This window comes from Carcharodon carcharias, chromosome 4, assembly GCF_017639515.1.
Source record: "Carcharodon carcharias isolate sCarCar2 chromosome 4, sCarCar2.pri, whole genome shotgun sequence".
In the NCBI taxonomy this organism is placed as follows: Eukaryota; Metazoa; Chordata; class Chondrichthyes; order Lamniformes; family Lamnidae; genus Carcharodon; species Carcharodon carcharias.
This window is the reverse complement of record NC_054470.1, coordinates 154,711,215-154,855,393: the sequence shown is the minus strand read 5'-3', so window position 1 is coordinate 154,855,393 and position 144,179 is coordinate 154,711,215. Positions and strand designations below refer to the sequence as shown.

At 43.6% G+C, this 144,179-nt stretch overlaps 1 protein-coding gene across 1 annotated transcript; it reads left to right on the top strand.

Annotated features, from left to right (window-relative positions):
• Positions 1–62,549: 62,549 nt before the first annotated feature.
• Positions 62,550–131,773, top strand: znf366 (zinc finger protein 366). Its single transcript, XM_041186747.1, has 5 exons — positions 62,550–62,727; positions 93,435–94,734; positions 111,016–111,207; positions 122,825–122,999; positions 129,539–131,773. The coding sequence occupies exons 2-5, from the start codon at positions 93,457–93,459 to the stop codon at positions 130,003–130,005; spliced, it is 2,112 nt and encodes a 703-aa protein (XP_041042681.1). The 5' UTR covers positions 62,550–62,727; positions 93,435–93,456; the 3' UTR covers positions 130,006–131,773.
• Positions 131,774–144,179: the final 12,406 nt, after the last annotated feature.

Below are 144,179 nucleotides of genomic sequence, written 5' to 3'. Positions count from 1 at the left end.
ATCATGTGACTTTAAAAAAAAATATCTTCAGCTCCCTGAGGCAGTTCTGTGCCTCAGGGAGCTTTTCCTGTGCTTGTACAAAGTTCCCCGCTCACCCTCCTCCAACGCTTCCCCCACCCAACCACAGGCAGCACTGAGCGCTGCAGCGCATGTTTCACGCTGATTGGGCCCGAATTGGCCTGCCAGTGTGAAATCGTGGTAGCGGCCTGATTGCTGGCAACAGTCGGCTTCCCGGCCGCTTCCACTCGTCCCCACCGAGCCTGCCTGATGAGGGCAAAATTCTGCCCCATGAAAGAATGAGCTAACATTTATACAGGACCTTATCAAAATGTCCCAAAGCACTTTGTGGCCAATAAATTCCTTTTGAAATTTAATCACTTTTATCATAGAAGCAAATAAGGCCCTACTAACAGCAAATAAGGCAAATGGCCAATTAACATGCCTTGATGGCATTTCCTGAGTGACAAAACTTTGTCATGTTAACAATCAATGAAACCAATATGGTAAGAATAGAAAAATTAAAGCACTGTTAAAACTGTAATGAGAGTTATCTATAAGACTCCTGATAACAATAAAGTGGCAGAATGTATTAATTCAGAGATTAGAGAGGCTTATTGCAAAAGAAAAATTGTTCTAATGGGAGATTTTGATTTTCAGGTAGATTGGAAATAGCATAGTAGCTCAAATTAGAAAAGTAGTGAATTCCTTGAGTGTCTTCAAGGTATTTTTCCAGAGCATTATGTTATAAAACCACCAAGAGGGCAGAGTCTATTAGATTTAGTAATGAGTAATGAGCCAGGCTTAGTTAATAATCTAACAGTAAGGGAAAATTTATCTAATTGAACTCGATCATATAATAATTACAATGTAAAGTTTGAAAAGGAGAAATATAACACAGATTCTAGACAGTGAAATTTATGGTCCCCTGTTGGTATATTTGAAAGTGGGGGTGGGGGGGGGGCACGTAAAATAATGCATGTGGACAATTGACAAGCTTCCTGCCCACCCCTGAACTCTCCCCCGTATTACAAGGAGTGGGACAGACATCAGACAGCCCACCCACCCTTAGGCCTTTTGAGGCCCTTAAGTGGCCAGTTAATTCTGCCTCTGCAATCTATGTGGTTGAGGAAGGTGGAAGCAAGGCACCCAGACTGGCAGTTTTCATTGCACAGGTGAAAGGTAGGCAGGAAGGGGAGTTATCTCCTTTGGGAGGACCCCGGTGCCTACTGAGGGCAATTCAAGATTGAATCCTGCCCACCACCTCCCAACCCCCACCTTGTGCCTCCCCTCCCCAGCCTCAAATACACAAAAGCCCTTCCCCCAACCCAATTGGGTTTTTAATCCACACCCGCCTAACTTGCCTGAACTTATCTTCAGGCCTGGGGGACATGTTTTTCCTTCCCGGGAACAACCTGTAGTCCCAGCAGAGGCCACTACTCTCTTTTGATTGGATTGGCCGGCAGCACTCTCGGGCTGAGCTTCCTATCACTGAGGGCAGAGGTCCCACACTCAAGTAATTAAGGCCACCCCCAGCATATTATTGTGACACAGCAGCCAGGTTTCTGGTCAGTGCAGTGAAGGCAGACTTATAGATCAGGGTGGGGTGGGGCGGTTAGGGGAGTGGGTTCAGGTCATTCATCCCCCCAATAAAATCCATCCCTAGATTTTGGTAAGTCAAACTTCAACAGGATGAGACAGATACCAATGGCAGCAATAAAACTATAAACAGTGGGAGCTGTTCAAAAAAGAATTTAGCTTGGTACAGAACCAGTATATAACACGATGGGCTAAGAACTTTAATTGCCTACTAAATCATTCATGGTCAACATAAAAGACAGAGGGACAACATAAAACTGAAGGAAAGAACATACAAAAATATAAAGAATCATGTAGATCTAGAGAATTGAGAGTGATATAAAGAACAGAAAACAGGAAGAACTCACGATCCAAGGTAAGGTGCACACTGAGGAGATGACCAGGAGCAGGTGCTGGAAGACACGGCGGGGGTGGGGGGGAACTGTGGGCTGGTGGGGAGTGCTGGAAAACATGCAGGACAGCTTGGGGGGTGTGGTGGCCAGGAAGCCAAGAAGGCTTTGGGTTGGGGGGGGATGGGGGGGTGTTGGTGGGGGGTGGTGACCAGGAAAGCTTTGGAGGGAGGGGGGTAACTAGGGAGCCTTGAGCGGATGGGGGAAGAGTTGTTCAGAGGTAGGGGTCAGTGCTGTCGATGCTGGAATCATGGTGGGGTGGGGGGGGGGGGGGGGGGGGGGGGAGGGGTGGGTGGTGGATGAACCAAGGGTACTGGTGGTAGGAGGATACAATGACTGTCAGAGGGAATGCGCTAAGGTGAGAGGGAGAGGGTCTGGGTTTGGCAGTAGTTCTTGGTGGGACAGGGGTAAGAACTTTCACAAGGATCCGGGGAGTGGATGGGGTCAGGTTGGGCATGGGGATTGTGATAGATGTGGGCTCAGCAGGGAGGGAAGGCATTTGAAGGGTCGGAGTGATGGGCTCTCGGGTGATGAGGGGAGGTTCAAGGATAACTGATGGGAGAGTGAAGGTAACACTGCGTGGTGGGGAATCAATGGTGATGGGGTCATAGGCGGTGGGTTGCAGGAGGAAGGTAAAAGGGTGTTGGACGCTCTCTGGAAGCCCCTCATTAAAAGCACTGTGGGTGTACCCACACCACATGGACTGCTGTTCAAGAAGACAGCTCATCACCACTTTCTCAAGGACAATTAGGGATGGACAATAAAAATGCTGGCCTAGCCATTGATGCCCACATCCCATGACAAAATATCAAAAATTCAACGCTGATGTGAGTTTGGAGTGAGCAGAAGGTTCACGTACCCCAGCGGAGCCGATGAGAACATTGACCCATTTACTGCACAGCAGGGCAGTCCTCATTTGGAGTGCACAGGTGCTGACCCCCCTGGCGATCTCCTCTCAGGCTGCCATGGTCAGGCTGGAGGGCTTCTTGTGGCCATTGCTGGGAAAGAGGGCTTCCTGCCTTTCCTCGATGGTCTGGAGAAGAGTCTCCAGGGAGGCCTCGCTGAATTGGAGGGGCTAGAGCTGGCTGCCTTCTCGACACTTTCCTGTTCCCCGAATGTCCTGGTGCAGTGGCTGAATGGCTGCCCGGGTGCCTTTTAAATATGGCGCCTGGACATGATTGTCCACCCTGCCATGGATTTTGACATGAACCTCGCGGCTGCATCACTAATTAGCTGAACGATGCGTGATTCAATGGGTTTACTTGCTACACTCTGCAGTGGGAGTCCCTCCAACTTCCCACACCCCCCAACAGGCCTTAGTCTCGGAACGGAAAATGTCGGCCAACAAGTTTTATAATTAGAGGATAAAGGATAATGTGGAACCTTTAAAATCGGATGTGGTAACATTGCAAATGGAACTAAGGAAATGGCAGAAGAAAAATTCTGCAGGTGCCAGATATCCAAGAAAAGAAAAACAAAAAATGCTAGAAATATGGAGCAAGTCAGGCAACATGTGTGGAGAAAGAACTAGAGTTAACATTTCAGGAATGTGCCATCTGCAGTTGAATCACTCCAACAAACCAGGGACTGGCTTTTGATGATAAGGACTATCTGCTGACAACAGAGCTCATAACTCTGGTGTATAACCCACATGCATGTGGGCAGCATGCTTACAATGAAAGCTATGCTGCCACACAAAAGTGACAGGGGAGAGTATCGGGGCGATTAAAAGATGCTGCTGCTGCCTGGACTGCTCTGGAGGAGCCCAGCAGTGTGTGTGTGTGTGTATGTGTGTGTGTCAAGATTTGTTGTCGCTGCTACATGCTGTGCAACCTGACCATCAAGAAGCACAGCCCTTGCTACCACCCAAGGAGAAAGAGGAGGAGAAGGATGTTATTTGTAAATTAGTGGCATGTTTGATTGTATTCAAATGGTGGGTATTAACTGGGGATTCACTTGTGCTCCCATATATAGGAGAAAATTGAAACCGTATTGATTAGGTTCCAGTTTTATTCTTTACTGCCTGGCTATCTGAAATAGAACAAAGGAAGAAGAGGAAGCAGAAGTCAGGAAGCAAACACAGCTTCTTTCTGGCTGGACTGTCTGTGCTTGACTTATCCAAATGCGATACCAGTGAAATGTAAGTTCCCATCCACAAGCAGCCCCATAGCTCACATTCCCTCTGATCATCACATCATCCTCTTGGGCACAATACTGAAATAAAATCCTTCACAAGATAAACATTCTAAATCAACTTTATAAATCAAACTAAGCCATATGGTATATGAACTTCAAATCATCACAATTGTGCATTCCTTGGCCCGGATTTTCCTTCCAGAAGCAGGAAACAGAAATTGGGACTGTTTACGGTCTGGAACCCGACTCCGGGGTGAATACTAAAAGATCTGGGATTTTCACAGAGGCAGTTCCCTAATTGGCACAGAGACAGTTTCTCCATCCAATTTAGGGCGGAAGGCCTTGAAGTTGGAGGGCCAATCAGAGGCCTTCCAGTTTGAAAGGAGCAGGAGGCTGTAATGGTTAGTAAATAACAGCATGGAGGCTCCCTCTCTACAAAGATTTTAAATATTTGAGTAAAGAATATATGCAGCTACCAGGCCACCACTGTGGAGGCGTGGGGCAGTCCTTCTACATGGCAACCTGTGGCTGCACCCACACCCAGGCAGGCATGGAGGGCCTCTAGGCTCTGTCCCACCACCCCCACACCCTGCCCACCCAGCATTCCTCCTACCACTGCCACTGGGTGCCCGCCTTTGCCGGTGTGGGAAACTGGAAAGCTCTAGTCAGCTTCCTTTAATTGGCCTTAATTAAGCCTTTATTAGGCATAATCAACTATCTGCCATGTGGGGATGGGTAGACCTGCTGGCCCTGATTCCACATTTGCAAAAATTGTCAACACTGTGAATAGCATTGGAAAATGCACACCGGCCAGTGCAGGTATTTTCGAGCCCCGTCCGTCTCTTTTCCACCCCCAGGAGGGCCCAAAAATTCAGTCGCTTTAGGGTTTTTATTCTTTCAAGGGTTGTGAGTGTCGCTGGCAAGGCCAACATTTATGCCCATCCCTAACTGCCCTTGAGAAAGTGATGTGCCTTCTTGAACCGCTGCAGTTTATCTGGTGTATCCAGAGTGCTGTTAAGGAATTCCAATATTTAGACCCAGCAACAGTGAAGGAACAGTGACATATGGTTTGGAGAGAATCTTGCGGGTGGTGGTGTTCCCAGGCCTCTGCTACCCTTGTCCTTCTAGGTGCAAGAGGTTGCAGGTTTGGAAGGTGCTGTCAAAAGAACCTTGGTGAGGTCCAGCAATGCATCTTGCAGATGGTACACATTGCTGAGCAGATGGTGGAGGAGTGAATGTTTAAGATGGTGGATGGTGTGCCAATCAAACAGGCTGCTTTGTCCTCGATGATGTCAAGGTTCTTGAGAGTTGTTGGAGCTGCACTCATCCAGGTAAGTGGAGTGTATTCCATCACACTCCTGACCTGTGCCTTGTAGATGGTGGACAGGCTTTGGGGAGTCAGGAGGTGAGTTACTTGTCACAGGATTTCCAGCTCTTTGACTTGCTTTTGTAGCCACAGTATTTATATGGCTGGTCAAGTTCAGTTTCTGGCCAATAATTACCCCAGGGCATTGATAACAGGCGATTCAGAAATGTTTTGTTTTATTCATTCATGGGATATGGGTTTCACTGGCTAGGCCAGCGTTTATTACCCATCCATAATTGCCCTTGAGAAGGTGGTGGTGAGCTGCCTTCTTGAACAGCTAGTAGTCCATGTGCTGTTGAATGTCAAGGGGCGATGGTTAGATTCTTTCTTGTTGATGATCATTGCCTGGCACTTGTGTGGCACGAACGTTACTTGCCACCTATCAGCCCCAGCCTGAATGTTGTCGAGATCTTGGTACATGCAGCCACGGATTGCTTCAGTATCTGAGGAGTCACAAATGGTACTGAATGTTGTGCAATTGTCAGTAAACATCTCCACTTTGGACCTCATGTCGGAGGGAATGCCATTGTTGAAGCAACTGAAGATGATTGGACCTAGATCATTAACTTTAATGCCTGTGTTGCAGCTGCCTTGTGCTGTCTCTACCTACACAGTGCTATCCTAATGATTGCAGTATGGCTTGAGTAAGCGTATTGACTTCTACTGAGAGTCACTGCAGATGACCTTGGACCTTGAGCATTCCTGGCCCTTGAGTGCTCAATGTTAGCCTGCCTGGACAGTCTAGTCCTGTTTCCCAGATCCATGATTCTTACGTATGCGCAGAACACACATACGATCTCCCACAGGTTTGCCAGACCCCTCACTACCACAGATTTGGCAACACCCCAACCCCTCACTCCCAAGGTCTCCCAAGAAACCTGGCTGTCTCACCACGTGACTTTCACGAGTTCAAAGTGCTATACAATTAAGAAGTTACTTCCACCACCTGTATTGCAGTTTAAAACCTTGGAGGCTTTGAGACAGTCAAGTTTCAGAATGGCCCATTCATTCTGATCATATCTTTTTTGATTGGTTTCAGGGAAGGTCTTTGAATCACATCAACCTGGAAGGTTCGTTGTGTGGGGCTCCCTTGGGATGTGTGAATTCTCCAGATGACTATGAATGTCCATACGTGATAAGGCATTTGCTTGAGACATGGTATTGTCTGGAGCTCAAATGCCAAAGATTATATGATTTGCAGTCACAATTTTAATGGGTTGTTTGTATCCAGTTTTTATAAGTATTGACAAAGTTTATAATATAATGTCTCTGTAGTGGGCATGACACTAGAGATTACAAACTAATCTCATTTTGCCTGGATAATAGAATGCTAAGTGGTTTGATTGAGGTTTTAACTTTTTAAAGGAATCAATAGGGTTACATACGAACAAAGATCTCATGCTCACAGATCTCCCTCAGTTACCAAACTCCAACATTAGCACTCCAGGGCAGACAAAGTCAGCACTGTAAGATGGCCTTTTATACTTTGAATCTAGCCTGTGTAAACCTGTTTAAGCCAGTTATCTAATTAACTAGCTGTAGCTGCAAACAGAGCTTGGATAAACCCTGTCTTAAAGCTGTCCTAAAACTCACCTGCTTCCAGTCCAAATAGCAACTTTTAGTTAATTACTAAATTAAAGAAAGATTAGACTTTAGATAGAATTTAACCTTTAAATTCCCTCGGTCACCAAACTCCAACTTAAGCACTCTACTGCAGCTCAGAGCAGCACTCCAGTGCAGACCATCTTGAACCACTGCAGTCCCTGTGGTGTAGGTACACCCACAGTGCTGTTAGCGAGGGAGTTCCAGGATTTTGACCCAGTGGACTGGGAAAATCTAGCCTATTATCTAGGCTGACTCTTCAGTGTAGTTCGGCAGTGTCTTTCAGAGTCCTGCCTGCCCTCTCAGATGGCCTTAAAAGATTGAGCAGGAGAGACCCCCTGTGCCCTGGCCAACATTAATCCCTCAAACAACATCACTATATAAAATAAATTATTTGATAATTTATCTCATTGCTGTTTTTTGGGACCTTGCTACGTGTAAATTAGCTGCTGAATTTATCTACATTACTGTAGTGATTCAGAGGTATTCATGGGCTATGAAGCACTTTAGAACATCCTGAGGTCCTGAAAGACACTGCATTAAGTTTAATTATTTCTTGCAGAGGGTAAAGGAAGCTATAAAACTGTGCACAAGAACACTAGCAAACACTAGAGGTCTCCCTTTGACTTTCAATCCAAATCACTGTTCATCTCTACTCTGATTTATGAATACAAAATGAATAGCTCTTTGTAAACTATCCATCAATTATTTATTCACATTGAATAGAGGTATTTTCTTTTACTGAGTCATAAGATATGGGTTTCACTGGCTAGGCCAATGTTTATTGCCCATGCCTAATTGCCCTTATTCAGAGGGCATTTAAGTATCATCCATGTTGCTGTGGGTCTGGAGTCACATGTAGGCCAGACCAGGTAAGGACAGCAGATCTCCTTCCCTAAAGGACATTAATGAAGCAGATGGGCTTTTACAACAATCAGCAATGGTTTCATGGCTGCCATCAGACTTTTAATTCAGCACCTAGCACGGTGGGATTCAAACCCAGGTCCCCAGAGCATTACAAAAACAAAAATAAAAATAAAAATAGCTGGAAAAACTCAGCAGGTCTGACAGCATCTGCGGAGAGGAGCACAGTTAATGTTTCGAGTCCGTATGACTCTTCAACAGAACAAAACAGTCATACAGACTCGAAACATTAACTGTATTCCTCTCCGCAGATGCTGTCAGACCTGCTGAGTTTTTCCAGGTATTTTTATTTTTGTTTTTGTTTTGGATTTCCAGCATCCCCAGTTTTTTGCTTTTACCCCAGAGCATTACCCCCGGTTTCTTGAATACTAGCCCAGTGATAATACGACTATATCGTCCCCTCCCCCCACAGCACTGATACATTAAATTATCAACATAAACCTTGCTGTTGTTATTAAGTTAACTTGGTATTTGTATTTATGTTCACAATCCTGGTTAAATAATACCTACATTATTTATGCCTGTCAGCATTTCAAAGATCTAAATAATGGTCAATCAATTATTTTTCCCATGAAAATAAGTTCAATTCAGTGAATTTTGCTTCATAATTTAATTCCCTAAAGCATACAATCACCTTTGCTGGATTGAGTGTTTCCCCTTAAGCCTCTTCAGTGCACTGATGTCCCTGAGAAAGTGGAGTGCCCAAAATTGGACATATATTCCAAATGTGCTTTCACCAGCCATCTATATTAGGTTAAAATAAACAGATTAAATCATAATCAAATTGCCTCAAGAAGAATTGGTATTCAGAAATCACTCTCTTGTATTGTGTTCTGTAACCCAGAGCCAGTTTTTAGGGCAGGATTTACCATCGGCAAGCGGGTCACCGACACGTAAAATAACGCGCAGTGATGTCGGGGGGAACTCCCAACGTCACCACACCCGATTTAAATTTTCAGGTAGGTGGGAGCGCAGCAAAATTAAACAATTAAAGGACCTGCCCATCCAACCTTGAGGTTGGCAGGCAGACCAGGAGCCCCAGCGGCAACTAGAAAAAACATGAAACCTCATCCACTGGTGGGATGAGGTTTCATGTAGGGTTTTAAAAATTTGAATAAAGTTGTCATGGAAATAATGAACATGTTCCAACTCATGTGGCATTGTCACATGAGGGGACATGTAAGGGAATTTTTTTTTCTCTATTTTTAATATTGTTGGAAGTACAGCCGATCTCCCTGAGGCAGCACTTAGCCAAAGGGAGATGAGTGCGCTCTTTCGTGCACATGCGTGAAGGAGCGCACTCTTGATTTTAGGCAATTCCCCCCTCCCGCACAGGGAGAGCATTGTTCTTTCCTGCAGACGTCACGCTGGGCGGGACTTAATTGGCCCGTCCTTCAACTTCCCCCCCCAATGGGGGGAAAATTGTACCTTATATTCCCATTGGTTATTTTTCTTCCATAGTCTCATGAACTTGCAATTATCCACATTAAGTCTGCCATTTGCCACTAATAAGACCATAAGACATAGGAGCAGAAATTAGGCCAATCGGCCCATCGAGTCTGCTCTGCCATTCAATCATGCCTGATAAGTTTCTCAACCCCATTCTCCTGCCTTCTCCCCGTAACCTTTGATCCCCTTACCAATCAAGAACCTATCTATCTCGGTCTTAAATACACTCAATGATCTGGCCTCCACAGCCTTCTGTGGCAATGAATTCCATAGATTCACCACTCGCTGGCTAAAGAAGTTTCTCCTCATCTCTGTTCTAAAAGGTCTCCCCTTTACTCTGAGGCTGTGCCCTCGGGTCTTAGTCTCTCCTACTAATGGAAAGATCTTCCCCACGTCCACTCTATCCAGGCCTTTCAGTATTCTGTAAGTTTCAATCAGATCCCCCCTCATCCTTCTAAACTCCATCAAGTATAGACCCAGAGTCCTCAAACGCTCCTCATATGTTAAGCCTTTCACTCCTGGGATCATTCTTGTGAACATCCTCTGGACCCTCTCCAGGGCCAACAGATCCTTCCTGAGATACAGGGCCCAAAATTGCTCACAATACGCTAAATGTGGTCTGACCAGAGCCTTATAAAGCCTCAGCAGCACATCCCTGCTTTTATATTCTAGTCGTCTCAAAATAAATGCCAACATTGCATTTGCCTTCCTAACTACCGACTCAACCTTCAAGTTAATCCTGGACTAGGACTCCCAAATCCCTTTGCATTCCAGATTTCTGAATTCTCTCCCCATTTAGAAAATAGTCTATGCCTCTATTCTTCCTACTAAAGTGCATGACCACACACTTCCCCATGTTGTATTCCATCTGCCACTTTTTTGGCCATTCTCCTAACCTGTCCAAATCCTTCTGCAGCCTCCCCGCCTCCTCAATACTACCTGTCCCTCCACCTATCTTTGTATCATATGCAAACTTAGCCAGGATGCCCTCAGTTCCTTCATCTAGATCATTAATGTATAAAGTGAAAAGTTGTGGTCCCAACACTGACCCCTGCGGAACTCCACTAGTCACCAGCCGCCATCCTGAGAAGCACCCCCTTATCCCCACTCTCTGCCTCCTGCCAGACAGCCAATCTTCTATCCGTGCTAATACTTTGCCTCTAAAGCCATGGGCTCTTATCTTTTCAAGCCTTCTCCTCATTCACGTTCCCACCAAATGTTGTGTCGTCAGCAAACTTGGAAATGTTACATTTGGTTTCCTCATTCAAATCATTGGGCAGAACTTTTACCTGGCTGGGCGGACGCAGTGGGCAGGCCCGGGAACTGTCGCGCAATGGACCGCCGCTTGCCATTGGACCCCGACCGCGATTTCATGCTGGCTGGCCAATAAAAAGCCAGTAGTCGAATAACTCCAGCACTGCTGGGGTGGGGGCCGGAGGATCTTGAGCGCTGAAGTTTGCACATGTGTGGCGGGTGCATTCAGTGTAAGCTCCCTGAAAGCACAGAGCTACCTCGGGGAGCTGAAGATTTCTAACATTAAAAATAAAGGATTCAAAACTAAGGAAAACATATCCCTTCATGTGACAGGGTCACATAAGCTGGGACCTGTTAAAAATTAGTTTTAAAAATTCTTATTCTTTTTCAATCACCGTTCGAATCCACACCCCGCCCATGGATGAGGTTTCACAAAAAATGCAAAGGCCGCTTGGCCTATCTGCCTTCCCACCAACCGTAAGGTTGGGTGGACAGGGAAAATCTCACTTTAATTAATGAATTAATGGGTGTAACAGCCCTCTTAATTGTCAGCAGGCACGCTGCTGTGCCCTGCACCCACCTGCCGACTGAAATACCACCAGAGTGCACATCGGGACATTCACCCAATGTCACCATGCTCTATTTCATGCTCGTGCATGTCGGGTGTGCGCCCACATGCCGAGCTGAAAATCCTGGCCATTGATATATATTGCGAATAGCTGGGGCCTAAGCACTGATCCCTGCGGTACCTGACTAGTCACCACCTGTCACTCTGAAAAAGATCCATTTATTCTTCCTCTCTGTTTCCCGCCTGTTATCGGGTAGGTGGTGGCATAGTGATATTGTCACTGAACTAATATTCTAGAGACCCAGGGTAATGCTCTGGGGACCTAGGTTTGAATCTCACCACGGCAAATTGTGTAAGTTGAATTCAGTAAAAATCTGGAATTAAAATTCTGATGACAACCATGAAACCATTGCTGATTGTTGTAAAAACCCATCTGCTTCATTAGTGTCCTTTAGGGAAGGAAGTCTGCTGTCCTTATCTGGTCTAGCCTACATGTGACTCCAGACCCACAGGAACGTGGGTGACTCTTAAATGCCTTCTGAACAAGGGCAATTAAAGGTGGGCAATAAATGCTGGCCTAGCCAGTGATGCCCAAATCCCATGAATGAATAAAAAAAGAACAATTCTCAGTCCATGCCAATATATTAGCCCCAATCCTATGTGCTTTAATTTTGCACATTAACCTCTTATGTGAGTTTATCACAAGCTTTCTGAAAATCCTAATACACCACATCCACTGGTTCTCCCTTATCTATTCTGCTAGCTATGTCCTCAAAGAACTCCAGTAAGTCTGTCAAACATGATTTCTCTTTCATTATTCCATGTTGACTTTGTCTAATCCCGTTGATATTTTCTAAGTGTCCTGTTATCATATCCTTTATAATAGACTCTAGCATTTTCCATACTACTGAGGTTAGGCTAACTGGTCTGTAATTTGCTGTTTTCTCCCTCCCTCCTTTTAAAATAGTAGAGTTATATTTGCCACCCCCAATCTGCCAGGATTGTTCCAGAATCTACAGAATTTTGGAAGATGACAACCAACGCATCCACTAATTCCATGGCCACTCCTTTAGTGCTTTGGGATGTAGATTATCAGGCCCTGGGGATTTATCAACCTTCTGTCACATTACTTTCTCCAGCACTATTGCTTTAGTAATATTAATTTCCTTCAATTCCTTCTTCTCACTAGACCCATAGTTTCCTAGTATTTCTGGGAAGTTATTTATGTTTTCTTCCATGAAGACAGAACTGAAGTAGTTGTTTAATTGCTCTGCCATTTCCTTGTTTTCTATGATAAATTCTCCCATTTCAGGCTGTAAGGGACCGACATTTGTTTTCACTGATCTTTTTCTTTTTACATACTTAGAGAAGCTTTTACTTTCTGCTTTTGTGTTCCTTGCAAGTTTACTCTCATACTCTATTTTTCGCTTCTTAATCAACCTCTTGGCCCTCCTTTGCTGAATTCTAAACTGCTCCCAATCCTCAGGCTTGCTACTTTTTCTAGCAACTTTATATGACTCCTCTTTGGATCTAACACTATCCTTAATTTCTTTTGTTAGCCATGGTTGGGCTGCTTTTCCTGTTGTGCTTTTGTGCCAGAAAGGAATGTATAACTGTTACAATGCATACATTGTTCCTTAAATATTAGCCATTGTCTATCCACCATCGTGCCTTTTAATGAAGTTCCCCAATCTATCTTAGCTAACTCATGCCTCATACCTTCATGGTTTCCTTTGTTGAGGTTTAGTACCTTAGTTTGGACCACTTCACTTTCCATCCTAATGAAGAATTCTATCATGTTATGGTCACAGTTCTTTAAAGGACCCCCCACAACAAGATTATTAATTAAACCCATCTCATTGCACAATACCAAATCTAGGATAGCCTGATCCTTGGCATACTGACCTAATAAAACATCTTGTACATACCCCAGGAATTCATTTCCCACAGTGTTATTCTTAATTTAGTTTGCCCAGTCAATGTGTAGATTAAAGTCATCCATGATTACTGTAGCACCCTAGTTTACATGCATTTCTAATTTCCTGTTTAATGCCATCCCCTACCTTGGTTGGGGGCCTACAGACAACTCTTCTCTAATGTTTTCTGCCCCTTGTTGCTTCTTATCTCCACCCAGATTGATTCTACATCTAGATTTTCTGAGCCAATATCCCCTCTCTGTCACTATCGCACTGATTTCATCCTTAACTAACAATTACTTAACTAGAATTATTTAATTAGAGTTACTCTTGCAAAAAAAAAGAACAGACGTGTAGAGCAAAATGGCTTCCTTCTGGGCTGTAAATTTCTGTGATCCTATTTCCTTGACGAACACCAGCAAATTTGTTAGGTAAGTCTCCCATTAATCCATGTTAACTCCCTCTTGCCAGATTATATCTATCTAGGTGTTTCATTGCCTTCTCATTCAGGAGTCCTTCTAATATTTTACTCACAGAAGCTAGGCTTACTGGTCGGTAGCTTTTTAGTCCATTATTTTGCTCCTTTGGATGATATGTGAGCTGCTTTCCAATGCTTATGCAATACTCTTGTTCTGAGATTGGGTCCATCTGTTTTACACTCTAGGCATGGGATTTGGTTCTTAGACAGACTGGACATACCCCGGTATCTGCTTAACACTTCTAAATAGGTTACAGAGTAGGCAGGTAGTTCTTAGGCATGATTGTAGCCTTTTTCTCACTAGAGAGAGTCTAACATATGATTTATTATTGTCAGTGGTACATTATCTTCTACATGCTACATTAACTTATCCTATCTGTTAACCCATTATACTACACCTCATCCCAAGAATGTTATCCTAAATTTTAACAACAACATGAAACTATGGGCAGAATTTTCTGTGTCCACTAGCATTAGGCATCATGGTGGATGTGAGCAGACAATATGGCGGGAAGGCCAAAGTTTGCAATTGTCTGCTCCACCCATCAATGGCAAGCCATGTTTCCTGCTGCTGCACATCAAGAATTTCATTATAATACATCGGCATATCATATAAGCCCAGCTCACCGGAATCATTCCCCAACGCTGGATCATCCGAGCACGTTGGCATGATTGCATGCTGACATGTTTCACAACAGCATTTGGAGGGGAACTTGGAGGTGGGTGCACAGCATCAATGCGCAGTGCTTGCAAGGGTCGCTTGTTGGATCTCAAGGTTGAGGCATTCAGGCGAGGGCACAGGCAAGTTGCATTTTCCCAGCTGGCTGACAGTGCAGTGCCAGGGCAAGGGCTGCACTGCGGCTGAGGTGGGCGGGGGGTCGGGGGTGGTGGGTGGGTTGGGTGGGCCAGGCCATTTGAGGTGAGCTGAGAAGTTGGGTGGCAAGCTGCCCTGTGGTTGATGATAGTGCACAAGCACGTGCCGGGGGTGGGTGGAAGGTAAGCGGCCACGCATTAGGGAAACCTTGTATAGAGTGACCAGCCCTTCACAGATGAGACAGTTTAGGTGCAGCCACATTGATGCGTTTGGATTCGGGCCTCTAGCTTATCTGCCCACTCAAGCAACACAGAGACCTGAAAGTGCCACCAAGTGCTCTAGAACTTTTCACCCCTTGGGCACAGACTGCAAACTAATGAGCATTTTAGTGGACCGCAGAATAGTTGGATGACTGGACACATTGTACAATCTCCCTTGCTAAAGCTGGCCATGGAGCAGTCACTGGTGGAGGCGCTCACAGCCCTTTACAATGTTATCATTCAGGTTTGGACCAGTCTCCCCCATGGCTCAAGCTAACAGTGCAGCCTTGCAATGCGGGTTAGGAGAATGCCTGTCCCTGAGCTGAGAGCACAGCATGCAGTCCAGTGGGCAAAGCTGCCACCAATTGGTCAGGTGGAGTGGAGTGGAGGTGGATGGGGTTTCGGACAGCTATGCAGCGCACTAAACTCTGACCATCCAAGTGGTGGCCAGCACCCTCTGGGATGCATTAAGGGGCCTTCAGACTTAACCAAGAGAGCTTCTTAGAACACCCAAGCTAATCTACACATTTCTCTCTTTCATCCTGCAGGACGAGTACATTATGAGCATGGAGCCTGGTGATCTAGCTATATGCCTCATAGCCTATGGAGAGTGGAGACAAAGGAGAAAAGAGTGACAGAGGTGCATGGCTGAGGGAGGAGCAGCAGCCTCAGGAAGAAACAGCAGCTGGGACACCTGCACATGCCACTGAAAAGCCACAGCGAGCCGTTGCTCGTCGGCACATAGCTGAACCCAGAGTCTATAGACGGCACTTTCCATTGTTGCAGATGACTGAGAACCAGTGTCTCCGAAGACTGTATATGTCGAGGGAACTGGTCGGTCACATCTGCCACCTGCTGCAGGATTTGGCGCCATGGGGACATAGAGGGCATCCATTGCCCGTGGCCATAAAAGTGACAATGGCGCTCAATTTTTATGCCAATGGTTCCTTTCAGGGCTCCACAGCTGACCTCTGTGAGATATCGCAAGCCTCCATGCACAAATGTATCCTTGAGGTCATGGACACCATCTTCACAAAGGCACATAACTTTGTGCATTTCGCCCGGAATCAGGGAAGTCAGGGTGCAAGAGTGCTCAGGTTTTCCACACGTGCAGTGTGCCATTGGCTGCACTCACATGGTGTGCAGATCTCCATTGCAACAAGCGGTAAACTACGTTCTTCGCAAGGGCTTACATTCACTGAATATTCAGCTGGTGTGCAACCACCAGAAATGCATCCTGCAGGTCTGCACTTGGTTCCCAGGGAGTGTCCACGACTCCTACATTCTCAGTAAGTCTCAGATCCCTGACATCTTCCAGGGTTCACAGAACCTGCAGGGTTGGGTCCTCGAGAACAAGGGCTAACCGCAGAGGAAGTGGCTGATAACATGCATGCAGTGGCCTCAGACTGCAGCAGAGAGGGGGCCATGCTGCAACTTGCACCTTGGTGGAGCAAACCATTGGGATGCTGAAAATGAGGTTCTGGTGCCTGGACTGGTCTGGTGGAGCCCTGCAATACAGTCCACAGAGGGTGTCACGCATTGTCATCACCTGCTGTGCCCTTTACAACCTGGTGCTGCAAAGGGGAGACAAGCTGGCTGAGGAAGAGGTGGAGGAGCTGCATGTCTCCTCCGATGAGGAGGCTGTCGATGAGGATGAAGGTGAGGAGGTCCTTGAAGGCAATGATGACAGCAATGAGGCCCTCACACTGGCCAGACAAGCAAGGCTCATTCGGGAGGTCCTTATAGCTGCTAGATTCGTGCAGATGATGACGACATGCAGTAGGGACACTCCATGGACCCTCACATTGTATCTGTGAACGTTTGACTCCAGTCTGGCTGATGGCAGCACACATACCCTCTGTGATAAGGCTCCTGTCATGGAGACACAGCAGATGTCCATATTCCCTACATTCCAGGAGGATGATGATGACATGCAGGGAGGACACTCCATAGATCTTCACATATCCCATGTGATTGTCTCGCAGTTTGCTCGCGTACTGTGGACAGAGTCATATCATGGAGACGCAGTGCGGAAACTTTAACTTGTCCTAATCCTTTGGCACCTTTGTAACCTGAATCCTCTACTGTAAACAAGGCATATTAGGGATGGGCAATAAATGCTGGCCTAGTCAGCGACACCCACATCCCATGAATGAATAAAAAAAAAGTAATTGTGCTGGGAAGGTTGCACAAAACACAGGGAAGAGGCCCCGAACTAAGGCACCTACGCTTATCTTGTACAGGGACCAAGATTTCACATCTGAAAGACATGAACACTGCTCATCAGAACAAGGAACCATAGGCAAGGAGACTTTCTTGGGAGTTTATTTACAAAGTGAATATTATGTACAAGTGATTAACACCCATTACCAGGCTGTGCAACTACATCTCTTAACCTTCCTAACCCTGCTACTATGTCTTGGTGCTCTCCTAACATCCACAGCGGAGGTGGAGGCAACCTGTTGACTGCTACACCCTTTTTGTGATGACCTTGATGGGCATCTTCTGGAGGGCCAAGACCTGGAGGGCTATGGTCTGCTTTCGAGGTCCTGCTGTGTGACAGTGGCACCCTCCTATGCATGTGGACCTGTAGCTGCTGGGGTCACAGGAAGAGGGGATTCAAATGGGTCAGACACTCTCAGAGTCACCTGGGTGGATGGCCCTGGGGTGTGCACCTGTTGATCCTCCTCCCTGTGGGTGCCTGAGGACCTCTGGCTGACTCCTTAAGGAGAAGGGAAAGCTGGAGTGAGATCAAGCTGCCCTGTACTCCTCTCGCTTTGACATTGTTGGAGGCCAAATAGGACATCAGCAATGGAGTTCAGCCCACGCATCAGTGCACAACAGATGTCCTGGACCAATGTATCCATGGCGGGTGCCATCCTACCAATGCTGACCCCAGTGCATTGGCATGCCAGCACCATCACCTCAGACTGAAGGTGGATGGACTCCTCCATCTTACCTAGCAATCTGAGCAGTGCTGTAGACATCCCTTCATTTTGTTCCCGAGCTTGCTTTTCCAGCAACTAGTATATTTCCGAGTCCAGAGGCTCGTCATCTGACACTGACTCAGCAGATTTCTGGTCTCCAGCAGTCCACCGAGTGCTGGAAACATCGGAAGACCCTGCTGCCCCGAGACTACTAGGACAGCTAATATGTTGTGGATCCAAACAGGGATCATGCTATTTTGGATCTGGTAACGTGTAATGAGGCAGGTTGAATAAATGATCTCAGAGTAAAAGATACCCTAGGAAACAGTGACCAAAATATGGTAAAAGTTAGCATTCAGTTTGACAGTGAGATACTTGGGTCGGAAACAAATGTACTAAACTTAAATAAGGATAATTACAAAGGAATGAGGGCAGAGCTGGCTGGACTGGACTGGAATAAGATTTTAGCAGAAAAAAAAGGCTGATGAACAGTGGCAAATGTTTAAGAAAATAATTCATGACTCACAAGAAAGATATATCCCAGTGAGGAAGAAGGATTCAAGGAAGGGGATAAACCAATTATGGTTAACCAAGGAAGTTAAGGACAGTATCAAACTAAAAGAAAAAACATACAATGTGGCAGAGGTTAGTGGTAAGCCAGAGGATTGAGAAAGTTTTAAAAACTAACAAAAGAGGACCAAAAAATAAGAATAAAGAGGGGGAAAATAAACTTTGAGGGTAAATTAGCATGTAATATAAAAACAGACAGTAAGAGCTTCTTTAAATATATAAAAAGGAGAGAGTGACCAAAGTGAACATGGGCCCCTTCAGAATGAGGCTGGGGAAATAATAATGGGGAACTAGGAAATGGCAGAGGAATTGAATAAATACTTTTCTTCAATCTTCCAAGTAGAAGACACTAATTGCATTCCAATACTAAGTAATCAAGGGGAGGAAATAAATACAATAACTAACACTAGAGAAAATGTACCAGAGATGCTAATGGGGCTAAAGGCCGATAAATCCCCTGGGCCTGATAGGTTGCATCTTAGGATACTAAAGGAAGTAGCTGCACAGGTAGTGGATGCACTGGTAGTAATCTTCCAAGACTCCTTAGATTCAGGAAAAGTCCCAGAGGATTTGATAACTGCCAATGTAACACCCTTATTCAAAAAGGGAGCAAGACAAGAAAAAGGTAACTGGTAATAGGCCAGTTAGCTTAACATCTGTCACTGGGAAAATATTTGAATCTATTATAAAGGATGCAATAGCAGAGCATTTAGAAATACATAATCTAATCAAGCAGAGTCAACATGGCCTCATGAAGGGGAAATCATGTCTGACAAATTTATTAGAATTCTTCGAGGAGGTAACAAGCAGGATAGATAAAGGGGAACCAGTAGATGTAATATGTTTGCATTTCCAAAAGGTGTTCGATAAGGTACTGCACGTAAGGCTACTTAATAAGATAGGAGCCCATGGTGGTCGGGGTAGTATATTAGCATGGATAGAGGATTGGCTAACTAATAGAAGACAGAGAGTTGGGATAAGTGAGGCATTTTTGGGATGGCAACCTGTAATTAGTGGAGTGCCACAGGGATCAGTGCTGGGGCCTCAATTAGTTACAGAATATATTAATGACTTCAATGAGTGAAGTGAATGTACTATCACCAAGTTTGTGGATGACACAAAAATAGGTGGGAAGGCAAGTGGTGAGGATGACACAAGGAGTCTACAGAGGGATATAGACCAATAAGTGGTGGGCAAAAGCTTGACAGACGGAATATAATGTGGGAAAATATAAGGTTATACACTTTGGTAGGAAGAACAGAGGAGCTGAATATTATTTAAATGGAAAAAGACTGCAGAAAGCTGCAGCACAGAGGGATTTGGGGGTCCTCATGCATGAATTCAAGCTCAACAGGTAATAGGGAAGGCAAATGGAATGTTGGCCTTTATTTCAAAGGGAATGGAATATAAAAATACTGAAGTCTTGCTAAAACTAGACAAGGCACTAATTAGACCACACCTAGAATACTGTGAACAGTTTTGGTCCCCTTATCTAAGGAAAGATACTGCCATTGGGGGCAGTCCAGAGAAGGTTCACCAGGTTGATCCTGGGTATGGAGGGATTTTCTTATGAGGAGAGGTTGAATAGGTTGGACCTGCACTCATTGGAGTTTAGAAGAACAAGAGGCAACCTTATTGAAACATATAAGATTTTCAGGGAGCTTGACAGGGTAGATGCTGAGAGGTTGTTTCCCCTTGTGGGAGGGTCTAGGACCAGAGGGCATAATCTCAGAGTAAGGGGGTTGCCCATTTAAGACAGAGATGAGAAGGAATTCCTATTCTCAGAGGGTAGTGAATCTGTGGAATTCTTTACCGCAGAGGGCTCGAGATGCTGGGTCATTAGGTATACTCAAGGCTGAGAAAGACAGATTTTTAATCAGTAAAGGAATCAAGGGTTATGGGGTAAAGGCAGGAACGTGGATTTGAGGATTATCAGATAAGCCATGCTCTCATTGAATGGCGGAACAGACTCGATGGGCTGAATGGCCTACTTCTGCTCCTACACCTTATGGCCTTATGGTCTCAAAAGCTTGGTCCAACCGAGGTGTGTGTCTCTGCGTTGGTAGAGCTGTGGGCAAGCGCTGTGCCAGGTCTTCAATGAGGGTTTCAGCAGATTCCTCCTTTGAAGTGTCTTCAGGATTGCAGCCAAGGACCTGGGTCATGGACTCGCTCGGCTGTTTCCCTGATGTGCCTGTGAAAGCAAGGAGAGATAATTAGTGCATGGCAGTTGCCTGTGAAACAGGACAAATCACTCACAGCATAGTTGTCTGATAGATATTGCACTGCTGTATCCTCACTTGTCTGAGCATCACCGGCCTCACTTTCAGCACAGGAATGGTCCAGATCGACGCCGGTCAGCTGTTTGACTCCATTTTCAAAGTTCACAAGGACCTTGATTTCAGGCATTCCTCCACCAGTCTGTGACATCTCCCTTTTGTTGAGTAGAGATGGAGAGAGTGTAAACAGGAGTGATAAGTATGCCTGGCATGTGAGTGATCCCATGAACAGGTTGAGGACAATGAAGGTGTTTGGGAGAGAGTGATGCCCCTTGAACTGGCAATGTGTGAGATCCCTTTGGATGCGTAATGGGTTTGTGAGTGTGTGAGTTGAGTGTGATGAGAAGAGTGAGTTACCCAGGCGGAACGCAGGAGATCATTCATCCTCTTTTGGCACTGGGTGGCTGTCCTCTTTTGAAGGGCATTGGCACTGACCACCGCTGCCACCGCCTCCAATGTTGGATTTGTGACTTTGCGTGCTGGTCTTCACCCAGAAGGGGGTTTTAAAGGACATCATGGAGGGCCACCAAAGCATCCAAAAGGTACTTGAAGGACATGTCACTAAACCGGGGTTCTGCAGTCTTCTTGCCTTTCGGGGCCATGTCTTCTGTGCAGCAGTCCTGGGCTGGATGTAGAGGGGCATGCACGCTGCTGTACTTTAAAAGTGGCACCCGGTGTGATGAAGTGGCTTGGTGATGGCATGGCGGGCAGGTCAGAGGCTACCCACCAGCAAAATGGCGTGTTTCTCAGGAATGCATGATTAATGAGGTGGGATTGGGACGATACGGTGAGACAAACCACCATCGTGGCCGATGGGTAAAACGTTATTTTTCCTGCACGCTATTGCACTTAGTGCAAATTTGGCATGATTCTGCCTTATGTTTTTAACTATTTACATTACATTTCCGTAACTCCCTTTTTGCAACGATTAATTCTACTCAGCTCCAATTCCCCAGGTCACAGTCCTGTGGGATTCAATCACCTACAGTATTTTTGGCCCTTAAGGAAGATGTCTTGGAGACATAAGAGCTATCTTCAGCATCTGGTAGGGTATCATCATCTGCAGAATAGGACAACACTTTATCAGCATTGCTGGGAAGCTGAACGTAGGTTTCAGGATGACTGAACTACAAGGACAATGAAGACTTTGGAACAAAAGACTGATCCAAAAGAGAAGACTGAAGAAAATGGATCTTTGGATCCTCAGGCACTAGAAGAGAAGAACTCAAAACACTCTGAGAAACTTGTTGCCCCTTCAAAGGGCTCTGGGAAGAAGCCTCAGAAGATGGATGATCTTCAACTCCTGGGAAGACTGTCACAACTACATCATCAATTGTTGTATCAAAGACTGAAAGGGCTGAGATTTCAATGAAGTTAGATGATCGAAGGATAAAATGGCCAACTTCCTATAAGACCGTCAGGAAAAGAAGAGATGATTTCCCAATGATTTTTCGGGAGGACTGGTTACATTCTGTAGGCACTGGTTAAGAGAGCCACATTTTCTCTGCATGAGGTCACCCCACTATGGGTAATGGAAAGAATTGCTGATAAAATTGTGACAAGGCAGCACCTTCTTGTGTAGTGAGAGGAGTTTCCTGTGGAAAATCAGCTCTGGGATATGAATCTTTGGAACTCTGTTCCCCAGGGAGCGGTGGAGGCAGACTCAATGAATATTTTTAAGGCAGAGAAAGATAGAGACTTGATTAACAAGGGGGTCAAATGATATTGGGGATAGGTGGAACGTGGAGTTGAGGCCACAATCAGATCAGCCATGATTGTATACCCTGGGAAGGTATCAGCTCTTTAGCGGTGAGATCCTCTCTGGACTCTGACCTGGACTTAGGCAAAGCACTGTCTCTGGAAAACTCTTTATGGACAACAGGAGATAAAGTAAGCAATACATAAGTAGATTCAGTGGCACTAAGATCTGAATGCTGCTCAGTCATTAAAACCACAGCTGATTCTTCTAAAAAGACAGCAGAGTCTTCATAAGGTGCAGCCATCAATGGGAAAGATGATTTCTTCTCTAGGACCTCAACCTCCAAAGATATCACTCAGTATTGTAAGAGATTCTTCCTCATCACTCTCTAGGAAGAGCCCATTCAGATCCAGCAGGAGGGCATGGCCAGCATCTGCTGCAGTGCCTTCTGTATCGTTCTGAACTGAGGGATTCATAACTTCCTTGTCTGCCTTGGGTCTAGTGGATGGTGGCTCTGTGAAAGAAAGGAAGTTACTGCTGAGTGTATAAACTTCCTCAGCTTCTGAAGGTTGAATTTCCACTGCTTTTAAGTAAAAGGATGAAAATTGTTGCATGAAAGACAGAGTCATTCAAATGATGAACACATCTGGTTTTTCTAAGTTTCCTGAAAGTATGCTAACATTGCCACTCAGTAGCGATGTACATTGATTGTGAAGAACATAGAATCAACGATCTGTTAGTCCCCGTATAGCTGCAATAATGCTGCCTCTGATTGGAAGGTCTGTACTGCCAGGACCTTGTAACATGATGTCTGATAGGTGAAGGGTAATCGTTACCTCTCTTCAGTGTGCCTTTTTTGTCTGCTGAAATTTCTCAAGTTGCTTTCAAAGGTTTCTTCACTTTGCGGTTTCTTCGATAACACTGATGACTTTTACATCAGTGTCTCCAAAGTTGCCACCATGTTCTGAGATTGGGTCCTTCTGTATAGGATTCAAGGCTTAAAACAGTACATTAATCATGGGTGACTTTAATATTCATGTAGATTGAGAAAATCAAATTGGCAGAGGTAGCCATCAGCAAGAATTCATAATGTGTATTTGGGGCACTTTCCTAGAACAGTATGTTTGTAGATCCAACCAGGGATCAGGCTATTTCGGATCTGGTAATGTGTAATGAGGCAGGTTTAATAAATGATCAGAGTAAAAGATCCCTTGGAAACAGTGATCATAACATAGTAGAGTTTAACATTCATTTGGGCGTGAGAAACATGGGTCGGAAACAACTGTGCTAAACTTAAATAATGGTAATTACAAAGGAATGAGGGCAGAGTTGGCTGGAGTGGACTGGGAAAGGAGTTTAGCAGAAAAGATGGTTGATGAACAATGGCAGACATTTAAGAAAATAGTTTATGACTCTCAACAAAGATATATCCCAGTGAGGAAGAAGGATTCTAGGAACGTGATAAACCAACCATGTTTAACTAAGATAGTTAGGGATAGTATTAAATTGAAAGAAAAAACATACAATGTGGCAAAGTTTAGTGGTAAGCCAGAGGATTGGGAAAGTTTTAAAAACCAACAAAAGGTGATCAAAAAATAAAGAGGGAGAAAATAAACTTTGAGGGTAAACTAGCAAGTTATATAAAAACAGGCAGTAAGGGCTTCATTAAGCATATGAAAAGGAACAGGGAGACCAAAGTGAACATAGGCCCCTTGGAGAATGAGTTTGAGGAAATTGAGGAACCATAAAATGACAGAGGAGTTGAATAAATACTTTGCTTCAGTCTTCACGGTAAAAAACACTAATAGCATTCCCAAAATATTAAATAATCAAGGGGCAAAAGGTGGGGAAGGGAAAATAAATACAATAACTATCACTAGAGAAAAAGTACTAGAGAAACTAATGGGGTTAAAGGCCAATAAGTCCCTTGGAACTGATGGGTTACATCTTAGGATACTAAAGGAAGTAGCTGCACAGGTAGTGGATGCACTGGTAGTAATCTTCCAAGAATACTTAGATTCAGGAAAAGTCCCAGAGGATTGGAGAACAGCCAATGTAACACCCTTATTCAAATAGGGAGGGAGACAAAAAATAGGTAACTATAGGCTAGTTATCTTAACATCTGTCACTGGGAAAATGCTAGAGTTTATAAAGGATGTAATAGCAGAGCATTTAGAAATGCACAATATAATCAAGCAGAGTCAGCATGGCTTCATGAAGGGGAAATTATGCCTGACAAATTTATTAGAATTCTTTGAGGAAGTAACAAGCTGGGTAGATAAATGGGAAGAGTCGATGTAATATGTTTGGTATTCCAAAAGGTATTTGATAAGGTACCGCACATAAGGCTACTTATTAAGATAGGGGCCCATGGTGTTTAGCGTAGTTTATTAGCATGGATGGAGGATTGGCTAACTAATAGAAGGCAGAGAGTTGAGATAAGTGGGGCATTTTTGGGATGGCGACCTGTAACTAGTGGAGAGCCACAGGGATCAACTCTGGGGCCACAATTATTTACAATATATATTAATGACTTGGACGAGGGAAGTGAATGTATGATCACCGAGTTTGCAGATGACACAAAAATAAGTGGGAAGGCATGTGGTGAGGATGGAAAATGTGAGGTTATGCAATTTGGCAGGAAGAATAGAGGAGCTGAATATTATTTAATTGGGGAAAGACAGCGGAAAGCTGCAGCAGAGAAAGCTTTGAGAGTCCTCATGCATGAATCCCCAAAAGCTAGCATACAAATTCAGCAGGTAATAGGGAAGGCAAATGTAATGTTGGCATTTATTTCAGAGGGAATGGAGTATAAAAATATTGAAATATTGCTGAAACTATACAGGGCACTAGTTAGACCACATTTAGAATACTGTGAACAGGTTTGGTCCCCTTATCTAAGGAAAGGTATACTGGCATTGGAGGCAGTTCAGAGAAGGTTCACTAGGTTGATCTCGGGTATGGAGGGATTTTCTTATGAGGAAAGGTTGAGTAAGTTGGGCCTGTACTCATCGGGGTTTAGAAGAATGAGAGGTGACATTATTGAAACATATAAGATTCTTAAGGAGCTGGTAGGGAAGATGCTGAGAGGTTGTTTCCCATTGTGGGAGAGTCTAGGACCAGAGGGCATAATCTCAGAGTAAGGTGTCATCCAGTGAAGACAGAGATGAGGAGGAATTTCTTCTCTCTGAGGGTAGTGAATTATTTACCGCAAAGGCTAGGTCGTTAAGTATGTTCAAAGCTGAGCTAGACAGATTTTTAATCAGTAAGGGTTATGGGAAAAAGGCAGGAAAGTGGAATTGAGGATTATTAGATCAGCCGTAATCTCATTGAATGGCAGGGCAGACTCGATTAGCCAAATGGCCTAATTCTGCTCCCACATCTTATTGTCTTATGGACTTGGTTCTTAGAACGACTGTAGACATGGTCTTAATAATTGTTTATTAGTACTACATCTGAAGAGGTTACAAAGAAGGCACATGGCTCTTAAGCATGATTCCAACCTCTCTCTCTCTCTCTCGAGTCTAATACATGACTGACTCGTGTCAGTGGTACATCATCATCTACGTCATTCATTAGCATACCCCATCTGTTAACACGTTATGCTACAACCCCCATTTCCAATGAACCTTTAAAATAAGTGACAACGACATGGCTGACTTTGCTAGTCACTTCTAAAAATTGACTCATATGAATCCAGCTGGCCTGGTCTTCATTAAATTTCCATTTATTTTCCCTTGTTTCCCTAATAAATGGATTAAATTGGAACATCCCTGCACTAACTGCCCCAAGAAATGAAGATTCTCAGAACCCCAAAGGGCAGTTTTTGAAACACCAAAAAAAGATTATTTTTTGCACATTGTGTAATCTAGAAATCCACTGAGGCCTCAGGGCAACAAATAGGAATTCATCCAAATATACACATGGAACAAAGCCATTTTTTTGTCATTTAACATATGTCTTGGATACATTTTGAGTAACATAAGGTCACTTGTAGGCCAGTACATGCTGGATTACAACTGAATATGTACAGCTTCAGCAAAGGCTAATGTTGGAGCTGCAAGAGAGAATGAGAGTGGTTTTTATTTAAGCTGATTGCCCCAGCCTAAATCAGACAGTGTGCTTGACTTAAACCTTCACCTTGAGCTCTGGTGAATGTGGCTCTGTTTCTGGGTTCTGTCAGTTTGAGTGCTGGTTAGGATTATTGCCTCCCATTTGACAAACGATGAGTAAAGTTTTTTGACAATGTAACTGGCAGGATAGATAAAAGGGAAACCGTAGATGTAGTATACTTGGATTTTCAAAAGGCGTTTGATAAGGTATCACACAAAAGGTGTGAAACATGATAAGGATTCATGAGGTTGTGGTCAAAGGAGAGAAAACTGAGAATGAACAGATAATTTTCAGGTTGGCGGGCTTTTAATAGCAGATTGTTGCATGGATCAGTGCTTGATCAGATTTTTATAATCCATATTAATGATTAATGACTTAGATGAAGAAACCAGGTGTAACTTATCCAAGTTTGCTGATGATACAAAGCAAGGAAAGAAAATAAGCTGTTAGAAGGACACAATACTGCATTCTAGCTTCTACATATATATTGTACTATACATATATATATATATATAATACATATAGAGCTGGCAGTGGCTGTACGCAGGCCTACCTGCAGAGTTGAAGTGTAGGCTCTGCTGTGTGCGGCCTGCACAGTGAGGTAACTGGTGTGACACATACACACAGGTGCATCATCTATATGCTCCCAAAGAGGCTGAAGGAGTGAGATCATGACATCACCAGACTGATGCAATGCACCAATACTTAAATTCAAAATGAATATCAAGAACATTGCCCTTATTCACTGCTAAAACAACAAACATTAAGAAGAAAGATAAGGCCTGTTTTGGGGCTATTTAAAGGATCATTCAACAAGTTGCAGCTGAGGTGCTTTTGACTTGCTTGTGCTGAGGCCAAGTTAGTGGAAGCACTGTGGGGAGTTGCTGGGGGAACTCTTAAGTCTTCTGCTCACCACAGGTTGAGCGAATTATAGACTTTGATAAGTATGGGCACAATAGTTGCAGAGACACTTGCTCTGCAACATGAGCAGGACAGGCAGAGGAACAGGCAGAGAGGGGAATCTCCTTGAGGAAGGAGGAAAAGGAGGGTTCTCCTTAGAATGTCCTAACCCAAGTGGGTCTTACTGGAGCATCATTCCTACATTGGGATGAGCCAGGAACAACACCTCAGGAGGCTTTGCTTCGCTAAGGAGGTAGTAATGGAGTTGTGTCACCTCCTTCCTGGAGACCTAGAACTTCAAACTAGGGTAAGGACGTGCCTCCCAGTACCAGTGAATATCACCATCTTCTTTGTACTTGGTTCCTTCCAGGCGGCAGCTGATGACATTAGCAGCATGATGCAGATCACCAGCAGCGTCTGGGAGGTGACAGAGCTACTCTACAGGCTGGATTTTGTTGAGATGGTAGTGGCCCAAATGATTGGTGGGAAAGCTTCTTCCTCAGAGCGCACTTCCTGCTTGCACCTGTCCATGTAAGGCTGCAGTGGGGGAGCAGCAAGAAGCTCTTGACTACCTGAAAGCACAAAAGCATGAAAGGAGGTAAGAGTAAGGGTGAGTGAAGTGATGGTGAGAAGGAAAGCAGAATGCCCATGATGAAACTCTATTTGCAGTTTCATGGTACCTTTCAGGATGAGGCTTATGTGTTTGTGGAGAAGGTGTGTAAGGTAGCAACTCACCATCATTCTGGGTGGTTTCAGCAGTGCAGGGTGCCACTGGTTCCATGGCATTGCTGCACATGATGGTCAGGACCATCTGTTGATGGGCCCGGATGGGATGAATCCTTGGTGCTCCAACCATCACCTGCCTCTCCAATCTATTTTGAGCCATCTTCACCTGCAAGACAGAGGGAAGAAGGTCAGCGACTATGTGTTTGGGTGATGCACCTGCCAGAACTGAATAACTGTAGGTTTGTGGAGGCAAGTAGAGGTATGTGTGCGTGTATGTGTGCGTGTGTGCGTGTATGCATGCGTGCATGCGTGCATGCTTGCGTCCGTGTGTGTGCAGGTGCTCCTGAGTGTCAGAGTGCTGCTGGGTGAGTGGTGGCATAGTTCATTGTGCATTCAGCATGTTGTTGAATTGTAACTCCTCAGATAATGAAGCAGTTCATGCCCACACTCAGCAAGACCTTGGCAACATTATGGCTTAGGCTGACAATAGCCAGGCTTGGGCTGACAAGTGGCAAGTAACATTAGTGCCACAGAAGTGCCAGTCAATGACCATTGCCCCTTGCCATTACCATCACTGAAATCCCCCACCATTAACATCCTAGGGGTTACCATTGACCAGAATCTTAACTGGGCCAGTCATAGTCTGGCTACCGGAGCAGGTCTGAGGCTAGGAATTTTGAAGCAGGTAATTCATCTCCTGACTTCCCAAATCATGTCCAAGATCTAAAAATCACAAGTCAGGAAAGTGATGAAACACTCACCGCTTGCTGGGATGGGTGCAGCTGCAACAACACTCAAGAAACACAAAACCATCCAGAACAAAGCAGCCCATTTGATCGCGATCCCATCCATCAATTAAACAGTCACTTCCCCCACCACCAGCACACAGTAGCAAAAGTGTGTGCAATCTACGAGATTGTCTTAGACAGAATCTTCCAAACCATGTAAAAAACCAAGGGGAGCAGACACTTGGGGGAGGATTTTTCCCTTGTCAGGTGGGCTTGGTGGGGGCGGATGAGGACAATTGGAGCAGGGCCGCGATTTCACACTGGGCGAGTTAATTAAAGCCCTCCCAGCGTGAAACGCGTGTGGCAGCGCTGCCTGTGTGGGGTGGGGAAGACAGTGAGAGTGCAAGTTCACGCATGCACATGGGTGCACACTGGAAAAGCTCCCTGGAGCACAGAGCCGCCTCAGGGGGATGAAGAGTTTAGAACATTAAAACTAAAGATATGTAAAATGTTATAAAACATGTCTCCTCATGTAACTCTGTCAAATAAGCAGGGAAATGTTATTAATGAAATGTTAACAATTTAATTTTATTTTTATTTGCTGTTGGAAACTTCATCCCGCGCCTGCCAAACGAGTGTTATATTCTAGCCATGGGAACACCACCACCTGCAAATTTCCCTCCAAGTCACAGACTAGCCTGACTTGGAACTATATTGCCTTTCCTTCATTGTCACTGGGTCAAAATCCTGGAACTCCCTTCCTAACAGCACTGCAGGTGTGCTCATACCACAAGAATGGTGTTGGTTCAAGAAGTCATCTCAACACCAGCTTCTCGAAAGCAATTAGGGATGGGAAACAAATGCTGACCTTGTCAGTGACACTCACATCAAATGAATGATTATTAAAAAAAATCTTGTGTCCTCACCTACCATCTAGAGCCTTACCAGTACCCCGAAGGACTAACACCAGGATTTTCTTGATGGGCCTAAAGGGAGCAGTATTAAGCAAGGGTACAGGACAGAAATGTGCCAGGCACCCAACCCTGCCTGCCTTCTTGCCAGCAGCTGCACGCAATGGGCAGGAATGGGCAACCAGAAGTTCCACTAGACATTGGGGAAGAGGTTGGTCAGGGAGGCAGCAATAAACTTTCTTGATCAATGTTTCTGTTGCTAACTTTGAATGGAATAGCAGAAGAAAGTCTAATAGTTACTAAAAGGTAACTCATTCCCAACACCTTATCTGGGTTTCCTAATAGGAATTCCACATCTGACATGCTTGAAGGAATACGAGGACCAATGAAGGAATCTCAAACAGTTTGTACAGGCGTGTTCTGTGCCCATCGGCCGGCACCAGTACTCCCACCTCTACAGACAGAGGTGAACATACTTCATTTTGCACATGGAGGCTCCAAATCTCCAAGAAGGTTCCAACAATGGGCTAAAATCCGCGTGAAGGACTGCCTAATCATTATACTGGAAAACAGGATTAACTGAATCTGCCAAAATAGTGCATAAACCTGGTGACAGCCAAGGGAAACTATTTACAGGTGAGGGGACAACCAGATCTGTGCAATATTCTGTAAAGACACTTGCTGTTAATGTAGTATAACACTCGCACAGCGATTTTAGTGATCGCTGCAAATTCATTATCATCACTTAATTTCAGGCATGCTGAAAAGTTTTAACACCCAAACTTGAAAATGTTTTTGCCACCTTTCACTGTAAGCATGAAGATTGCTAAAGAGTGCGGGGAGATTAGCACCACCATTAATTCAGTTGCTTTATCAAGTCAACAATTTTTTGTCTACTTATGTGAATCAGTACTAAATTGTTAAGAACCTGTATAAATCCCAGCGGAATAGTAAAGTACTATTAGGGTTCATATTTCCTAAGTCAGTTATTTGCATAATTAATAGTTTGAGGTGCAGATCTGAGCAGACATGGAGAGCACACTAATGTGGAGTCTAGGGAAAGATACGATTGAACAGTGCAGGATGAGACTGTCTCTTAGCAACTAATTCTTGCAGCACCACCTTCATTTCAGGAGGTGAGGTGGTGGGCTGTTCATTAAGCTACCATTCCTAGATGAGGTTTTATTTCCCTTCATTTTCCCAGTGATTTCTTAACTCTTTTTCCCTTTAGTCCAAAAGACTGCTAATAGGATGAAATGCTTTTTAAGTCTTTCCCCATCCCTTGAAGTCTCACTTGAACTCAATTTTCTGCTCCCATTATTAGTGTGCTCTCCACGCCTGCTCAAATCTGCAGCTCAAACTATTAATTATGCAAAAAATTGAGTCAGGAAATATGAACCCTATTAGTATTCACTATTCCGATGGGATTTATACAGGTTCTTAACAATTTAGTACCAACAAAAAATTGTCGACTTGATAAAGCACTGAATTAATGGTGGTGCTAATCCCTCCGCACTCTTTAGCAATCTTACATGAAATGTAATGCTACAGTGAAAGGTGGCAAAAGCATTTTCAAGTTTGGATGTTAAAACTTATGAAGTAAAAAGGGAATAACTTGTCCGGGTTTGATTTTTTAGATTAATTTTATTGTACAGAATATTGGTAAACATTTGAATTGCTTGATGTGTAACTGTTTTCATGATTGAACGTTAATTCCTCTACCTTTCAGGTCTCCCTTCCCAAAAATTAACTTCTGGATCAAGAGCAGGTGGCCTGCATGACAATTTTCCCTCTCCCTGTGGTATGTGGTTTGTTTCCATTTGCTTATTTCCCCGACTGTTTAGCTGGATTCTGAACTTGTGGTGAGGAGAAACCTTGGTAAATAAAAACAGAATATAAACCATTTTCAGTACCATAGCCAAAGGGGTAAAAAAGTGATCCAGAGCAGATTTACCAGATTTGTCCACAATTTATTACCAGAAACTTCATAACATTTTGCAGTTCCTATCAAATGCCTGCAGGTTTCAAATTCATTCGAGAGGATTTGACATTTAAAGCAAATTGCCAAACAGTTTTTGACTCATCATCTTGTAATAACCCCCACAGACATGAGAGATTGTATGTTTGACACAAAGTTTTTTGGTGTTTTCCAATTCTAATATTCAAATTAGATGCTTTTAACGTCTACTTTCTTAGATCAGAGTGGGACTGGATTCTGCTGAAATGTTTGGCCTCCGTCAAGTGGAAATCTTCATTTCCACTCCTCAAATCCAGGGGCAGAATTTTTAGGTCGGCGGGCGGACATGTTCGGCCGGCCTGGGATTGGCGGGAAATGGACCGCCGACCACGATCGGCCCGCAACCACGATTTCACGCTGGCTGGCGGGCACGGGCCAGAGCTGACAGGAAGCTCCCTGAAGGTAGAGAGCTGCCTCAAGGAGCTGAAGACATGAAAAATCAAAAATAAAGTTTCAAAGAGCAAAACATAAAATGTCCAAGCATCCCAATCAGGCGCCTGCAAATGTACATGATGAAAATGCTGTCCACTGAATTTTATTTTTATTTCATTTCATCACGGAAACGTCATCCCACCTTTGGATGAGGTTTCATTAAAAATGTAAAGGCCGCCTGGCTGATTCGCCCGTCCGCCAATCATAAGGTTGAACGGGCAACGTAAAATGAAAGACAATTGCATTGTTAATGACCTTAATTGGCCTCTTAATTGTCAGCGGGTGCGTGCACTTCCGACTTCTGTGCGTGCCCACCAACCGAAATATCGCGCGAGTGTGGGATAATGTTGGGATGCTCGCCCAAAGTCATCTCACGCAATTTCTCACTGGATCAGGTCAGGCGCATGCCCGCCTGATCAGTGTAAAATTCTGCCCCAGGAATTTGGGGATTTCTGTCTTTAACTCTCAGCAAGTTTCTGCAGTACTGTAATTCTTGGACATTCTACTCTTTCTTTAGGTACTCAAATGTTAATTGTATATTAATTGGATGTTCAATTGTATTCAGGTGATGGACAGTAACTGGGGAGTCACTCATGCTCCTTTCTATAGAGGACACTGAAACTGGCCTGGGATTGGACATGAATATGTGGTGCTGTAAATTAAAACGTACGTGCGTAAAGACCAGGCTCTTATTCTACCCTTCATTACCTGGTTATCTGAACTGTAAGACTCAATTCTGTTCTCCATTTTCTCTTAGTAAGGTCTATTCTGAAGAAAGAAGGCACACAACCAGAATTGGTATACTTCCTTTCCATAGCTTTGTTTTTAACATTCACCCATCTGGGCTCTGAATAACTTCCATGCAATTTGTTGTTTGTCTGCCCAGAAAAGCCACAATTCAAGTGAGCCCAATTAAATGAGTTTGTTTTTAATGTCAACAGCCACTGAACGGTGGTTCAAAGCTCTAGTGAGAATTGGAAAGCTTGGCATAGCCTCTGCAGCAGTGGAATCACAGTTAGTAAATACTCATTCAGGAAACAGTGGGGATTAAAACTATTGATATGTTAACAGCCACAAACCTCAAATCAACTAAAGGTACAGCTCCAGAGTAAAGACTGAACTGCAATCAGAGGACAGTACAAAACAGAAGGAGCCATTCGACCCATCAAATCTGTGCCAGATCTTTCAATGAGCAATCCAATAAATCCCACTCCTCGCTCTTCCCCATATCCCTGCAATTGTTTTCTCCTTTAAATATTTATCCAATTCCCTTTCAAAGGCTGCTAATAAATTTGTATCCATCATCCAGTCAGGTAGTGCATTCCAAATTCTAACCACTCGTGGAAAAAATTATATTTCTCTTTTCTCTATCAAATCTCCTCTTTGCCTTCTCTGCTCTAAGGAGAACACTCCAGCTTTTCCAGTCTCTCTGCTTAACCATAATTCCTCATCCCTGGAACTATTCTAATGAATCTCATCTCGACCTTTTTTAAAATCTTCAGGTTCTTCTTAAATTGTGGTGCCCAGGATTGGATAGAAGACACCAGCTGGTGTTGAGCTTTAGCATAACTTTGTGACTTTTGTAGTCTATGCCTCTATTTCCAAATCCCAAGATCCCATATGCTTTGTTAACCTGTCCTGCCACCTTCAGAGATTTATGCACAAACACTCCCAGAACCCCTTTGTTCTTGCACCCTCTTTAAAATGGTGTGGTCTTTACTCATTTTTCCTCCCTAAATGTACTGCCTCACTTTTCTGTATTGAATTTCATCTGCCATGTGTCCATCCATTCCACCAGTGCCTTCTTGAGGTCTATTCCTATCTTCCTCACCAAATTTCCAAGTTTTGTATCATCTGCAAATTTTGAAATTGTGCCTTGTACCCCAAATACAAGCCATAATGTACATCAAAAACAGCAGTGATTCAGCTACTGACCTTGGGGAATGCACAAGCCCCCACCCCCCCCACGCCCCATTTGAAGAAAAGCTATTCACCGCAGTTTTTCTCTATCCCTAATCAATGTTTTATTCATGTTGCTGCTGCCCCTTTTATCCCATGTGCTTTAATTTTGCTAATAAGCCTAATATATGATACTTTATATGCCATCTTGGATCCCTGGATATTCTGCCACCCCCTCTCCATCTGTGAATCCCAATCACCTGCTGTCAGGTGGACACATGGCTCAATGCAGAGAATGACTGGCCTCACAGTTTAGCAATGCCTCCCTGCAGATTGTCCTCTAAGCCGTCTGGGAGCGTTGGGGGGGTTCCTGTTTCCCAGTAATAGCAGCAGCAGAAGCTTCTACCTGACCAAGGCACATGAACAGAGGTTGCAGTGGAGGTTAACTGCCGTGGGGCCCACAACCGAAACTAGGCCCAATACTGGATGGGTAAGTGACATGATGTAGTCACTGCAAAGTGACACTTATGATGGCATAAGGTAAATGTGCGAGTGGAGTGGGATTCCAGTTTGCAGTTTGCAGTTTAGGTTCTAGGCCTCAGCACCAGATCGAATATGTGGACATGGGGAACATCTGGCAGAGATGCTTAGGCTATTTGCAACATTGAGTGAACGATGAATGAGTCTATCCAAGCTGTGGGTTCTGTCATGGCTTTGCCATGTGAGCACATGGCTTCCTCTATAGAGAGGTCGGCGATGCAATGGAGACCGAGGTCTAGCAGAACACAAAGTCACTGCCAGAATATGTGCTCAGACCTGCATTCCATTGTTCTGGCCATAGACTGTATACCTCATTGGCTAGGTGAGGGGTGGGGGTGTGGTTGGGGGGTGTTAGGGAGGGCGAGGCAGCTTAACCTCCCTCCTAGTGGCCCTTTTCTTCCAGGATTCAGGAAGGTGCCATCACGCAACCTGCCTCGGGGGCATCATCTTGGGGCGCTCCAAGGGTGAGTTGCCATTGCTCCTCTCCTCTGCCAGTGACCCCAGTGCTTCCTGGAGGTGAGGCCAACAAGGGTGCATCTGCACCTGTGCAGGAGAGTCTCAGCAAGCTAGAGCCCTCTAGACCTCAGGCCACCAGAGGATGGCTGCCAAGGTCAACTCAGGCAACAGGGTATAGCATTCAGCAAGCTGCCTCTACTTCAGCTGCAGATGTTGAGGTTGCACTAAAGCATAGTGGTAAAAACCTTCTAATGACACAAAGGTTGGCACCGGTATCCAATCATTCTATGATATTGTAAGCTTTTATGTAGCTATATAGTTTTGAGCACTTTGGTCATGTTGTTGGGACTTTTGAAAGCAGACTGGGTTTTTAAGGGTTGGTACTTCATTGAAACTCAATGATGGCTGAGATGGGGATTATGGATACACTAGTTTTTGTTGACCCTCCAAAATAGTGGCAAATCTGAGCTCTTGACATATGGCGCTTTCTATGTTTGTCAACCTTTGTTAGGTTGGGAGATTGGAACGTCTCTGGCAAGCCAGCATATGTTGCTCACTCCCTTGTCACCTCTCTGAAGCTGTTGTCTCAGCACCATCTGCAGCAAAGGCATCCCATATTTTGCAGGTGAAAGCATATATTTCTTAGCCAGACCTTGCCAGTATCTGAGCATGTGTTATTGAATCATTTTCAAACTCTTTCTAAGTGAAAACTGTGTGAGGCTTTGGTGAGACCATGCATATGTGCTTTATCATGCCAAGAGCCTGCAGCCTTTCCACTTCTAGTTGCCAGAGGTTGTGAGCCTGTAGGTTGGTCTGGAGCAAGTGTGTCAGATATGGTGGCATTTCTACAGCAATATCTCGTGAGGAGGAGATCAAAAGATCTTGCAGAGGCCTCACCTTGGCTGAAATGGCGATGAATGAGGGTCTTACGGGCATCTCTGGCATGTCACTCCATTGCCCTGGCATTTGCAGCTGAAGCAGCACCGTGAATCACCTCATGGTATTTTGATTTTTCCTCTTCATCCTCATCTGAGGATGAATCCAGCTCCTCCATCTCCCAGGTTGGCATTCCTCTTGGTGTGTGAGGTTGTGTAGGATGCAGCAGACCACAATGATCCGTGAGGCTCCCCATGGTGCGTTGTGCAGTGCTCCGACCTGAGTGGTTCAGGCAGTGGAACCTCATCTTCAGCCTTCCAATAGCCTGTTCTATTGTTGCCCTTGTTGAGGCATGAGTGGCATTATACCTCTCCTCTTCTAGGCTTTGTGGGATACACATAGATGTCACGAGCCAGATCATTTAAGGGTATCCCCTGTCACTGAGGAGCCAACTCAGTTGTGCAGGAGGAGCAAATGGCTGTGGCATCTGAGAGCTACTGAGAATGTAAGAGTCATGAGAGCTCCCTGGGAAGTGAGCACACCCCTGCAGGATTCACTTTTAGTAATCACATATCACCTGCACACTGATGGAATGAAGCCTCTTTTGGTTTGTGAATGTATCTGGCTGTTCCCAGGGAGTAGTGTCAAAGCCACATGTGTGCAATTAAATGCCCATTGTACCTGTGGAAATTCAGTGATGGAGCTGAAGTGAAGTAGGCCAGACAAAGATCTGGTCAGCACAGACTATTTGGCTCTCCTTCCCGATTTGATGATTGTGGACCAATGGAAGCCCACTACTGTGTACCATCCTGGTCTCCACCCACCACGCTGCGGCCAACTCCCTCTTCAACCTGGTCTCTGGCCACCTCTTCCATCTGTACGCAGTTATATCCCTGGGCACTCCAACTCTGAGGCTAGAGGTGCAAGTCATCACCCTATGCTCTCCGTCAGTCATATTTGACCTTCCCTCAATCACACTCAGCCTAGTTTGTGGCTTGCTTTACACTTTAAATACCATTTGGATCTCTCTTCAGGTAACTTATGGCCTCTTCTGGATCCAGAAGATTTCCCACTACCTGTGAGTGATTTAAGTATAACTGCAGCGTGTTTCTTCAAAAACTCCTTTACTCCCAAAACTCCAGAAATATGATGAAGGAAGGTCATTGATGAAGCTGCTGAAAATGGTTGCAGTGAGGACACTACCCTGAGGAACTCCTGCAGTGATGTCCTGGTGCTGAGATGACTGACCTTTAGCAACGTCAATTGTCTTCTTTTGTGCTAGGTATGACTCCAACCAGTGGAGAGTTTTCCACCGATTCCTATTGACTCCAGTTTTGCTCGGGATCCTTGATACCACATTTGGTTAAATGCTGTCTTGATGTCAAGGGCAGTCACTCTCACCTCACCTCTGGTGGTCAGATCTTTTGTCCATGCTTGAATCAAGGCCGTAATGAGGTCAGGAGCTAAGTGATCCTGGTAGAACCCAAACTGGGTGTCAGTGAGCAGGTTATTTCCAAGGAACTTTCGCTTGATGGCACTGTTGATGGCTCCTTCCATCACTTTACTGATGAGCAAGATTAGATTAATGGGGCGATGATTGGCCAGATTGGATTTGTCCTGCTTCTTGTACACAAGGCATACCTGGGCAATTTTCCACATTGCCAGGTAGGTACCAGTGTTGGAGCTATACTGGAACAGTTTGGCTAGGGGTGCGGCAAGTATTTAAACAAAAGTCTTCAGTACTACTGCCTGAATATTGTCAGGACCTGTAGCCTTTGCAGCATCCAGTGCCTTCAGCTGTTTCTTGATATCACGTGGAGTGAATCGAATTGGTTGAAGATTGCATCTTTGGCTTGAGGCCTCAGAAGGAAGCCAAGATAGATCATCCACTTGGCCCTTCTGGTTGAAGGTTGCTGCAAATGCTTCAGCCTTATCTTTTGTGCTGATGTGCTGGGCTCCTCCATCATTGAGAATGGGGATAGTTGTGGAACTTCCTCCTCAAATGGGTTGTTTAATTGTCCATCACCATTCACGACTGGATGTGGCAGGACTGCAGAGCTTAGATCTGATCCGTCGGTTGTGGAATTGCTTAGCTCTGTCTATCGCTTGCTGCTTATGCTGTTTGGCACGCAAGTAGTCCTGTGTTATAGCCTCACCAGGTTGACACCTCATTTTGAGGTATGCCTGGTGATGCTCCTGGCATGGCCTTCTGCACTCTTCATTTAACCAGTGTTGATCCCCTGGCTTGGTGGTAATGGTAGAGTGGGGGATATGCTGAACCATGAGGCTACAGATTCTAGTTGAGCACAATTCTGCAGCTGCTCATGACCCACAGGGTTTCATGATGTCCAGTCTTGAGTTGCTAAATCTGTTTGAAATCTATCCCACTTCTCACAGTGGTAGAGCCACATAATACAATGGAGGGTATCCTCAATGTGTAGATGGGACTTTGTCTCCACAAGGACCACAAGTGATCACTACTGATACTGTCATGGACAGATGTATCTGCAGCAGGCAGTTTGGTGAGGATGAGGTCAAGTATATTTTTCCCCTCTTGTTGGTTTCCTCACCACCTGCCACAGACCCAGTCTAGCAGTTATGTCATTTAGGACTCGGCCAGCTCGGTCAGTAGTTCTCCCAATTTTTTCTACTGAGATACTCTAGGTGATGAACATTAAAGTCCCCCAACCAGAGTATATTTTGCACCTTTGCCATTCTCAGTGCTACCTGATTCATCTTCAATGATGGGGGAGCCCAGCACATCAGTGCAAAAGATAAGGCTGAAGCATTTGCAAAAATCTTCAGCCAGAAGTGCCGAGTGTATGTTCCATCTTGGCCCCCTTCGGAAGTCCCCAGCATCACAGATGCCAATCTTCAACCAATTTGATTCACTCCAAGTGATATCAAGAAACGGCTGAAGGCGCTGGATACTGCAAAGGCTATGGGTCCTGATGATTCCTGAGGGGGGATGGTACGTAGTAATCAGCAGGAGGTTTCCTTGCCCATGTTTGACCTGATGCCATGATTCTTTATGGGGTCCAAAGATGATGCTGAAGACTCACGGGGCAACTCTGTCCCAACTATATATCGCTGTGCCGCCACCTCTTCTGGGTCTGTTCTGCCAGTGGGACAGGACATACACAGGGATGCTGATGGTGGTGTCTGGGACATTATCTATAAAGTATGATTCCAAGAGATTGACTATGTCAGGTTGTTTATTGAATTGTCTGTGAGAGAGCTCTCCCAATTTTTGCACAAGCCCCCAGATGTCAGTAAGGAGGACTTTGCAGAGTTAACAAGGCTGAGTTTGCAGTGCCTAAGTCAATGCCGAGTGGTCCATCCGGTTTCATTCCTTTTTTTAGGCTTGATAATGATTTGATACAACAGAGTGGCTTGCTAGGCCACTCAAGAGTCAGCCACATTGCTGTGGATCTGGAGTCACTTGTAGGCCAGACCAGGTAAACATAGAAACATAGAAAATAGGAGCAGGAATAGGCCATTCGGCCCTTTGAGCCTGCTCCGCCATTCATTATGTTCATTGCTGATCATCCAACTCAATAGCCTGGTCCTGCTTTCTCCCCATATCCTTTGATCCCTTTCGCCCTAAGAGCTATATCTAACTCCTTCTTGAAAACACAGAATGTTTTAGCCTCAACTACTTTCTGTGGTAGCAAATTCCACAGGCTCACCACTCTCTGGGTGGAGAAATTTCTCCTCATCTCAGTCCTAAATGGTCTACCCCATATCCTCAAACTGTGACCCCTGGTTCTGGCCTCCCCCACCATCGGGAACATCCTTCCTGCATCTACCCTGTCTAGTCCTGTTAGAATTTTATAGGTTTCTATGAGATCCCCCCTCATTCTTCTGATCTCCAGCGAATATAATCCTAACCGACTCAATCTCTCCTCATATGTCAGTCCCGCCATCCCAGGAATCAGTCTGGTAAACCTTTGCTGCACTCCCTCTTTAGCAAGAACATCCTTCCTCAGATAAGGAGACCAAAACTGCACACAATATTCCAAGTGTGGTCTCACCAAGGCCCTGTATAATTGCAGCAAGACATCCCTGCTCCTGTACTTGAATCCTCTCATTATAAAGGCCAACATACCATTTGCCTTCTTTATCGCCTGCTGCACCTGCATGCTTACCTTCAGCGACTGGTTTGCGAACACCCAGGTCTCATTGCACATCCCCCTCTCTCAATTTATAGCCATTCAGATAATAATCTTCCTTCCTGTTTTTGCTACCAAAGTGGATAATCTCACATTTATCCACATTTAGCTTGCAACTGCCATGGATTTGCCCACTCACTCAGCTTGTCCAAATCACACTGAAGCATCTCTGCATCCTCCTCACAGCATCACCCTCCCACCCAGCTTTGTCTCAAGAGCAAATTTGGAGATATTACATGTAGTTCCCTCATCTAAATCATTAATATATATTGTGAAAAGCTGGGGTCCCAGCACCGATCCCTGTGGTACCCCACAAGTCACTGCCTGCCATTTGAAAAAAGAGCCGTTTATTCCAACTCTTTGTTTCCTGTCTACCAACCAGTTTTCTATCCATCTCAATACTTTACACCCAATCTGATGCACTTTAATTTTACATGCTAATCTCTTATGTGGGACTTTGTCGAAAGTCTTCTGAAAGTCCAAATAAACCACATCCACTGGCTCCTCCTCATCAACTCTACTAGTTAGATCCTTGAAAGATTCCAGTAGACTTATCAAGCACGATTTCCCTTTCGTAAATCCATGCTGACCCTGTCCGATTCTGCCACTGTTTTCCAAGTGTTCAGCTATTAAATCTTTTACAATGGACTCTAGAATTTTCCCCATTACTGACGTCAGGCTGACTGGTCTATAGTTCCCGGTTTTCTCTCTGCCTCCCTTTTTAAATAGTGGGGTTACATTAGTTACCCTCCAATCTGTAGGAACTGTTCCAGAGTCTGTAGAATCTCGGAAGATGACCACCAATGCATCCACTATTTCTAAGGCCATTTCCTTAAGTACTCTGGGATGTAGATTATCAGGCCCTGAGGATTTATCGGCTTTCAATCCCATCAATTTCTCCAACACCATTTTCCTACTAATACTGATTTCTTTCAGTTCCTCCCTCTGTTCCCCAACATTTCTGGTATGTTATTTGTGTCCTCTTTTGTGAAGACAGAACCAAAGTATGTATTTAATTGGTCAGCCATTTCTTTGTTCCCCATTATAAATTCCCCTGTTTCTGACTGTAAGGGACCTACATTTGTCTTCACCAATCTTTTTCTCTATAGAAACTTTTACAGTCAGTTTTTATGTTCCCTTACTCTTGTACTCTTTTTTCCCTTTCTTAATTAATCCCTTGGTCCTCCTTTGATGAATTCTAACGTGCTCCCAATCCTCAGGTCTGTTGTTTTTTCTGGCCAATTTGTATGCCTCTTCCTTGGATCTAATACTTCCTCTAACTTCCCTTGAAAGCCATGGTTTGGCCACCTTTCCTATTTTACTTTTGCGCTAGACAGGAATAAACAATTGTTGCAGTTCACCTATGCACTCTTTGAACATTTGCCATGGCCTATCCACCGTCATCCCTTCAAGTAATGTTTCCCAATCCATCATAGCCAACTCGCCTCTCATACCATCGTAGTTTCCTTTATTAAGATTCAGGACCCTAGTCTCAGAATCAACTACGTCACTTGATGAAGAATTCTAGCAGATTGAGCAGTTTAGGCCTATACTCACTAGAGTTTAGAAGGATGAGAGGAGATCTAATTGAAGTATACAAGATGCTAAAGAGGATAGACAAAATAGACGTGGAGCGGATGTTTCTCCTTGTGGGGCATTCTAGAACAAGGGGCCATAGGCTAAGGGGTGGTAGATTTAAATCAGAGATGAGGAGGAATTACTTTTCTCAAAGGGTCGTGAATCTGTGGAATTCACTACCTCAGAGTGCAGTGAATGCCAGGACACTGAATAAATTTTAAGGAGGAGAAAGACAGATTTTTAATTAGTAATGGGTTGAAAGGTTATGGGGAGAGGGCGGGAAATTGAAGTTGAGGTCAAAATGAGATCAGCCATGATCATATTGAATGGCGGGGCAGGCTCGAGGGGCTGAATTGCCTACTCCTGCTCCTAGTTCTTATGTTCTTATGTTCTATGTTATGTTCTTATGTTCTATGGTCGCTCATTCCCAAAGGGCCTTGAACAACTAGATTGCCAATTATTCTTTTCTCATTACACAATACCCAGTCTAGGATGGCTTGTTCTCTAGTTTGTTCCTCAATGTATTGGTCCAGAAAATCATCCTGCATACACTCCAGGAATTCCTCCTCTATGGTATTGTTACTAATTTGATTTGCCCAATCTATCTGCAGATTAAAGTCACCCATAATTACCAGATATTCCTTTATTGCATGTGTCTCTAATTTCCTGTTTAATGCCATTCCCAACATCACCACTGCAGTTTTGGGGTCCACTAATGTTTTTTTGCCCCTTAGTATTTCATGTTAGCAGGCAAGGTAGATTTTCCTTCCTCCTTAAAGGGCATTACTGAACCATTTGGGTTTTTACGACAATGGTTTCATGGTCATCATTAGACTTTCAATTCCAGATACTTTTTTTTATTGAATTCAAATTCCACCAGCTGCCATGATTTCAAACCCAGGTCCCCAGAGCATTACCCTGAGTCTCTGGATTACTAGTCCAGTGACAATACCGCTGTGTCACTGCCTATCCCAGTTAGAGAATTCCTGTTTCTCTGTATGTTCCAAATGGAGATTGAACAAGAAAGGCACTAGGTTGGTCTGTTTGTTTAAGGACTTTGCCTTCAGATTTTTGATATCTGATCTATTCAGTCTGACCTGGTACTAAATTTCCTAAAGTCTTTACGCTATGCCTGGAGTTATACCAGTTCTTCTGTTTTTCTGTTTGATTGTTCTCTAGATTTCTTACTTTCATGGTCATCTGATGTAACATTTGGTTTTAAGTTCTGCTTCAACAATGTTTTCACGTTTTCAACCTTCAGCCCATAAGCAACTCTGCTGGCGAAAGGCCGTTACTTAAGGGTGTCGCTCTATAATTCAGCAAGGCTAAATGCCAATCACTATTCTTAGCCATTAGCGTTTTAATGGTTTTCACCTCTCTCTCTGCCTCTCCATTGGCCTGTGAAGAGGAGAACTAGTAACATGATAAATTCCATAGTCTTTTGCAAATTTCTTGAAGAATTCATCATGAACTGTGGACCATTGTCCAAGACAATTTCGTTCGGAAGCCCATGAGTTGAAAACATATTCTTTAATGCTCTTATGACTGTTCCAGCTGTCACACGGTGGAGTCTTGTCGCCTCTCACCACCTTGAATAATAATCCACTGTGATTAGGTATGCTTTTCTTTTAAAGTCAAGATATTTAGTCCCAACTTTTTCCAAGGCCTGTCTGCAAAACTAGATGGTAACAAAGGTTCTGTCGGTGTTTGGACATTAATTGCACAAGTATGGTATGATAATATGAAGTCCTCAATTGCTTTTGAAATTCCTGGCCACCACACAGATTGTTGTGCGTGAACTCTACTATTCCCAAGTGACCATGGATTCTATGAAGAACCTCCTCCCTCATAGCCTTGGGTGTTAATAGTCAATGGTTAAATACTAGAAGATTGTCCACTATCATTAGATGCTTGCTCTGTCTGTGGTACTTTTGTAAGAGCTGATTGTGCGGGCTATATTTTGACCAACCTTCTTAACAAAATTTCCAAACATAAGTACATTCCACACCTTCCTTTTGTGCTTTCCTGCTTTTTGTCGTTTTTTCTCAGAGGTTGGTAGAGAGTTTGTTATGACTGATAAAAATGCTCCTACCTCTGAAATAAGAAATAGTCTTGGGTTACTGCTTGATTCCTGTTTCCTGTAGCATTAGATAATGTGTCTGCTGTGATCTGCATTTTGCCTAGCACATATGCAGCTGTACAATAACGCATCATCCTGAGTCTAAAACACTGTTTGTGTAAAGGCATTTTGACAATCTCTGTGGAATTCAGGAGGGTGACCAACGGTTTATGGTCTGTCTTGATTTTAAATTGCAATCCCATCAAATAAACCGATGCCCAGGTTACTGCAAATGCTCCTTTCTCTATAGTTCCATAGTTCTGTTCTGTTTCAGTTAATGCCCTAGAAACAAAGTAGACTGGATTTCTTTTACCATCCTCCTGGGCCTGAGCGAGTATGGCTCCAAGGCCCATTGAGGATGCATCGGCAGCCACCACCGTGGGCAATCCGGGATTATAATGCACCAGCATGTCTGAAGAGATGAGCCTTTCCTTTATTTTCTGAAATGTATTGGTTTGCTCGATACCCCAAATCCACTGCTGGCCTTTTTGCAAGAGGTCTCTCAAAGGTTCAGTGATTGTAGCTAACTTCCAAACCAGAGTGACCATTCCAAGGAATCTCTGGACATTAGTAACACACTTTGGTTATGGAAAGTCACTGATAGCTTTCACTTTTGTAGGGCCTACCATTCTGTCTTTTCGTTGTATGGTGTCCCAAGAATTTAATGGTAGTTTACGCAAAATCACAAATGTACAATTTATCTGCCGACCATGTGTTTTAATGAGTATGCATTGTCATCAGGAAACACGATCCACATTTAATCTTTCATGTAACCTTTCATCCTGCTGCTGGGAAGCTGACATTTCACCTCCTTCGCAGTTAAGATCCTCCATCCGCCTTGTTTCCCACTTCCGGGAGCTTCACAAGATTCCATCCTCAGAAGCAATAAGGTTGTGGACCCTTTATATAGAAGATCCTTGAATTCCCCTTTATGTTTGCTGCCCATCTATTCTCTTTGCCTCTCTTATTTTCCTTTTTCACTTTTCCTCTGTACTTTTTAATCTTAAGCCTGATTGCTCGTTGCATTATTCGACATCTGTCATATTAAACCCTCTTCTGCTGCTTCATCCTACTGTCTAACTCTGTTGTCATCCAGGGAGCTCTGGTTTTGATTGTCCTCCCTTTCCCCTTGTAGATAGGCTGTTCCTGAATCATCTCCCCTTTATAAAGAGAGCCCATGTTCCATTATGTTTCTGCCTACCAAGTGACTCAGATTTAACCAGGCCAAGCCCCTCTTCAGTTTGCTAAAGTTAACACTCCTCGAGTTAAGGTTCTTTGTCCTTCTCCATAACTTGTCTAAATTGTACGAAACTGTGATCACTCTTCTTGGGGTGCTCTTCAATGTGCACCTCCAGTAATTGTGAAAGAATAGTCTGCTGATATGGGGGCCTGTTAAATCAAATGACTAGAAGGCCAGTGTGTGGATTTAATAACACCAACAAAATGTGTTTGATTCTAGCTCCGGCTGCCTCTTCACCCTGCCCCTGAGAATGGAAGGCAATGGCAAACCACCACCGACAGAAAATTGCCAAGAAAACAGCTCAGGGTGAACTATTAGCAGACAGTGAGTAAAGGACCAGCCTTACATGGGCAAAACATACATGAGTCTGCTAGTACTAGCCAAGTAAAGATAATGTCTGGGATGAAGAGAAACAAAAATCATTCCATGGAAAAGCAAAATCTTTGAAATATCAGAGCGCTGTTTATTTGCAATTATTAGCACCATTAACATAGAAAAGCATCCCAGGGTGCCTCATAGGTGTATCATTGAGATATTTCCCCTTTGCTTTCTTGTTACAAATTCCATCTTAATTCCTTCACCCCTAGAAATACTACTTGGCATCAACAACAAACTTCTGATGTCAAGGCTGATGACTTGGACGCACCAAAAGTAGGAAGGCCAATTTCTTGCTTGTTTTGCTCAAAATAAATCACACAGCATAAGCTTTGAATGTGATCCTGTTGCCTTGAAAGGATGTGTTCTCCTGCAATCACAAGTATATTGGAACGACCGATGTTCAAACTTCACCCATGTTGAGAAGTACGAGGCCATACAACAAGATAGGCTCAGTACATCCCGATACTTATCCTAGAACAGGTAGGTTGGCCTTTGCCCTGCCCAGGAGCTCCTGCCACCAAAATGCCAATGGGTAGAAAGTCATCTCAGGCAATGGCACAAAATGGACAGAATTGAGTGGCCACTTGTTATATGCAGTGCCTGATAGACAGTTCCATTACAGTCGATAGAATTAAATATCAGATGCTAGCAATTATGGGCAGACAACCCAAAAAACCATTTTGCACCTTTGCACAAGATGAACTTCTATCCCCTAGGTCTGTAAGTAAGTTTTTAATACGACTGACATATATATAATATGCTAACAAATTTACTGTATTTCCACATTCTTCCACAAATATAGTGTGTGCAGAACGTTAATGACTTTATTAATATCTACTTAACATAAAAACAGCAAAAGAAAAACAAGTAACTAAGTACTCTCTCTCATCGTTGATGTTATAGCATGATTTCCATGTCTTGCACAGGGAAGTTTAAAATTAGTGGTTAGAAAATCCTGGAGAACATATGCCTCCATTTCTGATCTGTATGGGGAGTGGATGAGATTCCTTACCAGTGCAGACTAGAACAATTGCCCCCATTGAGTTGACCATCACTGCTGAACAGAGATACTGGGAGCATGCAGTGGGCTATAGGAATCTTTTTGCTGCAGGTAATTGGGAACAAGCACTGAGCTATGAGATGTCTGGTGCCTCTAGGTAATTTCTCCAAAAAGTGGAAACTTTTAAATGCTGAAGATCCCTATGTGGGCCTCTACTGCCTTAGCTGTCTGCACGTCCTTTTGTTTCTTTATGTCTTTAATTTCATTAATGCTTCTTTCTGGCTCACATGATAGTTTGTATCATCTAGTGATCTTTGCCTCTCGGAGAGATTACATGTTTAACTTCCTGTCTGTGCCTGGAATATCGCCTAATTTCTTCATTTTTCCTTCGCCCACCTCCTTTTTCTGCCTCCAATAAACTTTGCTTATCTTTCATTGTGCAGTGATATGTTGCCCTGCCCTTTCTCTCCACAGACTAATTTATGTGTTTCTAGCTATTTCTTCATTTAAAACTTTTATTTGGCTCGCAAAGCATTCTGTTCACCCAGCAATTACCAGGATGGATCTTGAGACATCTGTTCTTCTTCCTAGCTGCTTTAATCTGTTGTTAGACCACATATATATATATATATATATATATAATAAAAATGAGGGAAGAAGAGATTGCTGCACTGACCTACCATACATATGTGTCAAATCAAAACAATATTCAAAATCTTTCAAAACCCTACACTGTCAGCAATGCCTGCAGTGGGCAAATTATCAGAAGCCACCAGGTGCCATGGGGCTTTGGATGATTTTATCTATTTTATCAGGGACATAGACATGATTCATTAAAGCTAAAAACTAAATAACCTTTATGATATACAATGTGGTGTTCGCATTGAATAGTTAGTGTGGGTCTAAGGTCTCAAACTCCCAAATGGTGAAGTTACCCATTTCTTAATTGTTCTCATATGAATTGTGTCACCTGTGTTCCTTTGGTTTCAGAGGTTTTTCAGTGCAATGATCCTTTACTGTCATTGTTGGTAATACTTTGCTTAGACTTATTAGATTTTACACTATGGACCCTGTTGAAAACAATGTTTGTCAGTCAGATATGGTAAATGTGCACAGCTGAGATTTTGCAGAGGGAAAGCATCTATTCAAAGCAAAGTTACCTGATTGAACAAATGGCAGACATAGAGGGTAGAATATTAACTGCAAAGGGGATGTGAATTCTGGTGCAGGCAGGAGGTTAAAATCCCAAAAAGTGGCATTGGTCAGGAACATGGCATGATCCCGCCCACTTCTGGGTTTAACTCAGGCAGGTTTGCGGGTGAAAGGGGAATCTCCATTATCTTTTCATCTTTGAAAAACAGGATTGACTGCAACCAAAATGGTGAGTATACTGAATCTCATCGGAGTAGAAGATGGGATATAACACTTCAGCTATACCGCAAAAACATAAAACATAACAAGGAGTGAGTACTGATCCAAGTCAGGCAGAATGACTGGCATGTGTGAATAACCCTGCTCTTCCTTTCTCTTTTCTTCCCCAAGATCTTTCAAACTATCCAAGAGTGTTAGGCTGTAGTCAATATGGATCCACTCTTGAGACTCCTGCTCTTCACCCCCTGCTGCACTGGAACCATTCAATTCCTTATCGTTTACTTCTTTTTTCAAGGTGAATCTGGGGGTTCATTATTAACAAGGCCTCACTGTCCTGCAGAACTCCCCCTGTAATAGATTGCATCCAAAAGTAAATCAAGTTCTTTGTTCAAACTATGGAAAGAAGCTCACCCTAATCATACCCTTAGAGCATGTTAAGGATTGTTTTCTCATGATCGATTCTGTGCTATTTTCCTGATCAGTTTTACAGTTCTTGAGGGACACAAAAGCTTTCAAACTTAATCCATCAACATCCCCATTGTTTGTTCCTATCTGTTATCAGTTATTTATGCTTAGAGCAGCTCATAGGCCAGCCATCCAGTTTGACTGTTCTGCCCCTTTATCAAATTATTTTACCATAGAATCATTCACCATATTTACAAAAACACCTGATCTCATTTGTACACAGTGGTTAACAGGCTTTTTCCAATTATTTTGTTAAACAACATTAAAGGACAACTCCAACACGTCTTTATGATATGGTTATAAAAGCTGTTCTGAAGAAGGATCTTACAGACTCGAAACGTTAACTCTGTTTCTCTCTCCACAGATGCTGCTCGACCTGTTGAGTTTTTCCAGCATTTTCTGTTTTTGCTTATGATTTGGTTGTTTATTTAGACTACTCAATTACTTTTCCCTCTATTGCAGGGGCACTATCTGACCAAGCCCAGTCTCCTGGGTTATTGATTCCCGTGCACTTGGGGCAATTGTCAATTATCAAAATATGCATTTTAGTAAAACAAAACTTACAGTATCAATCTAATCCTCTACCTTATTCCAAAATAAACATTATCCATGTATTTCCTACGCACATTCCTAATTACTAAGACCCCCACCCCCACGCAGGTGTGGGGTAAGGCATTACAATATGCAAAACAGTAATTAACTTTGAACTTAGCCCTGACTTTAACAGCTGGTGCATGGCTTGCCCAAGCTTTTTGCAACTTGCCAGGGCCAACCAGGTGAGAACACAGTAGGGAGTGCTTCTTCAGTGAAACTGTCAGGCTGGGAAGCCTTCAAACAGTGAAACTGTACAGCTACAGCCATGCCTAGTTGAGAGACTGCTCCCAGCACTTCTTCTGAGAGTGTGCTTTCAATGCTTGACAGCTGATTTCCAATTTCTTGGAAGTCATTTAACAATCTTGGGATCCACTTAATTTGATCTTCACTTTCCTGCTGCCAGCTTCACTGCAGCATGGGAGTATTTTATGCAGCTCTTGCACCTCTGATGAAGAGCAAGAGAAGAAGCAATACCAGCAGCAAACTGCCTTCTCCTCAGCTACATTCCACTTCACAGGACAGAGGGGTTGGACACAGAGATCCAGCTGAAAGGAGGAGACATAGGGTCTACAGGCATACAATCAGCTCTCCCGACATTTGTGAACACCAATGTCTCAGAAGGCTCAGGTTTTCACGGCAGGTCATTGCTGACATCTGCAGCCTCCTGGAACAGGGCTTCCTTCCTAGTGGATCAGGAGGGCATGCATTGCCAGTGGCTATCACTGGAAAGTCACCCTCCCCGCACCCCCTTTCCTCTGCCTCTCCCTGAAGCTCTGCGTTCTTTTTTTAATATGTTCTTTCATGGGATGTGGACATCACAGGCATCATGTGGCATGTGGGCATCACAGGCAAGGCCAGCATTTGTTGCCCATCCCTAATTGCTTTTGAACTGAGCGGCTTGCTAGGCCGTTTCAGAAGACAGTCGAGAGTCCCCCGATTGGGAGCGCTGATCGGAGGCGCGCCTGCATGCGCCCGCTCCTGCACTTCCCCCCCCCCCCTCCAAACGTGGGGAGAATTCTCCCCCGGAATATAAAGCTAGTCTCAGTAATTGTGACCGTGACAATCATTGCCGATTGTCGTAAAATCATTGCCGATTGCTGTGGGTCTGGAGTCACATGTAGGCCAAACCAGGTAAAGACGGCAGATTTCCTTCCCTAAAGGGCATTAGTGAACCAGATAGGTTTTTATGACAATCGGCAATGATTGTCACGGTCACAATTACTGAGACTAGCTTTATATTCCGGGGGAGAATTCTCCCCACGTTTGGAGGGGGGGGGGGGGAAGTGCAGGAGCGGGCGCATGCAGGCGCGCCTCCGATCAGCGCTCCCAATCGGGGGCGCACCGCCGTTTCACGTGAGCGGGCCAAGTAAGTCCCGCCCAGCATGACATCTGCCAGTAAGCGCTATGCGTCCCTGTGCGGGGGAGGGGGGGTGTGGATTCCCTGAGCCGAGAGTGCGCTCTTTCGCACATGCGAGTGAAAAAACACACTTACCTCCCTGAGGCTAAGTGCTGCCCCAGGGAGATCAGCGCCAAATTCAAAAATGGTAAATGTACATAAACAAAAATTCCCTGACATGTCCCCTCATGTGACACTGTCAAATGAGTTGGGATGTGTCCATCACTTTAAATCAAAAATTTATTAAATTTTTTAAAACCCTCATGAAACCTCATCCAGCCCATGGATGAGGTTTTGTGCTTTTCATGAAGCCCGCCGAGTTGGACAGGCAGGTCCATTAATGATGTTAATAATGTTAATGATGTTAATAACCCCTGCTGACCTGAAAATTGAAATGACATGGGGTGACATTCTGCCTGATGCCATCCTGCATCATTTTACATGTTGGTGAGCAGGCCCCACCCCACCCCACCCGCTTGCCGACCTAAAGATCCTGGCCCAGATTTCCACCAGCTGCTGTGGTGGGATTTGAACACTTGCCCCCAGAGCATTAGCCTGGGCCTCTGGGATTACTAGTTCAGTGACAGTACCACTATGCCACCATCTCCCCTGTTTTTGATTTTCTCCTGCAAGGAGAGAAAGCAGAGAGTTGTGAGTGTGAGAAATGAATTACATGGAGAGGAGGGAAGGACAGTATTTATGGAGGTTGACTGTGAGGCATGGGTGTGAGGTGGCACAAAGATGAGCGTTTCTGTGAGTGTTGGCTGTTCCGAGGAGGATGTGATGAAGTGCCTGGAGAGAGAGAGAAATGAATGAAGCTACAAGGTTGTTCTGAGGAATTTTATGCAGGAGAATGCTGGGAAAGTCAAAGTATGGGGCTTGGCACATGGAAGTACTTTGCCACTCACCATTCCTATCTTCCTGATGTCCTTGGTCCTCTTAGGGTATTTTCTTCAGGTTGAACTGGGACCACACTTCTACTGCTCACTTCCTCAGCTAATTCCATCCATCCAAGCCAACTTGGTTTGAGAGACCGGCCTCTTTCTCTTGCCCTTGGCAAACATCACCTCACTTCAGTCTTTCAGATCCCACAGCAGGACCTCCCAGTAAGAGACCGAGTCCCAGGGAGCAGCCTTCCCAGGTCTCCTCTCCATTCCTGTGATTGCTGAAGCCACAGGAATCAATGTACAGTCCAGTCATTTTGACACCAGCAGGGCTGCCTTTAAGTAGAAATCCTTCCTTTGACTAACACAATTTTTTTGATTTATTCTTTTATCCATACCATTCTGGCTGCCCTCTGCTATAGACTGGAAAATGGGAAGCGGAATGCTACTGCATTGGTTAACAAGATTCGGTAAAGCCCACTACAATGGCAAACGGGTTGCAAACCCTCTATCCCCCTCCCTCATTGTGTCTGTGTCCATTCAGTTGAGATTCTGCCACAGAGTGAAGGAATCTCACAGAGCATGTCAATGTAAGGACATTCCGATGCACCAGCCAGATCAGCATACAGTCCATGTGCCCTTGGTGGGCAGTACAAGGCAAAAAATAACTATGAGATGGTGTTTTTAAACATAAATCTTGTGCTATCGCCAGTTGCTATAGATATAAATATACCACCCAATGGAATTGAAACTTTGTCTACCAACCCAACGCAGTAAAACAATATGACTCAGATTTGTAGGCATGATTCCCAACCCAAGTTCCAGATTTTGGCAAGACATCAAGAAAATTACCAAGCTGTGGACAAGCACTTCCCCAAGAGCAAGAGGGAATATCAAAGCTGAATCATCACAAGCCATTCTTACACACTTCCCAGTCAGTCCGAGAACAGCAAAGGAGGAGATTTCCTGTCCTCACTTCCTACTGGGATAAAATCAATCAACTTTTAAAAGAAAGTGGAAATGTACGCATGTTGTTGCGGTGGTGAGGGAGTGTGGGGGGAGCAGGGGTGGGGGTGAGTTGTGGGTGCAAGCCGTCCCTCCTGAAAATGGAGCATAACTAGAGCAGCTCCAAAGGCAGCTTGCCAATCCTGGTGGGAGAGGGGAGCAGGATCAACTGTCTCAGGTGTCGCCCATGATCATTAGGTGAATCCAGGGGTGGGGGTGGAGGCAAGGCAATCCGGATGAAGGTGAGCAGTGGTTAACAGGAACCCACAGATTTGAAAAGAGGTGGGAACAACACTACTGTACCTTTTGGGTTCACAATGAAGATAAGTAAAAACAAATTAAACGTACCTGCCCAGATGATTCAGTATCAGCCTCCTCATGAATCCACCTCGGTGCAGACTTGTGTTGATGTGAAATCTGGCTTTTCCCATTGCTGTTGTGAAATGGTTTGCTTTATATACAACCAATAGACCACTCAATTTTTTACCCTATGAGTGGAGTGCAAGACAGTGGCCTTCAAAATCTTCACCTTACATCGCATGAAAATGCAAAGTGAGTTCCCTAGGCTTTTCGAATCAGGCAAAATTTAAGAGAGGAGGAAAGTAAAGCTGAGGCTGCTTTTAAATCCAAGACAGGCCAATCCAGTTCAGATTGTCTTTGATAGTCACTCCCACGAACTGGGAAATTCCTTCCTGGCTGTCCAACATCAAAGAAAATGATTTCAAGTTTCATACAGTTGCCTGTGGATCATCATAACTGAAAGAACTCACATTATTAATACAAACGGGGAATTGTTTGGCCAGTAAGATCTGATCCATGGCAGCCTATGATTATTAACAGCAATTTCTACTTGAAATTCTCCCTCTACTCTGCACACAGACAAATGTATACAAAAATTGAGGAATTTAGGATCATTAAAGTCATCTTTTTTATTGATTTCCACAATTGCTTTCCCTGGCTGGGGTGTCTAGAACCAGGGGACACAATCTCAGTTCAAGAGGTAGGCAATTTAAGACTGAGTTGAAGAGGAATTTCTTCACCCAGGGGGTGGTGAATCTTTGGAATTCTCTACCCCAAAGGGCTGTTGAGGCTCAGTCAGTGAGTATGTTCAAGACAGATAAAAGCAAAATACTGCAGATGCTGGAAATCTAGAACAAAACAAAAACAAAAATACCTGGAAAAACTCAGCAGGTCTGACAGCATCTGCGGAGAGGGATACAGTTGACGTTTCAAGTCTGTATGACCCTTCATCGGAACTAAGAAATATAGAAATGAGATGAAATATAAGCTGGTAGAAGGGGGTGGGACAGGAGAGCTCAATAGGGGGCCAGTGATAGGTGGAGGCCAAGAAGAGACTGCCAAAGATGTCATAGACAAAAGGACAAAGGGGTGTTGACGGAGATGATATTATCTAAAGGATGTGCTAATGGGGACATTAATAGACTCGAAACATCAACTGTATCCCTCTCCACAGATGCTGTCAGACCTGCTGAGTTTTTCCAGGTATTTTTGTTTTTGTTTATGTTCAAGACAGATATTGATATTAAAGGCATTAAAGATGTTAAGGGATACGAGGATAGCATGGGAAAATGGCATTGAGATAGAAGATCAGCCACAATCTAGTTGAATAGCAGAGCAGGGTGGAGCGGCCGAACGGCCTACTGCTACTCCTATTTCCTATGTTCCTATAAAGGTCCAGATTTTTTGCAGGTTGGAGGATCAGTAAAAAATGTCTTCTTCATTCTGCAAATTGAGCCACGAGATGCACGTGCCTTACATTCATAACATCAGCGTGCACATGCTCAGCACTGGGCTGGATTTTGTTATTCTGTTGAAGATCCCCTCGGTAGGCCCAAAAGTGGGTTGCAACCCCACTTTGGTGCTCTGCGAGACCCAGGGATGCATCTTGTCAGCGGCAGCCAATTAATTGGTTGACGCTAGGGCAAACTTCCCTATTAAGGACACCTTTTTGTAGGCTAGGGAGTGCCCAAAGAGGAGGCCCCACCCCCATCCCCAGTTCACTGGGAGGTTGCCAGTTAAAGTAATGATATGGTAATGATATGGCTTATCAGGCGTAAAATTGAGGATTGTCTGCTTTAATAACAGAAGTGATCCTGGATAAAGAAAGGAAAGGTCCTGTGTGACCAAACATCTTAACTTCTTTGAGGAAATGTGTGCCCTACAATGTTGAATCTAGACTTCCAAAAGGCTTTTGGGAAAGTTCCACATGAAAGACAATTAAATAATCTTAATATTGTTGTGATTTGGGGTAAAACTTGGCTACAGGAAGAAAACTGGCTGAAGGGTACATTTGATGGGTACATGCTTGAGGAGTTATGATTGGGGTGGGGGATCAAGGATTACTGAATGGGATGCACAAAGGCACCTGTTTCTAATTTAAATCAATAACTTATGGAATCACTTTTTACACCTTTTTCCAGTAGTAACTAGGCAGCTTGCGGGGGGTGGGGGCGCGGAGCAGTGGAGTTTGGTGCGGGGGAAAGGTTGCAGGTTAACAGTGCCAGGAATATACCAACTAATATTCCTGTCCCTATCTGGTCAACTGCCATTTTGACCTCAGGCCTGAGCGGGGGAGTAACATTGGATTCCATGCTAGGCCAGAGCTGCCAGGATCAGGATCCAGAACCAGATGAGATCCAGGTAAGTGTAACCTTCTTACATTTTGCAGAATGCCTTTTGCCAAGAGGGGCAGGGGTGTTCACCCAGGCCCCACAAAAAAATCTTTAATGGATGGACAGCGGCTTCTGGGGTAGATGGTATTCATCCCAGTCCACCGCTTTCCCCCATACATGGGAAATTCAGATGAGGAAAAACGAATGGAAATTTTACATGGCAGAAACTTGCCCTGCATTTCATTTGGGGCTGCCCAATTTGCACCCAAAGGTTGGGTCAACCCAATAGAACAATCTAGGCTTAACTGCGTTTGATAAAGTGCATTCAGCAGAAGATTGTAGGGGTCCGATGTTGGAAATTATTTCTGATCTTGTGTTTATTTCACACCTGCACTAACCCCAGTGCGCAAGACAAAAAATTGAAAATAATTTAGAAAGAATGGTTAATATAATTGCAAACATAAGCTGTGAGCAAATCGGTGTGGGGGGGGGGGGGGCGGGTCACAAGTGACATTAGGCATTGAGGTTCCAACAAGCTGTGGTATGACATAGTATGTTAAATCATTATCTGGTTATCTTGCTGCACTACCTAGAGGGGATTTTATGAATTTAAGAAGAAGGCACATGAAAAAGAAATCAAAGGATAAAAGATCCTTAGGTATCTTTCAGCTACCATAGACAACAATGGTAGAGATCATCGGCCACCTTGTTAGTTAAGGGATGCTCATAACTTTGACTTTTCAACATGTGAGACTCTAGTTGCAAAATTTATCCCTGTAAGTTTAGGGGACCAGTTCACTGGAGGAAAGGGTTATAACTTGAAGATCGTTGAAAGGAAAGAATACAATTGAGAGAGATCATGAAAGTAATGTGGAAAGCACCAGGAGAGGGAAACACAGGAAGACAGAGGAAGGGATATTGTAACGATGAAGAAAATAACAAAGGTTGGGAAAATAAAAACACAAAGTGGAGAGTAAAAGAGAAACAGAAGCCCAGGAGCAGCTGAAAAGAAACACTGCTGTGTAAAGTCTTTTTGTATAACTTTTGAAAACAGGAATTTCAGCCTTAAGAAAGAAGGAACAAAGATGAAGAGAGAGCAAAGAGTGACAGAGAGAGAAAGTTGGATGGTTAGAGAAAGAGGGAAGTAGAGAAACAGAGTAAGAGAGAAAGATAGAGAGTGACAGTGGAAGAGAAGCAGAAATGGAAGGAGAAGGATAGTAAAAAAGAGAAAGAGAAATTAGAGGGGAAAGGATAAGAAGGGAGAGTAGCAAAAATAAAGAGATGGAGATCAACAGAAAAAGTGATGGACAAACAGACAATAATAGAAAGATGATGGACAGCAGACCAAGAGGGCAACAGAAAGAGAGAGAATAACAGAGACAGAGAGGACTACAGACAAAAGAGACAGAGAGATAGAGGGAGAGTAAGAGAGAAAGATTTACTTCTGTTGGCCCCATAGTCATTGGGATTGAAGTAGGTACCCATCCAGAAGATCGGTGAGTGAAATAATTGGGTTTGGTCTGAATATATTTGGGCAGCCTTTCCTTTATCATGTTACGCCCGTGGACAAAATCAAAAATAAATAAGCAGGGAAATGTTCCAGTTTGACATGCTAGATAGAAACTTTCACATTTTCTGGGGACACAAATTCCTTCAATGTTTCTTCATCAGACTCTGGAATAAGGAGATGGAGAATGAAGCCCATAGGCAAACTATTGTAGGACCTTGGAAACCTCAAGGTAGTTCTGTGTGGACACTTTGGGCAGAATTTTACCGCCTTTGAAATTACTCTTCCATTGGGGATAAAAGTGAGCCCCCAGCCTGATAATCTGAGAGTCATGTCTACCTGTTACACATAAGTGCAACATAGAGGCAACCCTCTAATTGGCCACCTCCACCTGTCAGAGGCCCAATCAGAGGGCCCATAGCTTTGGAAGGCCAAAAGCCCCAATAGGAGAGGTGGGCATCGCTCAGGCAGAAAGGAGAGTGCGAAGGCACTGCAACATTGAAGCACTGGAGGGGTGCAACAATTTCATGAATCATGAGGGCTGAAGTCAGTAGGCCCTTTGGAGTGGAGGGAATACTTGCCCTCAGCCCATCATTGGGGCATTGAGCCTGTTGCCTGGAGTCCACCTCCATGGAGATACTGGGCATGGGCCTCAGCGGCAGGCTGCTCCGATGCCGGGAAGATTCCAGCAGAGTCCTCCTGGTTCTCCTCATTAGCCTCCTAATTGCTAATTATTGGTTACCCGCTGCTAACAGGTGGGTAGCCACTTCCATCTCCAGCAAGATTGTCCAGAGGTATGAACATTTTGGCCTATTGACCTGATGCCCTAATCTGCAAGTTTGCTCCCAGTCCTGCCTTTAAACCTGCCTCCGTGGGACTGGGAAGGTTCTGCCCATTACCTTTAATTTAACTCAGTGTTGGCATGAAAGGGATATACTGTGAGGAGGATGGTGAAATACGTCAACAGGACATAGACAGGCTAGTGGAATTGTTGGACATGTGGCAGCTGAAATTGAATGCAAAGAAGTGTGAAGTGATACATTTTGATAGAAAGAATGAGGGGAGGCAATATAGAATAAAGGGCACAATTCTTAAGGAGATGCAGAAACAGTAACACCTGGAGGTACGTGCGCACAGATCATTGAAGGTGACAGGCCAGGCTGAGAAAGTGGTTAGAATGGCATATCGGATCCTGGTCTTTATAAATAGAGGCACAAAAGTAAGGGCATTATGATAAATCATTATAAAACCCAGGTTTGGCCTCAAATGTCTAATTGTGGGCATTGCACTTTCGGAGAGATGTGAAGGCTTTAGAGAAGGTGCAGAAAAGATTTACGAGAATGGTTCTAAGGGTGAGGGACTTCAGTCACATGGATGGATTGGATAAACTGGGGCTGTTCTCCAGAGAAGCGAAGGCTGAGAGGAGATTTTATAGAGGTGATCAAAATCATGAGTAATCTAGTAGATAGAAAGAAACTGTTCCCCTTGGCAGAAGGGTCAAGAACCAGAGGACATGGATATAAGGTGATTGGCAAAAAACCAACAGTGACATAAAGAAAAAAACATTTTATGCAATGAGTGGCTTGGATCTGGAATACACAACCTGAGAATGTGATGAAGACAGATAAGATTGGGCCTGTGAAAAGAGAATTAGATTAGCACCTGAAGAAAAACAAATGCAGGGTACAGGGAAAGGGCAGGTGGGTGGGACCAGCTGAATTGTTCTTACAGAGAATGGGTGTGGCCACAATGGATCAGGGGTGCTGAATAGCCTCCTTCAGTGCTGGAACTTTCTACGATTCTACAACCTTCAACAAACTCAGCAGGAATAACATTGAAATCTGTCCGATGGCAACTGTCATCATTCCATCAGCTGAAGGAGATAATAACATAAGGTATAAGGAAATCAGATTTCTATCATTTCACTTGATATATCCATGCTAGGACTGCTCACTGGGGCTGCTCAAGACCCAGAAATTCCAGTCAGGACCTGGCTTTGCAAGCTCCAACTAGAGCAAATTAAATTATTTCTATTCTAAAATGAGTGGCCACCTAAAAGAAATGCCCAACTAATTTAATAATGACCCAAAATCCATGCAGATGGGGTACAGCTTTCTGAATTGCTAATTTGGGTCTTGTTACACCATTTTAGGCCCACTAAACAAATCTATCAGTGTTTAGTTTCATTCCCACCATCGCTTTCTGGGGTCAAGAATCTCAATTTTGGTAGAAGACATTTAAAGTTTCCAAAGAATAATAGAAAATCAAGGGAAAACAGGGAGGAAGGAACTTAAAACAATCACAATCACTGGAGAAAAAGTATTCGGAAAACTAATGGGACTACAGGCTGGCCATGATGGCCTGCATCCTAAGGTGCGAAAAGAAATGGCTGCAGAGTTAATGGATACATTGGTTGTTATCTCCCAAAATCCACTAGATTCTGGAAAGGTCTCAGCTGACTGGAAAATTGCAAATGTAATGCGCCTATTCAAGAAAGGGGGAGACAGAAGGCAGGCAATTATAGGCCAGTAAGCCTAATATCTGCAGAAAATGCAGGAATACATTCATAAGGAAGTAGTAGCAGGACATTTAGAAAATCATAAAACAATCAAGCAGAGTCAACATGATTTTATGAAAGGGAAATTATGTTTGACAAATTTATTAGAATTCTTTAAGGACGTAATAAGCAGGCTGGATAAAGGGGGATGTAGTGTATTTGGATTTTCGAAAGGTATTTGATAAGGCGCCATATAAAAGGTGACTGAGTAAGATAAGAGCTCATGGTGTTGGGTGTTAATATATTAGCATGTACAGAGGATTGGTTAACTAACAGGAAACAGAGGATAAATGGTCATTCTCAGTTTGGCAAACTGTAACTAGTAGGTGCCACAGGGTTCAGTGCTGAGGCCTCCATTATTTGCAATTCATAAAATAACCTGGATAAAGAGACAATGTGTTTTGTAGTCAAATTTGCTAACAATACAAAGAAAGGTACAAAGTAAGTTGTGAGGAGGACACAAAGGGTGGAATTTAGTGCCCACCCCCAAGGTGGGTTTGGTGGCATTTAATTGGGTGGGAGGTGATGGGTGGGGACCCCGCTGCCTTCCCACTTCTGCCTTGATTAAGTCTATGGTGGGAAGGCTTGTGGACTGCCTTCCCGCCCCACCACCAGTTGAGCCTGAAGTGAGTAATTCACACCTTCCATTAGCTTTTTGCCTACACAGCCCTCCACCTTTTCTTTACAGACCTGACAGTTGTGAATACATCAACTCCTGTTTGGGTTACTGGCAGATACACAACTGCCTTCCTACAGCTTTCCAAGCTCACTCTGCTGGCCACTTTCTGCCAGAAGGCTCTGTGAGAACACTGTGGATTTCTTTCATGAGACAAATCCTCCAGCTGCTTTTCTCTCAAGAAACTGAACTGCTGCCTTCTGTCAACAAATATAGACAGATCAATTAAACAATAGAACCTTCTAACCAAGGCTCCACCCTGAATCACTGTCTCTGTTCCTTCAAATACACTGCTGGCAGGCGGTAAGGGTGAGAGAGACTCCTGGTCAGCCAGTATTGTGTGATAGCTGCAGCAGAACAGTCTCCCCGCATTAAAAGATTTCACATGCAGGTTCTTGTGATGGGATGTACTTCATGGCAAGCATCCTCCTCCCTTTGAGGGACGACCAGAGACTATCTCTGTTTAAGGGGTAACATATTAACATGAATTGAGAGAACAGAGAATAAATTAACAACTTATGGGTTGGCAAGCTTTAATTAGTGGAGCACCACAGGAATCAGTACTGGGGCCTCAACTATTTACAATCTATATCAATGACTTGGATGAAAGGACCAAATGTATGTACGGTAGCTAAATTTCCTCATGACACAAAGATAGGTAGGAAAGTAAGTTGTCAAGAGGATATAAAGAAATCTACAAAAGGATTTAGATGGGTTAAGTGAGTGGGCAACAATTTGGCCAATGGAGTATAATGTGGGAAAATGTGAACTCGTCCATTTTGGCAGGAAGGATAGAAAAGCAATACACTATTAAATGGAGAGAGACTACAGAGCTCAGCGATACAGCCCTGGGTGTCCTGGTACATAAATCACAGAAAGTTAGTACGCAGGTACAGCAAGTGATTAAGAAGGCAAATGGAATGTTGGTGTTAATTGCAAGGGGAATTGAGTATAAAAGTAGGGAAGTGTTCCTATAGCTGTACAGGGCTATAGTGAGATTGCATCTGGAGTATTGTCGACTGTTTTGGTCTCCTTACTTATGAAAGGATATAAATGCATTAGAAGCAGTTCAGAGAAGGTTCACTCAACTGATTCCTGAGATGGAGAGGTTAGCTTATGAGGGAATGTTGAGCAGGTCGGGCCTATACCCATTACAGTTTAGAAGAATTAGAGGTGATCTTATTGAAACATATAAGAAGGTCCTGAGGGGATACTGAGAGGATGTTTCCACTTGTGCAGGAGTTGAGAACTAGGGGACAGTTTAAAATTAAGGGCTCTCCCATTTAAGACCAAGATAAAGAGAATTTTTTTTCTCTCACAGGGCTGTTAGTCAATGGAACTCTCTTCCACAGAGAGCAGTGGAGGCTAGGTCATTGAATATATTCAAAGCTGAGTTCGATCGATTGATCGACAAGAAAGTCAAGGATTATGGCGGGCAGACAGAAAAATGGAGTTGAGGGCACAATCAGATCAGCCTTGATCTAATCAAATGGTGGAGCTGACTTGAGGAGCCGAATAGCCTATTCCTGCTCCTAATTCTTGTTTTCTGTGACAACATGGCATGCTTTGGGATGGTTTAAACAGAGATGCAAACAAATGTTTTACCTTCAACACAACTTTTTGATTCTGCAGCCCATATGGATAATTTATATTGCTAATGGAGCTTTACCATCCTCTCTCCAGGCTCCCTGGCTCCACTATAAGTTTAGAGTTGGATTTTCCATTCAGTTTTTCACCATCAACTCTGACCTTGCAAGATAAAAACAGATTGCTTTTTAAGCATAATAAACCCAGCCTTGTTTGAGTTGCATTTACATTAGAGCTATTTTTACCAGTTTCTCATCCATTTGTCCACTTGCCTTACATTGAACATTTTAACCTCCACCTAAAAGTTATATTCCTAAGACTAAAAATTATATTCTAAAACATATAAACCATGAACTAGATTCTCGCAACAAATAGAATGTTGGTCTTTAGTGCAAGGGTAATCTGGTATAAAAAATAGGGAGTTCATGCTACAAGTGTACATGACACTGGTGAGGTCACACCTTGTGTACTGCATACTGTAACTCTCTCATTATTTAGGAAGGGATATATTTGCATTGGAGGCAGCTCAGAGAATGTTCACTCGGTGTATTCTTGGAATGAAGGGGTTGTCTTATGCAAAAGTGGTTGAGCAGGTTGGGGTCTATACTCATTGGAGTTTAGAAGAATGAGAGGTGATCTTATTGGAACATATAAAATGCTGAAAGGGGTTTAACAGGGTAGATACTGAGAGAATATTTCCTCTCATAGGGGAACCTAGAACTAGGGGGCACAGTGTCAGAATAAGGGTTCTCCCAATTAAGTGGAGATGAGGAGGAATTTCTTCTCTCAGAGAGCCATTAATCTTTGTAATTCTCTATCCCAGAGAATAGTGGAGGCCGGGTCATTGAGTATATTTAAAGTTGAGTTAGACAGATTTTTGATCTACAGGGGTTATGGTGGGCAGACAGGAAAGCAGAGTTGAGACCCCGATCGTGAGGCTCAAGGGGTTAAATGGCCTACTCCTGCTCCTATTTCTTTCTTTTATGTCCTAACAGCATGAAGGTTAAAGATGTTGGCCAGAATTTTACGACCTCGTCGTGGTGAGGGGCGGGGAGACCGGGGCTGTAAAACACGGCGAGCCATTCTAAACTCCATTGACTTCAGCGGGGACACAAATCCCATTGCCGTAAAATTCCGCTCATTATTTTTACATAGGTATATTTATGCTGCATTGCAGCAACATTCCTGTTATATATTATTGAATTCAAATGATATTATTCATTTGGAATGATAGATTTATGCTGCTGAAATGAAACTGAGTTTGTGATATGTGTACAGCTAATGACATGAGTATGAAATGCAATACAAAATGTTTTCTGTTGACTAATATCTGGTAGATTGCGCTTGAATACTTATCTTTTCATAAAAATAACACACTCCGAATGCGAGCAGTGCCCCAATCTAGGCTGGGAATGAAGGTTCAAACCTCTATCTAATTTCCTTTTTTGTTGTTTCCATATGAATCTTTTTTTTTCTCAGAGAAAGATGACTATCTGGAGTTTCCTTATTTTTTTGCAGGAAGTCAAAGGGCTGTTGGCTTCCTCTCCCCTCCCTTCCTTCCTTTTTTTCCGAAGGTACTCATCTGTAAAAAAAAAGAACGAAGTAATTCTGTTCCTGTTCTCCTTCTTGGGTAGCTTCAAGCACCGACACAATAAGTTCCTTCTTTTAATCAAATCTATGTGTGGGAGCTGTGAGAAGCAGGTAGACAGTTGTGTGCTCTGTACACATTAAGGAAACTCGTTGGTAAGTTGCACTGAGAAATGTAGATTTGAGCTTTTGACATGTAAATTGACTGAAAGGTAATATCCTTATGATTTTTAGTCTAAGATAATGTAATACTTGAATGAATGCAATTAATTACAAACATCTAAAACCTCATTGGGTACATGCAATGTTACAAAGTTGTTCACTGGTTTAATTAGAGTTTCTCCACTTGTAATTTATGGTTGTAAGATTACTATATTTTTAGAAAGAAAAAAATAGGAAGTTATTATGAATACAAGTGCTGGGTGACCAGTGATAGATATTCTGTTCTCACCCAGCCGTGTGTGTTTATTTTTGTTCTGAGAAAGTTCAATCTCAAAATGTACAAATGTTCAAACTTTCAGCAGAACGGCTTCCCTTCCCATTCAGTCTCAGAGCTTTATGTTAGTTCTTCAAAGGAGTATTTTTCATATGTTTAAAAATGAAATGGTGTCAATGGTTATGTTCGGCCCACTAAATAATTTGTGTGTGACTCAAAACGTAGAACTATATGCGCCCAAAAAACTAATATGAGTTCAGATTTTACTGATGCGTTACTTAATTTGAAAGTTCAAATAAATCATCAGAATAGTATCTATTAAACCATATTTGCAGGTATTTACTCCATTATAGTTTTAATAGACGAACATTAACTTGATAAATATTGCTAAAATATTTGGAATTATCAGATTCTCCTACCTTTGACATGGTGCTACAGAAGTATCACCAGCAAATAACATTATGCAGAGTCACACAATACTGATGTAATGTGATAAATAGCAATCATGAAATCAGATTGAAATTTGCACATTGCACTGTGCAAATAATCATACTGAGTAAAAATAATAATACATCAATAATTAAGCTCAAGAGGAAAAAACACATATTTGAACAGTTTTAATCATTCTTTCTTTTCTAAAGGCTGCTTTTTTACCTTTAATAGTTTAGCAATTGTGGCGTAATTTTTAAAATCAATGTTCAAAAATGATTAGAAAATAATCTGGGGACTTCGATCAGATAATTGGCTGCAAAGTCAAATATGATATTGTTGTGTAAAATAGAGCCATGTCTTCTCCAGCTGCAGGTACCAAACTAATTGCACGAGACAATGCTTTACAGAAGAAAAATTAGGAGGAGTTTTAAACTAAATCACACACACACATTATTATTATAAGGATATTCTCCAAGGTGCACAACAGAAAGAATTAGTCTGTGAGATAGTCATGCTTCAAATGCAGAAGGACAAACTGAAACTAAAAGTATTAAAGATGGGAATCCCTCCATCAGCACATAAAGGTAAATTCCCAGGGAGAAATTTAAAAAAACTGCAACAACAAAAGCACAGTCCTGCCCCTATGCTAGTGAAGAGTATAATGTTTGAGCCAGCAGAGAAGCCTACTTGGTTTCACTTCTCTATTTCAGCAATCCATTACTGAACCGTTCACACATTTCCACTGAAATACCCACTGTCAGCAGTTCCAATATTTTGGAGTGTTAGTCCATAAATTTCCACAATACCAAAACAAGTATTGACATAGGTTTTGCACAATAAATCAAATTAGGTAGCATTCAGTCACTCAGCTTCAGTCAAGAATCTGAATAGAATAATATCTCTGAGAGGTTCATGAGGACAATGATTTCTAAGTGAATAAACACACTTACACAATCTTATTTTTTTAAGCAGCTCCAAATGCACAATGTGCATCATTCCATTTGAAGCACTTTGGATGATTTTCTGAGACCTGATCAGGTGGTCTATCAATGCAAGTTCTTTATTGCACTTTGTAAATTCTGCACTGGTAATAATTGGAAAGTGGAGTTAAGGCCACAAACAGATCAGCCATGATCTTATTGAATGGCAGAGCAGCTTGTGGGGCTGGATGGCCCACTGCTGCTCCTAATTCTTCTGTTCAGTTCTTCTGTTCTTATTTGTGACATCAATATTTGTGGGACAGGGAAAGAAAGGTTAGCATTTCAATACATCAGCTCTAATTAAATCCTTATGTTCCAAATGCACTTCCACCGAATAGCACTTAAAGAAAATAATGGCAACATTATGAACTGCAAAAAGGCTCTGTTGGGACTGGTGGGATAACACATTGTCCTTTCAGCTCTGGAACTTGAATTCAAAGTTAGCTCACTCTGGGAGAAAGTTTAGTTGCTCCGTGGAGTGGAAGAGTTGAAATTGCAGTGTGGTAGTGATGAATATGTTAACATCGTTACATTAAATCCTTTTGTCGACTTATTTTACATTTGTTTTAAAATTCATTGTAGGCAATTCAGCAAGGTTTGACAATCTTCCTTTAATAGATCAAAATAGCAATGGTGTAGGAAATGGAAACTTCATACTGATGAAGAAAAGAATGTTTTTGTGAGATAAAAACAGATGAAAACAACAGCAGCTTTTATTTATATTGCACCTTTAGTGTATGAAAACATCTCAAGGCACTTCACAACAGCCCTACAAATCAAAAATTGACGCTGAGCCACATAAGCTTTGTTACAAGGGGTAGATTTTAAGGAGCATTTTAAAGGAGGAATGAGAGGCAGAGAGGTCGAGAGGTTTAGGGAAGGAATTCCAGAGCTTAGGGCCTAGGCGACTGAAGATATGGTCACCAATGGTGGAGTGATTAAAGTTGGAGATGCTCAAGAGGCTAGAACTTGATGAACGCAGATATCTCAGAGGGTTGCGAGGCTGGGGCACATTACAGAGATAGGAAGGAGCAAGGCTACGGTGGGATTTGAAAACTAGGATAGGAATTTTAAAATAGACGCAATGCTTAACTGGGAGCCAATGTAGGTCAACAACTATAGGGGTGCTTGGTTAATGGAACTTAGTGTGAGTAAGGGCCACAGAGTATTGGATAGCCTCAAGTTTATGCAGGGTGTAATGTGGGAGGTCGGCTGTAATAGTCAGTCCAGAGGTAACGAAGATTGAAATACACAACTTGTTGGTCAGCATCTCTAAAGAGAAAAGACAGGTTAGTGTTTTGGGTGTAGATTCTTATAACCAAACTCTTCGCCTGTCTTGTTTATTATATTCTTATATATATTTCCAGTACTTTTGTTTTTATTTCAGATTCCATTTAATTTTCAGTGTTAGCTCAGTGATAGCATTCTTCCTTTACAAACATACAAAATAGGCCATTTGGCCCCTCGAGCCTGCTCCGCCATTCAATGAGATTATGGCTGATCTCTTTGTGTTTCGAATTCCACATTCCCATCTAACCCCAATAACCTTTGATTCCCTAACCTAAGAAGCATCTATCTACCTTTGCTTGTTTAAGAAGGGAGTGAGGCAAAAGACGGGAAATTACAAGATGATTAGCCTGACCTCAGTCATTGGTAAGATTTTAGAGTCCATTATTAAGGATGAGATTTCAGAATGCTTGGAAGTGCATGGTAACATCGGGCAAAGTCAGCATGGTTTCATCAAGGGGAGGTCATGCCTGACAAATCTGTTAGAATTCTTGAGGAGGTAACGAGTAGGTTAGACAAAGGAGAGCCAATGGATGTTATCTACTTGGACTTCCAGAAGGCCTATGACAAGGTGCTGCACAGGAGGCTGCTCAGTAAGATAAGAGCCCATGGTGTTAGAGGCAAGGTACTAGCATGGATAGAAGATTGGCTGTCTGGCAGGAGGCAGAGAGTGGGGATAAGGGGGTCCTTCTCAGGATGGCGGCCGGTGACTACTGGATTTCCACAACTTTACACTTTATACATTAATGATCTAGATGAAGAAACTGAGGGCATTCTGGCTAAGTTTTCAGATGATACAAAGATAGGTGGAGGAACAGGTAGTATTGAGGTGGCGGGGAGGCTGCAGAAGGATTTGGACAGGTTAGGAGAATGGGCAAAGAAGTGGCAGATGGAATACAACATGGGGAAGTGTGATGTCATGCACTTTAGTAGGAAGAATAGAGGCATAGACTAGTTTCTAAATGGGGAGAGAATTCAGAAATCTGGAGTGCAAAGGGACTTGGGAGTCCTAGTCCAGGATTCTCTTAAGGTTAACTTGCAGGTTGAGTCGGTAGTTAGGAAGGCAAATGCAACGTTGGCAATTATTTCGAGATGACTAGAACATAAAAGCAGGGATGTGCTGCTAAGGGTTTATAATGGTCTGGTCAGACCACACTTAGAATATTGTGAACAATTTTAGGCTCCGTATCTCAGGAAGGATGTGCTGGCCCTGGACAGGGTCCAGAGGAGATTCACGAGAACGATCCCAGGAATGAAAGGCTTAACATACGAGGAACGTTTGAGGACTCTGGGTCTATACTCAATGGAGTTTAGAAGGATGAGGGGGGATCTGATTGAAACTTACAGAATACTGAAAGGCCTGGATAGAATGGATGTGAGGAAGATGTTTCCATTAGTAGGAGAGATTAGGACCCGAGGGCACAGCCTCAGAGTAAAGGGAAGACCATTTAGAACAGAGATGAGGAGAAACTTCTTTAGCCAGAGAGTGGTGAATCTATGGAATTCATTGCCACAGAAGGCTGTGGAGGCCAGATCACTGAGCGTATTTAAGACCGAGATAGAGAGGTTCTTGATTGGTAAGGGGATCAAAGGTTACGGGGAGAAGGCGGGATAATGGGGTTGAGAAACTTATCAGCCATGATTGAATGGCGGAGCAGACTCAATGGGCCGAATGGCCTAATTTCTGCTCCTATGTCTTATGGTCTTATGGTCTTAAAAACATTCAATGACCCCGTTTCCACCGTTTTCTGAGGCAGAGAGTTCCAAAGTCACACAACCCTCTGAGAGAAAAAAATTCTCCTCATCTCTGTCCTAAAAGGACAACCCCTAATTTTAAAACAGTAGTTCTAGTTCTGGACTCACCCATAAGAGAAAACTTCTTTTCCATGCCCACCTTGTCAACACCTTATATGCTTCAAACAAGTCACTCCTCACTCTTCTAAACTCCAGTGGAAATAAGCCCAGGCTATCCAATCTTTCCCCATAAGACAATCTGATCATTCCAGGCATGAATCTCGTTAACCTCCCCTGAACTGCCTCCAACACATTTAAATCCTTCCTTAAACAAGGAGACCAAAACTGCTCACGATATTCGAGATATGGTCTTATCAATGCCCCATATAGCTGAAGCATAACATCCTTACTTTTATGTTCAATTCCTCTCATAATAAAGGATAGCATTCCACTAGCCCTCTTAATTACTTGCTGTACCTGCATGCTAACTTTTTGTGACTCAAGCATGAGAACACTTAGATGCCTTTGCACCTCAGAATTCTGCAGTCGTTCTTTGTTTAAGTAATACTCTGCTTTTTTATTCTTCCTGCCAAAGTGAACAACTCCATCTGCCAGATTTTTGCACTCAGAAGGTTGTGGGTTCAACTCCCATTGCAGAGAATAGGCCATGTAATATTGTCCTACCTTCTGGCAAATGTAAAGGATTGTAACGGCACTATTTGAAAAAGAGCTGGCATCCTGCCTAACTTTTATCCTTGAACTAATATCACTAAAAAGTGGATTAATTTGTCTTGATATTTGATGCTTGATATTTGTGAGAGCTAGCTGTGGGAAAGGTTAGCAGTCACATTACAACAGTTACTGTACATCAAAAATTATTTGTTGGCTGTGAAATGCTTCAGAGCATCCTAAAGTTGAGAAGGGAGCTATATAAATGCAAATTATTTATTTCCAGCACTTTTGCAGTTTTTTGACGCTCTTTGAGACTGGGCAAAGCAATAACTGCATTACCATGAATCTTTCTGTGTAGTACCTGACTTGAAAGAGTTGATTCTGACATTAATTTGTAAAAAGCGCTGAAGCATTGTATTCCTTGGCACTAATATCCTTTGGTTGAATGGAGATAAAAACATTAAGATTTGTGTTATAAAATGAAAGTTATGTAAAACCAGTGGTATAATAATGGTGACTGAGTAAAAAGAAAGCTGATGCTTTTTAATTGTTTGCATGTTCACTCTGAGTAAATAGTAATGTGGGAGGTCAGTGGTCTCTTGCTGATAGTGTAGAGAGAGCCGTATGAAATTTCAAAGTCTTCTAGTTTAGCAGAATAAATCGATGCTGTGGTTTTACTGAAAAAAGATTCAGTGGGCAACATTTTCCCCCCATTGTGGGGGGGAAGTGCAGGAGCGGGCGCCGGTAGGCGGCCTTCCGATCAGCGCCCCCGGTCGGTGGGGAGGGTGGGGGGGGTGGCAAAAGTATTTTAAGTGTGCGGGCCAGTTAAGGCCCACCCAGCGTGACATCCGAGCGTGCGGGCAAGTGGGGGTTTCCTCATCCGGGAGTGCACTATTTCGCGCATGCATGTGAAAGAGCGCACAGATCTCCCTGAGGCAAGGTGCGGCATCAGGGGGATCGGCTCACATTTAAAACTTTTAATAAACATATTTAAAATGTTTCACTGCCATGTCCCCTCATGTGACACTGTCATTCGCTGAGTTCGCTGTGCGCCCGCCAAACTGAAAATCTAAATGACGTGTGGTGACATCAGGATGCATGCCCGACGCATCCCCACATCATTTTACAGATCGGCGAGCAGGCCCTACCTCTGCTCGCCGACCAGAAAATCCTGCCGTGTAAGATGATCTAAAATGTTTGTTCGGGCATTTTTGTAAGTTGTTAAGAAAGCCTGAAACAAAATTATTGACTGAGTGGACAACATTACCATTGCCGAATCCCCCATAATGTTGATGTTGACCATCAACATTCTGAGGGTTACCATTGACCAGAAATTTATGTGGACCAGCCACATAAATACTTTGGCTCTAAGAGCCAATTCTGCAGAGAGTAACACAACTCAAGATTCCCCAAAGTCTGTCCACCATCTACAAGACACAAGTCGGGAGTGTGATGGAATAGTCTCCACTTGTCTAGATGAGTGAAGTTCTAACAACACTCAATTAACCTGACACTATCCAAATCAAAGCAGCTCACTTGATCAACATCCCATCCACACCTTAAGCATTCATCCTCTCCACCACCAACACACAGTGGCAGCAGTGTGTACCATCTATAAGATACACTGCAGCAACTCACCAAGGCTTCTGGTTCAACAGCACCTTTCAAGCCCATAACATCTATCGCCAAGAAGGATAATGGCAGCAGTACACATGGGAACACCGTCACCTGCAAGTTCCCCTTCACATTCACACAGCACTCTGACTTGGAACTATTTCTTCACTTTCCCTGGATTAAAGTCCTGGAATGTCATCCTTAACAGCCTGTGGGCATATCAACACGTCATGGACTGCAACGGCTCAAGAAGGCAACTCACCACTACCTTCTTAAAGGCAAATAGAGAAGGGTAATAAAAGCTGACATCCTAAGAATGAATAAAAAAGGTATCTTATAAAAACTAATTTTTAATTTAAGACCACAAGGATTGATTTATTCTTTTAGGGGGATGGTAGCATTACTAGCCAGAGACCCAGACTAATGCTCCGATGACCTCAGTTCAAATCCCACCATGGTTCCTGCAAGAATTTGTATTCAATTAAGAAATCTGGAATAAAATGCTCGTCTCATTAAGAAACTACCAAATTGTCATAAAACGCATCTGATGAGTTAAGGGTGAGGATTGACATGTGGAATTGTGATATAGTCGTCATCACTGAGACGTGGTTGAGGGAGGAGCAGGGTTGGCAGCTCAACATTCCGGGATAAAGAATCTTCAGGGGAGGGGGTAAAAGAGGAGGAGGCATTGCATTATTAGTTAAGGAGTCAGTTACTGCAGTAAGGAAGGATGATATCTTGGAGGAGGCATCGAATGAAGCTTTGTGGGTAGAGCTTAGGAATAAAAAAGGGGAAGCCACATTGTTAGGTGTTTATTATAGACCCCCAGATAGTCAGCGAGAAATTGAGGAGCAAATATGTGCACAAATTGCAAGGTGTGTAAAAACAATAACAATAGGGTAATTATATTAGGTGATTTCAACTTTCCCAACATTAATTGGGATAGACATGGTGTTAAGGGCTTGGATGGAGTGGATTTCTTTGAAATGTGTACAGGAGAAATTTTTAGGTCAATGTGTTAAGGGTCCAACAAGGGACAGTGCAGTGCTGGACATATTTCTGGGGAATGAAGCTGGACAGGTGGCTGAGGTCGTGGTGGGGGAGCATTTTAACGATAGCGACCACAACATGGTACAATTTAAGTTTGTTATCGTCAAAGAAATAGACAAGTGACAAAAAAATTTTTTGGATTGGGTGAGAGTGAATTTTAGTAAAATAAGGCAGGATCTGGCCAAGCTAAACTGGGAACAGCTACTTGTGGGGAAATCTACAGAGGAGCAGTGGGGTTGGGCGGGGGTGGGGGGGGCATTCAAAAAGGAAATGGGGAGGATACAGGCTCAACATGTTCCCTCTAGGGTGATAGGAAGGAGTAACAAGCCCAGAGAACCATGGATAACCAGAGATATTCAGGTTACGATAAGAGGGAAAAGAGAGGCTTTTAGCAGGTACAAAGGGAGCAAATCAGCAGAGGCATTAACGGAGTACAGAAAGTACAGGGTGGAGCTTAAGAAAGTAATTATGAGAGCAAAGAAGGGGTATGAGAAAGCTCTGGCTGGTAAAAGTAGGGAAGATCCCAAGATACTCAATAAGTATATCAATGGGAAGAGAATAACCAGGGAAAGAGTAGGGCCCATTAGGGACCAAGGGGGCAATCTATGGGTGGAGCCAGAGGACAGCGGTAGAGTGTTGAACGAATACTTCACATCCGTATTCACTCAAGAGAATGAGGATGAAGGTATCGAACTCGGGGAGAGAGACTGCGAGGTTCTTGAGCAAATTGATATCAGGAGTGACAAGGTATCAGAGGTGCTGGCAGGCTTAAAAGTGGACAATTCTCCAGGTCTGGATGATTTGTGTCCCAGACTGCTGAAGGAGGCAAGGGAGGAGATCGCAGGGGCTCTGACACAAATTTCTAATTCCTCTCTGGCCACAGGGGAGGTGCCAGAGGACCAGAGAATAGCTAATGTGGTTCTGCTATTTAAGAAGGGTTGTGGAGATAAGCCAGGGAACTACAGGCCAGTGAGTCTCACGTCAGTGGTAGGGAAACTATTGGAGAAAATTCTGAAGGAGAGGATCTATCTCCACTTGGAGAGGCAAGGTTTGATCAGGAATAGTTAGCATGGCTTTGTCAGAGGGTGGTCATGCCTAACAAATATGATTGAATTTTTTGAGGAGGTGACCAGGTGTGTAGATGAGGGTAGTGCAGTTGATGTAGTTTATATGGATTTCAGGAAAGTCTTTGACAAGTTCCCAAATGGGAGACTTATAAAGAAGGCAAATGCACATGGGATACAGGGTAATTTAATGAGGTGGATTCAAAATTGGCTTAGTTGTAGGAGACAGAGGGTGATGACAGAAGGATGCATCAGTGACTGGAAGCCAATGTCCAGTGGCGGAACACAGGGATCTGTGCTGGGTCCCCTATTATTTGTCATTTATATAAACAACATAGGTGACTATGTGGGGGGTAGGATTAATAAGTTTGCGGATGACACAAAGATTGGCCGGGTGGTTAACAGTGAGGTTGAGTGTCTTGGGCTACAGGAAGATATAGACGGGATAGTCAAATGGGCAGATAAGTGGTAGATGGAATTTAACCCTGAAAAGTGTGAGATGATACACTTGGGAAGGAGTAATTTGACAAGGAAGTATTCAATGATTGGCATAACTAGGAAGTTTTGAGGAACAAAGGGACCTTGGCACGTGTGTCCATTGATCTCTGAAGGTGGAGGGGCATGTTAGTGGGATGGTGAAAAAGGCATCTGGGACACTTGCCTTTATCAATCGAGGCATAGATTACAAAAGTAGGGAGTTCATGTTGTCGTTGTATAGAACCTTGGTGAGGCCACAGCTGGAGTACGGTGTGCAGTTCTGGTCGCCATGTTATAGGAAGGATGTGATTGCACTGGAGGGATTGCAGAGGAGATTCACCAGGATGTTGCCTGGGATGAAACATTTAAGTTATGAAGAGAGGTTGGATAGACTTGGGTTGTATTCGTTGGAGCAGAGAAGAATGAGGGGCAGCCTGATCGAGGTGTACAAAACCAAGAGGGGCATGGACAGGGTAGATAGGGAGCAGCTGTTCCCCTTTGTTGAAGGGTCACGAGGGGACATAAGTTCAAGGTGAGGGGCAGGAGATTTAGGGGGGATGTGAGGAAAATCTTTTTTATCCAGAGGGTGGTGACGGTCTGGAATGCGCTGCCTGGGAGGGTGGTGGAGGCGGGTTGCCTCACATCCTTTAAAAAATACCTGGATGAGCGCTTGGCATATCATAACATTCAAGGCTATGAGTCAAGTGCTAGTAAATGTGATTAGGTAGGTAGGTCAGGTGTTTCTCACCTGTCGGTGTAGACTCGATGGGCCGAAGGGCCTCTTCTGCACTGTGTGATTATGTCATTCTGGTTCACTAATGTCCTTTAGGGGAAGAAATCTACCATAATAGAGATACAAACAAAAAACCGCGGATGCTGGAAATCCAAAACAAAAACAGAATTACCTGGAAAAACTCAACAGGTCTGGCAGCATCGGCGGAGAATAAAAGAGTTGACTTTTCAAGTCCTCATGACCCTTCAACAGAACTGAGTGAATATTACGAGAGGGGTGAAATATAAGCCGGTTTAAGGTGGTGGTGGGGGTGGTGGGGGTGGGGGAGAGAAGTGGTAGGGGGGTGGTGTGGTTGTAAGGACAAGCAAGCAGTGATAGGAGAAGATATTCAAAAGATGTCACAGATGAAGGAACAAAGAGGTGTTGAAGGTGGTGATATTATCTAAACGAATGTGCTAATTAAGAATAGATGGCAGGGCACTCAAGGTACAGCTCTAGTGGTGGTGGGGTGGAAAGACTAGCAGGGCATACAAGATTTAAAAATAATAGAAATAGGTGGAAAAAGAAAAATCTCTATAAATTATTGGAAAAAAACAAAAGGAAGGGAGAAGACACGGAAAGGGGGTGGGGATGGAGGAGGGAGTTCAAGGTCTAAAGTTGTTGAATTCAATACTCAGTCTGGAAGGCTGTAAAGTGCCTAGTCGGAAGATGAGGTACTGTTCCTCCAGTTTGCGTTGACCTTCACTGGAACAATGCAGCAAGCCAAGGACAGACATGTGGGCAAGAGAGCAGGGTGGAGTGTTAAAATGGCAAGTGACAGGGAGTTTGGGTCTTTCTTGCGGACAGAAGCGGTCGCCCAGTTTACGTTTGGTCTCTCCAATGTAGAGGATACCGCATTGGGAGTAACAAATGCAGTAGACTAAGTTGGGGGAAATGCAAGTGAAATGCTGCTTTACTTGAAAGGAGTGTTTGGGCCCTTGGACGGTGAGGAGAGAGGAAGTGAAGGGGCAGGTGTTGCATCTTTTGCATGGGTATGGGGAGGTGCCATACGTAGGGGTTGAGGAGTAGGGGGTGATGGAGGAGTGGACCAGGGTGTCCCGGAGGGAATGACCCCTACGGAATGCCGCCGGGGGGGTGAAGGGAAGATGTGTTTGGTGGTGGCATCACGCTGGAGTTGGTGGAAATGGCGGAGGATGATCCTTTGAATGCGGAGGCTAGTGGGTTGATAAGTGAGGACAAGGGGGACCCTATCATGTTTCTGGGAGGGAGGAGAAGGCGTGAGGGCGGATGCACGGGAGATGGGCCGGACATGGTTGAGGGCCCTGTCAACGACCATGGGTGGAAAACCTCGGTTAAGGAAGAAGGAGGACATGTCAGAGGAACTGTTTTTGAAGGTAGTATCATCAGAACAGATGCGACGGAGGCGAAGGAACTGAGAGAATGGGATGGAGTCCTTACAGGAAGCGGGGTGTGAGGAGCTGTAGTCGAGGTAGCTGTGGGAGTCAGTAGGCTTGTAATGGATATTGGTGGACAGTCTATCACTAGAGATTGAGACAGAGAGGTCAAGGAAGGGAAGGGAAGTGTCAGAGATGGACCATGTGAAAATGATGGAGTGGTGGAAATTGGAAGCAAAATTAATAAATTTTTCCAAGTCCCGACGAGAGCTTGAAGCAGCACTGAAGTATTCATTGATGTACCGGAGAAAGAGTTGTGGGAGGGGGCCAGAGTAGGACTGCAACAAGGAATGTTCCACATACCCCATAAAGAGACAGGCATAGCTGGGGCCCATGCGGGTACCCATAGCCACACCTTTTATTTGGAGGAAGTGAGAGGAGTTAAAGGAGAAATTGTTCAGTGTGAGAACAAGTTCAGCCAGACAGACAGTAGTGGTGGATGGGGATTGTTCGGGCTTCTGTTCGAGGAAGTAGCTAAGGGCCCTCAGACCATCCTGGTGGGGGATGGAGGTGTAGAGGGATTGGACATCCATGGTGAAGAGGTAGCGGTTGGGGCCAGAGAACTAGAAATTGTTGATGTGATGTAAGGTGTCAGAGGAATCACGGATGTAGGTGGGAAGGGACTGGACAAGGGGAGAGAGAAGGGAGTCAAGATAACGAGAAATGAGTTCCGTGGGGCAGGAACAGGCTGACATGATCGGTCTACCAGGACAGTTCTGTTTGTGGATTTTGGGTAGACAGTAGAAGCGGGCCGTCTGAGGTTGGGCGACTATCAATTTGGAAGCTGTGGGAGGAAGATCTCCAGAGGAGATGAGGTCAGTGACAGTCCTGGAAACAATGGCTTGATGTTCACTGGTGGGGTCATGGTCCAGAGAGAGGTAGGACGAAGTGTCTGCGAGTTGACGCTCAGCCTCCGCGAGGTAGAGGTCAGTGCGCCAGACAATAACAGCACCACCCTTGTCAGCGGGTTTGATGACAATGTTGGAGTTGGACCTGAGAGAATGGAGTGCAGTAAGTTCAGAGTTCTTGCCCACATGTCTGTCCTTGGCTTGCTGCATTGTTCCAGTGAAGCCCAACGCAAACTGGAGGAACAGCACCTCATCTTCCGACTAGGCACTTTACAGCCTTCCGGACTGAATGTTGAATTCAACAACTTTAGATGTTGAACTCCCTCGTCCATCCTCACCCCCTTTTCGTTTCTTCCCCCTTCCTTTTGTTTTTTCCAATAATTTACAGAGATTTTTCTTTTCCCACCTATTTCCATTATTTTTAAATCTTGTATGCCCTGCTAGTCTTTCCACCCCACCACCACTAGAGCTGTACCTTGAGTGCCCTGCCATCCATTCTTAATTAGCACATTCGTTTAGATAATATCACCACCTTCAACACCTCTTTGTTCCTTCATCTGTGACATCTTTTGATTATCTTCTCCTATCACTGCTTGCTTGTCCTTACAACCACACCAGCTCCCCCCACCCCACTTCTCTCCCCCCACCCCACCCCCACCTTAAACCAGCTTATATTTCACCCCTCTCCTAATATTCACTCAGTTCCGTTGAAGGGTCATGAGGACTCGAAACATCAACTCTTTTGTTCTCCGCCGATGCTGCCAGACCTGCTGAGTTTTTCCAGGTAATTCTGTTTTTGTTTAAGAAATCTATCATCCTTAACCAGTCTGGCCTGCAGCCTCACACCAGTGTGGATGACTCTTAACTGCCCTCTGAAATGGCTTAGCAAGCCACACAGTTGTAGAAAGCTAACCACCACCTGTTTAAGGGCAATTAGGGATGGGAAACAAACACAGGCCTTGTCATGATGCCCACATCCCAAGAATGAATTTTAAAAAGTGTTATTGAAGAGCAGAAAGTGATTTAAAATTGACCATTGCTTGTTGGGCCTGTACTGTGACATTTTCATTCATCGAGAAACTGTAATCTGGTGTCATTATTGTTATTTTTTTTTAAATCCTGGTAAAATATAATTTTAAAAATTTGCTATTCTTGGTAGGAATAATCCATTTTGACCCATACCCAAATTCATGCCAGAAGAATGGCCACAGATTTACCTGCACTGCAGTGACACAGTGGGGGATTTTCACATTAAAATGTCTCTATTAATAGGGGGTACCAAAACACACAAAATCACAATAATACATGAGGTGGATGCTGGAAATCTGAAATAAAAACAGAAATGCTGGAAATGTTCAGCAGGTCTGGCAGCATCTTTGGAGAGAGAAACTGTTAACATTTCAGGTCTGGGACTTTTCATCAGAATCATAATTTTTCATACAAAGTGACAATCTTGCTTGCGAGTACCAGTGCTAATTGTAAAGTTACACCATGCCCTTACACCTTTAGGACACTGAACTAAGATTGTCCTAATTAGACAGTATTATCTGCAGATCCACTCCATTGTATTGTTTATTCCTTCAAGCTCTGAATTCCTTCTGCAGTTTTTGGCATACATCATAAGCCATAACTTAAATTTCATTAAATGCTGCTGTGTTCATTTTAACCCCGGTGTTTTACAGCCAACTATACAGAGCTAACTGTAGTAGATCCCAGAGCTCAGTCAACTTTGCCCTGAACTGACCAGATGGAGATACACAAAAGTAACCTTTTCTTTTAAAGGAAACCATCAGACTATTACTGTGCCACTCACACAGAGGAAGAAAACATACTAAAGGATAAGGGCAAAGGCAGTGGAGTTAGGCCACAGATCAGCCATGATTTTAATGAGTAACAGAACAGACGAGGTTTAATGGCCTACTCCTATTCCTGTGATCCTATGCCCCAAACCTTTAATTTAATGCTCTTTAATAAGAAGTCATGCTGAATATTTCTCAAAATCCTGCTGAGTATTTGGCAAAAGACTACCTCTCTGTTTCAAAGTGCTGTATTTTTCAAAATACCCACCCTTTTAGAGAAAGGAGGAAAAAGTGAAAGGTTTAAAACCAAAGAGAAGATAGAGAGGTGAGAGAAAGATGCAAGTAAGGGAGGAAAGACAGGAAGGTAACAGTGAGGTAGCAGAGAGATGAAGAGGTCAGGAGACAGACATGGGCCTGAATCTTGCATTCCGAGATAGGGCATGCGCCTGACCAGAGCGCATGTAAGATTGTGCAAAGACAACGGGCGTGCATCTCGACGTCATCGCGCACATGTGCAATATTGAGGTGGGCTGGTGCGCGCAGGAGTCCGAGCAATGCCAGCCGACAATTCAAGGGCTAATAAAGGTCATTAAAATGCCTATTGACCATGATTTTACGTTGCCCGTGCAATTTTTAACTCATTGCATGGACAAAACAGGTGGGTGGAATTCTCGTTTTAATCATCCAAGGGCGAGATGAAATCTCTGTTAGGATATAAAATAAAAAGAAATATCTGGGGACAGCGTTTTTGTGAGTTGTGTTTTCAGGGCCTTGATTGTGCTGCATGGACATTTTTGTGCTTTTTTCCATTATTTGGAGGTCCCTGAGGCAGAGGTGATGTCACCCGCGGTGACGTTGGCACCTGCCCTCTTCCTGCCTCCACTGGCGGCGCTGAGACTTTCTCAGGGCATGTTTCATGCTGGCTGGCCGTTAATTGGCCGGGCAGTGCAAAATCGTGGTCAGGGGCCCGTTCCCTATCCACTCCTGGGCCCGCCGATTGCGTGCACCCGACAAGCGCAAAATTCAGGCCATGGAGGAAGAGACAGCAACATGGAATTGAAGGAAGAGAGAATGAAATGAGAGTAAGGAAGAAGAGAAAGGCAGCAGTGAGGGAGATGAAAGATAAAAGTCAGATAGAGGGTGAGAAACAGAACTGGTGGAGAGAGAGGGAGAGAAACAGAAATAAAGGGAAAGAGAAAAGGCAGCAAATGAAGAAAGCGAGCAAGCGCAAAACAGAAGTGGAAGAGGAGAGAGACATTAAAGCAATAAGAGGAGGGAGTTAAATACAGGTGAAAGAGAGAAACACATTGTTGCTGCAGGCTTAGCTAGAGGGCATGATGATTTTGGCAATTCCCAGGTCAATAAAGGTTGAGTACAAATTCATTTGTTAACTTTGCTTAAATTCACCATCAAGGATGACAATTGGCTTGAGAGAGCCTTGAACGAAGGCACATTGGTGGAATATTGTGTGTGGGGGTGGGTGGTAGAAGCATATGTCTGGGCAAGCCTTCAGCATCCCTATCACCACTTTGTAGATGGTTGCTTCTTTGCAAGGAATCTCTACTTCCTTTTCAGTGGCAGGATTATACTCCCCAGTGCTCAGCATTTCTCTCATTTTTTGCAATGCAGCTCCAAGAATGGAAAACCCCTTTCCCAAAGTATTTCCCTTTTTGCTCTGCCCTGTTCCTTCAGTCTACTTACTGTCGTACATTCTCCTTCAGATGTGAGGAACAGATTGCCCCATAACTTTAGATCTAGATAATGTTTTGACATATGTTGTCATTATGCACACTTGCCTGGTGGTAGCACATAGTTTAAGTTTGGATTATTTCTAATCCTTTAAATGAATGATCAGAAAAGCATGTATTGCACTAGCCTGAATTTCCGGTATATGCTACCAGAGGTGAGACCTGTCAACAGCAGCACAAAGTCAGAAGGTGACCATTTTGTTGTCAATGACATTGTGCAATTTGTTAACAGGAGAGGTAGGCTTGACAAGACAGATGATTTTAGCTTTGGGGAGCCTGGCTGAGAACAAAGTTATTTCTTTTGTCTACTGTTTTATTATACAAAATTTGAACATCACCCCCGACTAACCTAGCCCTATATCCAAATCATTGCTGTTCACAATGAACAGATGTGGTCCCAGAAAGGGGCTCTGTGGAAAACCACTATCCATTTCCAGCCATCTGAGAAAAGGCTCTTAGCTCCTCTTCTGTTTCTTCCCTTCTAATTAGTTTATAATAGTTTGCATGCCCTCTCCCCAGTTCCATTATACGTACACTGCTCTAATTGTCTTCTCTGTGATACCTTATCAAAAGCTTTCTGAAAGGTCATGTGCACCTCTCCACTTAATCTGCCCCAAATAACTTAATCAGTTTTTTCAAGCACAATCCTTTTCTGTTAACTGCTTCCTAGTTATTTTCTTTTTGACTAGATATTTACTTAAAGATTCCATTTTTTTCCATTGCTGATTTGTTAAACTAACTGTCCTTCAATTATTGATTCATAAAATCACATTATCGGATGGCACAGAGGGCCATTTGGCTCATCGAGTCTGCACCAGCTCTTTTGAAGACTAATCCAATTAATCCCACTCCTCTGCTCTTCCCATATCCCAACATTTCTTTTCTCCCTCAAGTATTCATCCAATTCCCTTTCGAAGGTTACTAATGAATTTATATCCATCACCCTATCACACAGCCTATTTCATATTCTCACTACTCACTGCATCAAAAAAAAGTTCCTCATGTTGTCTCTGGTTTACCAATCACCTTCAATCTGAGCTCTCTTATCCATGAGTCACTAGAAATGATTTATCTTTATTTACTCTATTTGAATCCTTTACAATTTTAAACATCAGTATCAAATCCCCTCTCGTCATCTCTGCTCCAAGGAGAACAGCCCATGCTTCTGCATTCTGTCATTGCCTTCCTGGACCATGCCAGGAAATCTCTTCCATACCCTCTCCAAAGCCTTCATGTCCCTCCTTAAGTATGGTGTTCAGAATTGGACACTTAACTGTCTGAACAAGTATTTTATATAGATTTAGTGGCCCTAAAATTCCAATGGAGTTTTCCCAGTCATCCACTATGGGGAGAATTTTCTCCCTGTTGTGTGGGCTGGGCGGGAGCGGGCGCGCAGCTGACCGCCACCCGGGATTGGCTGCGCATCGCCATTTTACATGCATGGGCAAATTAAGGCCCACGTGCACGCGAAAGAGCACAGAAATCTCCCTGAGGCACGGAGCTGCCCCATGGAGATTAATTTCATTATGAAAAAGGGAAAAAAGGTTTTTAAAAATTACTCAGACATGTCCCCGCATGTGACAGTGTCACATGAGCTGGGATATGTTTATGTATTTCAATAAAAAATTTTATTTAATTTATAAAGCCTTTATAAAACTTCATCCCGCCCGTGGATGAGGTTTCATGAGAAATGCGAAGGCCGCCTGGGCTCTTCGCCTGCCCGCTAACCATAAGGTTGGACAGGCAGCCCTGTTAATGATTTCAATTGGTTTTTAAATGGCCTTAACAGGCCTTTGATAGTTTGGCGGGCGTGCAGCTGACTCTGGTGCGCACATGCTGAACTGAAGATCGGAATGACGCATTGTGACGTACGCCCCACATCACCGCATGTCAATTTACGCATTGGCGAGTGGGGCCTGCCCCTGTACGCCAACCAGAAGATTCAAGCCTATAACTCCATCACAGCTCTCAGGAATGTGCGTTAATAAAACAGACAATTTATGTTGTGTCATAAGTTAGAATGCACCACGAAAATTGTGTTAGGGTCACAAGGCACAGTGGGATCGTCACTATCATTTCATCTTTTGGACATGGTCTGTAACCTAGGCCACACTGTAGGGTTCAATTTTAAAAAGTCCACATTTTCAAGTCTTTTCTAATATTTATGTTGGTCTAATAAGAGTCTGGTTAGCTCAGCTGGCTAGATGGCTAGCATATGATCTTGACTGTGCAAGTTCAATCCTGAACTGGCTATGGTAATTTGTGGAGCCCTTGCCCCATGCTTGCAAAGTAGTGTCCCTCAAGCTCTGAATAACCAAAATGCCTCTCTCCAATGGAGAGAGGGGTCTATGGTCCTTTAGGACTGTGGCTAGGTACATACATTTCACTAATACAATGCAACACCATGGTGAATTTGCATTGTGTGCTCTCTGAAGCCTTGCTTTTCTTCCTATAGTTTGATAACTGATATCTCATTAAGTTTCTATATAGCTCCACATACCTCAAATTGTAAAGCATTTTTTCTATTTTTTTTTCCCTTTAGTTGTTTTTGTCTTTGTGCCCTCTTTACAAGCTCATAAAAACATTGGAGATAATCTATTAACTTTTACCTTATCATATTCTTTTATAATCTTGAATATTTGTAACAGGGAGGCCTTGTGTCACAATGGGTAGCACCCCTGCCTCTGAGACAGAAGCTCTGATTTTGAGTCCCACTCCAGGGCCTGAGTCTTATGTTTGTCGGGCGTGCACGATCGGTGGGCCCAGAAGTGGATGCGAAATGCATTCGGCCTCCGAATGCAATTTCACACTGGTTGGCCAATTAATGGCCAGCCAGAGTGAAACACGCGCTGAGAAAGCCTCAGTGCTGCCAAGTGAGGGAAGGGGGCAGCGGGAAGAGGGCAGGCACCAACAAAAGTCTGGGTGCAGTGGGCACTTATAGCGAGTTCCCTGAAGGCAGACGCTGCTGTGCAGCTGCCTCGGGGGCTGCAGACGTGGACAGATTAAATGGCAAGAAAAAAGTGAACCAAACGGTATCTATTCAGCACCTGACAGCAGAGCTAAAAAAAACATCAGTCCCCAGATATCTCTTTTTATTATATTTCACCCAGGACATTTCTTCCCCCCCTGGATCAAGGTTTCAGCGAAAATATAAAGGCTGCCTGGCTGATTGGTCTGTCCTCTAACCGTAAAAGTGAACGAGCCACACAAAATCAATTTCAATTGCTTCCATAATGGGCTTAATTGTCAGTGGGCACGCACAGCAGTTGGAAGCGCGCCCGCCGAGCAAGATATCGTGCACCCGACATGCACCCGACGTCTCCTCATGTGACTCCACACGCTGTTGGGTCAGGTGCACACCTGCACAACCAGCGTAAAATTCTGGCCCAGGACTTGATGGCCAAGGGAGGTGTATTCATAACATGGTCAAATAGGCTGATTATCAACCTGAAAATCCTTCCAACAAGCTATGAAAAACAGACATAAGAATGGGCTTTGTCTGCCTCATACATTTCTAGACACAGAAAGTTTATGAAGTCTGATATATGTATCAGGCCAATGCTTTGCCTTCTCAGCTGTAGTGAAGAGACCCTCATTTCTCAAGTTCACTATATCTTATGTCTCTCAAAATATAGAAACTTTCACAGTCAGTTTATTATCACTTAAAGAACTTTAGAAGAGGTGATACTAGATAAATATTATGTAAGCTGTATCTGCAATGCAGTCTTCGAAAACCAGAGTAGCAGAGTCATCTGAGACCTCAGTGAGTGGTTTTCCCTGCCCTTTTGAGAGTTCCCCAGGCCAGCTAAGGGTTCCATGCTCAGTGTTACAAGTCATGGCCAACAGCAGAACCAGCAACTTTTAGGTGGAGATGGCAGAAGAGCTGGAATCCCAAGGAGACAATAGCTGCTTAAAGACAGAGGATATTTTGAGAAAAGGACTTGTGTTTTCTTTAGGCATGTTGATCATTGAAGTTGAAGATAGGTGGCTCTTAAAAGCAACAGAAAATGAAAGCACAGGACCTGAGACATGGAGAGGAGCTGCCCTTGAGCAGATCACCCTTATACATCTCAAACACCCAAATAAAAAATCTGTTATTCTTCCACTTCCTTCGTAAGACTCTTAGAATGACAATCACTTGTGATTTGTGAAACCCACAGCCCACAAAGTGCTACAGTCAAATCCAACCACAGTGATCTCAGAGCAACTCTGAACGCAACTTGTTGCCCAATAACATATGAACATACATACGAACTAGGAGCAGGAGTGGGCCACTCAGCCCCTCAAGCCTGCTCCACCATTCAATAAGATCATGGCTGATCTGATTGTAACCTCAACTTCACATTCCCACCTACCCCGATAACCATTTACCCCTTGCTTACCAAAAAACTATCTCCCTCTACCTCAAAAATATTTAATGATTCTGCTTCCACCGCCTTTTGACGAAGAGAGTTCATGTATTTCATTGCTGCTGGAGGGATTTCACTGTGCATAAATTGTCTGCAACATTACTGTTGTATCTTGTAGGTTCAGTAGGTCTCACAAAGAGGTTCTGAGTCTAGTATAGTTGAACATTAAGTGTTTATTGATAACACATAACTTGTGTACATCTACACAGGGGATAGCCCAAGTTACGAGCTAACTCCATGCTTGCTTTTACACAGGTCTCTGCCCAGTCCACAACTGACTCTAGTCTCCAGTCATGTGTCTCTTTACATCACACTGTGGGTGGTACTGTTTCCCAATCCCACATTAACCCTTGATATGCCAGATCCCCTAATACTACAAATCCAACAGTGACTACACTTCAAAAGTACGTTATTAACTGGAAAGCATTTTTGGACTTCTTGAGGTCACATAAAGTGCTATATAAATGCAAGTTTGTCCTTTCATTTTCACTGCCAAAATTCTCTCAGTCTGATGAAATCAACAGCTGTGTTTATCTATTTCTTTTCATATGGATATCTCCCCAGAATATCTGTAGGCATGTTTTAGAAAGAGGATTTGATTTTCTGGCACTTATTAAGGAAGCACATTCCAGGAACAAGAGGTAGACACCAGAATTATTCATAAAAGACATGACACTGTATCCTAGGTTGAGTTTCTGCTTGTTTATGCAAGTGTAATGTCAAGCTATCCTGGAAAAATTGGACTAGCCAGTGTAAAAGATTGGGGATTTCAAACCTAAGTGAGATATGCCCAAAACCACTTCCACCCGTGTTTTCCATGATCTTTATGCACCCAAAGCAAGCCATGCCCAAAATCTGGCCAGTCCCCAGATCAAAATTATGAGGTTCCACCCGATTGTACAGGTTAGGATTGCACTATTTTCATATTGCATTCATATCCTTAGGTGCAGAAGCACTAATCAGCATATTTTAAAAGATTTTCCATATCGCAAAAATAGTTAATTTACTAAGAGTGGGATTTTCTGGCCCTTCCCGCTGGCAGGATCTTTTGGTCCTGCTGGAGTCAGTGGACTTTTGGCTGCTTCACATGGTGTGGCATCCACGACAAAGAGAGCCGCTGCGCACGGGCCAGAAAATCCGGGCCTAAGACACTGACTAACGTACACCAATTAAACTTTTAAATGGCTCAGTAAATTTTTTTCAGTCATTATAAGTGATTTTAAGTGAGGCAGGATTTTTAGACCCCCTGATGGGGGAAAATGTGTACATAGAATATAGAAAATAGGAGCAGGAGTAGGCCACTCGGCCCTTCGAGCCTGCTCCGCCATTCATTATGATCATGGCTGATCATCCAACTCAATAGCCTGCTCCCGCTTTCTCCCCATATCCTTTGATCCCTTTCACCTCAAGAGCTATCTCTAACTCCTTCTTGAAAACATACAATGTTTTGGCCTCAACTACTTTCTGTGGTAACGAATTCTACAGGCTCACCACTCTCTGGGTGAAGAAATGTTTCCTCATCTCAGTCCTAAATGGTCTACCCCATATCCTCAGACTGTGTCCCCTGGTTCTGGACTCCCCCACCATAGGGAACATCCTTCCTGCATCTACCCTGTCTAGTCCTGTTAGAATTTTATAGGTTTCTATGATATCCCACCTCATTCTTCTGAACTCCAGCGAACATAATCCTAACTGACTCAATCTCTCCTCATATGTCAGTCCTCCATCTCAGGAATCAGTCTGGTAAACGTTTGCTGCACTCCCTGTATAGCAAGTACATCCTTCCTCAGATAAGGAGACCAAAACTGCACACAGTATTCCAGTGGTCTCACCAAGGTCCTGTACAATTGCAGCAAGACATCCCTGTTCCTGGACTCGAATCCTCTCGCTATGAAGGCCAACAAACCATTTGCCTTCTTTACCGCCTGCTGCACCTGCATGCTTACCTTCAGGTCTTGTTGCACTTTCCCCTCTCTTAATTTGTAGCCATTCAGATAATAACCTGCCTTACTGTTTTTGCTACCAAGGTGAATAACCTCACGTTTATCCACATTATACTACATCTGCCATACATTTGCCCACTCACTCAGCTTGCCCAAATCATGCTGAAGCATCTCTGCATCCTCCTCACAGCTCAACCTCCCACCCAGCTTTGTATCATCTGCAAATTTGGAGATATTACATTTAGCTCCCTCATCTAAATCATTAATATATATTGTGAATAACGGATCTCAGCACCGATCCCTGCGGTACCCCACTAGTCACTGCCTGCCATTCGGAAAAAGACCCATTTATTCCTACTCTTTGTTCCCTGTCTGCCAACCAGTTTTCTATCCATCTCAATACACTACCTCCAATCCCATGCGCTTTAATCTTACATGCCAATCTCTTATGTGGAACTTTGTCAAAAGTCCAAGTAAGCCACATCCACTGGCTCCCCCTCATCATCTCTACTAGTTACATCCTTGAAAAATTCCAGGAGATTCGTCAAGCATGATTTCCCTTTCATAAATCCATGCTGACTCGTCCGATTCTGCCACTGTTTTCCAAGTGCTCAGCTATTAAATCTTTTATAATGGACTCTAGAATTTTCCCCACTACCGACGTCAGGCTGACTGGTCTATAGTTCCCTGTTTTCTCTCTACCTCCCTTTTTAAATCGTGGGGTTACATTAGCTACCCTCCAATCTGTAGGAACTTCCAGAATCTATAGAATCTTGGAAGATGACCACCAATGACCACCAAAATAGTCAGGTGGGCGGGCATGAAAATTCATGCCTCTGGCCATGTGGGTTGGTTTGCCAGCACCATCCCATCCCTGGGCCATTTTTTCCTGTGGTGGCAGGGCTTCCCCTCCACAATGGGGGCCTGAATGCTGCCTGTATTTTTAAGTTGAAAGGTTTAAACAATTGGCGAGAAGGTGTCTCACCAAGGAGGTGTGATCTCTCTCTCTCTCTCTTCCTTGAACTAAAAGTTGTTTTTTGAGTGCTGAAGATCTTCCTATTGGCCTTCCAGCTTTGAAAGATCGTTTGGATGGTGATCCTTCCTTCTGAACATTAATTGGCCTGTTCAGGGAAAATCACTGCCAGGTAACTGTTTCCCACATGATGCGGGGAAGTGACCCCTCCCCCCCCCACTACTCCTGGTGGAATTGTCCTTGCCCGCTGGCATCAGTCGTGCTTGGCAGTGTGAGTGGGCAATATGGCAAGAAGGCCAAAAATCAGTTTCGCAATGTCATGAAACCAATTTGCGATCACCCGCTCAGCCCATCGATGGCGGGCCGCGTTCCCCACCATCGGACATCAGGAACCTCCTTGTAATACATCAGCATATCATTATAAGGCCAGCCCAATGGAATCATCCCCCCACCGTTGAATCGTCCGTCCACGCGGGCATGATTGCACGTCGGTGCAGAACACGTCTTGACAAGTGTGACGTGCAGAAGTCAGAACTTACTGCCAGGGCCTTGCTCACATTGCAGACATCCGAGGAGCAGAAGATGCTGGAGCCCGACAGCAGCAGCACAATGGAGGAACACCCATGGCGTGCTGAGTGAGGTGGATTCTCATGAACATGTCTCTGCTATGAAGCAGCCCACGGAAGTTGGAAAGAGGAAGGTCCAGTTGCATTTGGGAGAGGAAGATGTACCAGAAGGTGGGAGAGGAAGGTCTAGGATCGACTAGTGGGGGGGAAGAGGTGTCAGGATGGGGTGAGGTTGGGAGGGGGGTAATTAAGATGTTGAGAGAGGAGGGGCCATGGGGGGAGGAGGCAGTAACAGGGGAGAAGACAGCAACTGGGGAGATAGGTGTAAGGGGGGGTGGATAGTGTAAGGGAAGGAGTTTGGAGGGGGTGGGGAGGAGTGCAGAGAGGGGAGTGAGTCCGCTGGGGGAGTAAGGAGTGTGGAGAGGGGAAGAAGTAAGGCTGGAGGAGGAAGTAAGGGTGGAGGAAGGAGTCAGGAAGAGGGACGAACTAAGTGGGGGTGGAGTCCAGATGGGGGAGTGAGAGAGGTGAGGAAGGGGTCCAGAGGGTGGAAGGAGTCAGGAGGGGGTATGTCCAGGTGAATACGCAAGGGAGAGCTCTGACGAGTCCATGACTGCCTCCTGGGGAGTGAACTGAGGGAGGGCATGAAACGAGGGAATGGTGAGAATGACCGAGGGCAGAGTAAGGTGGTAGGATGGGAGGGTGAGGGTTCAACGGTAGTAATAGAAGGAGCGGTGAGGGTGTTTGGTGGGGACTTGGAGGCAGACACAGACTCTGGGGGGTGGGAAGGAAAAGGTTGGGGAGGTGAATGTGGATGGGAGTGGGGTTTTCGGTAAGGAAAGGAATGTGCACCTTCAGCTGGACATCTCCGAAGGATGGGGGCTGTGGCTGGTAAGTCACGGAGGGGAGGTGGAAGGTGGTGCTGCGGGGGTCAGCAGGGATGGGAGAAAGGGAATGGGTGACTGGGGGAGGGGAAAAGATGGGGGAGCTTATGAAAATGTGAAACAGGACCAGGCTGTCAAAATGGAAAGTGAAATGACAGTCATGGTAGGCGAGATCAGGTGCTGCATGGGAGTGTGATCATTGGGTGGGCGGAGATGCAGGTTGGCTCTGATGGACAACTGAAAGTGAACCCCAGCAGGCAGCATGAAAATGCTGGGGACATTGATGTGAAAATGATACATGAAGGATCCACGTGTGTGGGAGAGTGCTTACACAAAACTCCGAAAGGTCCTGCCACACACACATACTTTTCCCTCCAGAATCACTCGTTGGCCAGCTGCTCCCTCTGTGATAACAGAGGATGAAGTTGAGAGGCTCATAGGCAGAAGGGACTCAGAGGGAGAGGACAACCTCTGGGAATCCTGTGTGGATAACCCAGGGGTGTCCAGTTGCCACTCCTCCTCCCTTCAGGTGCCTGAGGGCCTTAGTCCGACCCCTTGACGGGAAGGAGCACATAAAGGGATGTTGAGGTGCCCCACTTCCCTCTCATGTTGCCACTGCAGGAACTCACCCATGGCTCCTGTGACGGAGTGCAGGTCTGCACACATCTCCGCGTTCTGCTGGACCAGTGTCTCCATGGTGTCCACCATCCTTCCCATGGAGATCTCCATACATCCACATGTGGGCACCAATTCATCAGAGAGCAGGTGGACACATTCCTCTGACTCACATGCCACTCTGTTGAGGGCTTTAACAGCTCTGTGTAATTTCCTCCCGCCTTCTGCTGACTCTCCACAATGAGTTGGAAACCCAAATCCAGAGGCTCATCTTCTGACTCAGGTCTCGCAGATGCCTCTTTCCCAGCAGTACTCTGAGTGCCGGGGAACTCAGCCAACCCTGCTTCCTCCTATTGCACGTGTCCATGCAGTGATCACCAGATTATGAACCCAAGCTTGCTCTAGATCTATCTCCCACCGAGATCCTATCTCCATGGGAAGGATGTGTGTCTCTGCACTGGTGCAGGGTGTGCGTAAGCGCTGTGACAGGTCTTCCAGGCTGCTTATTTCCACCTCTTCAATGGAGGAGGTGTCCTCTTGGCTGGAGGTGAAGACCTGGATGGAGCTGAGGGACTGGCTGGATGAGGGTGTCAGTTGCTTGGCAGAGTTCCCTGTGAATCAAAGTAGAGATAAGTAGTGCATGGCAGCACAGTCAAAAGCAGGAGAGAGAGCATTCACATTTGCGTTAAGAAAGGGATGATGTGGTGCAGGATCCTTACAAGGGTGTTTGTTGCTGGCCTCACCATGACCGCAGGCACAATCCATGGCCTCGCCCGTCAGCATGTTGGCACACCCCTCAAAGTGGGTGAGGGGCCTAATGTGGGCCACTCGACCCCCAGTCTGGGACCTCTTCCTGCTGGTGTGAGCCAGTTTCTCCTGAAAACAGATGGAGAGAGTGTGAGCAGGACACATGGGATTGTGTGGAATGTTTGTGTGGTGAGTGAAGCCATGGACAGGATGAGGCCTCGAGCTCACGAGGATATGAGTCTGATGGAGATGTGAGGCTGTGTGAGAGAGTTAATGGTGTTGCCCCTTAAGGTGGGAGATCCCTGTGGATGTGTGATGGGTTTGTGAGTGTGTGAGTTGAGAGCGATGAGAAGAGTGACTCAACCTGGCAAAATAAATGAGGCCATTCACCCTGCAGTGGCACTGGGTAGTTGTCCTCTTTTGAAGGGCATTGGCGTTGACCACCGCTGTCACCACTCCCTATGCTGGATTGGTGATGCCGCTGCCCATCCTACGGCCAGGACATCATGGCGGGCCTCTATGGTGTTCAAAAGGCGCTCAAGGGACCTGTCACTGAAGCGAGGAGGCTGCAATCTTTTACCCTTTCAGGGCCATCCTGTCTTCTGTGCGGCAGTCCAGGGCTGGAAAAGCTGAGAGGTGTGCGCACGGCTGCACTTCACATGTGGATTCCGGTGTAATGAAGCGGCGAGGTGATGGCATGGCAGGTGAATGAGAGCCCGCCCGCCATGGGAACGGTGTGTTTCTTGTGAACGCATAATTAATACGACGGGTTTGGGACAATATGGTGTGAAAAGCCGCCATTGTAGCCAAAGGTTTTACAAGCCTGTTACCGCACTTAGTGCAAACCTGGGGCAATCTGCCACCCCTTGTTTAACTCCAGACTTTGGGACCCTGACTCAAATGGCAAAACTCTGCCCCAGGTAATTCACAGCTGGAGGACTGGGCACTTGTTTCAAATGTTTAATTTGATAATAAACCCATTCTCAGCTGAATTAATAATACTTTCTATTTTGCTGCCTGGCTGCACCAGTTCATTAAGGATTATACTTTTGTGATTATGAAAATTAGATAAAACAGAACTTAAATTCCAACCTAAGTGCCATTTCAAGCTAGTTTTGTGCCCAAAGCAGAAACTTTATCCCACCAAGTTTCGCACCCAATATTTGTAACTCTTTTGAGTACAAACCCATTTCCATCTGTTTCAGATGAAGTTACATTGTTTCATAGTTTGCCATTGTGAGATTTGAACTCTTGATACTCTTTTGAGTAAACCTGTTTCCATCTGTTTCAGATGAAGTTACATTGTTTCATAGTTTGCCATTGTGAGATTTGAACTTTTGATCTTAGGGTTACAAACCCAGTACCATAACCACTTGGCTATTTAGGCCAAGCACCCAATATTGGTACCAGAATGGTTCCAGCTGGGATCCCAATTGACACATTTGTAATTATACAATCAAGTCCCTACTTAATAGCCTTTTTGTGTAGAAGCATAATTTCTAAAGGAAGAAAAGAAGTGAATGAAGTTGAAAGAAAAAAACTTTAATACACATTTCATCTGTTCTTAATAGAAGCTTTCGAGATTTAAATGGTCCTGCTGTTATCAGTGGTAATGATTTAATGTTCATTTGTATGGGATGGACAAACTGCTACCATTTTCAGCAGCAATCACTAACATTGCTACAATACCTGGTATACACGATGCAATTATGTAGATTCTACTTCTATCACTTTATGTAATATAACCTAATACATGCCACCTCTCCCTTTAAATGTATCAGACAAGTTGCTATTCATTTGGAGACAAACACTGCCGAATCTGATCCACGTGGCACCTTATCATTTCAGTTAGGAACACATCATTGTCTGTCAGATCTGATTTGTGGCAATGTGGCAATTATGTGTACAGCTCAGAGTATCTTCATTCTATGAATTTATAGTTTCTAACTATAATCTATAAAATAAAAATATTTAGAGTGTATTTCAGAGTGTATTTCATTTTCCTCAAATAATATTGGGCAAGACGGTAGTGTAGTGGTAATGTCACTGAACTAGTAGTCCAGAAGCCCAGGTGACTTTCCTTGAGGGAGGGAAGGGGAGGGGGAGGGAATGGGGGGAGGGGAGGGGATGAGGGGAGGGGATTGGTACAAATCCCACCATGGCAGCTGATGGAAATTAAATTCAATTAATAAATCTGGAATTGAAATTGGTCTCCATAAAAGTGACCATGAAACTATCATTGATTGTTGTACAAACTTACTTGATCCACTAATGTCTTTTGAGGAGGGGAATCTGCTGTCCTTACCCGTTTGGTCTACATGTGACTTCAGACCCACAACAATATGTTTGACTTAACTTCCTTCTGAAACGGCCTGGCAAGCCATTCAGTTCAAGGATTACAAATGTGGGAAACAAATGTTGGCCTTGTCAGTGATGCCCACATCCCATAAAAGAATTTAAAAAAAATAATAATATAATATTGATAAGCTGCTCTTTTGTGTTGCATGACATCCAACTTCAGTGAGGGCTCAGAATGGTGAAAAATTAGATAGTGTGTATAATGGGCAACAGATCTGCTTACCATCCATTTTGCATGTCTGTCAAAATTGAATTCTACTCTTAAAAGATCTTCCTGGAAAAACCTTGGACAATGGAGTGTTGCAATTTTATTCCCAGACATCTAGGATACCTATAGATGGAAATATAGGGGAGTGTTTTTCAACCAGGCACAGAATGCAGCAGAGAAAATGAGTTGAATTTATCCACAATTGTGTTAGACAAAATAGCCATGCTGTTTTCAATGGTGAACTCAGCTTGTGATTTGTTCAAGAAGCCAGGAAAACTATGTCTGACTGTTATTGGTAAGGGAAGAAGTAAAAAGTAATCAATTAAGGCAAGAACTTCCACATTGCAAATAATTACATTGTTTACCATCCACTTTATTTTATTTCCTTTCACACCAAAGCTTTTTATATTGGACTCGCAGATGAAAAGTTGTTAGAGAGGATAATTTGTTCATGTTGGGATGTCATCTTCAATCACTTACACACTTCCTCTCATTAGCCGACTCCCCGTATATGAGTTCCTACTGTGAAATTAGGTTTTCATATATTCACACATGTTAAACAAGAACAATCAATCTTTAAATAAAATGTGGTATTATATGTTACATTTACATAGCTTCAGATTTTCCCTTGGGTATTTTCCGGGAGCAATTTATTTAAATTACTAACTTCAAAGTACAAAGCCTTAGATCACATTTGAATGTTGCCTCCAGAAGCTCAAATCTCTACTTTTAAACCTTTAATGATGTTATTATGCATTCGAGCTCTGTGCATTATGGAAAGAACATCACAAAATATTAAATATTTTGATAAAATTGACTTGATTGTACATGCAGTATGTAACATTATTAACTACTCATATTTATTCAAACATTAAATTTGGAATTGTGCCACCTTGAAACTCAGATGGTTCAAGTCTAATTTTGAAAGCAAGGGTAGCTTAACCAGTGGGTAACAGCAAATATTTTGTGCATTGACTCAACACTAAGGTGTGGAATGGATAAAAATCAGTTCTTTGATGCACCATGAGGCCATAAATAGTCAGGTTATTTCATTCTGAGTTTCCTGAGCTGAATTTCATTTGTTGTTTTCTAAAGTTAGGGTTACAATTTATTCCTTGTTGCTGGTTACACTGATCTGGTAAACAAGGTAACACTTCTTCAGCTGTTTCTGATCTTCAAAGCACCATTTATAAGTTTTGTACAATCGGACTTGGTCTACCCAAGATTTTTGTTTGTCATTCCTAGTGTGCACCAATGCAAGGAGCATCATGATGTTAAAAGACGGAGAACAACACTGCCTGGTCTTCGTCACATTTACACATGATGCACATTTCCTCTACAGAAATGGACTTTATAATAATACTTAAGAGACATGGAAGTGATGTCATAATGCCATTGGTGTCTTTTTCCAGCTTTTGCATTCTTATGGTGTCAGGTGTACACACACCTACATATCATGAGTGTCCATGATTGGGATAAGCTAAAGGGAGAGACCCACACAAAAGGGCTTAATAGGAAAATTAAAATAACAGCTCTTCCTCAATTTTCTTTTTGTTTTACTGCTGTTACTTGGGCTTTCACAAGTCTTTCTAGTAATAGCTCTGCTGCTGTTTTCTTCTTCCAGCTCCGTTAATGGGTTTCCCATTGGGAATGCCCAGATGTGTGATGTTTTTGGAAGAGGAAGATCACCCACTCAGGATAAGAAATCCTATGGAAAAGGAAAGCCATCGGGGTGGAAAACAGGCTGTTGTTTTACAATCGCCTCATTTGTGCTCTAGCTGAAGACCCATTTCACCATCAAATTTTATTTTTTATGTTGTTTTCTCTAATTTAAGGAAAGAAGCTGAGTCAACATCAATGGAGAACAAGGCCACTGATCCGTATAGTGACGACATTCATATTTCCAGAGATTTGAAAGAAATACAGACTTCTCCACACTTCAGAATGCAGCCTCTCCCACTGACCATTAAACCAAACAAATTTACAGGCTTTGGAGATTATGAATCAGCAATTACATATTCTACAAATGATATATCTACAGCAACAATAGAAAGATTCACTGCAAACTCTGAAGGAGGATCTCGTAAGAGGAAAAGCACTCCCACTAAAGTAATTCATACTGTTCAGTCAGAAGGCTTGTCAAAAGATATGGACGAACCTGAAGACATCAAAGTTGAATTACCATCACCAAAACCCATGGCTCAAATGATAGACTTAAGTAATGTAGGGTTTCAGTTATTCAGAACCTTTGATCACCAAGGTACCACAGGCTTGAAACCTGAGTCTATTAAACAGAATTTAATGTGGCCTACCAGTCCTCTGATGATGCATCCTTCTCAATCATATTTTGCCAATGTCCCTCCAGACTTTATGTTCCCTTTTGTTATGGCACCATCAAATCTGCATTTTAGATATCCTTTTCATCACAATGGTCCTCTAGGAAACCTTAATGGCAGTATCCCCATTCGAGAAGATAAGAAGAACATGGTTGAGCGAGTCGATGTTAACATTCAAATTGATGACAGTTACTATGTTGATGTAGGTGGCAATCAAAAGCGCTGGCAGTGCCGAATGTGTGAGAAGTCATACACTTCCAAGTACAACCTGGTGACACATATTTTGGGACACAGTGGTATCAAACCCCATGCTTGTTCTCAATGTGGGAAACTCTTCAAGCAACTGAGCCATCTGCACACTCATATGCTCACACATCAGGGTACCAGACCTCACAAATGTCATGTTTGCCACAAAGCATTCACCCAAACCAGCCACCTCAAGCGGCATATGATGCAACATAGTGACGTGAAGCCATATAATTGTGGAATTTGTGGTAGGGGTTTTGCTTATCCAAGTGAGCTCAAAGCCCATGAAACGAAGCATGAAAATGGCCGAGACAACATTTGCGTTGAGTGTGGACTTGACTTTCCTACCCTAGCCCAGTTAAAGAGACATCTGACAGCTCACCGAGGTCCTACACTGTATCGCTGTGATGAATGTGACAAGACTTTCCAATATCCAAGTCAGTTGCAAAATCACATGATGAAACACAAAGATATCCGTCCATATATCTGCACTGAATGTGGGATGGAATTCATTCAACCCCACCATCTCAAACAGCACTCCCTGACTCACAAGGTAGGAATTTTGTGTGAAATAAAAAAGGGAAAATTCATGAACACCTCTCAAAGTTTATGACAGAAAAGTTAATAAGATAGAAATCTTCAGCAGGTTGTCTTTTGCAAGGAACTCTGTCTTAAGGAAAAGTTTTTTAAATAATCTTGTTCATATTTACAATTGAATAGAATCATTTTTTTAAATAGGCAAAAATGTGGGGAAGCATGTTTAAGCTATGAGGGGGAATGGGAAATTGGTCTTGAGCAATAATGCATATTGCCCCTTTCACACCCTGCCTGATTTTGTTTTCCATTGAAGTTAATGGATTTTGGGCTAAGAAGAGAAGGGATAAAGAACGGAGACAGAGGACAGCATTTAATGCTCTCACCCATGATGAGTTTGGCAGTTGGAGGGGTATTTAATTGGCTGGGAGACTGGCAGATGGGGAGCCACCTCCACCCTAATTAAATCCATGGTGGCAAAGACCGTGGAATTTCTTCCTGCCCACTGCCAATTGAGACCCTTAAGTGGGCAGTTAATGAGCACTTAAAGACCTTATCCCGCATCCTGTCACCGTTGGGAGGTTTGCCACAGGAGGAGCTCAACAAGCAAACCCTGTTAGGGTTGCTTGCAAACTGCTAGGTGTGGGCCCCCTCAATCAAAGGTATTAAGTGACTAATTGAGGGACCAAGCATTGGGATGGTGTATGTCCACTGAGAGCCACCCCTCTACCTTTGCTGACAAACCCCCACCCAGAGGCTCCACCCTGTGACCCTCCCCACCATCACTCACCTGTGGCCTGATATCTAGTGACAATACTAGGTCTTCGACGGGTGTGGTACTGGCAGCAGCCACAGCCTCCTTGGCGGCACTGCCATTTAATAGAGCTCTTGACCTCTGATTGGCTGATTGCTCCCGAGGGACGGGACCTCGGCCTCTGGGGTCCTTAATTCTGAGGAAGGCCCGCCACTGCCCAGTTAAGTGTCTGAGTGGCACTTAATTCAACGGGCCTCTTCTAAAAGTGTCAACGCATTATTCCCATTGGCTCTCCAGCCCATGGGCGAGACTTCCGTCCCCTCCATCAAATCCAGCCCTGTCAAGTCAAATCTGGAAAAAGCTGTAAAGTCATTCAGACTTTAGACAAAGCTTTGAAGGATCCTCCTCCGCCTTCAGGTACCATGGCCTAAGAGGCCTTTGGTGATCATGGACTTCCATTGGTCCATTACTATGTGTGGCAAAGCACTGCAGTGGCTTGTCATTGCAACTTTGAAGTATAGCTTTCGTGAAACTCAACAGTTTATCATGAGAAGGAAAATTAGAAGTAATTTTGCTAAATTATGGATATGGGGAAATATTATTCATTGGTTGGTATTATTATGTGAAGACAAGCTGGACTGATTAAACTAAATGATTCTAAGCATAACTGTCACCCTGCATGCTCACTCACTGTGAAATAATGAGTTTTATTACTGGAACATAGGGGCAAGAGTAGGCCATTCGGCCCATCAAGCCTGCTCTGACGTTCAAACAGATCATGTCTGATCGCCAACTCTATGCCATTTTTCCCTACTATCCCCATACCCTTTGATGTCATTAGTATCCAGAAATCTACTATAATCATCTCATAAGATTCTCAGACTGCTTAGGAAAGAGAAAGCACCCAAGAGTATATTTAAGGCACAGCCATAAACTTGTAACTTTATTCAGTAAGAATGACCCTGATACTTACTGAATACAATTGGAATTAGGCTACATGAAGTTGAGCAGCTTTCAATGTAAATTATCTAACTTGAACTGCATTGTTCTGTCTCCTAGCAACTGAATACAAATTCCCATGTAAAAGATAACTATAAAAATATTTTAATAGCTGAAAATCACACTACTCCTTTGCAATGTAAGGGAGAATTTTCTCCCCATGGGGGGGGGGCGGCTGAGTAGGAGTGGGAGTGGGAGTGGGAGGACACGCAGACAATTGCCACCCACGATCAGCTGTGTGCCGCCATTTTACATGGGCGGGCCAATTAAGGCCCGCCCAGTGTGACACGCACCCAGAAACACTCAGCGCTACCTGTGCAGGCGGGGGGAGGAGGGAGAGTCAGGGCCCACGGTCTTTCACCATGTGCGCGAAAGAGCGTAGAAATCTCCCTGAGGCACGGAGCTGCCTCAGGGAGTTTAATTTCATTGTGAACTAGTGAATAAAAGATTTTTAAGAATTATTCGGACATGTCCCCTCATGTGAAAGTGTCACATGAGCTGGGACATGTCTATGAATTTTATTAAAAATTTTCATTAAAGTTTAAAAACCTTCATGAAACCTCCTCCCACCCGTGGATGAGGTTTCATGAAAAATAATGTTGGACGGACAGCCCTGTTAATTGTTTTAATTGCTATTTAAATGGCCCTAATAGGCCTTTGACAGTTTGGCAGGCACGCAGCTGACTCTGGTGCGTGCCCGCCGAACTGAAGATCGGAATGACGCGCAGTGACATTGGGGCGCATGTCTGACATCACCGCATGTAATTTTAAGCGTTGGTGAGCGGGGCCCACCCCCACAGACCAACCAAAAGATTCAGGCCATTATGTTTCAACACATTGGGCCAGATTTTGCTGAGAAATAAGAAGATCTGAATGTTGCATGCCATTATTAATACAAAAATTGGTTAGCAACTTGTAGAGAGGAAGAGATACCAAGAATGGTGAATCACCACAAGTTGCTGTCCTGTTTGCATCACTCCGCTACTAGCTTCGCAAAAACATCTCAGCATAACCTCCCCGTGATTTTCTTGAAATTGCTGCAATTGCACAATAATTGCTCATTAATCTCAAATCAAAAAGTTAAGTCTAGTTCCTAATAGCTTAAGTACCCTTTTAATGACAATTAAATTAATAATTGCCAATCAACCTCTTGTGCCTGGAAAGTAGATTATTAAATGTTTGGAGTCTCGTTCCTTGAAGTTGTGAATTGTCTTTTAGAAGATTTAAAAAACTTCAATTTGTAAAAAAAATCAAACTTTTCCTTTCTTGTCTGTTTCTTCTCTCTCTCTTAATGCAATCTTTGATTCCCTTTCTTTATTTCTCATCTGCACCTCATTTGACATTGAATTCACCCATTCCAATTCAGCCTCCATCTGGACCTTCCTCTGTTTATATCTCAATCCCTTAATCTCATTGGTTAAGGAGATACCCTGTTTGAGCCATTGCACACCAAGATCCCAGATGCCCTGTTGTCCTTGATGCATGGTTATCAGCTTGCATGTCCAGCATAGTTGTGGGCAAAAAATTTTAAAACCTAATTGTGCACAAATAGTCCTAACGGGACACGCTCCAGCACAATCTGCCTCAATGCCTATTCCAAAACACATGCATATACACTACAAAATCTTACATATTCCATTCATGGTCCAAATACCACTATTCAGTTCATTGAAACCATGAATGAAAATTGCTAAAGCTCAGCCTAATTGTCCATTCCACTATCATTGACCGAAGCTCCAAGTTGGGAGTCTCAGCATGCAATTTTACCCTAATTATGTGACCATATTCAAAAAGCCACCATGCCTGGTTTTCAAAAACTCAAGTTTTTAGACTCTTGTTTAGGGACAATAATTGGGTTTTATCTGCACTGATTAAAGGAGGTGGTTCCTGAAAACCCATTGCCATTCAGAGTACTCCTGCTGTAAATTCTGCCACTAGTGTAAACTATGCCAAAGTCAAATTACGCTGGATCATAGTTTTCCCCCAAGTTTCCCCTTTGATCTGTTTGAATTGGAGCCTCTGCCATCCCCAAACATGGCCATCAGCATAAGGGGGTTGGAGGTGGAGTACCACCCTACCTGGGTTTGGAGACTCCCTATGTCCTGGGCCTTTGATGGGATTCAGGGTATAGTCAGGACAGGTATTCAGATCAGATGTGCCTTGGTGAGAGGTGGAAGTGGAGCCCATCTAGGGACCAGGATGGGATCAAGGCCTGGACCCTGGAAAAGAATGCAAATATTTTTTTAAAAATTCATAAGTGGGCCCCTTTATCTCATGGACTGCTGGGGTCACCATTGAGTTATTTCTAGGAAGGGCCCAACACCCTCTTCTGAACGAGCGCATATTACCAGATTTTCCAGTATGGCAGGTACCCTAGAAGTGTCCCATTGTCTTAGGAACCTTCTCATTGGATTTAAAGAAGGAAATCTATGATGACTGAAAGTCGTCTAGGATCAGTGGCAGACGTTTTTAATGGCTGTGATCCAGGGGTAGTGCCTGGGTCACTTGCTGGTGGTTTAGTGGGGGCAACATATTTTCAGTGATAATATTTTCAATTTTAACAAAATTGTGCAGCCATACCTGTTCTATCTGTGCAAACATAACTTCAATTTCTATGAAATTTGTACTTATTTTAAAAGTATTAGAAAGGCTAGTGTCTCGACAACAAGAAGGTATGTAATAATTGTTAGTAATATGTTCTGTTCATTAATGTTGAATATAATACAAGGTAATTGTCTTTTTCAAATATTTTGCTGTAATTTTTCCCAAATCCAATTCCTTTCCTCCATTGGTCAGGTTATGCCTATGGAATTCTTCTCAGTTAGGAATATGGCTCTCCATAATTCAAATATTTGTTATTAAGGGCACTATTGTCATCACTCTTTAGTTGGTCATGTTGAAGTAAACTTAAGCAGGAAAATAAGAGACCTGTTCCAGTCAGTTTTCTTTTCCTGCACGATGACTGGTGAACATCATCATTCGAGAGAAGCTCAAATACCAAAGTTTAAGTGATGTTCAAATTCAGATTGTATCTCAATACTGCACTGCACATCATTCTTGAGCTTTTTTTTTGTTTTGGAAGTGTTTTATAATAGCCATATGAGAACCCTGCATTGCACATTGTGTACATGTTGCTAGGAATTTTGGTATTTTCTATAATGGGATGGTGCATGGCAATGAATGGACTATAGACATCTTCAGTACCTTGTAATAGTGTTTCTTTTAATTGTCAAAGTGACATTTTTCAGGGCTGCCTGGCCTTCCCTTCTGAGGTTCTATTGTCACTGGCAGTGGAGAGGCTTGTCATATGCTTTTCTATTTTAATGGCTTTTGTGAGCAATAACATAAGAGAACAATTCTGATCAAAAAGAGCTAATTCTCAGAGAATGACTGTAATGCCGAGGAAAACTGAAGTGTCGAGCCTGAAAGTCCTCAATAATGTTTGGAGCATTATGGAGGTTTTACCTGCTGCTGGCCCCCTTGGGAATTCTCAGGCCCAAATGGCAGGTCCTTGGAGAAAATCAGGCACTGAAGGCCTACCGGATGGGAAAATTCTGGCAGGTTCCGGAAATGCTGGATCCTGCCACTAAGGATCAAACCCACATGGGTCCTGGAAAAGATAGATCACCCATATGTTCCAAAGCAGGTTCATGACATTGAAGGGACAGGGGCTGAGGGGGGGGATTTTCCACACCAGGGATTTTCTCAGCTTCAGCTAGATACCAGGATGAACACACTGTGAAGCTGAAAGACTGGAAGAGGAGCTTGAATCCTGTCCTGAAAGATCCCAGCAAATCTTAATTTACTTAGGCAGAGTGGTTGTCTTGTTTGTCACTTTAGGAGAGGGTTAATCACTGATCCCCTCGGTGATTATTTTCTACCCTCTTTGATGCAGCATGTGCCCAAGATACACTCATATTGGCCAAATTCATGCAAATAGGTTGACCCTTGACCCAGATACCATGGCACCCATTCGGCTAAACTCACACCAACAGGCTGAAATGGAGCATCTTCATGGCCAATGACTCATGATACTTCTGTTTTGTGAACAGTAAAAGCACATCAGAAGTGAGAATACAAGAGACATCAATCAGAATCTGGACAGTTTTTCTGGATGAAAGAAACATTAACACTAAGGCAATGCATGACAGCATAGGATGACAAAAATCATTCAACCATTGAACCCCACTTCATTCAAACATCATCCTTATACCATAAGATAAAAGCAAAATACTGTGGATGCTGGAAATCTGAAATAAAAACAGAAAATGCTGGACCAACTCAGCAGGCCTAGCAGCATCTGTGGAGAGAGAAACAGAGTTAGTGCTGCAATTTCGTCTGACTCTTCTTCAGAGCTGATCCCCAAAAGTTAGGAAACAGAAGCTCTATAATATTTACCAATCCCAATAATCTCCATTATTCAAACTCTGATCTTTACCCTACAGATGGAAACCCCATCCTTTCCCAGCAACAATAGACCATTATGTCCTGTGGTGTATTGACTAGCTCAGTCCATTACCTTCCTCTATAATTACCAGTCCCACTAGCTACCAGATATTTATCCATCTCCTTTTTAATAGATCTGTCCCTTGATGCAGAGCTCAATACATGCATAGGGAAAACAGTTACCACCTTTGACCGACTCACAAAACACGCATGGGATAACACCTAACTGACACGTGGGATCAAACTGATGGTTTATAAGGCCTGTGTTCTCAGCACATTCTGCATGGCTGTAAAACATGGGCGACTCACCAGGAAAAGAAGCTCATTAATTTCTACCTTTTCTGTCTGCGGTGCATTGTCCTGGCAGGGCAAAATCACGGATGTGGTGTCCTCTCAAAGGCAGAGCTTCTAGGTGTGCTGGCGCTAATCAAACACAGGCGACTTTGGTGGATCAGACACTTCCACAGGATGGGAAATGACCACATACCCAAGGACCTTCTGTATGCTGAGGTAGCTGGAGCCAGATGACCAGTGGGGACTCCAAGGCTGCACCTCAAGGATACTTGTAAGTGTGACATGAAGGCTCTTAACATTGACTATCACACCTGGGAGTCACTAGCTGGCGAAAGAGGGAAATGGCGACACCTCCTGTGGGCTGGTGTGCACTGCCATGATGACCAGTGGCTACTGCAGCTTGGCAACAGGTACCAACGCCAAAAACAACAACCCACGTCATGTGGCAGCTTCATATGTGCCACTTGTGGTAGAACCTGCTTCTCAAGGATTGGCCTTCACAGCCATCAGCAAAGGTAGCCCAAATGAAGGCTCCCTCCCCACCAACACCTAAATGACTTGTTGCTGTGTGTCCACCAGTTCTCGTAGATGGAAGGATGCCAACAACATTTAAAGGATTTAATCAGCATGCTCAACATTTACTGAGTCTATAACGATTTTCCCATTAATTAAATCTTGATTCTCAAACCCATATCTATCTTTGAAGAGAGATAGGTTAATGGATATAAATCATACAATGTTATATTTAATATTAAGATTCTTACTGATCTTTTAACTTGAAAAGAAATTATGTAAAAAAAAGGAATGTTCTTTCCTTATGTGCCCTCTTCTGAGTGATAACCTGCTACATTCATCATTTCCTCCCCAGTTTAGAAAGCAGAACAGTGCAGCTCAAAGAGATTGCCGTAGATTGTTTTTTTGTTCAAGCTACTACTAAACATACTTAAACACAACAGGAAGGGACCCCGCCCCTTTAGGTTAACCCCTGGAGATTGGTGCTGCTTTCTCTCTAGAGGGTTATAGCTACCAGCAATTGACAAAAGAAAAGTTGAGGAAGTTGACTGAAAGAGGACAGGATATAAACATGCCTGCAAGCTTGGTAGATAGAACGAACATTGCACCTCTGGTAAGTACGCAGCAGGAAGAGGAAAGCAGCTGGTAGTGAGATGTCTTAAAATTGTTTTGCTTTTTGCTGTTCATTACAAGTTCTTTAGAGGCTTCAGTTCCCAACATCATTTACGTATTTCTTTAATTTCTGGTTTAATTCCATACGGACAAAATTATGGAACCAGTTAAATTAATGTTGTTAGATACTTCTACCCTAAATGGAACACTATACTAAATCACTACAAATACAACATGGAGATATTACTCTCCTCCCCTCTCTTACTTCCAAAAGGGAATTGGTTATACACTTGAAAAAGGGCTTTGGGGCAAGAACTGGATTGTAGGACTAATTGAAAGGCCCCTCCAAAGAGATAGTACAGACATGATGGGCTGAATGGCCTCCTTCTGTGCAGTATTATTTTATGATTTCTTCCTTCATATTTATGCAAAACTTTAATATGGACTTAAATGTGACAGCACATCACCCAGACTTGGCTGATAAAGGCCAAGTAATATTCACACTAGGCAAGAGCCAGTCAATGACCATTTCCAAGAGAGAATCTAACCATCTTCCCATGACATTCAATGACATTACCATTGACAAATCCCCCACAGCCAATATTCTGAGGTCCCTGTTGACCAGAAATTCAACTGAATCAGCTATATAAATGCCTTGGCTAATGCAGCAGGTCAAAGGCTAGAAATTTGGCAGCGATTAGCTCACGTCCTGACTCCTCAAAGCCTCTCAACTACCTACAGGCACAAGTCAGGAGCGTGATGGAAGACTCTCCACTTGTCTAGATTGATGCAATTTAAACAGCACCAAAGCAGCTCAAAACCATCCAGGACAAAGCAGCCCGCTGGATCAGCAGCCCATCCACCGCTCTAAGCATCTGCCTTCTTCACCACTGGTGCACCATGGTTGCAGTGTCTACTATATACAGGGAGCATTACAGCAATGTGTGTAGGCTTGTTCAACAGTCCCTCTCAACCTCCACTATTGAGATGGATAAGAGCAACAGATACATAGGAACACCAACATCCTAAATTCTCTTCTAAGGCACACACAATCCTGACTTGGACATATAGCATCATTCCTTCATTGTCGCTGGGTCAAAATCCAGGCGGTCTCTCTCTGAGAACACTGTGGGAGTAACTTTGGTTCGAGAAGAAGGCTCCCCACCACCTTGCCTGCAACTAGGAACGGGCAACAAATACTGGCTGGCCTTGCTAGCGATACCCATATCTTGAGAATTTTCTTTTTTAAAGTTGGGTTCTATGGAATTTTTTCATTGGCATGATTTTACACGACCCACCGCCAGCAATCCCTCACCCCAGCCCCGTGCATCCCTCCTTCCAGTAGTAGACTATCAAGTGTGGGTAAGAGTAAAATAAGGTGGCACAGCAGAGGCACTGTGTCTGTCTTCTACCCACCTCTGCTGGGAGGAGTGAGCTAGGTTTTGGGTGGCTCACCTGCCCTTTGGCCAATTAAAGCTCTTAATGGCTACTTAAAGGCCTTGCCCCACTGCCGCTAGCAATTTACCATCAGTGAAGGGTGCCATATCAAATGACAAAGCAGAGAGAGGGGGAATCCCTCCTGTTCTGGAACCCTGTGCCCAATAAAGGCCTGCCCCAACAGAAAAGGCCACCCCACTTGGCCCATCCTCAGCTTCCCGATCAAGTCCCCACTCTCTTTTAAGACCTGCCTGACTGTCCGGGGCGAGGTCGCCCTGACTTACCTTTCAGTCCGTCCTCCAGTGCTGCTCCTCATTGGAGACTAACTGCAATCCTAGGAGTGGCCACTGCTCCCCATGGCACTGCTGGGAGTGGTAAGCTGCTGGCCAGGTAAGAGGCGGGACATCCTCTCACATCTGATTGGAAGCCATGACCTCAGACCATTGACTGCATGTCGACTGTAAAATCTGGTTGTGGCATCTCGGGCTAGTGGAGGCTGTCTCATCACCCTTCCGAGTTTTCAGCTGGTGGTGGCTGGCCCGCCAACTCCACAAAAATTCAGGCCATTTCTTCTTTTGTGATTCAATCACACGCCGACTATAGTGTTAGTGCAACATTTAGCAGTACAGTTAAAGTGCAACTGAAGTTTGAATCCAAAGTTAGAGTGAAGCAGAGTGAAAATCCCTTAGGCTTTGCTTCATAAGGAGTTTGGGCTTTGGCACCTTGGGCAGGCTGGGCCTGGCAAGCTGGGAGGTGGGAGTTAGGGAGGCTGGGAAAATGAGGACCGATTCAGACGGCTCCCAGCACAGTGCAGCCACTCATCCAATGGAAGTGGGCAACGCATTTATATAATTAGAAATGCTATTAAGGGTGATTTTCAAGGCCTGCTGGTATTTTCCTGGCGGTGGAGCAGCCACCCACCTTCCGCATCACTAAGGCGATCTTCCTGTGCCATCCAGGGGGCCAACAGTGACTCCATGTCCCAAAGAGTGGGCCTCAGGCAGGGAAGGCTACATCCATGGCCCCAGTGGGCAATCTGAAAGGGCCTGCCAAATTGGCCCCTCTTGACTTTTAATTTTGCATTTCCCTGTCCAAGGGCGCCTCCTTGCGATCCCCAAGCTGCCTCAGCTGTGCCCACCTCTATGTGTAATTGGGTTGGCAGCATCGAGACCCTGCCCTTATTTGAATGGTGAGCCTGGAGACAACTAATTAAGAGGCCAACTCCAGTAAAATTGCTGAACTGATTCCTCTGTTAGCAACGGCAGGCTCAAGACTCCCATCTCCCAGGACTCCCGAAGCCCCTGGTTTATACTCCACAAATTAACTTTGGTAAGCAGCTGAAACTGTTTTGCATCAACACCAAACAAACAGTGCAAATGCACTGTTAGTTCCTGCTAAAGGAAGGAGCATTTCAAATAAGGAAAAAACATGCAAGATTATTCAAGAGTATGGGTATTCCTTAGTACTGTATTACTTATTAAAGTACCAAAATGACAGTTTTGGAAAAAGAAAATCACTGCCATCTTTATTAAAGTTGATGTGTGCAATCATAATTTTTTTAAAGGATATGATGCTAAAATGACACTGATGTCTCTGCTATATGCAAAGTTTTTATATTGCAGCAATTGAGGACACAGTTGGGAATGATTTGCAGAGTTACTGTATTGTACGTAATGTTTGAATTCTTTAATCAGGTCAAGGACATGTGGAAATTGAATTGGATTTTGTTTGAGTGCTTTCACATAATAGAATAGTCTTAATCTTGATAAAAGAATAATATCTAACCTTCAATTTCAATAGTCATATTTCCCTTCCCAGACTGTTTAGGAGTTGAGAAGATTTGTGCAGAGCAATATTCAGTCATTTTTAGGGCTGTTATAACACCCGGTTTTCCTATACACTTGTAAATATGCATTATAATGTATTGCCCTGTATAGGACTGAGCATGTAAACAAAGAGAGCCCAGGATTCATTCACCAGTCCATGCTGTGTTATCCAATCTCAGCTAGTAGTGTCATTATAATTAACTAGGTAGGGGAAAATTTAACCAGTGCCAGCCATGACTCAGTTGGTAGCACTCTTGTCTCCATGTCACAATGTTTTGGGTTCAAGTTCCACTCTAGGGCTTGAGCACAAGGCTGACACTCAGTGCAGTACTGAGGAAGTACTGCACTGTCTTTCAGTTAACGTGTTAAACTTGCTTGGGTGGATGTAAAAGATCCCATGGCACTTTTTCGAATAAAAGCAGAAGTATCCCTGGGGCTTTGAGATGTCTAGTTGTATTGAAAAGTGCTATAAAAATGCAATTTTTGGAGGGCATTGGGACCAGTTGTGGGGCAAATAGCACCTATTCAAAAGGGATAGGTTGCACCTCAACAGGACTGGGACCAATGTCCTCACAAGGAGATTCACTAGTTTGGTTAAAGTGGGTTTAACCTAAATTGTCAGGGGATGAGCGCTAGCATGTAGAAGTAGAAAAGAGGAATAAGGTGCATAAAGTTAGAATGCTAGGGAAGGGAATAGTTCCATATTAGGTAGGTGTGGATGAAGAGGAAGTCGTAAGTTATCAGGTAGCACCAGAGTACAGGAGAAAGTAATAACGTTTTAATTAGGGTTACTGTGCATGCATGTGAATGCGTGGACCATGGTAAGTAAGATCGGTGAGTTACTGGCACAGATTGCCATGTGGAAATATGATGTTTTGGCTATAACAGAGATCTGGCTCACAGAAATATTCCTGGATACAAGATGTTCAGGAAAGATAGGAAAGAAAGGAAAGCGGAAGGGGTTGCAGTATTGATTAAGGATAACATTGCACTGGTGGAGAGAGAAGATGTCCCAGAGGGGTGAGGGACAGAATGTATTTGGCTAGAGCTGAGGAACAAGAAAGGTGAAATTACATTGCTTGGTATAGCCTATAGGCCACCAACCAGTGGGAAAGATGTAGAAGAACAAATTTGCAAGGAAATTACAGAGAGGTGCAAGAAATACCGAGTAATGGGAGGCTTTAATTATCTGAATATAGACTGATAGTAGCGGTGTAAAGGGCAGAGAGGGACAAGAGTTTCTAGTGTCAGTTCAGGAAAATTTACTACAGCAATACATTTCTAGTCCCAGAAAGGAGGTACTGCTAGACCTGGTTCTTGGGAATGAGGTGGGCCAAATGGATCAAGTGTCAGTAGGAGAACATTTTAGGAGACAGTGATAATTGTATAATAAGGTTTAGATTGGTTATGGAAAAGGACAAGGAGCAATCTGGAATAAGAATAATTTAACTGGATTTAATTGAAAGCGAGTTTCAATGGGATTAGAATGGCCCAGATCAAGTGGAATCAAAGGTTGGCAGGTAAAATGGTAATTAAATAATGGGCTGCCTCTAGAGAAGTGATAGTTTGAACACAAATAAGGTATATTCCCTCGGAGTGGAAAGGCAGGGCAAACAAATCCAGAGCTTCCTGGATGACAAAAGAGATAGAAATTAAGATAAAGAAGAAAAGGTGTGCTTATGACAGATGTCTGGTGGACAATACAACTGTGAACCTGGCTGAAAATAGAAGGTTCAAAGGGGAAGTGAAAAAGCAAATGTGAAGCAAAGAGAGAGCATGTAAAGAGACTGGCAGCTAATATAAAAGGGAATCCAAAGTTTTCTATAGCCATACAATTAGTACAAGAGTGTTAAAAGGAGAAATATGGCTGATTCCTAGAACAAAATAAGATGGTTGTGGTTGTTGGAGGTCTTATTTCCAGGACATCGCTGCAGGAGTTCCTCAGGGTAGTGTCCTAGGCCAACGATCTTCAGCTGCTTCATCAATAACCTTCCTTCCATCATAAGGTCAGAACTGGGGATGTTCGCTGATAATTGTACAATGTTCAGCATCATTCACAACTCCTCAAATACTGAAGCAGTCCATGTCCAAATGTAGCAAGACCTGGACAATATCCAGGCTTGGGCTGACAAGTAACATTCACGCCACACAAGTGCGAAGCGATGACAATTCCCAACAAGAGAGAATCTAACCATCGGTCCTTGACATTCAATGGCATTACCATCACAGAATCCCCCACTGTCAACATCCTGGGGGTTACCACTGACCAGAAACTGAACTGGACTAGCCATATAAATACTGTAGCTACAAGAGCAGATCAGAGGCTAGGAATCCTGCAGTGAGGAACTTATCTCCTGACTCCCCAAAGCCTGCCACCATCTACAAGGATGCTGAGGGAAGTGAGAGCAGAAATTGCAGAGACACTGGCCATAATTTTTCGATCTTCCTTAAACTCTAGGAGTGGTGCCAGAGGGCTGGAGAATTGCAAATATTACACCCTTGTTTGAAAAAAGGGTGTAAAGATAAGTCCAGTAACTACAGGGCAATTAGTTTAACTTCGGTGGTGGGGAAGCTTATGAAATGATAACTTAGGACAAAACTAATAGTTACTTGGGCATTTGCAGGTTAATTATAGAAAACCATTTTTGTTATTAATAGTAAATTGTGTTTAACTAACTTGCTGGAGATGTTGATGAGGTAACAGAGAAGGTTGTTGATCTGGTGTACACGGATTTCCAGAAAACATTTAATATGAAGTGCCGCCCTACAGATTTTTGAGCAAAGTGTGCTCCCTGAGAGTTCCTCATGGGTTGGTATTGGGGCCTTTGCTCTTCATGATATATATTAATGACCTAGACCTTGGTGCACAGGGCACAATTTCAAAATTTGTAGACAATATGAAGCTTGAAAGCATTGTGAACTGTAAGGAGGGCAGTGTAGAGCTTCAAAAGGACATAGAAAAATTGGAGGAATGGGCAAACAGGTGGCAGATGAAATTAAATGCACAGAGATGTGAAGTGATTCATTTTGCTGAGAAGAATGCATAAGATAATATAAAATAAAGGGCGCAATTTTAAAGGGGGTGCAAGAGCAGAGGGATCTGGGGGTATATGTGCATAAATCATTGAAGGTGGCAGGACAGGTTGAGAGAGCGGTTAATAAAGCATACAGCATCTTAGACTTTATTAATAGGGACATAGAGTACAAAGGCAAGGAGGTTCTATTGAACTTGTATAGAACACTGGTTTGGCCTCAACTGGAATATTGCGTCCCGTCCTGGGTGCCATACTTTAGGAAGGATGTGAAGGCACTAGAGAGTGTTCAGAAAAGATTCATGCGAATGGTTCCAGGGATGAAGAGCTTCAGCTACATAGATAGAATTGAGAGGTTGGAACTATTTTTCTTGGTAAAGAGGTGGAGAGGAGATTTGTATTCAAAATAATGAGGGGCCTGGACAGAATAGATAGGGAAAAGATGTTCCCATTGGTGGAAGGATCAAGACAAGGATTGATTTTAGATAATTGGCAAAAGAAGCAATGGAAACATGAGGAAAATCTTTTTCATGCAGTGAGTGGTTAGGGTCTGGAATGTGCTCCCTGAGAGTGAGAGGCAGGTTCAACTGAGGCATTTAAGAGAAATTGGATTGTTATCTGAAAAAAGAAGATTGTGCAGGGCTACAGGGAGAAAGCGGGAGAGTGGCACTAGATAATTTACTCCTATGGAGAGCCGGTGCAGACACAATGAGCTGAATTGCCTTCTTTTGCATTGTAACAGTTCTGTGATTCTGAGTTATTTTCAAAATTACCAACCAATGATAGAGTGACTGAAAATTAGGTGATTAAATCAGGCCCAGTTATAACACTATCCATAGAGCCCACTGAAAATCTGAGTGCCCTGCTGCATTGCTGACTGAAGGCAGAGCAGGTCTTCCAGTTGCCTGTTCTTTGAATGCCAACCCTGTTCTAAATTGCAGGGCCAAGATCATTAGGATGTTTGGGGCAGAAAAACCAGTGATGCCCTCCCTGACAGAAATCAGTAATGTCAACGTGGATCCATGTCCCTCGTACACAGCAGAGCAGTTCTGGCAAGGGACTTACTGTCAAATTCTTCCAAACCAAGATTTGATCTTTTAGAATTAGAATGGACATCTGCTCCATCTGGTTGGTTTTAGTCAATTTGTAAGAAACACAGAGGTCAGGGTTCTGGCAGACCTGAGGCTTAGACACCAATTTCTGTATGCAGTCATTCAAGCCCATTTTTAATTGCTTAATAAACGCAGTTCGAAATAATGTTGCCTCTCATTTTGGAATATGTGGTTTCAATCAGAGCTATGTTAATATCAATCCGCAGGAACAATTGTACAATTTTTCAAGGGAATTGATTCCTTTAAATATTTTAAAGAAAGAATGTGAATTTATATAGCACCTTTTATGATTCCCTGAATTGTTTTTACAGACAATTCAATGTTTTTGATGCATAGTAACTGTTTTAAGGTGGGGAAACATGGAAGCCAAATTGCACACAGCAAGATCACACAAACCAGCAATGAGATTTATAACCAGAGCATCTGTTTTGGTGGTGTTAATTAAGAGGTAAATATCAACCAAGACATCAGGGGAAAGCTCTCTCTCTTTTTGAATTGTGCCATAGGAACTTTTACAACAACCTGAGAGGGCAGCCTCAGGTTAACACCTCATCTGAAAGACAGCACCTCTGACAGTGCAGCACTGCACTGGCCTCTTAGGCAAGGCCGTGTGTTCAGGTCTTTGAAGTCAGACTTGAACAGACAATCTTCTGACAGAAGTGAGATTGATACCACAGCTGGCAATGAAGTTGGAGTGTTTGGGAAGATGATAATAGAACCTACACCAGCTCTCAGCAGGCAAGGGTCTACTGGGCATATCAGGTTGTGACTGGGCTGAATTTCAAAAGGCAGACAAGGAACTCACCCTCCTTAACATAAAAGGCCAGGTGGAAGATCTGTCCTCCTGTCCCCCACCCTATCCACTGGAATTTCCCAATCACTTGTCCACAGTCAAAGCAAACCTAGGTTCTACTCTATTTTGTATCCCCCTCCAGAAATAACATTGGAGGTACAATGTGGACTAGGACAGAATAGCAAGCCCTTGGGACTGGACTCACACATGAAGAGTAATCATTGGGAGAGATATGCAAGGGCACTATTGGAACTGTACTGCTTCATGTGTCAGTGCCTTTAGAAAAAGAGTGGAGAAAGAAGAACTAAACAGAAGCATTTTCTGCCTTTCACTTCTTCTTTGTGGTTTAGATTTCAAATCAATTTTTCAGAGTCAACAAGATTGGAAAATTACATAGTATCCATGTATTTGAAAGTACAAAATGAGATCCATCAGGGGAATTCCTGCACTAAACTGTTTCCCCTTTTTGTTTCTTGTTTCAGGGTGTGAAGGAGCATAAATGTGGAATCTGTGGACGTGAGTTTACATTGCTGGCAAACATGAAACGCCATGTCCTTATTCACACCAACATTCGGGCTTACCAGTGTCACCTTTGCTTGAAAAGCTTTGTGCAGAAACAAACATTGAAGGCTCACATGATCGTCCACTCTGACATCAAACCTTTCAAATGCAAGGTTTGTATTAATTAGTTGTGCAGGCTAAAGCTGTTTCCTCTGAATGTTGCACTAGCTATAATTATGTCATGGCAGTAATTTGATAGCATTAATCCAATTTTCAAGTTGCACACAGGGCTCAAATCATTAGATTTGAATGTCAGCAATAAGTATGTCAAACATTTTACACAAAACCCAACAGAAATGTCATCATTAGATCTTAGTAGGGAACTTATAGTGCAACGGACTAAATGTGGCCAATAAAATGGAATATTATTATCACCTGTAGTTTACGCAATGTGATATAAAGTGACTTGCCACATTAGGCAGGATCATAAGATTAAACTGCTAAAGCTAGGTGTGCCATAAGTGAGGGATATTAGAAAAAAAAGATGGCAGAGGGTGGCCGCTCTTTAGCAGCATTAATCTGAAGTGTTCAGGAGTGCTATTGTCCAGGTTTGATACCCCACTCTGCTGAGTTACTAATTTCAGTCTCTTATTTTAAGGAGGAGTCAGATGGTTGGGAGGATGATAATCAGAGGCATATGCCAGAACTGGACTACATGGGCACAAAATTGGGCAGGGTAGCGCCTGTCGCTTGGGCATTGGGGGTGCCACTCGGGGGACCAAAATGGCATCCAATGCACACATGCCATTAGTTGCACTGGATGCCATCTTGGTAAGGTCATTGGTCTGCCAGAAGTAAGCAAAACAAACGGATCAAAACCTCAAACCTCATGCAACGCTGATTTGATGCCAATGCTGCCATTCGGGAATGCAACGCAACAGCCAATGCCCTCTCTTAACCTCAGGCAGTTATAAATGCATTCAAAAGCAGGAAGGAACCACCCCCCCCCTCCGCCCCTCCCACATGCACCTACACCCCACCAACACTATTTAAAGGAATAATGAACTAGTTGCTGGTTTTTTTTTTTGGCTGTTGATGCAATTTTACAAGTGTTTAGTGCTTTCTAACATTATTTCAAGCTGCAAGCATCTCCAGAGGGTGGTTTGGCAGGTCCTGAGATACTTTTTACTGAGTTCTAAATTCCTGCACAAATCAGATGCTGCTGCCATATGTGAGTGCACCCATAGGCTGTTAGAAGAAGGAGGAGGAGAAGATGGGAGAGAAGGGCTCTCATCAGGAGTTCATAGCTACCCAGGGTCCCCAGAGACCAACTCAGAATCTTGACAAGTGAGTACAGAAATAGGAGGATATAGCAGATGAATAAGTGGCTGGAGATTTGGCGGAGGAGGGAAGGTTTTAGATTCCTGAGACATTGGGACCAGTTTTGTGGGGCGGTAGGGGGAGGGGTGTGTGTGTAACCTGCACAGGCTGGATGGGTTGCACCTGGACCAGAGTCAGGACAAACGTCTTTGTGGGTGGTTTGTTAGTGCTATTCAGGAGGGTTTAAACTAAATTGGCAGGATTGTGGGAACCATGAGGTAATATTAGAGAGGAATACCAAGGTGCACAGAGAATTGGGAGTGACAGATAGTACTAGAATAGGAAATAATAAGATATTGGGAGGGTCAGGGTAAGAGGGAATATAATAAGGTGTAATTTAGCTTTACTGTGCATATATGTTTATGCATGGAGTGTGGTAAAGTGGTGCAATAGAAAGGTGGAAATATGATGTTGTGGCTATAATGGAGACCTGGTTCAAAAAAGGGCAGGACTGGGTATTAAATATTCCAAGATAGAAGGTGATCAGGAAAGGTAAGGACGGAAAGAAAGGAGGAGGGGTGGCAGTGTTGATTAAGGAGAACATTACAGTGCTGGAGAGAGAGGGGTCAGGGGCAGAATATTTGGTTGGAGATAAGAAACAATCGCGGTATCATAACATTGCTGAGTGTATTCTATAGTCCACCAACTAATGGGAAAAACATAGAGGGCTAAATTTGCAAAAAATTATAGAGAGGTGCAAGAATGATACAGTAATAATTATCCTCAAATAGACTGGGAAGGTAATAGTGTAAAGGGAAGAGAGGAGCAAGAGATTTCCAGTCTAATGAGAAAAGAGGCATTGTTGGATCTGGTTCAGAGATGGGTCAAGTGAATCTGGTGTCAGGGTAACAATTAGGTAACAGTGTCCAAAACATTCATAACATTTAGGTTGACTCTGGAAAAGGAGAAGGATGAACCTAGAGTAAAAATAATTAATTAGGAGAGGGCCAACATCAATGGGGTTAGAATAGATCTGGCCCTGGTAAATTGGAATCAAGGATTGGCAACAAAAACTGTAACTGAATAATGAGCTGCCTTTAAAGAGGAGACAGTTCAGGTTTAGTCAAAGTACATTTCCATGTGGGGTAAAGTTAGGGCAAACAAACCCAGAGCTCACTGGAAAATGAAAGCAATAGAGAGTAAGATGAAACAGAAGAAGGGTACATTTGACAGATGTTAGATGAATAATACAAATAGAAGCAAGATGAACATAGAAAGTGCAGAGGGTAAGAGAAAATAACAAATAAAAGAGGAAGTATGAGAAGAGATTGGCAGCTAACATAAAAAGGAATCCAAACATCTTTGATGGGCATATAAATTGTAAAAGGATGGTAAAAGTAGGAGTTGAGCCTATAAGGGGCCTAATGGAGGATTTAAACATGGATGCAGGGCTGAGGTACTAAATAAATACTTTGCATCTGTCCAGGAAGAAGATGCTACCCAAGTCATAGTGAACGAGGAGGTAATTCAGATATTGGATGGGCTATTAGAAAGGCTGGTGGCACTTAAAGTTAATAAGTCACCAGGACCAGATGAGATGTATTCAGGGATACTGAGGGAGTAAAGGTGAAATTATGGGTAGACTGGCCAAAATCTTCCATATCTCCTTTGACACAGGGATGGTGCCAGAGGACTGGAGAATTTCACATGTTGCACCCTTCTTCAAAAAAGTATGTAAGGATAAGCTCAGCGACCACAGGCCAAACAGTTTAACCTTGGTGGTGGAAAAGCTTCTAAAAATGATATGTCAGGACATCATTAAGAGTCACTGGGACAAATGTGGATTGATTAAGGAAAACCAACATGGATTTGTTAAAGGCAAATCATGTTTAGCTAACATGCTTGTATTTTTAGATGAGGTAAAACAGGATTGATGAGAATAGTGTGGTTGAGTGGTATACATGAGCATCCAAAGGCATTAGGTAAAGTGTTACATAACAGGCTTGCCAGCAAAGTTAGATCCATGGAATCAAAGGAACAATAGTGGCATGGATATGTAATTGGCTGAGTGACAGAAAACAGAGAGTAGTTGTGAATTAAAAACAAAGCGCGGGAAAAACTCAACAGGTTTGACAGCACCTGTGGAGAGAGAAACAGAGTTAACTTTCTTATGAGTCATATTGGACTCAAAATATTAACTGTTTCTCTCTGCACAGATCCTAATAGACCTGCTGAGTTTTTCCAGCACTTTCTGTTTTTATTTCAGATCTCCAGCATCTGTAGTATTTTTCTTTTATGTTAAATAGTCATTTGGTAGTACAGAACTTGAGTATTGCTGAAAAAAGAGACATGTCGAAGCTTTTCATCTTACACCCATCAGGGCACTTCACAAGAATACCAATATAAAAGGAAAACAACAATTTATACTGCCTGAGAAGACAGTGCTGATTGCTTGGCAAGTGGACTCTGACTGGTAGAGGCGTTGCCATAGAGAATGCACCAGTGATGGTGACTGATAGTTAACTGCCAAGAGTTGTTTGAAATTTAAACAGGCAGCTTGACCCTGACTGGTAAAGGTATTGCTCTGCGGAATGAGTCAGTGAATGGCTGTCACTTATTTTATTTAGCTGAAACAGGCACAATGTGTGTACATGTTCTTTCTGTCTGCATAGAACAGGGCACATAGCTTTGCTAGGATTTCCGGCTTCTCCATGGTGCAAGTGTCATTGACTGTACCCACATTGCTTTGCGGGCACCTTGTGTCAACTCTGCCCAATGCTGAAACTGGCAGGAATTCCACTTCCTCAAAATCCAGCCGGTGTGTGAGCATAGGCAGTGAATTTAATATCCAGCATTCTGGCAGCGCTCAGGATGCCCCAATTCTGTGGCAGTCCATTCTGCTTTGCATTTGAACTACTACGGCAAATCAATGTGTGTCTACTGCGCAGCAAGGGTTACCTGCTGACCCCATGGCTGATGACTCTGATGCGTAACCCATGCACACATATACAGCATGCAAGCAATGAAAGCCATGTTGCCATATGAGAGGTGATAGAGCAGATCATTAGCATGCTGAAAGAACATTTCCGCTGCCTGGACCATACTGGAGGGGCCCTTTGGTACTTGGTAGATGGTGCCAAGACTCATGGTGGTTTGCTGCATGCTGCACAACTTCTACACATCATAAGGAGACAATCCTTGCCACCAGCTATTTGGTAAGCAGCTGAGAAGGATGAAGGGAAGAGGCAACCTTGGCAGCCCCTTTCTGCCCAGGTTGTGAAGAGCTCACTTACGTGTGATACCAGGAACTGCAACTCCAATTCCCATTCATCAACAGTCAAACACCTTACCTTTCCTCTCTCACTGACCATCACATGTCCACATGGGCACCATGCAAAAAATAAAAGCTACCACAAAATGAACATTCCAAACCAAATTTATAAATGGGAATGTACCATATTGCACTCAGACATGAGCTATTCACACTTGTGTATCCCCCTTAGTACTTGCCTTCAACATGCCTTTGCCTGTCCTAGTGCTCCTACGCAGTGCTACCTCAGTGACTGCAGCATGGCTTGGTGGATGGCCTTGGATGGTAACCTCGAGCAGCTCTGAGCCTGCAAGGCCTGAGTGTGGACTGCACCATCTCAGCATGAGCAGCAGCAGTCAGGGCTGGCTGGCTGGCAGGTGACAGCAAGGGGGAATGGCAGAGTGGGAGGACAAGCGCTGTCATCCTGAGGGAGGGCAGCAGGTTTGTGCTCCGCCATGCCATTGCTACCCTCCTGGGACAGCACCTCAGCAATGCTCGTAATCTGCTGGAGGACAGATTGCTGGACTGCTGTGAGAGCCTGCACGTCCCTTGGAGCACTGGCATCCGCAACCATGATGGCAGCAGTCTGAACTTCCATGAAAGCAAGCGGACAGAGGTTTGAGTATACGACAGCACTCAGACATCGGGAAGCTGCTGCTTATGCTGCAATCGATGTTGCCACATGAGTCATCACATGCTGCATCATGGTTGGATCCACAAATGTGCAAACAGAATTGGCCACCGTTTCCATGCTGGAAAGAAATGAGCTCCAAGCTCTGCACAGTGCCCTGGGCTCTCCATGCTTCTTAACACTGATTACACAATTTCTCGCAGGTTTCCCAATGCATCAAGCATTCTAAATTTCCATCACCTTTTTTCTTAGGTTAACCCATCAATAACCTTCTGCAGCAGAACCCACATGCCACCTCACCCTCTGGTGAACTGGCATCTACACTGCCTTTCCCCATTTCTCTGGCTGCAATACAGTAAGGCCCGGTCTCTGACCATCTGACCTGTAATCTATTCTCCAATATATGTGCAATGTCAATAGCTGAGCTGGTGCCTGTGACTGTGAGATCGAATAATAATGCCTTCATCATCACTCTTTTCTTGGTGTTCCTCCACTTTCTGGCCAGGTGGCACCTTTTGGGTATCTGAAATGAGAAAGGCACAGTATAAGGTTGTGGTGAGGGGAATAGGGGAAAGCTGGAGGTGCATACCTACATGATATGCAGCTTTTAATTCAGAAGAGAGTATGGGATGAAGGGGAAATGGGATGTGAGAAGAAGGATTGGGTATGAAAATACCACCATCTTCAATAGTTTCAGCCTTGCCACTGGCCACGGCCTCAACAATAGTCATTCCAATGACAGCACCATCTCCCTTTCAGGTTGGCTCCAGCTGCCTCCAGTAGTGTGCAACCATTTTCTGCAAGAGAGAGGGAAGTATCAGTGAGTGCCATACGATCTTCTTGGTTGTCATGGTTGAATAGCTGACATATTTGTAAGCTGTGAGATGTGGGTCCGTGTGGATGCAAGGCTTCCAGCGGTGCTAAGTGTACGAAGGTGAGGCAAAGCTACAAATGTTAGGTATGAGTCATGATTGATAGAAATTGTCGATAGATGTGATGATGATGGTGTGGTGAAATGAACAGTGGCTGAGGCTATCAACGTTAACCTTATTGCAACTCAGGCAGCTGAGCGACACAAATAATCGTCAACATATCATTCATTAACTAAATGCTTAACTGATTCTAAATACACTTTCCAAAAGTAGATTTGTTTTCTGTATGGGGAGTTCTGCAAGGATTTTCTGGTGAGCCAGGCACACTGATGACATGAGGCATTTAACATGCAGAAAGAAATCAAAAGTTGGATGGTCTTGATGCTTGTATTTGCAAAGCTTCTGAGGCCTGACTGCATGCTTAGAGGATTGTTGCTTTCCACAGATAGCTTTTTAAAATTTGCTCAAATCTTTTATAGAACTGTTTTTCACATACTTTTAAAAAGTCGGAGCCAGCCTGGATTTAATTCCAAAGTTTTGCTTCTTGCACTCAAGTGGATCACGTGGTGCATGAAACTCAAAATTGCCTTTTAATATATATGAACTAAACAAATTATTATCACAATCTCACCTTGTGAGGAAGATTTCATATACACGAAAACAGCATAAACATTTACAATGGAGGATAATAAAAGTAATATCTGTGCAAAATAACAATAGATGCCTTGAGGCTATCATAGCAGACAGCGATATAAAATGGAGAAAGTCCAAGAGCATATCACAAGGCAAGCATTACAATTCTAATTACTTAGTAAAGAAGGAATAGACAGAACAACGTGGGAACTTATTAATGATCAGCCACTTATCAACTGCCCAACGCAATACCTTTCACAAGCAGAGAACTGACCAGTACCCAGCTGATGGGGTGAAATCATGCCATGCAACATTAACATATAAACACATTAAACCATTCATAATAGTATGCTAATATCTCACAGAACAATTTAACTCCAGGCTTGACAAAATGGTAGGCATATTATGTTCCGAGCATACAGAGCACTGGATTGAAAGGAACATATAGGCCAGAACACGAGAAGATTACCAATCCCCTCCAAAAACGAGCCACTTGAGAGCAAGATCAGGAAGCTGTGCCATTATTTTCTCATTACTGTGATGGAGTCCCATTCTTCTCAACCATTTTGAGGACATAAGTATCTTTTTTGAAAAGAAATCTGGAAATAAGGGTAGTGCTTGCAAGTGAATTGCATTGAGCTAAAAAAAGATGAAAATTTTTAATTAACCTACAATATTCACCTGATGAGCTAATGAGTAAAAACTAAAAGGGACAAACAAAGCATATTTTTAAATCCTTACATCAATGACAAATTGAGATGCTATTTACAATGTTTTACTTATGCTGACGGTACTGCAGTTAATATATATTTCATCTATCTTCCATTACTGCAATAATTATTCAGCATTAGAAAATCAGTACAAAATTAGTAATGGCTGTGTTGCACAATAGAAAACGCACTTTATGGGTTAGAAAGGATAATGGATTAACAACATTCTGAGGATTCTTAAATGTATACCTATAAGTTTGACAGTTAACAACAATTTAGACTTGAGACAAAAAAAATGTAATCAGCTGATTAAATAATGAATGAAGATAGGCTAAGACTTGTGTCTGATTCTAGTAGGGGTTAAAACAGTGACCAGATAGATGCCTTTTGGCATGAAGCTCCTCTTCAGCAGAAGGAAGGATATCGCTGCACTGACTGCCTGCTTAACAATAGTTTCATGTCTCCAGGGAACTTTCTGCAAATAGATTTCATCTCGCTTTCTCTTGTACTCCTTAAAACTTCCTGTTTTCTCACGGTCCTTTTGGACGGTGTACAGACTTGCTCCCTCTCTCTTTGAGAACACGGAAATCTCTCCAAAAGAATTCATAGTGTGGAAAGCAGCATTGTTTCATAACCTCCTACTCCAGAGATTTTAAACTTTGGGACTTTGGACTATATTTAGAAGTTTGATAGTTACCTCTTACTGTGAATGGTAAAATCATATAAATTGAAACTGGATTATCGACTGAAGATGGTTAAAATGGCATTTAAACTATTGATAATTACATTTATTGAGAAAATTGCACCATTTCAGAAGGTAACTTCAAAGCAAGTTTCAAGGGTTTACTAATGTCTGAGCTTTATGGTCCTCAAGACTGAGTTCCTCAGTAATATATTAGTACTTTCTCCCTCTGTATAAGGTCTTTTGTTAATGCTAACCAACCAGTAGGAGGTGATCAAGTGCAATATCTGCTGACTAATCTCTGATATGTGGAAAAGTTCCTGATTCTTCTCAGTGCCTCTACTTGAAGAGCTGAAGATTGGGAGCTTGACATGTAGTTTCAAAGCATTTTTAAATCAATAAATTGTAGCGGCAACTAAAAGCTACATAGCAGTTAGTAATATTTCATGTTTGCTTTTCTCTTCTTACACAATAACTTGGACAATGATACTCACAACATAGCCTGGAGACCATGTGCAAACCACTTCCATATTGCCTGGGGCCCTCAGCTGATTTTTCTATGTCTCTCTATCTACAACACACAAGTTTGGATATGAGCTTAAGCTCCCTCCAGGGCAAGTTTGCTGCTGGAGGTTGGGTGGTCAGAATTTCTCTTTCTTGGCCCAACTTGCTATGTCCATTTTCCTGCGTCACAGCTCATTAGAAGTACCAGGCTGTTGGTAAGATCTCTGCCAAGGACAGTCAGGGAAATCACACCCCCGAAGCACCAATAAAGGGTGAAAAAAACCCTCCAAATGGCAATTAAAGGAGCGAAGAAAGGCCCTGAAAGTATCCATTGAAGTTTAATTTAATGCCTATAACAAAAAAGCAATTGGGCAGAAGAGAGGCAAAAGTGTCTACTATTGGGCCCATTCCCAAAAGTGCCATTAACAAGCTTTTTGCTGCCATCCCAGGATGTAGATTGATCCCTCTCTTTGGATTGATGACACTTAAGACAGGCGGCAAAAACTTGGCAGATGGAATATAATGTGGGAAAATGTGAGGTTATGCACTTTGGCAGTAAGAATAGAGGAGCTGAATATTATTTAAATGTAGAAAGACTGCAGAAAGCTGCAGCACAGAAAGATTTGGGAGTCCTTGTGCATGAATCCCAAAAAGCTAACATACAAGTTCAGCAGGTAATAGGGAAGGCAAATGGAATGTTGGCCTTTAGTTCAAAGGGAATGGAGTATAAAAATAAGGAAGTCTTGCTAAAACTATACAAGGCACTAGTTATACCACACTTAGAATACTGTGAACGGTTTTGGTTCCCTTATCTAAGGAAAGATATACTGGCATTGGAGGCAGTCCAGAGAATGTTCACTAGGTTGATCCTAGGAATGGAGGGATTTTCTTATGAGGAGAGGTTGGGTAAAGTTGGGCCTGTACTCATTGGAATTTAGAAGAATGAGAGGTGACATTATTGAAACATATAAGATTCTTAGGGGTCTTGACAGGGTAGATGCTGAGAGGTTGTTTCCCCTTGCAGGAGAGTCTGGGACCAGAGGACAATCTCAGAGTAAGGGGTCGTCTATTTAAGACATACGAGGAGGAGTTTCTTCTCTCAGAGGGTAGTTAATCTGTGGAATTCTTTACCACAGAGGGCTGTAGAGGCTGGGTTGTTAAATATATTCAAGACTGAGATAGACAGATTTTTAATCAGTAAGGGAATCAAGGGTTATGGGGAAAAGGCAGGAATGTGGAGTTGAGGATTATCAGATCAGCCATGATCTCATTGGATGGCAGAGCAGACTTGATGGGCAGAATGGCCTACCTCTGCTCCTACGTCTTATAGTCTTATGGCAAGGGAATTTGATTATTTGTCTGCCTACCCACCATCAATGTCCTTTAAAAGCATTGGGATGCCCAAGTGTTGGACAACCAAGTTCCTTCCTGCAAGGGAGGGAAATTCTTGATGGCACTCTGAGGGAGAGGCGCTTGGCAGTCAGTTTCCCTGCCACATTTTCCTTCATTTATGGTGCAGCCTACGTTCAGCCTAATAGAGAGAGAAATAGGAAGACAGGCAAAAATAGATAAACAGACATACAGATGTATTGATAGATATTATAAGGATATATAAATTAATAGATCATCTGTTAGATATGTAGACAAATAGATAGATATATCCAGGAGTTTTAACATGTGTCAGTGTGAAGCTTATGGAAAAGCCAGAAATTAGTCACCAATTACTTGTCTAAACCATCATTCAGACATCGGTGGTATTCATCCAGCATGGACAGGGTGGCCACCATGTGGGCAAGCCATCTGCACACGCCCACCACTGGGATTGTCCCGTCCTGCCCCAAGGCAGTGGACTTCTGGCTGGGGCGCCACCTCACTCATGGCAGGTCCCACCTGTGACAGGGCCAGAAAATCCCAGCCCATATTGGGCTGAATTTAATGGAGGTGACAGGGGTCTTGCTCACCAGTTGGAAAGCCAACAAGAGCCCCATGTCGCCTATTTTCGAGAAGGCCCACTGCATTATGTGCCACTCAGGCACTTAACTAGACAGTAGCAGGCCTTCCCTGGGATCTAGGACCCAAGGTCAGAAATCCCACCCATCAAGCGCTGCCAGCCAATCAGAGGTCAGCAGCTCTATTGAACAGCAGCACCACTAAAGAGGCAGTGACTGCTGCTGGTATGACACCCCCCCAGACCCAGGCCACAGGTGAGGGATAGCAGAATGGATGTCACAAGGTGGGGATGAGGATGGGAGTTGGCAGCAAGGGCAAGGGGTTGGCTCTCAGAATCCCCCTCCCCGCCATTTCCCAATGCCCAGTCCCTCAATCAGGCACTGAGTGCCATTGAACAAGGGATCTCTCGCCTGAAGCCTGCAAGTGTGTTCGCATTTTGGGCTTGCCCACATGGTGGCTACCCTGTCCATGCTGGATGAATAACACTGATGGCTGGATCAACCTCTTAAGTGGGCATTCATAGCCACTTGAGGGCCTCAATTGGAGGCAGAGCTGGAAGACCGTCCACAAACCTTTCTGTCACGGACTTATTCAGGGTGGAGATGGGAAGATGGCTGGGTCCCCACCCAGTCACCCTCCTGCCCAATTGAATGCCCCCCAACCAGCAAACCCATCACAGGGGAGGGCAAATTCCGCCCATCGCTACATTATTTGGGCAAATTCTCAGACAAGCCTTCATTTTTCTTTCTTCCATGAAAGGCACATTCAGTTCCTCATTAGATTTTCCACTGCATAGTTCAGCAATCCTTTTTACTTTCCGTGCTTCTTGGGGGCCAGGTAGCATGGAATTAATTCTGCTGTAGTAGAAAGCATTTAACTTATTGTGTACACAGTTCAGAATACCAGGCAACAAATCTATCTGGGAGAGAGTTCCACAGCTCTAGTGTAACGCTTTACTGCTGACAGTTTACAAATTCTTTTGAAAATATTGAGGTGTAGCGACAGCAACACTTGTTGCAAAAAAACTTGGCGTTTTAATTAAGCCATAGCAAATTTTTTGTGTGGCATTCTCCAGTCCTAAATCTGTTCTCGTCTTGTTTAACATCTCAATAGAATTCTGCTTTCTTGGATGTTAATAATTCAATCTAATTAAAATTGTTTTTCATCTTTATCGACAGTTGTGTGGGAAGGAGTTCAACCGGATGCACAATTTGATGGGACACATGCACCTGCACTCTGACAGCAAACCATTCAAATGTCTATATTGTCCCAGCAAATTTACCCTGAAGGGAAATCTTACCCGTCATATGAAGGTTAAACATGGAGTCATGGATGGAGGGCATGATTCACAAAGTAAGAATGCAGTTTAAATGAAGTATAGATTTTTTTTTCCAGAACGTGGTAACTTCATAGGTCAAAAAGGTTTTGATCTGGATGATTCAGTGCATTGAATATTTTGAAGCTCTCTCCTCTCTGCTTCCTTTTATTGTCTCTTCCTTCTGTGTTTTCTCTCCTTTTTTAGTTCCTGTTTCTTCTCTCTTTTCCCTTCCCTCTCTTTCCTCTTTCTCCTGCTTTGTTTCTCTTCCCTTTGTCTCTCTACGCCTCTGTTTCTTTCTTTTCCTCCTTTTTTCTCTTTTCCCTACTGCTATCTGATAATTCCACAATGAACTGAAGGGTTGCCATGCTACCTAATGAGCTCTTTCATTACTGAAGCAGTTGGAAAGAATTTTTTTTAATCTTTCTATACTTCTTTTCTATCCTATTATTTCTATATGTCACGGGCGCCTGGGAGGTAAAAGGAGAAAACCCTACAAGTTAAGCCTTTCAATGAGATAGTCTGGCTGGAAATGTAATGTAAAAGCAAAATACTCCCGATGCTGGAAATCCAAAACAGAAATAAAAATACCTGGAAAAACTCAGCAGGTCTGGCAGCATCTGCGGAGAGGAACACAGTTAATTTTTTGAGTCCATATGACTCTTCAACAGAACGAAGTAAAAGTAGAAAAGAGGTGAAAAATCAGTTGGTTTAAGGGAGGGGTGGAGTGGGAGAGGTAGAGCTGGAGAGAGGGCCAATGATGTGTGGAAATAGCCAAAAGATGTCATAGACAAAAGGACAAAGAGGTTTTGAAGGTGGTGATATTATCTAAGGAATGTGCTAATTAAGGGTAGAAAGCAGGACAAGCAAGGTACAGATAGCCGTAGTGAGGGGTGGGGTGGAGTGAAGGGAAGGGGTCAAAATAGGATAAAAGGTAGGGATAAAAGAATGGACGGAAATACATTTAAAAATAATGGAAATAGGTGGGAAAAGAAAAATCTACATAAATTTTTTGGGGAAAAAAGGGGGAACCGAAAGGGGGTGCGGATGGAGGAGAGAGTTCATGATCTAAAACTGTTGAACTCAATATTCAGTCCGGAAGGCTGTAAAGTGCCTAGTCGGAAGATGAGGTGCTGTTCTTCTAGTTTGCGTTGAGCTTCACTGGAACAATGCAGCAGGCCAAGGACGGACATGTGGGCATGAGAGCAGGGTGGAGTGTTGAAATGGCAAGTGACAGGGAGGTCTGGGTCATGGTTGTAGAGACACTGAAGGTGTTCTGCAAAACGGTCACCCAGTCTGTGTTTGGTCTCTCCAATGTAGAGGAAACCACACTGGGAGCAACAAATGCAGTAGACTAAATTGAGGGAAGTGCAAGTGAAATGCTGCTTCACTTGAAAGGAATGTTTGGGCCCTTGGACGGTAAGAAGAGGAGAAGGGGCAGGTGTTGCACCTTCTGTGGTTGCATGGGAAGGTGCCGTGGGAGGGGGTTGAGGTGTAGGGGCTGATGGAGGAGTGGACCAGTGTGTCCCGGAGGGAACGATCCCTGCAGAATGCCGCCGGGGGTGTGAAGGGAAGATGTGGTTGGTGGTGGCATCATGCTGGAGTTGGTGGAAATGGCGGAGGATGATCCTTTGAATGCGGAGGCTGGTGGGGTGATAAGTGAGGACAAGGGGGACCCTATCATGTTTCTGGGAGGGAGGAGACGGTGTGAGGGCGGATGCACGGGAGATGGGCCAGACACAGTTGAGGGCCCTGTCAACCACCATGGGTGGAAAACCTCGGTTAAGAAAGAAGGAGGATGTGTCAGAGGAACTGTTTTTGAAAGTGGCATCATCAGAACAGATGCGACGGAGGCAAAGGAACTGAGAGAATGGGATGGAGTCCTTACAGGAAACGGGGTGTGAGGAGCTGTAGTTGAGGTAGCTGTGGGAGTCGGTAGGCTTGTAATGGATATTGGTGGATAGTCTATCACCAGAGATTGAGACAGTGAGGTCAAGGAAGGGAAGGGAAGGGAACTGTCAGAGATGGACCATGTGAAAATAATAGAGGGGTGGAAATTGGAAGCAAAATTAATAAATTTTTCCAGGTCCAGACGAAAGCATGAAGCAGCACTGAAGTGATCATCGATGTACCAGATAAAGAGTTGTGGGAGGGGGCCAGAGTAGGACTGGAACAAGGAATGTTCCACATACCCCATAAAGTGACAGGCATAACTGGGGCCCATGTGGGTATCCATAGCCACACCTTTTATTTGGAGGAAGTGAGAGGAGTTGAAGGAGAAATTGTTCAGTGTGAGAACAAGTTCAGCCAGACAGAGGAGAGTAGTAGTGGATGGGGATTGTTCAGGCCTCTGTTCGAGGAAGAAGCTAAGGGCCCTCAGACCATCCTGGTGGGGGATGGAGGTGTAAAGGGTTTGGACGTCCATGGTGAAGAGGAGGTGGTTGGGGCCAGGGAACTGGAAATTGTTGATATGATGTAGGGTGTCAGAGGAATCAGAGATGTAAGTGGGAAGGGACTAGACAACGGGAGAGAGAATGGAGTCAAGATAGCAAGAAATGCGTTTTGTGGGGCAGGAACAGGCTGACACGATCGGTCTGCCGGGACAGTCCTGTTTGTGGATTTTGGGTAGGAGGTAGAAGTGGGCCGTCCGAGGTTAGGAGACTGAGGTTGGAATCCCCATTAACCACTACTCATCTCTGTCTGGCTGAACTTGTTCTCAGGTTGAACAATTTCTCCTTAAACTCCTCTCACTTCCTCCAAATAAAAGGTGTGGCTATGGGTACCGGTATGGGCCCCAGTTATGCCTGTCTCTTTATGGGGTATGTGGAACATTCCTTGTTCCAGTCCTACTCCAACACCCTCCCACAACTCTTTCTCTGGTACATCGATGATCGCTTCGGTGCTGCTTCATGCTCTCGTCTGGATCTGGAAAAATTTATTAATTTTGCTTCCAATCTCCACCCCTCCATCATTTTCACATGGTCCATCTCTGACACTTCCCTTCCCTTCCTTGACCTCTCTGTCTCAATTTCTGGTGATAGACTGTCCACCAATATTCATTGCAAGCCTACCGACTCCCACAGCTACCTCAACTACAGCTCCTCACACCCCGCTTCCTGGAAGGACTCCATCCCATTCTCTCAGTTCCTTCGCCTCCGTCGCATCTGTTCTGATGATGCTACCTTCAAAAACAGTTCCTCTGACATGTCCTCCTTCTTCCTTAACCGAGGTTTTCCACCCATGGTAGTTGACAGAGCCCTCAACCGTGTCCAGCCCATTTCCCGTGCATCCGCCTTCACACCTTTCTCTCCCTCCCAGAACCATGATATGGTCCCCCTTGTCCTCACTTATCACCCCACCAGCCTCCGCATTCAAAGGATCATCCTCCGCCATTTCCGCCAACTCCAGCATGATGCCACCACCAAACACATCTTCCCTTCACCCCCCCCCCCCCCCCCCCCCCCCCCCCAAGCGGCATTCCGCAGGGATCGTTCCCTCCGGGACACCCTGGTCCACTCCTCCATCACCCCTTACACCTCAACCCCCTCCCACGGCATCTTCCCATGCAACCGCAGAAGATGCAATCCTGACCCTTTACTTCCCCCTCTCCTCACCGTTCAAAGACCCAAACACTCCTTTCAGGTGAAGCAACATTTCACTTGCACTTCTCTCAGTTTAGTCTACTGCATTCGCTGCTCCCAATGCGTTTTCCTCTACACTGATGAGACCAAACGCAGACTGGGTGACCACTTTGCGGAACAACTTTGGTCTGTCCACAAGCATGACCCAGACCTCCCTGTCGCTTGCCATTTCAACACTCCACCCTGCTTTCATGCCCACATGTCCATCCTTGGCCTGCTGCATTGTCCCAGTGAAGCTCAATGCAAACAGCATCTTCCGACTAGACACTTTACAGCCTTCCGGACTGAATATTGAGTTCAACAATTTTAGATCATGAACTCTCTCCTCCATCCCCAACCGCTTTCCGATCCCCCCCTTTTATTTTCCAATAATTTATATAGGTTTTTCTTTTCTCCAGGATTGGACACTTGGAGATTGATTTTCAATTCCTGGAGACTCCCAGCCAATCCTGAAAGGTTGCCTACCTAATATGACCTCCTGTGTAGTGCACTCCTCCTCCGTCTTGTCCCAGTTGTTCCTCTTTCTCTCCTATCTTCTTTGTTACTCCCACGTTAAAAGTAACCCCAGCTATTCCAATCATTACTGTAGAAAAACTCGGATGAAAACAGAAGTCAGAAATCAGTTGTAGAAGTGAGAAAATAGGCCAAAATGTCCAAAAGTTAGCCAGTAGTCGAAAAGGACAAACCAACTTGAGATAGGGAGAAACATGGGTGAAGACAGTGATGTAGTGGTGTTACTGGGCTAGTAATACAGGGGACCAGGCTAATGCTCTGGGAATATGGGTTCAAATCCCTCAACAGCAGCTGGTGGAATTCAACTTCAATTAATACATTCTGGAATTAAAAGCTAGTCTCATTAATAATGGCTGACTATGAAATTATTGTCAACTGTCATAAAAATCCATCTGGTTCACTAATGCCCCTTAGGGAAAGAAATCTGCTGTCCTTGTCTGGCCTACATGTGCCCGGTTTAATTAATTGGCCTAGCAAGCCACTCAAATCAAGGCCATTTAGGGATAGGCAGCAAATGCTGGCCTTGCCAGCAATACCCACATCTCATAAAAGAATACATTTTAAAAAGTTGACATGAAGCATAATTAGATGGCAACAGGCTGGAACTGATAAAGCAAGAAACCTGAAAGGGAAAAGGCTGCAGTGAAATCTAGATAACACATGTAAAAAGGTTACATGAAGAAAAGACACTCCTTTCATAACATGTAACTTATCTTATGGTGTAGTCTAGTCCACCCATTTATTCTCCTGAGGAAGCTTTCTGTGTAAATATTTTCAAATGCTCAAAGGTTATCCTGTAAAACTTACCCTCACATCTTTGCTATTTAAGCCTGGCCTACTTCCTTCCATGGATTACATCTTCCCGACATACCTGCTACAGAGGACCATTGTATGATGTGGAATATTTGGTCCTCTTGGTATATAACCTCCTTGAAGGAATGAATAAAGCATAGAGCAGTTTCCATGTTAACATTGCTAATTTTAACAAAAAGAAGGAATGAATAGGTACACAAAAATGGGAAGATAGAAAAAGGAAAGGCACCAGGTAATGGAGATATAGAACGGTGGCACATATTGGCTGCAGTTACTTATTTATCAGCAAAATTTTGTGTAAATAACTTCATAAGATTTGTTGCTGACAATTAAATGTGAATACTTAAATCTGATTAATGGTTGGTTAGTTAATTAATATCTACATATAAAATATTACCACTTGTCTGCCTTTTTCTTTCTTATTCTCCAAAGTTCTTGACTATTAAGAGTGCCTATGCTGTAAATTAGAAAGTGTCGGTAACTAATATTGACCCTGGCAGTATAAACCATGTACTGACCCTGACCAGAACAAATTTGGCTGTTATTTTCTTATCAATAATCTATTGGCATCTTCTGGAATAAAACATTATAAAATACAATTATCCTGGCCAACTAAATAAGTCAGAGCAATAAATAAATCAAAACTGCATTCTACTCAGAATATAAACCAGAGGGGATGAAATAATTTGACAGGTTAAACTATTTCCAGCAGGCCTGTAGTGTCACGACAGAGAGATTAACATCAAACACTCAAGCTCATGTGCCCTATTATTTATAGCACTTTATTCCCTTTTGTTCCAGTTGTGAATGAATACATTTGTACTAGCTGTGACCCTGAGATAGGTAAATAAAACAATCAAATCCTGTACTCAAAGAGTAGGTCACAAGGGCAAAAACATTTTGAAACAATGGGCATAAATAAAAAAACCTTTAACGTTCGTTCAATCAAAACCTGCTAAATGTATTGCTATTTGTTTTTGATATGCTTCTCTGCTTTGCTTCCCCCACATAGTGAATGAACAGAAATTTAAACTAAGTTAACATTTTTTCCATTAATGTTTCAGGTGGGGAAGAATCTGCATCTGAAACATTATCCTAACTTTTTTTTCTGTCAGGTGGTGACTAACGGACAGTCTTTAAATTCAGGTTTCCAGTGTTCATGGTTTATAAACCTATAATCGTTTTATTTTTTAACTTTTGGCATCTTGAGGGCCAGGAAGAGAAAAAATGCTCCTAGACTATAAAAGGCAGCCTTGTGTCTCCTCGCTGTCAGCTGCCTCCCTATCCCTACACCCCACCCATCCCATCATCCCTGCTCTGCCCCTACAACAATGATCTGGGGCCTTAGGAAAATTAATAAAAAGAGATAGAAAATATAGTCAATGAGGGTCACCCTAATAATACAAATGATGTATTATGTACAATAATTATTTTGTGTTTCAAAACTTTAACAATTGGCAATCTGAAGCATTAATTTTAAATACTTAAAAGACATAAATATTTAATTCAATATTAGACTATAATTATTATCTACCATGTTTAACAGAACCATATAAAACATTTTGTGGGATGTCTTGATTGATGATCATGTTGATGTACCTAAATTTTAGGCTTCAGGCGGAGAGGGCGGATCGGAATTGTACAGAATAATCTAATGAGCAATTTTGAGCAGGAAGAGCCCTTTGACCTTTCCCAAAAGAGCAGAATAAAAACATCATCCCAGTCTGATGGGGAAAGTGCCAAGGGGAGCTCTTGTCAAGAAGAAGACGACGACAATTACTACACAATAGACCAATACAGCCCTGATATGTATTGCAGAGCAGACAAAATATATATGCCAGAAGACCTATCCCAGAAACCAGGAAGACTGATTCAAGACTTCAGAGACTCAGACAATGAAGAGCAGGACAAAGAGGGAGTGATAAATGACGAAGATGAAGACTTGATGGCTCATAGAAAATATCTACAGAATGGAACTGTAACTGACAAACATAGCACTGCTGCTCTGCACTATCTATTTGATATGAATGAAAACTACAAGGACTTTTGTCTTGACAGGAGGTGTAGCCCAGTGTGAAAAACTCAAGGGTGATAAAATGCAACCACTATATTGATTTAAATTTCTGAAAGAAATAGGAATGCTGTAAACAGAATATGGATTATTGATTTGGGACATCAGAAATATGAGCTGTATGGTAGCTTTAGCTTGCAATATTAATATTTATTTAGATTATGCGGTTCATTGGCTTGGACCCTATCTGATCACAGTGCCACATCTTCACAACTTGCCCTTCTGTCAAATTGCAACCAGTGGAACTGACAACTTATATAAAGCCCTCACAACTACACAAAGCTGCATATTTTGGTGTATCATCAATAGTCAAACTATCTGCTTGGTAAGCGTAAGGAAGAATATGCCATCCTCAATTCTTGTCTGTTGAACAGTGGGACTTGAATAAAACAACTGATTCTATTCACTGCACGTTTATGAAGATTGTATCTAGCCTGTGTCACTACAGGGATATGAAGAGAGCACTTTGTTTGCCATGTCAATAAGGATAGAAAATGTGCAGGGTTGCTGCAAGTTTGTCCAATGTTAAATATGCAAATTATTATTACTATTTCTCCAGATATAATTTCAAGTGCTTATTTTAAATATACTTGTCATTGTTATTACTAATCAGATATTAGCAAGACACATTTTGGTATATTTCTCTGGTATATTTTCTAGATTTGAAGTTTAAATTTAAATTGTGTCCTCCAGTGAAAACCTTTCTTGGTATTTATCCAATGCATGCAAAGTTTTTTTAAGTAATAAAATACATTTGCTGAAGTATGAGGCAATGCCGGAACTATTACAAACCAACGACAAATGGAGAAAATATGTAATAATAAAGTAATCGTGGGTTTTCAATGAAATAGAAAATCTCATATGCTTGTCATCTGTGTCTGATCTGAAGTAAGATAAAGAAACAAAAGAATGCTCTTTTGTGAGATACATGAATGTCTTGCGGTTTGTCTTTTTATTTAGTCCTTGTGAAGACTTGAGGACCACTTGTTTAAACTCCTACATATAATTCAAGTCATCCTGGAGTAAACACTGACTTAGATTCTCAGGAATGACAGCCTCACATCACAGCTGAATATTTGAGTTCCGGTGCTGGCTTGTGCTTGAAATCTGCCATTTCGACATGAAATAAAATTAGTTGCTTTTTAGCCGTACCTCATAATACTGAAGAGATCCATTTTGGGAAGGGGTGGGGAAAATGTGTGTACTTCTCTAATGAAAGCACATCCATTGCATGAATCTACTGGTGTAGGAGATCATGCTGACGCCTGTTAACATAAATTCAGAGCTTTAAAAAGATGATAAAAAGCAAACAATCATGATTGAAATGGTAGAAAAGGGTGTGGAAAATTAGGTAGAAATGTAAATATAAAGCATTTGCTCACAGAGTATTAGCACAATATTCTGTCATTTAATTATGCACTCATTCATAAAATTCTTTAAAAAATACTGGTTATATGTGTTGGAAATCATTGTTATCCAGTGTTATTCTAAAGTTTAAAGTACATATAGTAAAGGACCAATATGGAATACATGTAGTGTTGAGCATTGACCAACTGCTTGTATTAATTTTTCATCAACAATTGATGTGCATATCAATGCTACAAAATTGTACCCTCCCCTTTCTCTGCACTCATTTTTCAATTTTGGTAAGACTAACATTTCCAGCACGTTTTCAAGTTAATTAATAAAATAATTATGATCTATATTCCTAATTGTTACATGTACTCTGTTTCATAATATTCATAATAGATACCCAATAAAAATATGCAAGATGCATTGTGTGTTCCTGAATATCTTGCTAAGCAGAAAGTAATGTGCTACATTATAAAATAAAGGAGCAGCAATTCAGTGGACTTATTCAATAGCTTTAATTGTTTCCAGTTCTTCTTCTTATTATGTCCACGGACAGTCTCTACATGGCCCAGCCAGAACTGGACACATTTTTGTGCCTTGTTGTTGAATTCGGCAAGATCTGCAACAGTGTAGAGTTCCCCTAGCGATAGGCACTGCAGGAGATGTTGCATAGTCTGTGGCTCAGTTCCACATTCACAAGTTGTTGGGCTGGTTGTATATCCCCATTTGCTTAGTGACAACTTTGAATGACCTACACCTAGGTCCTAAGTCTGTTAAGGCACTTCCAGGTTGCCCAGTTGCAATTAGCTCCTGGGGGAAGTCTTTCATTCAGTAGAATTTCCATCGCTGGGGGTTGTTCGAGACTGGCGAGCCGGTCTTTCCACAAGGCGACGCCGGCTTCAGATGGGGTTGATTGTAATGGAACAACACTGTTCATGAAGCTCTTCCTTGACTTTAGGCGGCTGGGTGTAGGTGTATGACCATGTAGAGGGTGCCTCTTATCTGATGTTTGATGGAGTCGCTCTTTCTTGCTGGCTACCATTCTTCTTATATCAGGGGGAGCGATAACTGCCAGGATATATAGGCTGTTGATGTTTGTTGGTTTTAAACAACCTGTGATAAGTCAGCAGCTTGCATTCAGAATGGCATTCATCTTCTTAGCATGAGTAGATCTTTCCCATGCAGGGCAGGCATATTTGGCAGTGGAATAGCAAAGAGCAAGTGCACTTGTTCGCAATGTTTTCGAGCTTGCTCCCCATTTTGTGTTAGTGAGCTTATTCAGGATGTTGTTTTGTGCGCTCACTTTTGCCTTTGTATTTTCGATGTGGTTCTTGAAGGTGAGGCATCTGTCAAGGGTGACTCCAAAGTAAATAAGGTGCTCGCAATGCGTCAGTGTTGCTCCACACCAGGTTACTTTAAGCTGGCGTTTGGCTTCACGGTTTCTGAGGTGGAATGTACAAACTTGCATCTTTGGTGGGTTTGCGCAAAGGTGGTTCAAATGTTCTTTCTAGAACAAAGGAAAACAGGAACAGCAGTGGGCCATTCAGCCCCTTAAGGCTGTTCCACCATTCAATTAGATCATGGTTGACTTGTACCTCAATTCCATTTAGCTGCTCTTGCTCTATTTTCCTTGATAACTTACTAAACAAAAATCTGTCAGTCTCAGTCTCGAGAATTTAACTCCCCACAGACTTTTGGAGAAGACAGTTAATTAATTTTGCTACTTTGTGTGAAAAAATGCCTCCTGATTTCACTCCTTAAATGGTTTAGCTCCTCCTTGTTATGGACTCACCCCCTCGAGGAAATAATTTCTCTACATTGACCATATTGAATACCTTTATCCTGGATATGGCTGATATTATAGAGGTGGATGTAGGCAGTCTTTGACACGGAGAAGGTATGGAGTAAAGAGCTCAGCTTTGGGTCAGTTAGGAGGTTGCCAGTCTGGTTCAACCTTTGATAGTGGCCAGCAAGGGAGTTTGAGGCTGGGCTGCCTAGACTTCCACTTACATAAGCAGACTGCTTAACATCTCATTCCAAGAACAGAGCCCCAAGATGCAGCACTTTCTCACTATTGTACACATTGCCAACCTACTTAATGTGCTCAAGTCTTCAGAATTGTACTTACATCCACATTCAGAAATAAGAGTACTACCAACTGAGCCAAGCTAGTACCTGGGGTTAAGCTAAAACATAGTTCCAAGGATTAAATTATGAGGAAAGAGCACATAAACTAGCCTTGAATTCCCTAGGATATAGATGGTTACTGGGTGATTGATAGAGGCTTTTAGGACTTTGGAAGGATAAACTTTTTCTGCTGAATTGGGAGTCTAGGATGAGGGCACATAACTTAAAATTGGAACTAGGCAATTCAAGAGTGAAGTTAGAAGCACTTCACACAAAGGGTTGTAAAAATGTAGAATTCTCTTGCATAAATAGCAGTAGATGCTAGCGTAATTTTAAATCTGAGGTTGATAGATCTTTGCTAGCAGGGGCATTAAGGGGAAGCAGTGGTGTAGTGGTATTGTCATTGGACTGGTAACCCAGAGAGCCAGGGTAATGCTCTGTGGACCCAGGTTCAAAGATGGTAGAATTTGAGCTCAGTAGAAAAACTAGAATTAAAAGTCTAATGATGAAACCATTGTCATTTGTTGTAAAAACCCATCTGGTTCACCAATGTCCTTTAGGGAAGGGAATCTGCCGTCTTTACCTCACGTCGACGACAGCAGCTGCCTATTCTCTGTGGGCTCCTCTCAGGGAGCTCCGGATGAGGGCGGCAGCTCCTCCACCCCTCTGCCAGTGACCATTGCATCCGATGAGGCTGCGACAACTGGGGAGATGCCAGTTCTGGGACTGGCCACTCCCTCCCAGGCGGGGCCAGCACAGGCTCCAAGGGCTAGAGGACAACCGCCAAGGTCATCGAGGCCAACAGGGCAGCACAGTGAGCAGGCTGTCTCAGGTGCCAGTGCCAGCAAGGGGGGAGCACCTAGACGTAGCACCTGAAAGTGTAAATTTAAGGCACCTTAGGCACACCACGGGTTTCCCACTGGTGCTTTTGTGTTGCCCCACAATGGGGTCATGATTAGTCAGTGTGCTGTTTAACACCTTTGTCATTTTGTTTCCTTAAGTTCATTTTGTTATATCATTAAATTTAGACATGGCTGAGGGTGACTCTTTTTCTCTGCAGGTGGATGGTTACCCATGATGTTATGAAGGAGTTGTGTCACACTGAGCTTTATTGACAAGGCCCTTAGTTAATGTTCCTATCCAGGCTAATTTAGCACTCACTTATCGAGTATGGAGCTTGCAGCACAGGCTTTTGTTGGAGGTTCATCTGTCGTGTTTTAGCTGAAGGTTCATTGGACTAAAGCCTCCCAGGTGTCCCTGCCTCCCTGGAGTAGCCCGGGTCAGTGTCTACCCCCTCAGCGTTTTCCTGTGCGTGCTCATCCTCAGACTCATCGTGTGCAGCTGCAGACACTGTGTCTTACACCTTCTTCTCCAGTGTCGCCCCTTTCCAGTGCAAGATTGTGGAGAGCGCAGCACGCAACCACTATCAGCGACATATGATCTGGGGGGTACTGGAGTGCACCCACTGAGCGGTCCAGGCATCGGAAGCGCATCTTGAGAAGACCGATGGCTCTCTCCACCACAGCCCTTGTGGAGGCGTGGCTCCTATTGTACCGCTGCACAGCTTCTGTTCTTGGACGGTGGAGAGGCGTCATGAGCCACCTTCTGAGGGGATAGCCCTTGTCACCCAGCAGCCATCCATCAAGCCAGGCTGGAGTACTGAAGAGCCCCGGCATCTGGGAGTGTCTGAGGATGTAGGCGTCGTGGGAGCTGCCTGGGTACCTTGCACAGACTTGTAGAATCTGCATCCTGTGATCACATACTATCTGCATGGTCATGGAGTGGAAGCCCTTCCTGTTGAAAAAGGCACCAGGTTCACCTGCTGGCGCCTTGATAGCCACATGTGTGCAACCTATTGCACCCTGGACGTGGGAGAAGCCAGTAATCACTGCAAAGCCTCTGGCTCGCTCTGTCTGGCTGGCCTGGTCCTAACGGTAGAGGATGAAGGTCAATGCACACCTGAACAGAGCGTCTGTAACCTGTGTGACACAAGTGTAGACAGCTGATTGGGAGACACCGCAAAGATCACCCACCGAGCCCTGGTAGGAGCCAGCAGCATAGAAGTTGAGGGCAGCTGTGACCTTTAGAGCCACAAGCATGGGGTGCCTGCCTATACAGTTAGCAGAGATCTCAGGCCCTATCATCTGACAGATAGAGTTGACTGTCTCCCTTGAGAGATGGAGCCTCCTTTGGCACTGCACCTCAGACAAATTTGGTAGCTGCTTAGCCGCCTGTATACCCTGGCAGCAGGATAGTGCCGTCTTCTGCGACCCCTTCCACTTTGGTCTACCTCTTGGCCCTGCATCCTTGTGCCTGTGCCTGTCCTCCCAAAGGTGGCTTTCCTGGAGGATGAATGTGCAATCCTGGCCTCTTCCCCTTTCTGGCCCTCCCTTCCTCCTCAGAGGAAGTGCCTCCAGTGGACAGCACAGCTCCCATTCCCAGGCTAAGTGAAGGCTTCCTGAAACCTGCAGGCCCCAAACAGGATCTTCACTGTAGAGTGCTGACCTGAAGGTTTTGAGTCCTGTCCAAGCAGCTGGCATGAGTTTTGAAGTATAAGTAACTTGCCAAATTAAATATCTGACTGAGCGCATTCACGACCCCACTGACCCCTCTAAACCGTGGATGAGGTTTATACAAATGTGTCCTATCAGCCTGCCCATTGCACCCATGCAATGACCTGAAGATCGTATGGGCCCCAAACAATTGCCGTCAATTGGTGCCTCAATGTTCTTAAGTGGCCGGTTAATTAATGGCGGGCACGCATCAGAGATCGTTGCATGCCCGCCCATCAAAATATTGCGATGGCACACAGTGACATCGGTACATTCGCCCGACGTCACCACGCATCATTTTATGTGTCATTTTACCCTTCTAATCCTGCCCGTGGATGAGGTTTATACAAATGTGTCCTATCTGCCTGCCCGTTGCACCCGTGCGATGACCTGAAGATCGTATGGGCCCTGAACAATCGCCGTCAATTGGTCCAACAAGAGGACATGCAATTTTGGACCTGGTTCTGGGGAGTGAGTTGGCCCAAGTGGATCAAATATCAGTAGGCAAGCCTCTAGGGTCCAGTGACCACTGTATCATAAAGTTTCGGTTAATCATGGAAAAGGACAGAGAACAATCCAGACCAGGGATAATTAATTGGGAGAAAGCCAACTTCGATGGGATGGGAATGCATCTGATTCAAGAGAGTTGGAATCAAATGTTGGCAGAAAAGACAGTGGCTGAATAATGGGCCACCTTCAAGAAAAAGTATTGCAGGCTATGTTAAGGTATATTCCCTTCAAGGGGAAAGGTAGGACAAATAAATCCAGAGCACCCTGGATGACAAGAGAGATAGAGGTAAAGGTGAAAAGGAAGAAGTGCGCGTATGACAGATGTCAGGTAGAAAATACAATGGAGAAGCAGGCTGAATATAGAAGGACCAGAGGGGAAGTGAAGAAACTAAATAAGAATAGCAAGGAGAGGGCATGAAAAGAGGCTGGCAGCGAACATAAAAGGAAATCTCAATATAAGCATGTAAATGATAAAAGGGTGGTAAAAGAAAGAGTAGTGCCAATTAGGAACAAAAAGGGGACTTGTATGTTGAGACTGGAGAAATAGCAGAGTGTTGAACGAGTACTTTGCATCTGTTTTAACAAAGGAAGAACTTGCTACCCAGACGGAGGTGAAAGAGGAGGTAACTGGTACAATAGAATAACTTACAATGGAGAAGGAGGAGGTGTTGCATAAGGAACATATCTTTTTATTTCTGTTGGACTGTTGTAAAGAAGATATCTTTTTATTTTCTGTTGGACTGGGGATTAAAATTACAATGGCTGCAGGTTGAAAGACATGTCCACGGGAATGGGATGAGAGATATATACAACGTTGCAGTCCTAGAACAGAGTGTGCCTTGAAAGACAGAATGGTGCTTGAAAGGAACCCTGGACCAAGGGAGCTGCCTGGCAACAACGTTTTAATTGGCTCCTGACCAGGTGACCAGGTTTTGTGCGAGAAGCAGTGCAGCAGGAAAGCTCCTAGCCTGAAAGTATCAAGGCCTAAAACCTCTTTCTCCTGTGTGTGGAAGATTCCAGTAATTTCACAATAATAACTAGCTGGCTTTTGCTTTTCATAACTCTATAATTTGCTCTCTCTCTGAAAACCCCTGTCAAGAGGCAAAGGGGAAAATCACTGTCAGAGACATTGAAAGGCAAGTGCTCAACAAGTGAACTAAATAATGAAAGTGCTGGAAGACCGCCTATGTCATCAACAAGAACTGAGAGGAATTTGGAAGACATCGATCAAAATCAACCCATCGAATCCTGCACTCCAGAATTGGTATGATTGAACTATTTTATCCCACCCTTAAAATCCATGTTTTTGTGTGCCTTGTGTGTGTGTATAGGGATTTAAGAAGAGATTAGGTTATAGAGTTAGAAATTAGCAGTTCATATTTCTTTCTTTTACCACTGATTAACGAGTTTTTTCAATAAAGTTATTGACTTATTAAGTTTACAACCCTGATGCTCGTATTCTGTTAAGCTAAATTAAACAGTTAGGTAGAATTGGCGCAATCTGCTGGTTTGATCAAACTTTTCATATTTGTCGTGTCTCAGGGAACAGTGGGGCTTGATATTAAGCGCACTATCCCGAGTGAATCGTGACAATTGGAAAGGCTATCTTTACTTAAAATAGGTAAGGTACCAGGACCAGATGAGATGCATCCAACGGTACTGAGGGAAGCGAGTGTGGAAAATTCAGAGGCACCTGTGATAATCTTCCAGTCTTCCTTAGACACAGGGGAAGTGTCAGAGGACTGGAGAACTGCGAATGTTACACCTTGTTCAAAAAAAGGTGCAAGGATAAAGCTGGTAATCACAAGTCAGTCAGTTTGGCTTCAGTGGCAGGGACACCCCTGGAAACTATAGTACAGGATAAAATCAATAATCACTTAGACAAGTGCAGGATAATTAAGGAAAGCCAGCGTGGGTTCATCAAGGGAAAATCACATTTAACTAACTCGGAGTTTTTTGAGGAGGAAACAGAGAAGGTTGATAAGGGAAACACTTGCTGTAGTGTATCTGGATTTTCAAAAGGCATATGAAACAGTGCCACATGACAGACTTATGAGCAAAATTCTACCTCATGGAATAAAAGGGAAAGTAGGAACTTGGATAAGAAATTGGCTGAGTGACAGGAAACAGAGAGTAGTGATAAATGATGTTTTTCAGGTTGGAGGAAAATTTGTAGTGGAGCTCCCCAGGGATCAGTGTTGGGACCTTTGCTCTTCCTGATATAAATTAATGACCTAGGCTGTGATGTGCAAGGCATGTTTTCAAAATTTGCAGATGATACGAGATTGGAAATGTTATCAACTGTGATGGGGATAGTCTTGAACTTCAAAAGGACACAAGACATGTTGGTGGATTGACCAGACAAATGGCAGGTGAAGTTCAAAGCAGAGAAGTGTGAGGTGATTCACTTTGGTAGGAAAAATATGATGAGACAGTATAAAATAAAGGGAGAAACTCTAAAGGAGGTGTAAGAACAGAGGGACCTCAGTGTATATGTACATAGGTCATTGAAGGTGGCAGGGCATGTTGAGGGAGCAGTTAATAAAGCATATAGGGCAACATTTTCCCCTCCATTTTACGTGGGCAGGCCTATTAAGGACTGTGTGCTCTCTGTGCGGGCGGCGGGGTGATTCCCTGAGCCAGGAGTGTGCTCTTTCGCGCATGAGCGCACAGATCCCCCTGAGGCAAAGTGCCGCCTCGGGGGATCGCTGGAAGCTTTAAAAATTTGTGGAAATGTGGAAAAGAAATTCTTGACATGTCCCCTCATGTGACACTGAGCCGGGACATGTCAATTTCTTTCATTTCAACATTTCATAAACATTTTAAAGCCTACATGAAACCTCATCCCGCCCGTGGATGAGGTTTCCTGTATTTTCTAAAGGCTGCCTGGCCTCCTCCTTAAGGTTGGACGAGCAGGTCCATTAATTAGCTTAATTACCAATTTAAAGGCCTTGAGTGGCCACTGACAGTTCAGCAGGCACAGCGCCGAGTCAGCTGCATGCCTGCTGAACCCAAAAGCTAAGTGACGTGGAATGATGTCGGGACATACTGTGTCATTTTGCATGTCAGCGAGCGGGCCCCGCCCTCTGCTCGCCAACCGGAAGATGCAGCCCATAGTATCTTAGGTTTTATTAATAGGAGCACTGAGTACAAGAGTAAGAAGGTCATGTTAAACTTCAATAAGACACTAGTTAGGCCACATCTGGAGTAATGCCTCTAGTTCAAGGTGCCATACTTAAGGAAGGATGTGAAGACATTGGAGAGAGTACAGAGGAGATTCACAAGAATGATTCCCGGGATGAAGACTGTAGCTGTGAGGATAGATTGGAGAGGTTGGGACTGTTTTCCTCGGAGAAAAGAAGGCTGAGAGGAGACTTGATAGAAGTATTTACGATACTGAGGGGTACAGACAGGGTAAATAGTGAGAAACTGTTTCCACTCAAGAGAACATCAAGAACTAGAGGGCACAGATTCAAAATTATTGACAAAAGGAGTAAATGTGAAGTGAGGAAAATTTTTTTCACCCAGAGGGTGGTTGGAGTCTGGAACAAACGTCCTGAAAGGATGGTGGAGGCAGGTTCAATTGAGGTATTCAAAAGGGAATTGGATTGCTACCTGAAAAGAGAAAATGGTTACAGGGATAAGGCCAGAGAGTGGGACTAGGTAGAATGTTCTTTCAAAGAGCCAGTGCAGACTCAATGGGCCAAATGGCCTCCTCCTGCATTATGAAAATACTGTGATACTGTGAGTTGATGATCCTCCGTCAGCAGTTGATGTTTGTCTCGATGGGAACAGCCCGTTGAGTACAGAGTCCTGCATCATGGAGCTGCTCAGGATAAACCTCAACAAAAACCATTGCATCTCTTTCCAGACCTTCTCTGCAAAGGCACACTTCAGGAGGAGGTGGAGAATGGTATCTTCCTCACCACAGCCACCTTGAGGGCAATGTGCAGAGGGGCTGAGACTCCAAATGTGTAGGAAGGATCTGAGAGGGAGGGCCTTACTTGCCACCACCAACCTAAATTTTTGTGCTTGCTTGAAAATTCTGACAATGAGGCATTCTCCTAAATGACTTTGACAGTCTGCTCAGAGAACTGTGCAACAGGATCCACCATCTCTTTTTCTCGCAGGGCCTCTAGGATGTTACGTGCAGACGTAGTCACTGCCTGATGAATTTGTGGTCAAAGGTGTTTCTCTGCATAAATCTTTCCATGAGGGGCATGTGGTATGGCACAGTACAACTACTTGGAGTGTTCCACGGCAGGTATTCTTCAGAACACTGGGTACAGGTAGAACCTCAGCACATAGTGACACTTAGTGTTTGCATACTAAGGGTCTACGCACAGCTTGATGCAGCCACACACAAAGGTAGCCATTAGGGTGAAGCAGATGTTGGGCATTTTTTCCCCTCCCTTTATCTAGAGGTTTGTACATGGTACCCTGTGAACACGGTCCATTTTTGACCTCCAGATAAAACAAAACATGGATTGGGTAATTGACACGGAGCAGGAGTAAGGAATGGGCCAGACCTGCGCCACGTACAGCAACACTGAGAGTGCTTCACACCTGGTGACCAGGTTCTTATCTGCAATGGAGAGGGAACGTCGCTCCCACATGCCCAGTTTTTGTTTGACCAGAGCTAATCGTTCCTTCCAGTTTCTAACAATGCCCTGGCCCCTCCAAACCATATTCCCAGAAATTTCAGGCAATCTGGCCTAACATTGAAGGGGACAAAGGAACGATCAGCTCAGTTCCCAAAGAACATGGCTTCGCTTTTGCTGTGATTTACTTTGGCTCCCGAGGCCAGTTCAAGCTGGTCGCCGATGTTCATCAGTCTGCGTACTGACAGTGGATCCGGGCAGAGAACAGTGATGTCGCCCATGTACAGGGGGGCCTTGACCTGAGTGCCTCCAATGCCTGAGATCATCACTCCCCTTATGCTCAAATTCTTCTTGATGGACTTAGCAAAGGGCTCTATGCAACACATGAACAGGATATGGGAGAGAGGGCAGCCCTGCCTGACTCCAGATTTAATTGGAAAGCTTTCTAATTTCCACCTGTTGATCGAAACTGCGCTACTGATGTTTTTGTGGAGCAGTTGGATCCCTTCCCCAATTCCCATATTGGAGAGCACATCCATCAGGTAGGTGGCAATATTCTGTTAAAGGCCTTCTCCTAGTCCAGGCTGATGAGGCAAATGCTCACACCTCTGACCCGTACGTAGGCAATTGTATCCCTGAGACTATTTTGATCCCTATGCCGGGAACCTTCAGAATGGCATCCAAGTAACCATTATTCCAGTATGAAATTTGAGTTAAGCCTTGACATTTAGTAACACCGATCTATTTGAACACAGAGGCATCACAAGGGAATTAATTAGCTCCTGCCCTTGCTCAATGTCAAGCTGCACTTTCATTAAGGGCTGCTAGATAATAACCAGAATTGGAACTCTGGTCAGCTTTCACTTCCTGAGCTCCGAGTACTGAGGCCAATTGTGGTATCTCTCCTGCCATTCAGGCTGAGACTTGGAATTGAATTAAAGTTCTTTTCTTTCCCCTTGCCCTGGAAATAATTGTGATGGACAATTGGCTAAATTCCTGGATACACAAGTAAACATGGCTTCTGTTGATCTTAAGCCCAACGACAGCCAATTGGGCGAGCCTCTAAGGAAATTTCCAACAAAAGCATCTATTTGCTATTTCAGTCATATCCTGACCCTCAGACTTAACCTGACCTGCTGAATCTCTCTGGGTGACCTTTAATCAGTTTCTGGCTTCTAACTTGGAAAAGCTTTACTCTTGCTGCTATACCACTCTTTAATCCTTTTTGTAATGTCCCTTTGGCATATTTAATAACCTATTTTTGTTTACATGCAATTTTTTAAATAAATGGGCAAAGGATGTTGATACTTATATGTTAAGGTACACAGTGACTGCACCCTATTTAGTACATTTTATAAATTTTATCAGACTACTCGAAAAGAAGTCAGTTCTTTAGACTTTATAAAACCAAAAGACTGCGCAATGTCTATCTCAGCACTTTGATTTGTAACGAGCATGTCAAATACTAAAGTTCCTCATTCATTATTAATAAAGATGCAGCTGCACATGAAAAGCTTCTGGGCAGTTGGCAGAAATTTGTTGCGCAATCTGCACCAAATCCAGCAAGATGGAGAAAAAGCCATCTCTTACACCGAGTTACATTGAATCTACAGCTCAGCAACTGGACATTTGGCCCATGCCAGCATTTATGTTGAGTCTCCTTCTGCCATTCTTCAACTTTTTTTATTCATTGGATGCGGGCATCACTGGCTGGGCCAGCATTTATTGCCCATCCCTAATTGCCCTTGTTCAGAGGGCACTTAAGAGTCAACCACATTGCTTTGGGTCTGGGATCTCATGTAGGGCAGACCAGCAGATTTCCTTCCCTAATGGACATTAGTGAACCAGATGGGTTTTTAACAACAATTGGCAATGGTTTCATGGTCATCATTAGACTTTTAATTCCAGATTTTTATTTCTGCCGTGGTGGTGGGATTCAAACCTGGGCCCCCAGAGCATTACCCTGGGACTCTGGAATACTAGTCCAGTGACAATACTGCTAAGCCACAGCTTCCCTTCTTATTGTAGTATAAGGGTCTGGCACATATAGGGTTAACGTGGGACTGACTACAGTATTGCCCTTACAGTGATGTAAGAGAATACATGACCTGCACCTAGGGATCAGTCCAGCTTTGGACAGAGCCTTGTGCACAAGCAAACATGGAGACAGCTCCTAGTTTGAACCCTTTACTGTTCTTGTGGTTAATACATACAGCTAACCTACTTAAGACTACAAAGGCTTCATTAAGACCTACCAAATGGTGTCCAGCACCCTTCAACACCTATCAACATATCTTTCTATTCTTCCTCCCTCATGTGCTTATCTAACTTACCCTTAAATGCATCCATGCTATTGTCTCAACTACTCCTTCTGGTAGCAAGTTCCACATTCTAACCATTCTTTGGCTAAATAACTTTCTCCTAGATTCCCTATTGAAGTGATCAGTGATTATCTTATATTCATGTTTTCCTTTCATTTTGGTCTCCCCTGCAAATAGAAATATTTTCTCCATTTTCCACCCTATCAAACTAAATAATATTCACTGCCTTGAAAGTCAAGCAGTTTATTCAGAATTAGTACTGGCTAAGGCAATCCGCAGCCACACACCCCCACCCCCGACCCCCCCGGGCCCTAAATACCAGCAAAGGACTGACACTGGCCAAGCACTTAATTTTATCAGGCCTCCCCCATGGAAGTGGCACAGGGTTCCAACCAGTTTTCTAACCAGTGGGCGAGGCCCCTGTCATCCATATACAAAGGTACTTCATTGACTGTGAAGCCTTTGGGATGTACTGAGGTCCTGAAAGTTACTATATAAATACAAGCATTTCTGCCTTCTAAACTTGTTGATGCACTGCAAGGCTTGCATTGAAAAGGTTAAATAATCAGTTCTTTTGTTGAAGGAAGCAGAGGAAGGAGGGAGATGATATGTGGTCAGTGCAGCTCTGAAAGAATGGCAGGGCAAACTGGCTGGGATTGAGTTATCTTTGCTTAATCTTACATTCTTCTGTGCACATAAAATCAATGATAAAGCTC

Excerpts from the sequence above, each read along its gene's own strand:
- znf366 (XM_041186747.1), top strand. The coding sequence starts at position 93,457 with ATGGAGAACAAGGCCACTGATCCGTATAGTGACGACATTCATATTTCC. Across the intron at positions 94,735-111,015 it reads AGCACTCCCTGACTCACAAG|GGTGTGAAGGAGCATAAATG; the intron begins GTAGGAATTTTG and ends TTCTTGTTTCAG. Across the intron at positions 123,000-129,538 it reads TGGAGGGCATGATTCACAAA|GCTTCAGGCGGAGAGGGCGG; the intron begins GTAAGAATGCAG and ends CCTAAATTTTAG.